This window comes from Panthera onca, chromosome C2 (assembly GCF_046562875.1).
Source record: "Panthera onca isolate mPanOnc1 chromosome C2, mPanOnc1 haplotype 2, whole genome shotgun sequence".
NCBI classification, from domain to species: domain Eukaryota; kingdom Metazoa; phylum Chordata; class Mammalia; order Carnivora; family Felidae; genus Panthera; species Panthera onca.
Genome location: NC_138347.1, coordinates 115,374,480 through 115,518,658, shown reverse-complemented (window position 1 = coordinate 115,518,658; position 144,179 = coordinate 115,374,480). Strand labels below are relative to the sequence as shown.

Here is a 144,179-nt window from a genome sequence, read left to right as displayed (position 1 = left end):
CAATGGAATATTATTCAGCCATAAAAGAATGAACCTTGCTATTTGCAACAACATGGATGAACCTTGAGGGTATTATGCGAAGAGAAATATGTCAGACAGAGAAAGACAAATACTATGTGATTTCACTTATATGTGGAATCTAAAAAATAACAAACAAAAAGGAAAAACAGACCCATAAATACAGAGAATAAACTGATGGCTGCCAGAGGGGAGGTAGGTAGGGGGATGGGCAAAATGGGTGAAGTGGAGTGGAAGATACAGGTTTCTAGTGATGGAATAAGTCAGAGGAATAAAAGGTACAGCATAGGGAATATAGTCAATGGTACTGTAATAATGTTGTATGGTAACAGATGGTAACTACACTTGTGGTGAGCACAGTATAACATATAGACTTACTGAATCACTATGTTGTACACTTGAAACTAACGTAACATTGTGTGTCAACTATACTTCAATTAACAAATAAATTTTAAAAATTAAAAAAATGCTTAATTAAAAACATGTATTTTTTTCTTTTTTGTAGCAGCCAGGACATCATTCATTTGCCATCCAGCAGGAATGATACCAGTCTAGGTCCCAAAATATATTCTTGGTCCTTAACTTAAAGGGTCATATAGGGCACCTAGGTGGCTCAGTTGGTTAAGCATCTGGTCTTGATTTCGGCTCAGGTCATGATCTCATAGTTTATGAGTTCAAGCTCCACGTGGGGCTCTGTGCTGACAGTGTGGGGTCTGCTTATGATTCCCTCTCTCTCTCTCTCTCTCTCTCTCTCTGCCCCTCCCCTGCTCTCTCCCCCTCTCTCAAAATAAACAGACTTTAAAAACATTTATAAACATTTATAAACTTTAAAAACATTTTAAAAAGTAAGGGGTCATATGGGCTTTCCCTCTTTCATAGGTCTCCTCATGACAGGGTGGGGACAGGACATCCAGCGTAGTGTGTATGTTAGAGGGAAAGAGGTGTGGTGATATAGAAGGATTTGCAGTTGGATGGAACTAAGGGTACTTATTGATAGTACTTACTATTATACATTATTGTAAATGGAGATCTCCCCCTGAGGCGGCACACTGATAAAACACTCTTGTGTTGCCAAAACAATTATATGATCTAGACCATGTGAAATGGTAAGTACAGAGAAGAAATGAGCACCCCATATCACCTGAGAGCTCAAATGACCTGCATGTTCTCTAAGTCTCATCGAACCTCTGAGTACCACTTCCTACCCTAAATCCAATGAATGGACAAGACCTTCGTTCAGTGAGTTGATCTAACTTACTTGAGAAATAAGGTAAATGAGGTCCAAAGGAATAAATTTTCACAATCAGAAAGAGCCAGAATTAGATTACTATCTTTTTTTCAAAAGACTGTAAGTTAGAAGAAGAGAATTCAGCTCTAATAGTGTTTAATTCTAAATCACTCATACACAACTAAGCTCTGCATAATAACCCTCTACGAGTTTAAATACCCTAAGTTTTGCCCTTCAAGCAGAATGATTGAAAAATACTTATCTATGTGCACAAGAGATGTAAATTTGATGAATGTTAATTTTGAAACTATTAAAAGCCAGTTTGCTACTATAATTATTTTGCTTCAAATATCAAAACGGTAAGGAGCCATATATGCCTCTGAGCCCATTTCTTCATTCTTTCGATGTCCTAGTAAGCTTCCTTTGAAAAACTGAACAAAATGACAAATAGTAATCCTAGCTGACCCTCCCAATGAGTTGGGATCTATCTCACAGAACCTCTATGCCTGACGAAGTTCTGCTGTACCATCCAGTATACACAGTTGCTAAATGATAATTTTTACAAAATAAGCTTCAATTCTACTAAATGGCAGATTGAAAGCATGCTGGGGTTCACCAACAGAAAGAAGCCCTCATAGAGTTCACCACAGAGAGGAGAACATCATATATGCAGACTCCTAGGCAGAGTTGCTATGAATCAGCCAGCACCGTATGATGGGAAAGACCACAGATCTGGATTCTCTTTGATCTGGCATTCTCCTGGCTGCTATTGTTATAGCCACATTTCTAAGGAGTATTGAATGGACACAAAGCAAAGTATATTAGCCAGAGGACATGTGAGCATTTCTTTAAAACTGCATCTCAATTTCAATCATTGAAGATATGCACCAACAAAGAAGAAGAGAGTCCCCAGATACATAATCTGATGCCCTTACAAATAAGTAACTGTGTTTTTCATTCATTCGTGTAGCAAGTGGATAGTAGAAAGAACAAGTGAAAGAAAGAAAGAAAGAAAGAAAGAAAGAAAGAAAGAAAGAAAGAAAGAAAGAAAGAAAAGGAAAGAGAAAAGAAAAGAAAAGAAAAGAAAAGAAAAGAAAAGAAAAAGAGAGGGAGGGAAAGAGAGAGGGAGGAAGGGAGGAAGGGAGGAAGGGAGGAAAGAAGGAAACTTTCCACTGATATCACTTTTATGGCTGTTCCTTGAGTCCCCCTATCTGTTCCACCTTCTTCCAGAAACAGCCCCCTATCTCCACTCAGTGTCCGCCCCTTCCCACAGTTAGTCCAGAGTATGGTTAGGGCTCTACTCCCATTGCCAGTATACCCAATGGGGAATGTGAGAAGGCCTAACCAAATCTGCCCATCATATTCCTCTGATTGCAATGGGATGGGCACATAACCTAAATAATCTCAATCAAGGTCAATTTCCTGATTTTCAAAGGAGCTATGACCCAAATGCCTGAGGAGTGGTTGTAACCATTTGATTATTCCAAAGGGAGAGGTGAGAATTTCTTGGCATTTTCACAGGAAGCCTAAGAACAAAGTCCATGTATGAAACCAACATATGAAAGTCTAGACCAAGAAATGGAGAGAAACCAAGTCCTGACAACATCATTTTAAAATTCGCTATCTGTTCCAGGAGATAGCATTACCCTACAGACTTCTCTTTTCTCTTAAACCAGCTGAGAATGGGATTGCTGTCACAATTATCCACCAAAATCCAATCTTCAGCAAAATCGAAATGACAGCCACCATTTATCAAATGCTTACATAGGACCGTCAGAGATCTCTGCTTATATGTATTATATTATTTAATCCTCACAACAACCAATCTTATCAGTTCTATCATTATCCAATGAGACAAAAAGAGGCTTAGAAATTTTGTATAATCAGTCAGTGCAAAATAACATGACTGTTAACTGCTAGAGTTGAAATTTTAAGACAGTCATTTTGACTTCACCATCTATGCTCATATTTACTAAACTATGTGGCATCCCTCCAAAAAAAAAGGGGGGGGGCATCATAAACACAAATCATATAGGTACCTTCCAAAATATTGCCCACATCTACTTATTCAAAATCAATGTAAGTAATATTTTACTTTGTCTTAAACCCATACTTACTGGGTTTCAGGCTAGAATTTCAATAGTCTTTGTCCTTGAAAGTTGGGCTCATTAATGGAAAGTACTAATTGACCTTATACAATATAACACTGGATTTTACATTTATTGTAATTTGATTTTGGATGAGCTTATCCTGGGTCTAGCAAATAAGCAGGCTATGACTGCTAACCGTCACAGTAATTAGTTCAGTGCTCTCTGGTCCTCTCTGTATCCAAGATTTTAGATAGCATTTCCTAAATGGGAGGGGTAAGGAAATTCCTAAAATAATTTTCATCACAAATTTCACCTTCTTACAACCTAATGGAATAATGTTTAAAAAAAAACATTATGGGGGTACCTGGGTGTCCCAGTCGCTGAAGTGCCCAATGCTTGATTTCAGCCCCAATCATGATCCCAGGGTCATGGGATTGGGCCCTGCATTGAGCTCCACATTGGGTGTGGAGCCTGCTTGGGATTCCCTCTCTCTCTTCTTCTGTCCCACCCCTATGTGCGCCTGCACACTCGCTCTCTCTCACTCCCTCTCAAAAAAAAAAAAAAAAGAAAGAAAAAGGATAAGGAAAAAGAAAAGAAAAAAAAAAGCATTGTGGAGAAACTATATTACATTCTGAGACAGATTTTCTTTTAAGGTATACAGTTAAGATTTGACGATAAATTTAGATGAAGAATACACCTGGATAAAAACAAAGTATGATTTATTTCAACTATGCCCAGAAAATGGGAGGATAAAGGTGATAAGATCACAGCCATGAGTCCTGAGGACAGTTCTAGGAGGATGACAGAAAATCGCCACAAAGTGGATAGTACTTAAAACTGAGAGATAAGAGAGTTGCAACTGTTAAGGCAAAACACGCTCACCACTCCACCTTTTGCTTCTAGCTGCAGGACAGACAGAAAGCAGTAGTTACATACGAAACATTAAAAAACAAGGCAATTCGGCCACAGGCTGAAAGAATGACCATGACATGATGAAAGTTCCAGCAGCCAAGATGAATCAGAAAGTAATAATGAAACCTATCATGATAGGAAAGGAGGGCATAGAGGTAGATCACTGATTCTCACCTGGGGATGATTTTGTGCTCCAGGGCATATTTGGCAATGTCTGGAAAAAATTTTGGTTATCACAACTCAAGTGAGGAAACTGCTACTGGCATCCAGTGGGGAGAGGCTACAGATGCTGCTACATAACACCCAGGACAGTCCCACAAAGAAAGAATTATCTACTCCAAAATGTCACTAGGGCCAAGGTTGAGAACCCCTGGGATCAAGAAGGAAGGGAAGAGCACCATTCAAGCAGTGTGTATTAGCAGCCATATATGGGGGTAAATAAGAAAGCATTTGGTCTCCCAGGTTTTATGACCCCCTCTCTTTTACATGCTTCTCCCCTCCTCTCCCCCGCCTTTTATGTGCTCCCACTCACCTTCTAAACTGCGCTGCACATGAACTTCATCCAAACAATCTATTTGGTGGAAAAACTGTAATAGAAAATGCAGCATCATTTCCGGGGCTAAGTAGGTAAATCTATTAGGCTTGTGCAAAATGTTTTATATTTTAAATTCATTCATGAATGTGGGGAACAAAGGCAGCTGGTAGCAAGATGTAAAGCCTGTGGTTGCACTTCCACTTCCATGGGAGACAAAATGAAGGTGTGGGTCCCACTGAGCAGCTAATCCTCAGAGAAGACACCAAGTGCAAAAATGAAAGACGTGGGCACGACAGGACAGCTGGTAGCTCTTCCAGGGCACTCTATAGGATTTCTAGCATTTGATGTGATTCTAATGAAAATTTTTATTGAACAAAATCAAAGGTGTATTTTATTTTTACTCTAAATATTTCCACGGAGGATTTGAGCAGCTTCCAATAAACAGCACAGTAAAACAGGGTGATATCATAGAAACCAGAAATAAGGGCCACAGAAGAGAAAAAGCAAAACCACTGACAATGCAGGCTAACAGAGTAGTTGTGACTGAAAAAGAAAACACTGGGTTCTGAACTTCTCACAGCTGGGATGAAAAGAAGAACATTACAACGCCTCCAGTTCTTGTTATTAACAGCAGACCAGGCTCCCAAATGGAGCGGAGTCTTCCTGACACTAGAATCCTTAAGGGAATCTCTCACAGAGGATTGTTGATGCAGATAAAAAGCCACATGATGGATCATTTTCAAGCAGCATCTTTCATTTAGCCCTGAGTTTTATGTGATTGGTCTTGTACCATTTCCATAAAGACCAAGAGCATGACACCAGCAATTCAAGGAAGGTGGTGACATGAGGGTATCCAGTACTGTGGTATAAGAGTCATCCAATGGTGTGCTTGTCAGGAGTAGTGATGGATTTGTGATGTCAATGGGGACCTCTGGGTCCATTAAAATGTTAGATAAGATTGACTCATTCCATGAGGAAGTTCAAGATCTCCAAAATTTTCTGCAGAAGTCTGTGAAGTTTACATTTCCATGGTCTCATTCTATCTACCTGCTTCCCCCAGTTCAGTTTAGACATCATCTCACTATTCCATACAGGCTGTAGGATGCCCCTGTTCCATGTGATACACATGTAAAACAACTCCAATTACACACACGCACCACATTCATAGGCATTAAAGGACACCTTTGATTCAAAGAGCCCTCCGTCCCTCTGGACGTTTCTCCCGAGACCCCATGTAGTCCGCAGCCTCATGCCATCTCACCCACAACCCTCTCTTTCTCGGCACTTTCCTCTATTATTACCACCTCCCTTGAGAAAGCAAACCCAGTTGCCCTTATTTTCTCACATAAAGCAGCCTAGCCATTCATCCCAACAGCTCCCCACTGCTGAATATCAACCAGACCTGAAGCAGAGAGTCGTCTTCTCCCCAAAGCGGATCGTCAGAATACTTCCTTAGAGAAATTCTAACACATACAACTAAAACAATTGTTCACCCATTACTGATAGTTTAATGATGCTCAATATCAGCACCAGTCTGAAATGGTGGAAAGCAGAAAAACTCCTCATGGAACAGAGGGTCTCATAATTTTATTTATTCAGGATTCATCCTCCACCAATCTTCATATTTTTCTGCCAGTCTGATATGTCACTTCTTGCTATTCCTACCTGCCAGGGACTATCTACTGTTTTGTATATGGAAGTGCCCTCACGATCTGTGTGGACATCCACTCATGAAGGTACACTCCTGGGGTTCATCCAGTGGATTTTTAAGTAGAACCAGCTTCTCAACCTTTTTCCCCTTATATCCATTTAACATATCTACTGGGCTTAGTTTCTAAGATCTCTCATATTCTACAGTTGCTTGAAAATTTTTAAATGACATCATCTTTATTTTAAAGTATAAATCATTATGTAGCTAATACCTAAATGTACACATTCTAAGTAAAATAGTCTCAATTTACCATATGTGAGCTTAAAAATTATCAGTGTTAATACAACCTCACGTTTTAAAAAATACTGGTGGCAGGTGATTAATTTTACTGAAGTTAAAGATTAATTTTTGTCCCCTTGAACTATATGTTCTTTTCATAACCTTCAGGGCTAATGTCTTACTTCCCAAATACCTTACACTCTTATAAATTTTCTTCCCCTGTCCATTATCGGTTTCACCATAAAGGATCTAATAAAGTTTCACACGTTATCAACTTTAGGAAAGGAAAGGTCATTGAACATAATCTTCTGCAACCCCTCATTACCTAAAAGGTAAACCTAGCCCTCTTGGAGGCTTTCTGCTTTAACACAGGACAACGCCTTACAAGAAATGGGATTTGAAAATGGGATTCCGACTCTTAAATATCAGACAGAAGGGAGAGAACTTTGGAGAAGATGTTTCTAGGACTCTTAAAATCACACCATAGGTCAACCCTGATAATAGGAAAAGGCAATTAGAGGAAATGACAAGTCACCCCCCAGGGAATCTGGGGAAGGGGGAAAAGGTAAGTTAGGTTTGCAGGTAATTAGGAAGGAGAAGCCTAGGTTCATGTGGAAGCTGCTCAAATAAGCCAAACCCAGCTCAGCAGCAGCTTGTCATTATTTCTTCATAGTGACAACTTCCACATGCCCCAGGGTCATGATTCTCAGCTCCTGAGACCCTGAACCTGCAAAGCAAAGGGACTGTGACAGGGAGGAATCCAACCTTACTTTAGAAGTGTTATCTTCTCAAACTGTAGGTGAAGATCCACCATGGGAGGTCAGAGTTCAGCCAGAGTTTGAGCTTAAATTTCCTATTTCCTAGGTCTTTAAGCCACATGCTGTCATCTAGGAAGCATTTCCTACATTGTGAGAGTGTACAAAAATGAACCTTGGGGAGCTTCTGCTTGAAACTGGACTTTTGTTACTTTTGACATAGTAACTATCTATCAAGTATCATTTAGGCTGTTTGGGAAATAAAATAGGAGAAACTCAAAACACTAAATGCATTCAAATCAGAAAACACTTCAAACCACAAACTAAGGTTACTATGGCTTCTCCCACACGGATTCTCCGGTTTCCCTAACCTTGTTCTGAGTCATCAAACATCTCTGAAGTGTCTATGACTCTGTCCTTGCCATTTAATTTGGTATTACTTCGAGGAACAAGTTGAGATTTCTTGCCTGTTAAGTGGCAATGCTTAGACTTCATGTAAATTATAAGACTCAGTCTGCACAGCAATGTCTCAAGCAGACTGTCTATTTAAAGATGGAGAGAAAGAGCCATTATATCTCTTTCAGGGTTTTATCTTCTCTCAAATGCATATGGATGCACAGCAAGCAAGCAGCAATACCACACTTCCCTGGTCATTGAATATCCTGCAGTGTACTTCTTAATTAAAACCAGCATCACAAATGTGATTGCTTAAGTGCCAAAAACCTGGCCGGCTTAATGGCCAATCCGAGAACTACATAATCATTAAATTCATTTGAACTACTATTTTTTTTTTTCCTGAGGTGACTACAGTTAAGCTCTAAATATTCTTATTGTTTCCCATCCAGTGTATTTTTTTAAAAAAAATACTGCTTCTTTTTCAGCATCATAACTTCCACTTCAATTCTGTCATCACATTTAACCCTATGTTACAATAGTTTATTATAGTTTTTTGTTTTTTTAGCTGGAGTTTGTAGCAATGCCGGGGATTAAGGAATAATTTGAGTCAACGATACATACAGTGTTGCCTAGTAACACAGGCTGATCTGTACAAAGCCATAAATTGCAAAATTTCATAGCAGCATAAAAACTTTTACTGGCACTTAAGCATATTTTTCCCTGATTGAAGCAGAATTCATGCAACAATTACAACCACATGACAAAAGCTGGTAATGATTAGCCTTCAAGAGCTGCTGTTTTTTCCTGACAGTTCCAAAGCTATTTTTGTTTGTTTCAGGAAAGAAAGCATCAAATTCTTTATGGACCAGCCTCACTGACAAGGCAGGATCGAGCCGGTTAATTAGGCAGTGCCAGCCTTTTAACTACAGCTCCCAATGAAGAATGGAAGTGTTATGTAATAATTTACAATTCTAATTAATTTGTGTCAACCAAAACCATCTCTGAGTATATCAATACACACTTTAGAGGGCAGCGCTCCTTACCATGGTGCAAACATGCCTGAGACTATCATTGAGAAAAGAGCTTCAAGAAGATGAAAACTGGGAGCCAGGAAGGTTATTTTCAATTATTGTAACAAATGTCTTATATCTTCAACATTTATAATTATTGAAGAAAAACTTGCAAACCGAAGTTGTTAGAGAGTTTGGGGAAAATTATTTTCACAATGAATTCAAAGCAACTTGTTGAGTAATATCCCCTTGCCAGCCCAAAGAAAACATAGGTTTGTGGAAATAATAATCTATCATACCCTGATACATACACACACACACACACACACACACACACCACTCAATGAGTGAGTATTTCACTGACCGGATACTGAGTGACTTCTTTTTCTCTGACAAACACATGTTTCTATGAATAGATTCACCAATGTCAAGGGATTCGTACTACAGCTCAAGGAAATTGAGGAATAAATGCTTTGATCCTTCCGTAAACTTCTCATTCTTCTAGTACTGGCTTGAACAACAACAACAACAACAACAAAACGCTTATAAAAGTTTAATAGGTAATGCAGGCACCAAAGAATGCATCATGTAACACATGGGAAGAGCTGTATGTTCAGGCTTAGTCTTTCCATCAGCTTTGCGACTGAGCTTCCTGATATACATCTCGATAAGTCTTAATTTACTTTCACTCAAGCCCCATAATGTCGGACTCTGGCATGATTTCTCAGAATCCCCAAGCCCAACACAGCAACAGTAAGATATTTGCAAAGATCCAGATACCACAAAAAGAGATGGAACAAGATGGCACTGAAAGCAGAGGTAGACAATGAAATAAAATAAATATACAATAAAATAAATAGTAAGATAAAACCAGATAAGGGAATCCATCTAATTCAGAGATTCGAGGCCTAAGAAAGCCCATCCACATACCACAGACTTGGAATGCATGGAAATGGTCCAGAAGTACAATAAGCCCACAACTTAGTGACTGTGGGATATTGAGAAAGTTGTTTAACCTCCCATGTTCCAGTTTCCTCCCCCATAAAATTAGGGGATTGAATTAGATGAGCTCCAAAGTCTCTAACAGCTCTAAGATCCCATAAGTAAATCTTGTTGCTGATGAATAAGAAAGTCTCCATGGCTTCCCACTCCGATTTTACTGCAAGCAAGGACAAACCAGTAGACAGAGCTGAGGAACTAAAATTGTGCACAATGGTCAAGGTGTGATTCACTTTCCAAACATACAATTGCACAAAAATGAGACCTGTGTAATTACTTAGCATGTTCAGTGCAGAGCGGACACTCAGCAAAATCACCCCCCACCATTGCCACTCCTATATACACATAAACCTCCAAGCAAGTTTTGCTGTTTGCCTTCCTTTATGGAGTGAGCGTCTGTAATTACGAGTGTCAATTATAAAGACTGAAAATAACAAATCTGAAAAACTTATTTAGCAAGTGGCAGTAAATTGTCTGGATTATGTATAGACTGACAATTTAGCCACTAATTTCTGATTAAATTTTAATGCCGATTCACTTGGATATTTTGCAAGTTGACATTCATCAAATAAATCCTAATGATAAGTGAAACATGTTTTCTACCCGGTGTTAGCAACAGAACACCAAATTCTTGAATGATCAGTAAATGAATTAAGTGAATATTTTATGTTTCACTGAAACTAATAACTCATTCTGAAAGGAGGCTATGAAACATGGATTCAATACTCTACTGAAGCTTAGAGAAGCATAATGAGACTAACAGAATCTCTGAGCATCTTTCTCCAATTAGCCCAAGAGAAAACAAATAGATTTGTCAAATTGCTACTCACTTAGTGCTGGTCAGAATAAAATAAAGCATACAGATTCCCTGAAATGTATTCTCTAAAATATATTACTTGAAATTTCCAAAGACTTCTTAAAGATGAATATTGTATAATTATCAATAACGAAAGTAAAAATTCTAAACTATATGGACTATCAGCGTCATGAGTAATTTTGCAGTTTACTAAATTAACCAGCATTACTGAAGTACTTTCGACACTGCATTACACAAATAGTATGCACTTTTATTTAAATTCTCTGGCCCAAACTGACAGGTAGAAATTTTGTGAAACTGCCAAAAAGACTTATGCTATTCCTTAACCTCATAACTTCAGAGTAAGGTCTATGTAACCAAAATTGGGGGAGTTTGGGTTCTTAGCCAACTAAAGGGAAAGTCCCAATTTAACTTTCTATCTTATCTACAATGCTATTTCATTTCCAAAGGAAAGCAGTAGTTACACTTTTTATTATGTTTGAAATAGTTTTAACTATATTTAGTGTTCTTTGGGGGTTCTTCCCATTTATGTAAATGATGGTGGACACATATTTCCTGATGTAAGAAATCTAAAGCTTTGGTGGGGAACAGGTTTCTCAAATGTATTCTTTAAATCAGAAAAGTGTTCAAATAATGTACTTCTCTCAGAGGAGCGCGTAAGGAGCGCTCTGCCTTTTAAATAAGGTGCGACAGATAATATCATTATCACCCTTTATTTTAGAATTTGTAACAGAAGCACCATTAAAATGTTCATGATGAAGAAGAGAGGATAAAGTTTGAGTTTTGTTTTCTTCTTTCCTCTTACTTAAAAAGAGTGGCTTCCTAAAATATCATGGAAGACTGAAAAGTAGTTTTCAACTTAGAAACACAGAAAGTAAAATAGGTCAAAGTCCACTGCCTCTATTTTCAATTATTGAGACATGCAGTCCTCAAACAGTCAGAGTCAGCCAGAATTGCCTGAGACCTAGAGATCACGATGAAAATATCTTATAGTAAAATGTATTCCCCATAGGTTTAAACGCAAAATGAGAACCCAACTTTTTATTACTCGTTAAATGAAATGTGCAGTCTTTTTCCCCTTTTAAGGTCAAGTATGCAGTATTTTGGAAAACGAACCATAAAAGCATGATTAGAGAGAACAGAGGAAGTCATTATTTTCTTCAGTCATAAAGAATGCAGCATCATTCTATCGATCTAATGTATCTTTGTAACGGCAGTGGCAGCATGTGGCAGTGCTTAAATTGCAAATACAGTATTTAAGAAAAAGCCTGAATTAAAAGAGTACCAAGATGAGCTGGAAAATACCCACATGGATTAGATGATTTTTACAAATTCCATTTCCTCCCCAAAAACCCACTTAACATTATGTATTGCCATATTCTCTACCTACACGGAAATAATGCATTCATCAGTGCAAAAATCATAAAGTAAATCCAAATGTACATAGTTAATGGCTAAGGGGGAGAGAGTCCAATTTGTGGTGTAGGGTATAGGAAACAAAAATACGTGTGAAATCAGCGTAGAAAATGTTGAATCTCAGTTGATAAATGTATATAACATCTTTGTTTACTTAGCTCTTTTGGAAAGATTTATAACAAAATCCGAAGAGGGCAGGATGCACATTCTCACTGTTACCATCAAGACAGACTTCATGCAAAAGCTTATCACAAAGACAAGTATTTCAGAGTGTGTGGCTTCTGCAAAAGCACAGCTTCACTGTCGAGCCCATTCCAATGCAGTGTCAGTTTTGCAACAACAGCTGCTAGCTATCTATCATATTTAGGGCAGTTATGCCTTTGAGATACTCTGCTAGAGGCAGCTGGACCAACTTGAAACCAATGTGAAAAACATGTTCAGGAAAGTAAAGGAAATGATCTGTAACTTTATAAACACACCGTATCGTACATGAGATTCTCACCAATCTAGCTTTATCAAGTCAGGTTATCTTGGAGGGAATGAATTGTTAAGCCACCATTCAGGCTCAGGATCTCATGTTTCAGGACTTAGTAATGGCTTCCATTTCCAATCTATCTTCTTTCAAATGATGTATAGCATTTTGTGCAGACCCTGGTTCTCAATAAAATAAAAAAACCTAAGAAGGTAAATCTTACCAACAGCTTCACCATCTACAATGCATAATGAGCAAAATCATTCTGACTGAGGGAGAGCATAAAACAACTTGGGAGATTCTGCAAAGTCCGTTGAGAAGACTTTTAGTTTTCTTGGTTGGGTGGGTGGGTGGTTGGAGCTTTTTCGTTTTGTTTTTTGTGTTTTTTTTTGTACAGAGTGGCGATGCTGCAATCTTGGTCTCATAAACTAACATGAATTAAGAAAGTCACCTCTGTCCAGGCCAGTTTGTTTCTTATCCCAATAGTTTGTTAATGTAATGAACAAGATAAATAGTCTGCCTGAGAAATAAAACTGACCTCATGAATAAGCTAAGGAAATGTCAGGCCCCACTTGTTACTGAAAACTCGGCAGAAACCTACACAGGCCCAGAATAACTGGAAGGAGGCCAAAGGTGCAGGCGCCAAATAAACTGAAGATTCTCCTTCAGGCTTGTTTATTTTTTCTACGCATCTTCAGAATAAGACCCAGGATTTGGCTAGTCATTGCTAAGTAAGACTGTTAAGCCCATAAAAAATACTGGCATAAAAAAAATCAAGATTTATTATTTTAAAAGCGATTTTTTTCCTTACACTCTTAAGCTAGATGTTCACCAGACTCAAAGTTGGTGGCCAAACTGAAAACTTGAACATGTATGTCTTCAGTTTTTTAAACAAAATGCTCCTTTTCATTTGGCATTTTAGCATTATTAATAGAAAGATTAATGGCACCTCAAAGCAAATTAAGAAGATAATAATTCCAACGTTTCCTCTGAGCCATTCTTGTTCCCCAGACCAGAAAATCATTTCTAAGAGGAGATGCAAAAGAGCAGATAGGACACCACCTACGGTGACGGGGTCCATAAAAATGCAGGTGTGTATGTACATGCTGAAAAGGACTCTACAAGCCCACCCACATCTCCAGCCATAGCTCAGCATCTGCACTTAGCAAAGTAATCACAAGCTGAAATATCCACATAGCTGAGTCAGTCTTGATCACAATACTACGCACCGTGTCAATCAATGCCTTTGTTTGTGTGAGACCACACTCCAACATACACAATCTTGATAGGTTCAGTAGACAATTAGTATGTTGTGCATTTTGTTGGCCTAAATATTGTTCTCACATGTTCCAAGTGGTGCTGAAATCTGATTCCTTGCAATAATTTGATATTGCACTTAAATGAAATGTACCTTTAGAAGCCTGGTTCAGCGTACTGGGCAACTGCTCTATGAAAGCAAAGCTGAAGGCTGACAAAAAGAAAAATCTGAGAGTGTCAACTCTTTCTCTCTGTCACTGTTAATGACAAAGTAGAGTTAAACTGCACAACCAGACATGAATTTAATATTCATTCAACAAATATTTTTGAGCACCTAGCACTCCTAAAATTGTTGGATATACAGAACTTAAGAAACATTAAAAAATAATAAACAACCTTTGTCATCATAGAAATTACATTTTAGAGGGGTGCCTAGGTGGCTCAGTCGGTTAAGCGTCCGACTTCAGCTCAGGTCACGATCTCACGGTCCGTGAGTTCGAGCCCCGCCTCGGGCTCTGGGCTGATGGCTCAGAGCCTGGAGCCTGCTTCCGATTCTGTGTCTCCCTCTCTCTCTGCCCCTCCCCTGTTCATGTTCTGTCTCTCTCTGTCTCAAAAATAAATAAAACGTTAAAAAAAATTTTTTTAAAAAAAAGAAATTACATTTTAGAAGTAAGAAGATAACTAATGGGATAGGTAAGTAAAATAAGTAGAATATAGGTAAATAGTAAAATACATAGAACATATAGGTGGTAAGTACTATGAGAAAAATAAAGGAGACAAAAAGATAGTGACTGCCAGGGTTAGAGGTAGGACAGGGATTCTGCTGCAAATAGGGTAGTATCAGGGAAGACCTCACTGTGGTGGTGACCTTGAACAAAGGTAATGAGAAGTCAGTCACAGTAATATCTGGGAGAGGAGCCTTCCAGGCAGAAAGAATGGCAAATCAAAGTGGGGAAGATGCGCAAAGTTTGCAATGGTTATGTAGGTTATTTAAGGGTTATATTCTTAGTGACATCAGAGTACAATCTTCCTGGACTCCTTCTGAAACAAGAAGAGATATACATCTACACAAATATGAAAAATCCTATATACATAAGTACATAAGTGTTCATGTCTGTTACCTTCACAGAATATTAAAGGATAGTGGGAAGTTTGGGATGGGTCACCAAACTCCCTGATTTTTAAGTCCGAGAAAGGAGCCCTAAAGGGATCAAATGCTTTCTCAAGGTCACACCCTTATCTGGGTGGCAGAGCCAAGGTCAGAACTCCAGGGGTCCTCACTGTGGAATTTTTCTCTTACTTGAATTAATCATAATAAACACTCTCAATTCATTCTGATTATGGTGGGAAATCATGAGCAGTTTAAGGAGAAGAATTCATGATCTGCTTTACTTTTGTAAAGGCTCACTCTGGCAACTATGTGGAGAATAAATGTTAGGGAGGGCACGGGTAGACACAGAGAGACCAGTTAGGAAGCTGCTGTGGTGGCCTCTATACCTAGAAAAATATCTGTCAAATCGATGAATGAACATAGATAAGTGCTTCACAAGAGATCAAATATTGTTTCTTAAAAATTATTTCCGGGGCGCCTGGGTGGCGCAGTCGGTTAAGCGTCCGACTTCAGCCAGGTCACGATCTCGCGGTCCGTGAGTTCGAGCCCCGCGTCGGGCTCTGGGCTGATGGCTCGGAGCCTGGAGCCTGTTTCCGATTCTGTGTCTCCCTCTCTCTCTCTGCCCCTCCCCCGTTCATGCTCTGTCTCTCTCTGTCCCAAAAATAAATAAAAAACGTTGAAAAAAAAAATTAAAAAAAAAAAAAAATTATTTCCTAAATATATTTTTTTTTCCTAAAAGTGTCTGGCACTCTATATATGCATTTGGAACAGTTGGAGATACCAAAGGAATAATAAAAATATAGCCCCAGAGGACATTCACTTCAGGGAAGATGGAATAGGGGTGCTTTTCCCTATTACTCCCACTAAGTGCAACTAAAACCATGGACATTATATATAAGATAAAAACAAGAAGACTGAAAGATGGAGAGAGGCAGCAGACTGCACAAGGACTTCAGGACCCTAGAAAGATAGGATGGTGAGTCCCTGGGTTCTCTTTCTGAAGTTGAATAATAGGACAACCCAGAAACATCCATGGACACAAACAAAATAAGCCCCAATGAAAGCTCGCTCTCCCTAATCAAAGGACTAGGAAAAGGGCAGCCTAGAAATAACACTTTTAGATAATAACTGCTCTACTCCAGATAAATACCACAGAAAAAACTATGACCTCACTCCCATACACACCAGGCAAAGGACAATACAGAGCACCAGACTTCCAGCTTCATAAGGCTGTAATGAGGTGCCCCAACAGCCCTGCCAGGGTGGAGTCAGTGAGAATCAAGTAGTGAGCTGGGACTTTCATCTCCTCTGGCCAGAAATAAGTTCCTCCCATAAGGTCAGTAAAGACCGCTGGAAGGCTTGGAATTCTACCTTCTTCCAATAGTAACAAGGCACCCCCTCACTTCCTCCCCAATGGGGTAGCATCAGAAGGCCTGGCAGAAAGTAAGGAATTTCACTATACCTACACTGTGGTCTCAGTAGAGACCACATGGTATGCCAGAACTCCCATCCCTCCCTGCAGTAAGGTTAGAACAACCCCTCCACTGAGGTGCCAGAAGAGGTTAAGTGGGAAACCTGAACTTCTAACTCCCTCTGGCAGCAATGAGGTAGCACTGTCCCCTCCCCTGACAGAGTAGTGTCAGAGAAAGCCAGGTAAATCAGAAGGCTTAAGTAAGATCCACAGTGTCACAATATAATGTTCAAAATGTCCAGGTTCCAATATAAAATCACTCATCACACCAAGAACCAGGAAATTTGAAATTGAATGAAAAAGAAATCACTGAGATGACAAAGATGTTAGAATTATCTGGCAATGATTTTAAAGCAGTTTGTATAGAAACGTTTCATTGAGTAATTATGAACACTCCTAAAACAAAACAAAACAAAAAAATTAGAAGCATCAGCAAAGGAACAAAGTCTCAGCAAATGAATAGAAGATATAAAGGAGAACCAAATGGAAATTTTAGAAGCAGAAAATAACCAAAATAAAAGTCTCAGCGAATAATCTCAACAACAAAATGAAGGGGGCATAAGAATGCATCAGAGAAATGAAAGAACAATAGCACTTACCCAATATGAAAAAGTGAGAAAACAGATGGTAACAAACAAACAAACAAACAAACAAACAAACAAACAAACCGAGCCTCAGGGGCCTGGGAGACTATTTAAAAAATTTCACATTCGTGTCACCAGAGCTCCAGAAAGAGAGAGGGCAGAGCTGAAAACGTACTCAAAGACAAAATGGCTTAACACTTTCCATATTTTGGCAAGAGTGATAAACTTACAGACACCAGCAAACCTATCCTAAAAGAATGGCTCCAGGAGGTTCTCTGAACAGAAAGGAAATGGTAAAAGGAACAAACTTGGAATCTCATAAAAGAAGAAAAAAACATAGTAAGAAAACACAGTAAGAAAAAAAAAAAGAAAAAAAAACAGTAAGTAAATACAATATAGTTTCTCCTTCTATTAAGGTTTCTGAATTATGTTTGACTGTTGAAGGAAAAAGTATAAAACTGTCTGATGTGGCCCTAAATGTATATAGAGGAAATATTAAGCCAATTATAAATGGAGGAAGGTAAAAGGACATTAGGGGTAGACTGTGAGCACTTATGTACATATAATATAGTACCTACAGCAACCATTAAAAAAAAACTAAACAATATGATACACTCAAAAACACTACACATAAATAAGATACAACTCTTAAAAACTGTGCAAATAGTCCACAGAAGTCAAGGAAAGCAGAAATAAAAAACATAGAACCAACAGAAGAAAAATAAATAAAACAAGCCCTCACCTGTCAATAATTATACTAAATGCTGTATTGGTTTTCTGCTGCTGCTGTAATAAATTACGATGAACTTGGTGCTCTAACCACACACATTTATTATGTTACAGCTCTGTAGGTCAGAAGTCTGACACAGGTCTCACTGGGCTAAAATTAAAATCTAGGAGTCAGCAAGTCTGCATTCTTCTATGTGAGCTGTGAAGGATCTGTTTCCTGGCCTTTTCCAGCTTCTAGAGGGTGTTTGCATTCCTTGGCTTGTAGCCCCCTCCTCTGTATTCAAAGCTAGCAGACAGGTGGAGTCTTTCTCACACTGCATCACTCTGACCTCTTCTGTCTTTCTCTTCCACTCTTCAGGGCCTATATGTTTACATGGTGCCCACCCAGATAATCCTGTATCTCCATGTCAGCATCAGCTTATAAACAACCTTAATTCTATCTGCTATCCTAAGTCCCCTGCTATGTAAGGTAATATATTTCTCATATAAGAATATAGGTTCTGGAAACTAGGATGTGGATCCAGGATTCAGGAATCCAGGACACCTAATTTTTGAAATTTAAAAATGCCAAACCAGCTTTTTGTTTGTGGTATATTTTAAAGCATTATATTTAGTAAATGAATCCTTATAAGAACAAGGAAATGCAGTAATTACATTATTCACAAAATAATGACATAAACTATGAACACATGAATTTAGAGTATACTTCAAGGAATCCAGTAATGGGACATAAGGTAAACCTGTATCATAAATGCATTCCTCATTATGCCTGTCTTAGTACACATGAATATACCTATAGTCTTATTAAGAAATAATATCACAGGGGCACCTGGGTGGCTCAGTCAGTTAAACATCTGACTCTTGGTTTCGGCTTAGGTCATGATCTTGCAGTTTGTGGGATTGAGCCCTGAGCCCCATGTTGGGCTCCATGCAGACAGCATGGAGCCTGCTTGGGATTCTCTCTCTCCCTTTCTCTTTCTCTGCCCCTTCCCCATTCTCATTCTCTCTCTCTCTTTCTCAAAATAAATAAAACTGTATTTAAAAAAAATAATATCACAAATATGCATTCAGCAATCTGTAGATCAGAAAACCTAAGATAAATCACCAATTATTCTACTCTAATATTTCTGTGGAAGATGTCTCAACCAATAATAAGTCATTGAAAGTCACACTTTTTCCTAAGTCACTATTTGCAAAACTCTGTGCATAGCCAAAAAGGTCTACCATTTGTGTTATTATCATAATCCCATATTATGAAATTGCATGAGTATTCTTGAGTATTACAGTCATGTCTATTACACATAAAAATGCCAGTATGCAAATTGAGCAGATAAAGAATCAGTTACCCAATACACATGCACAAAATGAAAGTTTTGCTTCAGAAAACAGTATCAACAGTATACTATGGTAAAACTTAACAGAATTATCCTAAAGGGAAGACATCTGACTGTATAAATCAAGAATTTGTAACCTCTGTTTCCACTATCTCATCAGCCATTGGTTTGGATACCACAGAGGCATGCAGCCCCCATGGAGATTACTCTTGCCATTAGTTCTATTCCAGAACCAGATGGGAACAGATTGAAATAGGTCAAGGTAAAAAATGTTACCAGATCAAGGGTCTGCCTCTGCAAACCTGCTGTCTAGATTCCAAGCTTAAAGGGCAATTTTGTGTACTTCAAGCTAGAGTGGATTGCAAGAGTTCCATTTTTCTATCTTGGCAGGCTCAACTGATGGACACAGTCTTCCCACAGGTACAGTGAGAGGTTCATGTTTGGTTCATAGGGAGGACTCTGGGTGCAGTGGAATGGGTCGTTTAAGTCTTTGTTCAATTGCCATGAGTCATGTACTCTTAAAGCAAGTCACTTCATCTCTCTGAGCCTCAATTTAATCATCTGTCAAACAGAAATACTGGCTCAACCTCAGAGTTATCGGAAAGGTAGAGCGAAGTAATGTGTAGCAAAGAACTTGGTAGGTATCAGGCCCTCAGTAAATGTTAGTAATATCAATGATAGCTGTCTGTTTCAAGCAAGAGTGCCAGAGGGGAGATTCAAAAGAGAGCATCTTCCTGGTTCCTCAACTTGAGAAAATGGAAGAATAAAATGTCCAGCCCTGGGTGGTCTTATGGAGCTTAAAGATCAATCCTGGGTTATAAACAGCCCCCGTCACCATGAGTTCCTAGTTGATTTACTATCCCCATTGCACTCTTCCAGTACCAGGAAAATGGAATTACCCCCTACTAAGTTTCTCGCCACTAATAATAAGAAGTCAAGAGGTTACTTAACCTTCACAACTGCCATAAGAGGTGAATAATAGTATTTACATTTAAAAGACTGAAACTCTGAAAGGTTGGAAAACAGTAAAAACTTGAACTGTACTGTGTCTCATGCCAAAGCTCATGCCCCCCTCCTCTAAACCATACTTCTTTGTGATTCATTTCAATATCAGCATTAATATTATTCTGAAAATGACCCAAATATCACTAATACCTAATATTCACTAAGTATTTATAATATGCCAGCTGTTTTCATACATTAAGTTATATATTTCCTACAACAATCTGTGGAATAGGTGCTACTGTCATCCTCATAACACAAATGTGAACACTGAGTGAGACCCAACAAGTTAACCAACAGTTTTGCCCAAGGTCAAATGACTGGTGAGCATTGAGGTTCAAATTCAAATCCAGACAGCCAAGCTTCAAGTTTCATCCAAGGTGTTCTTGACCATAACTAAAGATGGATGTACCAGACAGAGCCATGATTCTCAACATTCATCATACAACATTCTCCCCGGGAGATATGGCCAAGAATTATAAACTTCATTAGGGAAACAAAATGACTTGCCCAAGATCACATAGCACCAAGACCAGAACTTAAACCAGGGCTTTGTTGATTATTAATAATAACAGGTACTATTTACAGGGCGCCTACCAGATGCCAGGCACAGAAGTAGGTACTTGATGTCTCAGAACAACCCACCCAAGTGAGTATTATTTTCTTCTTTTCATAGATAAGAAAATCAGAGTCAATAGTTATGGAAATTACATGAAGCCAGGTAGCCAGTAAACTGGGAATTTGGGATTTGAACCCATATATTTCTATCTCCAAAGTCCATGTTCTTCCAAACACCTCAGATTATTCCCTGTGCCTCACTCAGTCTATTGTTCCCTCCACTATTTATAATTTATTGCTTTTATCCAAAAAGAAATAATTGATTTCCCAAGATCTTATTTCACAGCCAGGGTATGCACAGGTTTTTTTTAAGATGGAACAAAAACATTGCAAGGAACAAAGATCTTCTCTAAGACTTTTTTTTCCTTTACCAAATTGTATCTAGCATTATTTCTTAAAAATTACTATATTTTTCCTTCAGAAGAAAATGCGCCCACAGATCTTGGAATTTGTGAAATGCTCATTATATGCCAAAATCTTAAATTAGATGCTCTCTAGGTTGAAGTGAAATTATCTCACAGGAACAGAAATTTGGTAGGAATTTTGATTCAGATATAAGGAACTGGAGAAATCACCCTCAATTTGAAAGATGAAGAGGAGAATTTTGAATATCTGGTAACTTTTTTTACTCTCACTAAAAAGGAACAGAATACTCCTGGTCGAAAGGTACCTTCACAATCATCTACCCCAATCCTTATTTTATTGATACATGCTTGTTTATTCAGAAAAAGGATTTGAAAGAAAGAACATACAAAAAAGACAGATGAACTAGAACACTAAAGATAAAGAGATAAATAAGAACCACATAGAGGAAGGTAAGAGATCATCGGGAGACTAAAGAAAAGATCATAATTGTACTTGTTTATCGGCTCCATTTTGGCAGCAAAGGAAAATAGAAAGTGTTATTTGCATATAACAATATATCTTATATAATAATGTGAAGAGAAGAGCCTATATATAACATATATGGTTCAATATTATATATATGAAAGGCTAAGGTAGTGCCTAGCATAAAATGAGTTGTTTGGTAAACGTTTAACTTCTTCCTGCCTCCCCTTAAAAGAGTCTTTTTTCCTTATTTCACAACAATTCAAGATTAAAGAGTACTATCCCTTTTTCAAATAATATGGTTTTGAGACTATTTTCTCCAGGGAATTGTTCCTGAACACAGTTCTTTCCTTAAAATAAGTAAATTAACTCCTATATGTAAGACAAAATTCAAAAAATAAGGGATAAATTCCTAATAACCTTAAATTGCTCAAAGGACTAGATTTAAGAAAAGAAAGAGGATGGGGCACCTGGGTGGGTCAGTCGGTTAAGCATCTAACTTCAGCTCAGGTCATAATCTCTAGGTCAGTGAGTTCAAGCCCCACATTGGTCACTGTGCTAACAGCTCAGACCCTGGAACCTGCTTCCGATTCTGCGTCTCACTCTCTCTGCACTCCTCACCCCTCTAACTCATGCTGTCTCTCTTTGACTCTCAAAAATGAATACATGTTAAAAAAAATTTTTTTTAAATAAGAAGAGAAAGAGGAAAGGAAAAGGAGAGAAAGGAATGGAAGGAGAGGACAGTAGAATATAATTGTATAAAATCAGCACCTGTGTGCATATTTATAAAATTGTACATAAATTTCCTCAAGATCTCAAGATTCAGTTGACAATATTTCCCCCCTAACTACTCAAGACAATTCACCCACAAGCACCCAGAGATTCCAGAAAAGCCACACTTATTTGCTTATAAACATGGATGAGGACTAGTGACATGCAGGCTGGGACCATTCTTAAGAGCTATACGCATTTGAGGATTTCAGTACTTAATCAAATAATTTTATACATTTTAAGTGTTGGTTCACTCATTCAAAAGTTTTAATAAATGCGAAAAGGGCTGAAGTATATGAGAATTTCAGACCCTATAGATGAAATCCTAATGAAACAGAGACAAGATAGAATAATGCAAGGCTGCCCAATTGGCATGCCACTTCCAAGGGTACAGGTGTGCCAGCAGTGCACAGGTGATCTGAGATAGTGGCCTCTCAGCCTCAAGGCTACTGGACCAAGCAACCTTGCTGGTTTCCCCAATGTGTAAAAATTCTATAATTTTCTAGGAATGAGAAAGGATGGGAAAGCATCAAAACAACAACAGTGAAGACGGAAGAAACATTGATGAGAAGACTGATTTGAAATAGAAGGCAGAAAAAGTCATTGGAAAACCAGTTGCAAGTAATGATAGAGATGTAGCCAATTCAAAAGAACACAACGATTAGAAATATAACTTATAGTTGTGAGCATTTCCAGACAAAATAATGGGGTGAAGAGTTAAACAGGCATAAAAGTACATCAAATGGTCTAACGATGGTAAAGTGCCTGAAACAACAACTTTATTATAAAGTCTGCATCTGGGATACATGCCGATGCATATTTTGGTTTGGCTCAGTTTGGACCTTTTTCTTGCAACTACACAACTCAAAACTGCATATATTTCAATGTACCCTAAGATGAAACCACTAACCGGACACAGTTAACCAGCTTTTAATTATATACACAGCCAGATTTTAAAATGCATTATTTTTTTATTGGTAACTATAAAAATCTGCTTGAATACAAATATATATACTATTCTATGAACTGATAATTAGTAGTATTTATTATTTTAGTGAGTATAAAATTTAAATTTTAGTCCTTGGGGCACTAAGGAAAACAAAAGATTGGCTAAGTTACAGAATTTTATTTATGCTTAATTTAGATAATCATATGAAGGTTATTTCTTATTAATATTCAATTCTAATTCAAACAGCAAAATACCTTTGAGAATGTTTACAATGGTGGGAAATCAAAGTACTTTCCTCATTTTCAAAACTTTTTATTCAATCCCAGATGTATAGGGAAAATGATTCAATTAAGCCTCCTAAAAACTATTTTTACTTTTAAGGTATAGCCAGTCAAGACAGTCTTCACAGTCCTTGAATACTCTTTGCATTTCTTTATTTTTAAAGTAATATCAAAACTGAAAGAATAAAATCAGTTAGTTCCGAAATCACAATTTTAATTGCTTAGTTTTCCCTAGTCCTCAACATCAGAGTATTTTATTTTAACCAATATCCAGATAATTAGCTAATATTAGAGTCATAAAGTACCACCAGTATTGTTGTTGTCGTCGTTGTTGTTGTTGTTGTTATTATTATTATTATTATTAAGGAATTCTATGTAATTTTTAGGAATGTTTGTCAAAGTTACTTTTCTGTTATCTCTACATAAAATAAAGTTAATTCAATAAAAATCCCAAAAACCATACTAACATTCTAGTATGTTCTTATTGATATTTGTCTTACACATTTTTATTGTTTTACATAATTAACATCCTATAATTTTATATCATGCTTCCTAACCTAATATTATAAGCATTTCCTATCTACTTTATTGTATTTCAACTACATTATTTTTAATAGTTATGTATTAGTTCATCTTACAACTACATTATACTTTATTTCAGTAGTCCACTACTGTTAAACATTTTACAGCCATTTATAATATTTCATTACTGAAAACAATACAGACTTCCCTACTCAAAACATTAAAATGTGTACTAATACATAACAAAAAATCAAAATATAAAGCTATTTTAATACATAGTCAAGTATACAAGATAGGAAAATTCCTAGGTGCCAGAACCAAAGAGAAAACTAAAACTACTAAGGATAAAGAGGAGATGAAACCACTCACCAGGGGTATCAGAATCAGATATAGGCTATAGGGGCTGGAAGCTGGAATTTAACATGTTAGGAGATAGGAGAGGAGAAGTCAAACCCACAAGAGTCAGAACTAAGCTTTGCATAAAACCAGGAGCCATAAAAGGCTGTGCTTTCTTTCTTTTTTTTTTTTTTTTAGTGTTTATTTATTTATTTTGAGAGAGAGAGAGAGAATGATCAGGGGCGGGGGAGAGAGAGAGGGAGAGAGAGAATCTCAAGCTGGCTCCATGCTATCAGTGCAGAGCTCGATCTCACCAACCATGATGAGATCATGACCTGAGCTGAAATCAAGAGTAGGATGCTTAACCACCGAGCCACCCAGCCACCCCAGCTGTGCTTTCTATTCTACAAGTTCTGCCTGCCAGCCTCAGAGAGCTATAAGGAAGTTTGTCATGCATGTAGAATAAGGGTGAAAAGGAACCCCTGGCAGGAAAGCAGAACACCAAAGCTGTGTCACTCATGGGTATGAGGGTCATATTCTCTGGGTATGGAAATCCCAATATGAGAAATAACTAGAATACTTTGTCCCAACCTGTAAAACTCATAAATTCTTGGAAGAGACAAACAAAATCATTCCATAGGAATGACTCCACAGGAACAAGTCCACAACCCAGGACACTAGGACTTCTGTGTGAACAAAATGTATTAAAGAACTGCTGACAGTAAAAATGATAAGCCCTAAACAGACATGAGCTACGCTGAAGCAGAATGGGTAGATGCAACTAATGGGATAATCTGAACCCAAAGAACAGATGATAATAGTCCATAATAAACTTGCAAATCAATATGAAAGTAAGTTTCAAATGATCAAAGAAATAGAGAAAACAATAGAAACTGTCAAAAACAGATGATTCATTCTGATTGGCTTGCCCATTCTGCCTGTTGGTCTCCCCAGTGCCCCCACACCCATTCCTAAGAATCCCTTCTTTAAATAAACTAAATGCACACACACACAGATTTTTTAAGAGATTTTTTAAAAAGAGATTCTAGGAATAAAAATATATGATGAATGTAATTTTTTTTAAGTGCTAATGTTTCAGTTCAAAAGTCAGTGCAGCTGAGCAAATGGGTGTCTGTGAAAGGTCACTGAGTGGAGGGCACAGTTACAATGAGAAATGGGCTACATACAGGTAAGACTGGTGCAATAAATAAATATATTGAGGATAATGGGAGTCAGTTTCCTCACTGTTGGAGAATGTAGTGGCAAATGCAGAAAGAGAATAAAATAAAATGTATTGAAAATGAAGGTATCAGTGAAACTCTTTGGTGTCAATATAGACAATTTGGGAAGTAAATATAGAAGTATGTATACATATGTTGATTTATGTACATGGAAAGAGAGAACGAAGACAGAGAGACAGAGAGAGAGAATGTGATAGAACTTGGGAATAGTGGCAATGATTATACCTAACACTCAGATCTTAGTTTCTAAATAACCACTCTCCACTGAAAGGAGCCAGGTTCCTTGGAAAAATGGCTGCTTCAAGGACAATGGCAAAAAACAGTATAAGGTGAGTCTGGAACATCTTTAGGACAGAAAGTAAGAAAAGGCTCAAAGAATCATGGGGAAATAACAAAGACAGAGACATCAGTGTAAAGAAATTCCTAGCCAAATTTTGGACAATTTTGACATCAAAATAAAGAATTATTGCAGTGGATTATAATCCACAGAATAAAATAAGAATTCATGAGTCTATACTGCTATAAATAATTGAATATCTAAATGTGGAAAAAAATAAAGCTTTTCCTTACAGTAGACATCCAATGAATAAATGGAGATAGAATAAACAAATCAGCAAGCTACAATTTCATAACCATCAGAGTAATAATTAATTCAGCCAAGAAACATCAATGGCTAAAGCTACTGGGTGTAAGTTTAATGAAGAATGGGGTACGTATATAGTTTCAAAGTATTTCTCCACAAAATCCCTATTAATTACAAAGAGATAAACAGTACCTTAACAGTGGAAAATCCTGATAGATACCACCTTAATCATGATCATGATTCACTAATAACAGGACAAATCAAAACCACTTGCTACCCGATAAGATGCAATGAGAAGAATATGGTATTACTTCTGTGATACTCCTATCAAAATACATATAAGCCTGACCATGATGAAACATCATAGACACAAAACTGAAAGACATTACACAAAATAACTGGACTAGAAGCTTCAAAAGTTTCAACATGAAAGTCCAGCAAGACTGAGGAACTGTTCCACCTCAAGAAGGCTAAAGGGATCTGAAAACTGTACACAGTACATGACTGCACATTCAACCCTTTTACTATAAAGAGCAATTATCAGGGCACCTGGGTGGGTCAGTTGGTTGAGATCCTGACTCTTGATTTCAGCTCAGGTCATGATCTCACGGAGTGTGGGTTTGAGGCCCGCATCGGACTCTGTGCTGACAGCATGAAGCCTGCTTGGGATTCTCTGTCTCCTTCCCTCCTTGGCCCTCCCTGCTCGCATTTGCTCTCTCTCCCTCTCTCTCTCAAAAATAAATAAATAAACTTTTTTTTAGAAGGGCATTATTGAGACAACTGGCAAAACTGGAATGGAGTCTGATTAGATGGTAGTAATGCATCTATGTTAATTTCCTGATTTTGATGGTTGGGTTGCTTGTGATTATGGAGGAGAATTTTCTTGTCTATAAGAATTACACATTGAAATAATCATGTAATACGGTATCACTTACTCGTAAATGTGTCAGGAAAAAAAAGTTCCTTATCCTATTCTTAAAAGTTTTCCCTAGTTTTGAAGTTATTTTTTATTTAAAAAATTGAAATGTTGGAGTGCCTGGATGGCTTAGTTGGTTAAGCATCCAACTTTGGCTCAGGCCATGATCTCATGGTTCATGAGTTCAAGCCCTGCATCGGGTTCTGTGTTGACAGCTCACAGCATGGAACCTGCTTCAGATTCTGTGTCTCCCTCTCTCTCTCTTTGCCTCTCCCCGACTTCCACTCTGTCTCTCTCTCTCTCTCTCTCTCTCTCTCTCTCTCTCAAAAATAAATTAACATTCAAAAAAAGATTTTTTAAAAAGTTAAAAATTGAAATGTTATCAAAATGACACCAGCATTCTTTACAGAGCGAGAACAAACAATCCAGCGATTCATCCCTTATATAGAACACCCATTGCTCATCCCAACAAGTGTCCTCCTTAATGCTCTTTGCCCATTTAGCCCATCCCCTCATCCAAAACCCCTCCAACAACCCTCAATTTGTTCTCTGTATTTAAGAGTCTCTTGTGTTTTGTCCCCCTCCCTATTTTTATGTTATTTTTGCTTCCCTTCCCTTATGTTCATCTGTTTGTATCTTAAATTCCACATATGAGTGAAGTCATATGATATTTGTCTTTCTCTGACTGATGAATTTCACTTAGCATAATACATTCTAGTTCCATCCACATTGCTGCAAATGGCAAGATTTCATTTTTCATTGCCAAGTAATATTCCACTGTATATAAATATACCACATCTTCTTTACCCATTCATTAGTAGATGGGCATTTGGGCTCTTTCCATACTTTGGCTATTGTTGATACTGGTGCTATAAACATCAGGGTGCATGTGCCCCTTCGAAATAGCACACCAGTGCTAAAGGACCAGCCAGTATCCTTTAGATAAATACCTAGTAGTGCAATATCTGGGTCTATTTTTAATTTTTTGAGGAACCTCCATATTGTTTTCCGGAGTGGCTGCACCAGTTTGCATTCCCGCCAGCAGTGCAAAGGGGTTCTTCTTTCTCTGCATCCTCTCCAACATCTGTTGTTGCTTAAGTTGTTCATTTTAACCATTCTGACATATGTGTGGTAGTACCTCATTGTGGTTTTGATTTGTATTTCCCTGATGATGAGCAATGTTGAGCTTCTTTTCATGTGTCTGTTAGCCATCTGGATGTCTTCTTTAGAAAAGTCTCTATTCATGTCTTTTGTCCATTCCTTCACTGGATTATTTGTTTTTTGGGTGTTGAGTTTGTTAAGTTCTTTATAGATTTGGGATACTAACCCTTTATCTGATGTGTCATTTGCAAATATCTTCTCCCATTCCATCAATTGCCTTTTAGTGTTGCTGATTGTTTCCTTCGCTGTGCAGAAGCTTTTTATCTTGATGAGGTCCCAATAGTTCATTTTTGCTTTTGTTTCCCTTGTCTCTGGTAAGGCAGTTGCTGCTTCTGAGGTCAAAGAGGTTTTTGTCTGCACTCCCCTCTGGGATTTTGATGGCTTCCTGTCTTACGTTTAGGTCTTTCATCTATTTTGAGTTTATTTTTGTGTATAGTATAAGAAAGTGGTCCAGGTTCATTCTTCTGCATGTCGCTGTCCAGCTTTCCCAGCACCATTTACTTTATTCCATGGGATATTCCTTCCTGCTTTGTCAAAGATTAGCTGGCCATACGTTTGTGAGTCCCTTGGTTCTCTATTCTATTCCATTAATCTATGTGTCTGTTTTTGTGCTATACCAAATGTCTTGATGATTACAGCTTTGTAATACAGCTTGAAGTAAGGAATTGTGATACCTCAAGCTTTGGTTTCTTTTTCAGGATTGCTTTGGCTATTTGGGGTCTTTTCTGGTTCCATAAAAATTTTAGAATTGTTTGTTCTAGCTCTGTGAAGAATACTGGTGTTATTTTGATAGGGATTACATTGAATATATAGATTGCTTTGGGTAGTATCGACATTTTAATAATATTTGTTCTTCCAATCCATGAGCATGGAATGTTTTTCTCCTTATTCTGTGTGTCTTCTTCAATTTCTTTCATAAGCTTTCTATAGTTTTCAGTGTATAGATTTTTCACCTCCTTGGTTAGGTTTATTCCTAGGTATTTGACGGGTTTGGGTGCAATTGTAAATGGGATACATTCCTTAATTTCTCTTTCTGCTGCTTCATTATTGGTATATAGAAATGCAACCGATTTCGGTACATTGATTTTATATCCTGTGACTTTGCTGAATTCACAGATCTGTTCTAGAAGTTTTTTTGTGGAATCTTTTGGGTTTTCCACATAGAGTATCATGTCGTCTGTGAAGAGTGACAGTTTGACTTCCTCCTGGCCAATTTGGATGCCTTTTATTTCTTTGTGTTATCTGATTGAGGAGGCTAGGACTTCCAACACTATGTTGAATAACAGTGTTGAGAGTGGACATCCTTGTTGTGTTCCTGACCTTAGGGAAAAAGCTCTCAGTTTTTCCCCATTGAGGATGATATTAGGGGTGGGTCTTTCATATATGGCCTTTATGATCTTGAGGTATGATCCTTCTATCCCTACTTTCTTGAGGGTTTTTATCAACAAAGGATGCTGTATTTTGTCAAATGCTTTCTCAGCATCTATTGAGATGATCATGTGGTGTTTATTCTTTCTTTTATTAATATGATGTATCATATTGTTTGATTTGTGAATATTGAACCAGCCTGCATCCCAGGTATAAATCCCACTTGTTTGTGGTGAATAATTCTTTTAATGTATTGTTGGATCCAATTGGCTAGTATTTTGTTGAGAATTTTTGCATGCATGTTCATCAGGGAAATTGGTCTGTAGTTCCCCTTTTTAGTGGGGTCTCTGGTTTTAGAATCAAGGTAATGCTGGCCTTGTAGAATGAGATTAGAAGTTTTCCTTCCATTTCTGTTTTTTGGAGCAGATTCAAAAGAATAGGTGCTAATTCTTCTATAAAGTTTGGTAGAATTCCCCTGGGAAGCCATCCAGCCCTGGACTCATGTTTTTTGGGAGATTTTTTATTACTTATTTAATTTCTTCACTGGTTATGGGTCTGTTCAAATTTTTTATTTCTTCCTCTTTCAGTTTTGATAGTTTATATGTTTCTAAGAATCTGTCCATTTCTTCCAAATTGCCCAACTTATTGGCATATAATTGCTCATAATATTCTTTTATTATTGTTTATATTTCTGCAGTGTTGGTTGTTATCTCTCCTCTTTCATTATTTATCTTATTTATTTGGGTCCTTTCCTTTTATTTTTGATCAATCTGGCTAGGGGTTTATCAATTTTGTTAATTCTTTCAAAGAACCAGCTCTTGGTTTCATTGATCTGTTCTACTGTTTTTTGATTTCAATATCATTGATTTTTTATAGGTTATGTATCGGAGACCTTCTTCCTTCTTTAGGAAGGCCTGGATTGCTATATATTTCCCTCTTATGACAGCCTTTGCTGCATCCCAGAAGTTTGGGGCTGCTGTGTTTTCATTTTCATTGGCTTCCATGTACTTTTTCATTTCCTCTTTAATTTCTGGTTAACCCATTCATTCTTTAGTAGGATGTTCTTTAATCTCCAATTATTCATGGTCTTTCCAAATTTTTTCTTGTGGTTGATTTCAAGTTTCATAGCATTGTGGTCTGAAAATTGCATGGTATGATCTTGATGTTTTCATACTTGTTAAGGGCTAATTTGTGTCCCAGTATGTGATCTATTCTGGAGAATGCTCCATGTGCACTCTAGAAGAATATGTATTCTGCTGCTTTAGGATGAAATGTTCTGAATACATCTGTTAAGTCCATCTGGTCCAGTGTTTCGTTCAAAGCCATTGGTTCCTTGTTGGTTTTCTACTTAGATGATCTGTCCATTGTTGTAAGTGGAGTGTTGAAGTCCCCTACTATTATGGTATTATTATCAATGAGTTTATGTTTGTGATTGATTTATATATTTGGGTGTTCCACTTTGGGGGCATAAATGTCTATAACTGTTAGATCTTCATGGTGAATAGACCCCTTAATTATGATAAATGCCCTTCATCTCTTGTTACATCTTTATTTTAAAATCTACATTATCTGATGTAAATATGGCTACTCCTGCTTTCTTTTGGTGACCATTAGCATGATAGATGGTTCTCCATCCCCTTACTTTCAATCTGAAGGTGTCTTTAGGTCTAAAATGGGTCTCTTGTAAACAGCATATAGATGGATTTTGTTTCCTTATCCATTCTGATACCCTATGTCTTTTGATTGGAGTGTTTAGCCCATTGACATTTACAGTGATTACTGAAAGATATGAATTTAGTGCCATTGTGTTGCCTGTAGTGTTGGAGTTTCTCATGGTGTTCTTTGGTCCTTTCTAGTCTTTGTTGCTTTTGGCCTTCTTTTGTTTTGTTTCATCTTTTCTCCCCTCAGAGAGTCCCCCCTAAAATTTCTTGCAAGACTGGTTTAGTGGTCACAAACTCCTTTAGTTTTTGTTTGCCTGAGAAACTCTTTATCTCTCCTTCTATTTTGAATGACAGCCTTGCTGGATAAAGAATTCTTGGCTGCATATTTTTCTGATTCAGCATGTTGAATATATCCTGCGCCTCTCCTTTCTGGCCTGCCAAGTTTCTGTGGATAGATCTGCTGTGAACCTGATCTGCCGTCCCTTATAGGATAAGGACTTTTTTTCCCCTTGTTGCTTTCATAACTCTTTTCTTGTCTGTGTATTTTGTGAATTTGACCATGATGTGCCTTGTTGATGATCGGTGTTTGCTGAATCTACTGGGAGTTCTCTGTGATTCTTGGATTTTGATGTCTGTGTCTTTCCCCAGATTAGGAACGTTTTCCACTATAATTTGCTCTCATAAATTTTCTACCCCTTTTTCTCTCTCTTCATCTTCTGGGACTCTTATGATTCGGATGTTATTCCTTTTTAATAAGTCACTGAGTTTTCTAATTCTTGTATCATGCTCTTTTGCCTTAGTTTCCCTCTTTTTCCCTGCTTCATTATTCTCCATAATTTTGTCTTCCATATCGCTGATTCGCTATTCTCCTTTGTCCATTCTTGCCACCATGGCAGCCATTCGAGATTGCATCTTGACTATAGCATTTTTTATTTCATCTTGACTAGATTTCACTTCTTTTATCTCCACAGAAAGGGATTGTGTTTTTTTTAACCCCATCTAATTCTATTTCTAAAATTCTTAATGCTAAGAATTAAAAATTAAATCTTAATTCTAGTTCAGACATCTTGCTTATATCTGTGTTGATTAAGCCCCTGGCTGTCATTTCTTCCTGTTCTATCTTTTGGGGTGAATTCCTTGATTTTGTCATTTTAGAGGAAGAAAAGGAATTAATAAAATTAAAAATCAAAAACAACACAAAAATCAAATAAAGGAAGCTAGATTCTAGGTGTGTTTTCATCTGGTTGTTGAAAGAAGCTTGATAGAATAGAGAAAAAAGGGGGGGGGGGAGAAAGAAAAGAAAAGTAAGAGAAAGTTTAAAAAGTAAAAAAAGCATATATAATAAAACAGAATAAAATAAATGAAGAAAGTGAAAAAGAACAAAAAGATTTACAAAAAATAAAAAACATAGTAAAAAGAATTTTTAAAAAATTTTTAAAGAAAATAAAAACAAATTTTTCTCTTTCTGTATCCAAGAAAAAGGGGAAAACAACATTTAAACACAGAAGCAAAAACATGGGAAAAAAAACAAAAACAAATAGATGAACGAGCAAATAGAATGAAACCCAAATGAAGTTATATCCCATTTCCCCTAGAACCCAAACTATAAAGCACTCTACACTCCGTACACTAAGGAGGTGGAGTGACTTGTGCTGGTCTTCTAGGGAGATGTGCTTGGAGGTAACAGTTGGGCGGGGTTTGGTGTAATGGCTCCCTTCTCCACTAGGTGGCACTGCTTAGCTTACTGGAGTGGATCTCTGTGGCGTGCATGTACGTGTGCGGGAGTGGTGGAAATGCCTTCACTCAGCACCCTATTCCCTGGCACAGGAACTTTGCGTTCTCACTGACCTGCAATCAAGCACCCCAAGCACACCTTCTTTATCTCCATCCATTCCTCACTTCTATTCTATCTGTGTCCAAGCTGTCAGCCTGCCAGGTGAAACCTTCCTCCCGAATTCTATCTCAGATAGGGCTGTGCTTCCAAACCCCTCATCTCAGAGAACTTTGTGGCTTGGACCTGCTCCAACTCTCTGGGGAAGGGTCTCACTAAGCAATGGCCTGGTGCCAGCTTGCCCCAGAAAACGTTCATGAGATCTTGCAGCAGCATAGGTTCAGAGATTATGGTAAATCACAACACACGGCCAGCACCAGGTTTCACTGCACTCTGGTGCCTTCGTCCCAATACCAGCAAATGTGGCTGCTCTCTGGGGTCTGCTGGGACCTTTGCCTGTGGTGAGGCCGTATGGCCTCTACCAAATGCACTCCAAGCAGGGGAACATTTCTCCCTGTGTGGCCCACGGACCCTCAGACCTCACTGCCTGCTCCTGGGGATTTGCTCCTCAACAGTGCACCGTCAGGTATTGCGCTCTGAAATTTCTACTCTGTGCTCCACCATTTATAGAATCTTAGTGGTATTGAAACCCTCTCCTTTCTACCCATCAATGGTTTTCGGGAACAGACCTCTTGTTCAGTCCCTTGTGAGTGTTTCCACTCTTGCTCTTTCTCCCCAGTGTTTTTCCTGCATGAACCTGGTGTGCTGCACCCCCCCTTTCCCCTTTTTCTGTCCTCTCTCCAAAAATAGCTCCCTACCCTTCATGGCTTTTCTCCCCCAGTTCACCAATCCATACTGCATACCTGCCCAGTTCTGTGGCTCAAGTTATGCAGATTATTGTAGACACAATAACTTTTGATGCATGAATAAGTAAATTAAGTTTTTACTTTACAAACTATTTTTTTAAATTTTTAACTGTATACCTCTTAAACTCTACTCTGCCATGCCCCACCCTATGGATGATGCCCCAGCCACACTATTCGACTAGCTCCCAAAACATGTCAACCTCTCTCTTGTCTGAGGCCTTTGCATGTGCTGTTACCTCTGTAAACTGGTCTCTCACTGGTCTCCCAGTGGTCTCCCCACACCCTGTTATAAACACACTCCTTTTGGCCTTCCCACAATTGCCACTTCCAGAGAAGTTCTTTCTTAATTCCTCTCTAGGTAGCCTCTCGCAGAAGATCAACTCTCAGATGATAAGCTACACTCTGCAGAAAACTTTCTACAACTTTCTCTCCTAAAACAGAAGTGTAGTGTCACCTTCTTATGTTAATTTTTATAGCAAAGACTTTTTCTTTTGACACATTATATTCAATTTTTTTCTTTCATAAACCAAGCTGCTAAGTGCTACTAAAACATGTAATAAAAAAGGTAAATGGCCTCTGTATTAATCTTAAGTACTGCCGCCTGTAATATGATTTTTAAAACTATATTCTCAAATTATATAAACCCCGTGGGGCTGATTGTCAATGTCTTTCATACATAAGAAAGCCTCATTGTGGCTGTCATACGTCATATGCAAAATCTGTTTTCTTCTCTTAAAAAAAAAACACTTTGTTATAAAGAGACTTTTGTGAAATTAGTGCAAGTGAAAGAGCCACACTAACAGTGTTTGACCATAACCACAGAAGAAACACTTTCTTATAGCACTGATATGCCTCACATAAACTTCAGAATATCCACAATTTTCCTGTTAACAATCATCTAATACTGGTGAAAGTTTTTGTCATCCATTTTTTTGCCATTTCCAGTAGGCAGTGACCTGGACTTCCACAAAGCAACCTGCTATAATGGTCCGGTCATGGCTGCCAGGCATGAGCTGGTAAATTATTCACATTACCAGACGTGACTGTCGCACTTCAGTTTTGCAGAGTGTTTTACAATCCTTTTTCTTAGTCATAACTCATAGATTTGTGAAAGAGGCAGTTTCTGTCATTTTTGCTTTGCAACTTGGATGCTGATCCATGGAAAGGTTAAATAGCGTTTCCAAGGTCACCAAGAGTTTTCCTGACAGAGCCTACTTAAGCATTCATTGCCTCTGACACAGGGCTCTGGGGAGAAGGAAACAGACGAGGTGAGGAAAAGCCCTGGGCTACGATGAGAATCCAACATCAGAAGCATATCACTGGGGACAGGGCTTCTCATAAACTGCTAAAGACAACCATACTACAAATGCCCAATTATGTCCAAACCTTGCTAATTTTAAATAACATCCTCAAAATTCCTGAAGCACAGCAAAACTATAAATTGAAGTATCATGAGAAAATGTTTGAAAAAAAAGTAAACTGACTTTTTAAATATGTGCCAAGCAAGATACACTATTTATTTTCTATTTATACCATGTTGGTACTAACAGGTGTAATTTATATTTACAAACACTAATGCAGTCTTGTTATATGTGCTTGGAAGCTTTAGGCATTGTTTGCTTTTTCTAAGGGTCACAATAGGACCTTACTGTCAAAAGAAGCCTCTCATTTTTCAGAGCAGCGCACTGTGTTCAGAAAAGTTAAGTGCCTGTGTAACATCGCGAAGCTACCCACTGCATCCTGCCCTCAACTCAATGCTCTGTCCCCAAACCACACTATTTCCCTCTGGCCTTCCTCTGTTGGACATTACTGATGTCTTTATATATGTGGTAAACAAGATCCATGAGGACATTTCAATTTGGGGAACGGCATGAGTAGAGAGAATCAGCAACAAGAGCTACTAATTAACTACAGGGAATTTGGTGAAAATGCTGAAAATACCCTGAAATCACATGATCTGAAGACTTTTAAGGAGAGGAATTCATCCTTGCTCAGTAATCACCAATCCCTGTGTACCATATCCTAAGAACATGGACAAAGAGGAGGCTGATATCCCAGATTAGCTCTGGAGGCAGGCTATGACTCCAAGCCTAGGTTCTTAGTCCTCAATTATTTGTTTAATCAGTCTGCCTTTTGCACAGTGAAAGGTGCAATAGTGGCTATTTCTCACAGAAAACAGAGTAAAAGTATACAAATCAAATCTCTAGACTTTACTCTGTTTATCTCCGATAGTATTTCCAGTGCAATATGGTTCATGAATACATTTGATCATAAGAACTTGGCAGCTCTTGGGAGTTAATGTTGCTTAACCTGAAGTAGAATGGATGTCAAGGCAGGGCCTAGAACTACTCAGCAGACTTGGACCTTCAAGAAATTTCTTTCAGTCACACCAACCTCAAAGCAGTCTTAGCATGGCTAAGACTTTTTACTCCTGCCTTCAGCAGCAAGCCACAGACTTCTCACTGTGGGATGTGGGAATTTGGTTTGTTTTCCCTTAGCCCTGTGACTATGACTTTCCTAGTGAGTAAGTTCACTGCCTCTCTGCTAAGTTCCCCAATTGGTCTCCACAGAACAGATTTGGCACCCAAGGCAACACAGTTAGGCAGACCACAAAGTCTCCAGAATGAGGAAATGTTGGAAGCAGATAATATATTCAGCTGAGCATTCTTCCTGGCAGTGTGAGCAAGAGCCTGATTTGGATCTTAAAAGCTTGGTGGCAACAACAAATGAGCATTGGCCTGGAAAATCTGCTTCCTCTTAGGCAAGACAAGGTAGGTAATATGAAAATAAGTTTAACATATTTGCAGAATCCATCTGCATTTTAAGGGGGGGGGGGGGTGTGATACTACCATATAGGCTACTTTCATGGCATCATTCAGCTCTGCATCCCTTGTGTGTAATCCAAAGCTCTTTGCATCTCTGACTGTTTCCCAGTACCTGAGGGTCAAGCATCCCACTGACAGCTTATAAATAGAAGCCAAAAAGATTTGGAGCTGGTGTGGGTGACTGTCGAGCACAGATGGCCAGTTATCAATATAATCTGTGTATCTGGGAGGCAAGTGCTGTAAGGAGGCAGCTGCTAAACCAAATCAATCAAACCATAGTTCTTAAGAAGAGAGAGTATGTGTATTGGAAAAGGACAGAAGTTATGGATGCATGCAACTGTACAAGGCTATGATCTATGGTTAAAAATCAGGATTATATGCACTAATTAATTGAGGGTTTCCCAAAGGGCAACCCTATCTTATGGAGGGTCAGAGCAATAATCCATTTCCAGGGCAGAGGCTGGGGGAATGTTGTGGGGAGTCATTTTGCAAGTTTAGCTTCAACTGTCTCAATCCATCGTTTTCCTGGTATGCCAGGGTATGTTACATCACTATTGATGCTCTGTGCTTTGGGATAAGACAGCAGGTCCAGGTTTAAAAGAAGATATTGACCTGCCATTTTCCAAAGGAAGGTGAGCATGGAATGCTTTTACTCCATTTATTGATCACTTAGCTCTGTGGATTAATCTGTACAGCTGGATAAATTCTGAATTTTCAATCTATGGTGTAACCCATAATGTTAGTAGTGGAAAATGAGCCAACATTACTTTGTTCTGGCTATGTGAACAGCACTGAACTCTAATTGTGTTGCTCTATCTAAGCCCCAGAATGGAAACTGCCAAGATCAATTCATTTTGATAAATCAACTGTTTCTGATGGCCATCTACACTGAACTACAGCTGCTATGGGTTTTTTTTCCCCCTAACAAAATGATTATGAAGCAAGCATGTTCCAACTATTCCTCACATTGTTTTACTGAACTAATGAATTGCTCTGGGAAGCCTCTTATGAAGACTTTTGATCAATTATTGCATACAAACTGGTTAAAAGAAAATACATCATCATTAGGCTAACAAATCTGCTGTGATGCTGCCTCTCCTGATGAATGAAATCCTTGGAGATGGGGAAGGGGAGACACAGAGGGGCATTTGAAGTTTTCTATTTATTGATTTTCATACTTTATAATATGATGGATTAACCAACACTGGCTCACAACTGCTCTTTGTCCAGAGTTTAAATGAAGAAAAAAAAATACCTTTTGGTCCTTTAAAAAAAATCTTCTCCTAGACGTGTGAGAGGAATAAGCATATGGTCTCCAGCAATACTACTGAGAACATTCACGTAGATCAAAATGAGGAAATGCATTTCAGCTGTCACTACCGTGTCATTACAGCCCCTCTTCAACTGCATTTATGTTGCCAACAAGAATCCTCACCAGATCAAAATGATTGGAATCAGGCCCAAGACAGCTGTGGCCTAGATAAAGCAAACCAAATGATTTTCGGTCTCCTAGATACCAAGAAACAAGATATGTCATCGATGGCCAGTTAGTGATCTTGTTCTACACTTCAGTACTGCTCATCTGAGCATGACACTTTCGGTACAGTCCTTGGACTATCGTTGTTGGTTACGGTTTAAAGAGAAAAAAAATAATTCCATTTTATTTAAAGCCTTTCACTGGCAAAGTTGGGGACTCAGACACCAAGTGGCACAGAGAAAAATTCAGGAGCCCATAAAAGGACCCAACGATCTAATCAACTAGAATGTCCTTTTTTCTAATAATTTCATTGTTCAAAAATTGAGGAGACATTGGCCGCAAACATTTTCTAGACTAGAGACGACTAAGTGACATCTGGAGTGTGACTCTGGATTAAAATTCAACCTTACATATTACATAAAAAGGGGGGAGGGAACTACATGAAGAGAAAGTCACCAAACCTCTCACAAAAAGTTTTGTGCATTAATAAGAAATTACCCCTTTTGTAACTACCTATGTTTACAGAGACTGGTAGCATTACGCTCTATGAGATATACAGATTACATGGATAACTGGCCATCTGTCCTCAACAGTCACCCACACGAGCACCATGTCTGCTATAATTGAGTTGAGATGTCTTCAGACGACCAGAGTCTTAAAAGAGTGAAATCACTCTTTAGTAATTTAGATCAGTGTTCCCCAACCTTTCTTATGTCATAGTATACATAAAGTTAATGTTTGTACAGACAAGGCTGTTTGAGGACCTGCCACCCTGGAGACTGAGAGCATAAACATCCCAGGCACGCTATGAACTATTCACGTGTGAAGTTTTCCTGTACAGCAGAGATTTTTAACCTTTTTTGGGCCATAGACCCTTTTAGTATCCAGTGATGTCTATAGACTCAGAATAATATTTTTAAGTACATAAAATAAAATTGAAAATGATTGAAAAGGAAACTGATTATATTGAAATACAGTTATAAAATATTTAAAAACCTAATGTATGATATAGTATATGTGCTTTTTATTAAAGCATTAAAAAAAGAAGATCTAGGCAATTCTAGTAAATACTGTAATTTCAAAGTAGTTGAGAATGTAAGTAGTATTTCAAGATATCTATAATAATTCCATTGTGATATGAAAATATTTGTTATTTCTATTAAAGAAATAACATGTTGCTAACACTACAATGATTTCTGGCGTATAGTCACAGTTGAGGAAAATGCCAAATTTCAGTGGAAAGTGAGAGAAAACGAGGATGTAATTTTTTCAAATCCCAACTCATGAACCCCTTGAAATTTCTCCATGGTTCCGAGGTTGAGAATCCTCATTTAGAAGAAGAAAGGTACAAAAAAACGAATCTTCTCTGTTTCTTTCTATTCCTCCCTTTCTCCAGACTTATTCTGAATCTCTTAATCCCCTTCTCTGTCCCCTTTTCCTACAGTTTCTATTTTTTCTTAGCCTGTCTTTCCTTACTATCTCCTCCCATTCTCTTCCTGCACTTCACTTTCTTTTCTCACTTTCCATAATCCACTCTCGGTACACTCAGCATATGATCAGACTCCCCAGGAACAGGCTCTTGAATTGCTCTGCTCATAGCAAACAGTGGAAGTTTGGGCAAAGAGGGAAATGCACCATGACCTGCAGCCAAAGTAGGAGATGGATACAGCTTGCTCCAGGCCAGGCCTCCTCATCATAAGTGAAAGAAAGCAAGCAGCACACAGTTCAGAACAAAATCAGCAATTGTTTGCTCACTTTGGTCAGTATACAACCAGCAAAGTTATCCAATCTCCAAAGTAGACTATTTACAGGCATAAGTTTTATCACTTAAATATCAAGTTCTTCCTATGAAAACTGAGGTTGCATTAGTTAGTTAATCCCATGTCATTATAGAAAGTGGTATTAGCAAACCTAAAAACATTTCTGGACAGTCAAAAAGACTGTAAGGAAGCTCAAACACTTAAAACTATCACCCATATACCTCAAATACACAACTATACACTGGCACTCAAAAATGTAATCATATTTCACATACATACTTGCCACCCTCCTCCTCAAATAATAGTCTAGAAGCATCTTATATGGTTATTCTCTTAGAGGCCACTGAATTATCTGGTCGGTGTTCTGGACCACTGCTGAGTAATCTAGAAAACCATTAAGTCCTCCAATAAGTAGTTAAATTAAAATACTGAATAAACACAGAAATAGGAAAGCAAGAGACTCATAAATGAAATTTATTTTTAAATTGTACTGAATAGAGTTACCAATGAGGCAAGGGAATTCATTAAATGTTAAATATTTCACTTCAATAAAGCACGTGTAACATTTCCTATAATTTTGTATAAGACCATCTGAACTAATTTTGCAACAAAAAAATCAGCCACCTGGGTAGAAAACTGAAAAAATAACAATAATTTATAGGAATGCCAATTGGGAAAAAGCACTTAATACTATGCCGTCTAGCCAAAAAAAAAAAAAAAGAGAGAGAGAGAGAGAGATTGAGAGAGAAATATTCCAATTACTTCAGTGTTCTGACATGAAGCATTCTGCATTATCTTGTTCATAATTCCCCATGAAGAAGAGCCAATCAATCAGGAGGCAGGTAGAAAGAAGCATCTGTGTCAAAGTCACACCTAATTTTGCACACTTCTTTCTCATATGACTCATCCCTTCCCAGACAACACAAAGTCTTCCTGCTTGTTGTTTCAAGTTCAAATAAACATGATGTCTCTGATTCAAATCTTGGCTCTCCTGACCAATTGTGTGACCTTAAGCAGTTACTTTTCCTAAGCCCCAGTTTCTTCAAATATAGAGTAATTCAAAGAGCAATTATGAAAATCAATATAAGCAATCCACATTAATTTCTTCTATGCCAGGCTTAGAAGAAATTCTGGCATAGAAGAAATTCTCAATAAATAATATGATGAGAGTTTGTATCTGACCCACTCAACTGACAAGATCATATTTTCAAACTATGAAAAGGAAGCAGAGCTGAATTTGGTATAATATGGAATGCTGTTTACCTGTATCAAAATCTATTTTGTTCTCCTTATACTTAGTGAAATACATACCAATGGTGTGCCAATGCTGTGCTATTTTTCATACATCAAAGTTAGTAGAAGTATGATTTTAACTTCAAGTGTAAGCAGCTCTTATTGTGCCTAGGACTGTAGCATCTGCCTTGATACACAGAAAGAAAAATCACATCCACGTAGAGGGAAAACAGCTATAGCATTGTTTCTATTAGAGAATAAGTTAAATTTTGTAATTTCTGTAATTTGAAATCCTAAGCATATTGGCTTAGCTTGAGGATTTCCAAAACAATATTTTTTAAAGTAATAGTAATCTTTAAAACTGCAAAAATGTTTAAATTCCCATCTCCTTTATTTAGCCCATTCAAATATGATATCTATAAAAGCTTTGTGTTGTGGTAATAATCCCTTACTATTTCCTCTCTCTCCTTGGTCTTTTCATTTATTCATTTCCCATTAATCGTAACATTGAAATAAAAAGAGAATGAATTTTTTAAAGTCACTTTCCATTCTGGAGCTTTGTTAATTTCTTCTAAGTGCACTTTAGTGCTGTTTAATTTGTATCTAGGGGTAGCACACTATGACTGCACTATTTGCTTATTCCTCCAGACAGAAGCAATTAGTTGGGCTAGCCAAATCCTCCACCTGGCCACCATCAGCATATGCACAGCACCAGGAGAAAACAGGAGGCTGAGTGTTCCTTAGGGCCTGTTTCCTTTGGTATTCAAAACCCCCACTTTCTCCAATGGGCCTGTGGTTGTAGAGGCGTATTTATGGAACTCCGATCTCTCTGATCCTAATCCCAGAAGACGATGAACATAGCTGTATCTCTATTCTAATATTTCAGTACCAAATGCAATTTTTTTTCTATTTAAAAGCTATACTGACAAATAAGGAATCTTTAAAGCGCAATTACTAGTTTGGCACTGGTTGATATTTCTGATGTGTGTGTGTGTGTGTGTGTGTGTGTTGCTAATACCACCAAGCAATTTTCTGTGACACCAGCTGGGTGTCCTACAATTTAACTCAATTCTGACACTATCTACTTGGAGATAACATCAGATCCCACTGTGGTCCTAGGGGGCTAGAACCAAGGCTAGGTTAAGGGCTCAGCCCCACAAGATTGCCCCACACCAATTCTAAGTCCAGGCTCTCACCTGTGCTTCTGGCCAACTGGCTATAGATCACAGGTTCCTATGCCTTTCTCCTTGGGCTCAATTAATTTGCTAAAATGGCTCACAGGACTCAGAGAAACACTGTACATACTAGATTATTGGTTTGTTATAAAAGGATATAACTCATGAACAGCCAGATGGAAGACATACATAGGGCAAGGTACGTGGGAAAGGGATCAGAACGTCCAAGCTCTCTGGTCAGACCATTCTCCCTGAATCTCCACATGTGCTCCAAACCTCAACCCTTTGGGGTTTTATGAAGGTTTCATTATAAAGGCACAACTGATTAAATCTTTGTCCTTTGGAGACTGATTCAACCTCCAGCCTCTCTTGCCTCCAAAAAAGGTCAGGGAGATGGGACTGAAAGTTCCAACCCTCTAGTCAACCCCCTGGCAACCAGCCCCCATCCTTAGGTGCATTCCAAAAGCCACCTCATTAACTTAAATTCAGATTGAAAGGGGCTTGTTTTGAGTATCAAGACATATTTATCACCCTTATCTTAGGCAATTCCAACGGTTTAGGAGTTCTGTGCCAGGAACAGGGACAAAGACCAAATATATATTTCTTATTATAAATCACAGTATCACATTACTGGAACTTGATGTTTGTTAATGTTATATAAGAAAAATCTAGAAAGAAAAAGTAAGCTGCTAAATACCAATCACAGCTCAACCATGATTATGTATGTCAACACTTTGGAAAATACATATATTGTACTAAGGTAAGACTGTTTTTGCAAGGTCACTGGAAAACTCCATACCCCTTTGAATTAGAATTTGTAAGTCTGAAGTATAACTTGATAAATACCTATGTTGAAAATTGCTTTTCTCTTAGATGATAGGATCATTAGTTTCTAGACTTTCTTCTCAATACTTAAACTAGCATTTTCTCTAATTTATAAGAAATTTCATTCCATACTTGTCATGTGATTAGTGCTCATTGTGATTCAGGAAAGTCTGAATTTAAAAATTAAATCATGCCTCATCTGGGAATCTGGTACCCAAGCAAGTAGCCATTTTTAACTAAGTAATTATCATATCCCATTCAACTAAAGCAAACATTAAGCATCTTGTACTATATCAATAGTGTGAGAAAATGTGCAAGAATTTTAAATGTGTAGGACACAGCACATACTTTTTATTCCATATAAAGTGCTTATAATTAATCTAATATTTTTATTTTGAACAATATTTACACCTTTCTACTTGGGTTTTAACAAGAGACATAGTGTTCAAAAGAGCTCCTCTTGGAGGTCTTGGAACTCTCACCTTAGAGAATGATTCTTCTAGTTCTTGGTCATTTTTTTCCTAGTTTTAGAAGCTGCTAAATACCAAATGCACAGGTGATTCAGGAAAAATACCCACCAAGTTATTCCAACAAACAAGCAAAGGGAAGTCCCAAAGATCTTTAAATCAATTAACCAAAAGTTGCCATTTCTTCTCCTAAAGCAAATTAAGTTTTTTTTAATTAGTTGTGAAAATCATCTGCTAAATAGCTTCTTTCTTTACCATGTACAATATAAACCTGTTCACATTTGTCATCTAGGTGCCTAGCTCAGTGCCCAGAACATGGTAAATGCTACATAAATATCTTTGGAAATAAGAAAAGGCTAGTTTAGTGATGAATGAATGAATGAATGAATGAATGAATGAATGAATACCATATCCTAAATCTTAAATCGCTCACTACCTATTTAGTAGAAATGTCCTGAGAAGTATTGTTGTTCTTAATGTTATTTTAACATTTGTCATCCTAACATTTTCCCTATTCATACTGTCAAAAATGTGCAAATGTGGAATTATGCTCTACATTGCTCTGCAGTGTATGAAGGCAGGAAACAGAGCAAATCAAGATGAGGAAATTTTTCCAATCTCTTAACTTCTCTGGTAAATTAATAAACTACCCTGAATGTTGTTCTGAATTTAGAAAGGTTTTAAAACAAATTACTTTTTTCTTCTCGGCCCCTTTAAGAATCAACCTACATCCCAGTTTTCAAATGTGAAATGCCCTTCAACCATAAAAGGACAAAAAGAGAAGGGATGAAATGGTACACTCAAGGACACAGTTTTAAAGAATTAGATTGCTACATCACTTCACAGCAGACAGTCTGGAAATGACAATTGCTAGGCTTTTTGATGGTATTAGCAGAGTAGTAAATATAATGTATATGTCATTTTTATTCCAGACAGGAAGACTGGAGGTAGTTACCAGTGAATGACAGTAAATTGTACCAGATGCCAAGTAAATTTTAACAGCCTTTTAGCTGCACTTCTCATATTCACATACTCATTAGTATTTTAATTTTTAGGTATATAACTCAAGGTCTCAATACAACCCCATGTAAAAAGAAATTTTCAAAGATGTCTATAGAATAACATCCTGCTCTTGAGACAAAAATCCATAGTTTGATCAAGAAATTATTGTGTTGGTACCCAAGAGAAATGAAAGCACATATCCACATAAAGAATTAAATATGAATGTTCTTAGCAGCATTACTCATAATTACCAAAAAGTAGAAACAATCCAACTGCCCATTAACTAGTGAAGGTATAAACAACATGTGGCCCATCCAGACAATAAAATATTACTCAGGAATAAAAAGATATGAACTAGTCATAGATGATACATTATAGATGAACCTCAAAATCATTATGCTAAATGAAATAAGCCAGGTGCAAAAGACTCATATTCTATTATTCCACTTATTTGAAATATCTAGAGAATAAAAACCTAAGAGATAGAAAGCAGATCGGTGACTACCTGGAACTAGGGGTGGGAGCAGGGATTGCCTGCAAAGGAACCTAAGAGATCTATCTAGGGCAACAGAAAGGTTCTAAAATTGAATTCTGGTTACAGTTACAGAACTTTGTAAATTTACTTCCTCATCAATCCTTAGTTTACATGACCTCTCAGCAGTTTAGGTCTTAGGGTTGATGCTATAATGCATTGAGACTTGGGGAGTTATTGGAACGGGTGAATAGATTTTGCACCTTCACCTCTCCAAAGCCCCCATCAATTCCAACTGCCTACTGCACATTTCTACTGGGATAACACCTTGGCATTTACATTCATAATGTATTTCATCACATCTAAATCACCATCATTTATAAAATAAACCATTATTTTGTATACAAGAAAAAAGTCACCAATTTGATAACATTCTATTCACTGTAAGAACCCCAGTTAATTGAGACATATGAAAAGGGGGGGGGGGGGGCGAGGCGCTGGTTTGCAGGGAACACTGTGTCCTGGGTTCAATGAACTCTAGTAAGGAGGTAAAGGATTGTTTCAGCTGGAATTCAGAAAAGAAGATATTTCAAGCAGCTGGCAGAGCTTGAACAAAGGCACGGATGTTTGGACAACTATGGCATCTGGAATGACGAAAGACAACTTGAAACAGATCTATTATCAAAAAGATATGAACACTTAAGCAGGCTCCCAACAATTATCATAATCTCCTAACCCTTAAATGCACTTCAGCATCCACACTCAAACTCTCACCAAAGCACAGTCTTGTTCTAAATGAAAATGCACCATTCACTTCATTCCTGAAACTACCCTCTTTTAAAATCACCTGGTAAGGAGTTACACGTTTTAAGAATTCTATAACTCAGAAATTAGCAAATTACATTAGCTTTTTAAGATTGTTTCTACTTTTTTAAAAATCCTAAATAAAGAGGGGCACCTGGGTGGCTCAGTCAGTTAAGCATCCAACTCCTCATTTTGGCTCATGTCATGATCTCAGGGTTGGTGAATTCGAGCCCCACAATGGGCTCTCTGCTGACAGCACAGAGCCTGCTTGGGATTCTCTCTCTGTCTCTCTCTCTCTCTCTCTGTCCCTCCCCCACTTGTGCGCTTGTGCTCGCTCACTCTCTTTCTCTCTTTCTCTCTCTCTCTCAAAATGAATAAATATAAATTCTAAATAAAGAGTTTTCTTTTAAAAATATGTGTTAAGAATGAAAGAAAAAAAGCACATCAATAAGGAAGAATGTCTAGTACTTGCACAGGCAGGCCAAAGTCCAGAATGTACTACAGTCAATGGGAAAATGTCAAGGATAACAAAAATAATTTACCTGGATCATAAAGTGACAAGAATTAGCAAGAAATGAGTCCCTCTTCCTCACTTCACTTTTGGGAGATAGTATCATCACTAAATAACAAAAGAGAAAAAAAAGGAGACATAAACACACAGGCCCTAGTTCCTCCTGTTCTAGTTTGTCTTCACCTGGAAAGAATAGAGGGACTCGAGCTCAGGAACGATGAGGAACAATAAGAAGCATCCAGCCCATTTACTATGGTCACAGCCTCTATTCTCAGCTGGACTGTGCAGGGAATTCAGTTTCCCTAAGGGCCTGAAAGCCCTTGTATATGTTCACAAGGAACAAATGCATGGAACAGTAAAGAAATCAAATTACTTCTATTCAAGAAAAGCCCCTCCCCCCCCCCCCCCACTTCATAACTGCTGCCCTCTTTGTAGGCCACTTGTCACACCTCAGCTTCCACTCCTCAAGCCATGCTTAAAATTTCTTTTGTCCTGGGTAAAGTTGTTCCACTTCATCTCACAAAACTGCAGCTGCCTACGAAGCTGCCAACCTCTCTGTTCTGCACAGTTCCAAAGAATAATCTACTGGAGCAAGCATCGTTTTCATGCTAGCATCATGTAAGTACCTTATTGTCGCTGACACCATCTTGCTATTTAATGCTTTATTGGCTCTTACGTATGCGGACACAGACATCAAAAAGCCAAAACCAATGTCTAATCTAAACCTACTACACATACGCTTTTTTCCTGATTTGCCTCTCCATCTACAGCCTTACTAAAGTTCAAGTAAGCCATAGCTAGATTTGAAAGCAAGCTAATCCCATCAGTGGACCCAACAGGAGAAATTTAGCCCTGAGGCGACATCACCCAATGTCTGAAGACGTGTTTGGTTGTCAGAGGCAGTAAGGGAGATTACCACTGGCATCTAATCAGCACTGTCAGGGGAAAGTGCTAAACATCCTACAAGGCACAGGACAGGCTGCACAAGAGACAGTTATCCAGCCCAACATGTCAACAGTGGTAATATTGAGAAAACCTACAGTAGTCTACAAAATGTTACCAATTCCATGACTATAAAGCCATTTTTCATTTGACATGTATTCTTGGTATATAGAGTTACAGTATCTGCCTTCAAAGATTTAACAATGAATGAGCCAGAATGCCTGTTCTTCATACCTACCATGCATACATTTAACCACGTTCAGAGATCACCAGCCATCAGATAAAATAATGCATGTTAAAAACACACTGACTTTTTTTATTATTCCCAAAACACATGTAAGCTATTAATGTGAATAAATCATTAATAAGTCATTTAATAAATTCATGAAAAAGCAGTCACTAATGGTTCCTATGCATAATTTTCATTTATCTGCATTAAACATGATACCTGCATTAAACATGATATCCCCTCACCATAACCAGAAAGAATGTATGGAGTCTCTCTTTTACATCAGGAGATCTGAGCCACAGACCTGACTCTACATGGCTGGAGTATATATTCTGGATCTGCCTGATGCCCATTATGATGCTCCCACACCATGCTACTGGTTTATGTGAACATTTTGTTTGTTGGATAACATGCTAAGTAGAAACATGACCAAATGCATGGTTTCGAAAAGGAAAAAAAAAAAACTAGGAATAAAAAAGAGAGAGAAAGAGCTTTTTTTTTTTCTTTTTCCCCAATCATCACTGCTTATGCCAGAGATGTTGGGGATGATTATTTCAGCTGTGTCCTTCCTGTGCCTCTGAGGCCCTTCCATTGTCCACAATTTGTGACCTGATCCTATGTTTTTGATCAGCTTGTCTGTCAGTTAAAATTTGCCATCAAACAAAACTTTTACCAAATGCTACCCTTATGCCCATTGGACTTAAACCAGCTACTCTTCCCACATTTTATACTCTGAATTAAATTGTGTGTGAAAATTACCTTTTATTGACTTTAGTGAGAGCCTTATACAAACTGAGGGCAGATTTCAACTGCCCACTGCCAAAATAGCCCTCTGTCCCATCTGTTGGATGCACATATCATTAAGACTTTTATTAGCCTCAGAAATAGAGAACTCATTTTATGGTGTTAGCTAAAAATCTACGAAAGTCCTTGAAAAGCATTTCTTACTGGTCCTGGTAACCACTGAATTTCAGCTAATGCTGCTAGAGAGCCAGACTAGCCATAGACATCAAAAGTTTAAAATGCATGTAAATGATAATACCAAAAGGTAATTTCATTGGCTATAAATTCATACTTTACACTAAAGTGCTCAAAGAAAGTGGAGACTTTTCAAAATTTAATTTTTTAAGGAGTATTAAGAAAATTTCCTCAGAAACTCTGGAAAAAAACATAATGGCTTACAGAAAACACTGTGAAGTAAAGACATGGCATAAGAGTCACCATCAGAAGAAATCAAGAACTTTCTTGGAAATGAAAAAGTTGTAAAAGGCTTAACCATTAGGGGCCCAGGGAGAAGTAATGACCTTTTACCAGAAGAAGAGAATAAAATCATGGAAGCCTAATATGGCTTTTTACAGTTCTGCTTACAATTACGCATTAGACAATTTACCCCTTGTGGATGAGTTCCTAAAGCCTGCTGAGATGTTGCACTTGGAGAAACGAATACATGCTGTTTTTTCTTCTGTTGTGGTTCATTTTTATTAAAACAAGAAACCTACAACAACTAAAAGAATTTTTCACTTTTGCTGAATTTTACTCTTTCCAAGAAGACTGACAGCATGGATGAACATTTGTCCAATATTTGTAGTAAGTCCAACAATAAAAGACAATGGCTTATACATTCATGCCCAGTCAATGTCCTATGGGCTAGAATTCATAAAACAAAGGCAGCAGATGGCATACCTAAATTTAATTTGCTATTTGATTTATCCTTGCGTTACCATTCTGAAATGCAGACACTGAATGTTTTCTAACACCGTTAGAAAACACAAGATCATGCTTTGAGCAAGTTTATCATATAATCTGATACTGGACCATCAATCCTGAAAATGAAAACTGTAGCCCATCCACAGAGGCAGTCTTCTCAGATGAAGAGGGACCTGTCAACAGCCAATATTCCATGTATCGGGGATGGCATTTCATGCAGTGTGTAATCACCACTCATGGCAATAAAGCAATACCAGACACCATCAAAAGGAAGAATGTGCCTTTGATACTGCTGTTCGGATTTGAAATTAGGAAGGATATTTTCATGTGTTTTAGCCTTACCTCCCAATGTTTCCTGAGAAAACTGATGTTTTCTTGGGTTGATTAATGTGATTACCTTTCCTTGTGGCTTCTTCTCTTGAACACTTTGCTACCATCTTTGACTGCCCATTAGTATATATACAGATGAATATTCTGGGCTACCACATTCTAAAATGAAAACTTTTTGAGCCTTATGTTACTGCTTCTGGCAGCTGTCAAAATAATTCCTGCTGACATCATGTTTAACAGACTTGCCTCCAAGTCAGATCAATGTTGGGGAACAGCATGCAGTGCTGCAAAATTAGGTCATTAATTGTGAAGCAACTTCAACCCTCCTTGTGTTTGGAGACCAAAACTTCCAAGGTAAAAGGAAACTGAACAGTCAAAGATTCTGAATCTTGTTTTAAATCTCAATCAAGGTGTCAATTTAGCTATTTAATTCTCAAAAGTCTTTTGAAGGATCTTATTATTTTAAAGTGTGGTGATAAAATATCTAGTTCTTCAAAGGGACCGTAAAACATTCCAGCGTTAAAATATATCCCTCCCAAAGGGTGAACATCCAAGTGCTAACATCCATTGTACTCATCATCTTTTAAGCACTTAAATGTCAACTTTTTCAAATGACTCGAGGAGAATCTGTGGTCAACCTGTTACCTTCAACCATGTCAACCAGACTGGCCATCATAGGTTAGCCTATCAAATGACCTCATAGTAATATAATAAAAAGCACAAGAGTCTCAATGAGTCAGAATCTGAGGACAGAAAAAACAATCTGGTGGTTAGAAGTAAACTGCCAAATGACAGCATCAGCTGTATTATCTGTGCGCCTGGAGGTTGCCCTTCCAAGCTAATTTTAAGAATAAATTGAAATTGAACTGGAGCCATACAAAGTAGAACACAGACCTTTTTGAAGATTCATATCAGGTAAATATTAAACAGGTTGTCAGAAAATATCAGCATTTTGTTTTTTGGAATTGATTTTATGCTTTTATTTCTCTACCCATACAGAATTTTAATTAACATTTATTTATTAAAACCTGCCCTTTTCTCAAAAGGTTTTAAGCAATTTGATGTTTTGTTACGGCATGTTAAGAATAAAGATAATTCCCCACTACCTTACAAACTAGCAAAAAACAAACATTTCTCATATTTGAATTAAAGATATAAATGTACGTCTTCTTACAAGTTTGTTTCCAATAAAGTAAAGATATTAATATGGAAATATAACATTTAACTTATTCATTTAATAATTCAAAATACCTTGGATTTTTTTCCTAAAATCCATAATCTAACACACAAATCAAGTATCAAAATATTAAGATAGATGGCCTATAAGAATTAACAAAGATAAATGTAGGTACAAAAACAGGTTGATTTATTTGGCACCATTCCAATATACCTCCCTACTCTTCTGTCCTGATTAATTGCCCTCAGCAAGGAGCTGGAGCCTAGTTATGCTGTTTTCTTAATTCCGGTTGATGGAGTGTTGATACAAGGATAGAAGGAGAACCAACTGCCTTCAAACTAACCCATTCTTCAAGAGTTAATCAATCACAACTTGTCCATTTTAATTATCTCCCAAATTCCAAATAGAGATATGTTTGCAGTTTCCAAATATTTGCTTGATTAAAGATGTTTTCCTTGTTTCAACAAGGAACCTCAAATTGATGAGTCAGGTGGTAAGATTTATGGGGTGAAGTTGTCCTGTTTATCTTCCAGCTTTCAAAAATACTGGTCTACAATTCAGTAGTAAACAACATTCCCCCAGAGATATGCAGACCACATCCATTAATGATGATAATCATGTTTAAAAACATATGTATAAACATACATCAACATCAGTAAATGCCAGAGAGAAAAACCAGCCAAGAAAATGTTTACAAGCCTCCTTCTTCACATCCATAAAAAAAAAAAAAAAAAAACAGCTTATTTGCATATTAAATATAATTACACAAAGCTAACAGGCCATTGGTGCACCTGGATAACATTTTCTGGTTGTTTTTGCCCTCCTTGGAGCAATACCAACAGATTGGGTCATCAATCAGTTACACCCATCAAGTTATAGGGAAATTCTGGCTGCCTCACAAACAACTGGACAATTCAGTTAAGGTAAGGATTTGAGCAGAATTTTGACTGAACTAATCATTTCTTTTGCTAGATAGAAACAAAAAAAAAAGCTAACTTTTCAGAAATAATTCTCCATTTAGGAGCTTCACCTCTATCATCTGAAATCCTATTGTGTTTTTAATATCAGAATCAAAGCCCCAAAGTTCTCCTTTCATAGTAAATGGTCTAGCAATTGATGATAGAATATGATGATAATGATGATGATGATGATGATACAAGATTTACGAACAAATAATTTTTATATAAAATTCCTCTTGTTCTGGGGGCGCCTGGGTGGCTCAGTCAGTTGAGCGTCCGACTTCAGCTCAGGTCATGATCTCGCGGTCCATGAGTTCAAGCCCGCGTCGGGCTCTGTCCTGACAGCTCAGAGCCTGGAGCCTGTTTCAGATTCTGTGCTCCCTCTCTCTCTGACCCTCCCCCGTTCATGCTCTGTCTCTCTCTGTCTCTCTCTGTCTCAAAAATAAATAAATGTTCAAAAATTTTTTTAAATAAATAAAAAATAAAATAAAATAAAATAAAATAAAATAAAATAAAATAAAATAAAATAAAATAAAATAAAATAAAATTCCTCTTGTTCGATATCAACAGACACAAATACATGTACAAAATACTTGAACCCGTCCAAGTCATTAGAACTATTTTCTCTGATTAAACAGAAATTACACATTCCCTAATTTATCTCTCTTCCCTTATATCATTTTGTCCTTAACAGTGAAGAAGAGCCCTCACCCACTAGTTCTATGTAGCACACAAGTTGAGAGAACAGTTTACCCAGAATCATCCATTGACCCAATTGTTAAATCCACACTCTAAAACAAAGAAGGAAGATGTCAAGAAAACTACTCCTTTAATATTTGTGCCTAACCACTTGCATGTCTGGCACAACAAGGCTTGAAGAGCAGAAATTAAGTCCCTTTCATCTCTGAATGCTCCATAGCACTTAGCCTAGTGACCTTAATGCTGAAGTCACAATAAACTCTTTGTCCTTGAACAAAACAGACTAAGAATCCACGAAACCAAACTCTTTAGTTAATGTGATTCCATTTGTGATCTCAGTCTAAAGTTTCCCAAAATGTGTTCCCAAAATCACTGGTCCTAAGTGATGCTTTTGAAGAAAATGTACCACAACCAAACATACCAGAATGCAGCAAACGTCCTAAGTCTTCCAATTTCAACCAGACTTAACCAACCCAGTGCTCTACTGTGAGATACTTGGGGAAATGCTGTCAGAGCCCCCTTTTTGATGATTTACCATACACATTAAAGACTCTAAGAACCCTACACTAAAGGAGCTTGTTTCTTTTAGCGTAAAGCAAACACATCTGACCTCAGAACCCCTTCCTATTTAACACCATGGAATATGTTTGGAGAAACGCTTTTCCAGAAACTGAGACCTCATATAGAATGAATTATAACACCATGGGGCAGTTTACACACTCTCCCAAAATCTCACACCGTTACATGAAACACAGACACAAAGGTGCTTTGGGACTTATTAGTCACCAAGCTGTGAATAAAAAATAAGAATTTAAATGTATAAACATGAGATAGGAAGCAGAAATCTCAATATCTACGGACAAACTATTACAGCTAACAAAAAAAATTTTAATTACTAACTGGAAATCCTAATTGCCCTCTACTTGCATTCACAAAGCATCAACTGAAATAAATTCTCTAGTATGTTTAAAGTTCCAAGTACAACACCACAAGTCATCCACAAATGATTATGCCCTCCTTTAGTGTATATCTGTAATTCTTTTTAACTGTCCAGATCTGAACTGCTTCTCTAAGTTTGTAGAATACTCTAGCTAAAGAGCCATACAAGGCTCCCACTATGAAAGTTAAAATTGAGAATCCCACTTTCCCAGCCTCTCTTGAAACTGGGACACTGACCTAAGATCTTGACTTTGGCTTGGGAACTGGTGACAGATACAAGTGAGGACTGCTCAAGATTCATCCGGGGAAGGGTGGCAATGGCAGCAGTAATAGCTGTATTAGAAATTTTGCATGGGGTGTATGCCAAGATTCTAGGAGTGGTCAAATGACTTAGGCCTGGCCAATCAGCACATCCCATCATCCTGACCACAGAATTGCTTCAAATATAGGCAGATGCATGTGCCAAGTAAGTCCACTAAGATTCAATATGAAAATCTGGGTTAGATTTTTGAGAAGAAACTACCTTTCCAATAGAACTGCCAATTCAGTAGGATGTAAAACTGAACCTAACAGTGGCCTATTATCACATGGCAGAATTCACCAAAAAGAAAGACGTGTAAATCATCAACTGAACTTGTGAAGCCAGCACTACTGCTAAACACTTCACTTGCATGAATGAGTTTTCTCTTGCATTTAGCTAGTTTACTGTTTAGACCAGGGTTGTTATGCATGATAGAATTCCCATAAACTCCCTCCTTGCAGGCCATGATAGAGTTTGTTCAGTAGTTATCTGTTGTCACTGTATTATTGCCTCAGGTGAAGCGAAACAGTCAATACTGAAATTGAAGAAGAAAGCCACCTGGCTTTCTAAAGCAGACATTGATGGCTTATGGAATTTTTTCAGCTGGTTGGGTCTCATACCCTGGGGAGGAATGGCTGAGGTCAATGTTACAGATTGGTTTCATCATGCTGCTTAGAGTCCTGTGGATATTAACCTTAATTAAATGCCACATTAGATAAATTGAATGGATTTGGTCCTAGCCCCTGTCAGTCAGATTGATCAGAGTGACCAACAGAGTAGCATACTCATGAGGAAATTCACCAGAAATCAAGAGGGTATAGAAAAGGGTAGGTAATGAGAGACAATTCTCCATGGATCCCTCTGTTTCTATACATCCCAGGACAGCTCTTATTCTGGACTATCTTTTCAAAGATGTTTAAATAGCAAACAGCTTGGAAGACAGAAGTGACATCTCCCTTTGTGGCAAAGGAAAGTTCTGTTTGCCCTCCAGGATAATAAAGCAAACGTCAAAGGCAAAAGTTGAACAGATTTGCTAGCAGGCCCCTCATGAGGTTGAGAGTTTCCTAAACTCAATATTCCTCAACTGTGACACAAACCTCTGTACCCAGCATCCAACTGGGACACCTTCACATTTCCCTATGGGACTGGAAAATTAAAAGACCGATACAACCATAAAGTCTATGCCGTCTGCTATGTCATGCATAATAATGCCCTTTGATTCTGACCCAGGAATTTCATGTCTTCTGCCAGCCTCTATGAAACTGTGGAAGGACAGCTTATCATCTTATAAGTAGGATAAAATTTCAGACCCTTCCGTTTTTTGACAAAGACCCAGATTAATATACAGAGATAGCATGCGTATAAGTTCAAAGTCTAAATATTATATCAGTTCTCCCCAAATTGATCTATAGATTCAATGTAATCCCAATCAAAATCCCAGCAAGATTCTTCATAGAAATTGACAAGTTGGTACCAAAATATAAATGGAAATGTGAAGTATTTGGAATCAAACTTAGAAAAGAATAAAGTTGGAGGACTTATTTCATGTTAAGACTTACTATAAAGTATAATAATCAAGACATTGTAATAGTGGTATAAAACTAGACAAGATCAATGGAATATAACAGAAAGTCCAAAATTACACTCCACATATATGGTCAAATGCATTTTGACAGAGAAACCAAAGTAATTAAATGGGGAAAGAAGTCTTCTTAACATACAGTAATATACTGGAGATCCATATTTTAAGTTTGTTGATCCATACTTCACACCATAAAACCCAAATGACAAAGCTCTTTTAAGAAACATAGGCAAATATGTTTGAGACCTTGGGATAGGCAAAGATTTGTTGGAAAGAATGTAAAAGGCATGAACTTTAAAAGGAAAACGTATATAAACTGAAGCTTCATCAAAATTTAAAACTTCTGCTCATAAAAAGATAAAACTGAGAAAATGAAAATGAAAGCCACCTACTGAGAAGAAATACTTGTCATACATATTTCTAACAAAGGACTTCTATGCAGAATATATAAAGAACCGCTACAAAGCAATAATAAGCCAAATAACCAAATTTTTTCAAAAAGGCAACTGACCTCAATAGATGCTTGACAACAAAGAATTATAAATGGTCAATGCATATATGAAAAGATATACAACATCATAAGTTTCAGGGAAATAAATACAAATTAAAAGCACAATTAGATACCAGTGCACACTCACTCGAGCAACTGGATACTGGTACAAGCTTAAACTGGTACAACTACTATGGGAAAAAGTTTGGCAGAATCTTAGGTTAAACCTTCACCTACATTATTATTTAGCAATTCCACTCTTAGATATTTACCTCCCCCAAGGTGAAAACCTATGTCAACAAAAAGGTCTGTAAAAAAATTTTTACGACAGCTCTATTCATAATAACACAAAATTGGAAACAACACAAGTATCCATCAACAAGAAAATGAATAAACAAATTGTCGTATATTCACACAATGAAATATTACTTGGTATTAAAGAATAACAAGCTAATAATGCAAACAAAAATACTAATATATCTCAAAAACATTATCTTCAATGAAAGAAGCCAGACACAAAGGAATATTTATGGTATGATCTCATTTATATGAAGTTTTAGTACAGGCAAAGCTAATGTATGAAGCTAAAAATCCAAATAGTGGTTGCCTGAGGGGAATACAGAAATACTAGAAAGTTCTCAAAAGATCTTCTTAGTTATTTTGAGAGTTCTGATGAAAATGCTCTAAACTTTGATTGAGATGTTTGTTACATGAGTATATATACATTTGTCAAAACTCATCAAATGTTACACTTATATCTATATAATTTATTACATATAATTCTCAATTCAAAATGAAGAATATACTACAAAAAATTATAAAATATATTTTTTAATTTAAATTCAATTTAATTAACATACAGTGTAGCATTGGTTTCAGGAGTAGAACCCAATGATTCATCACTTACATAAAACACCGAGTGCTCAGCCCAAGTGCCCTCCTTAATGCCCATCACCCATTTAGCCCATTCCCCCCCACGCCATCCACTTTCCCTCCAGCAACCCTCCATTTGCTTTCTGTATTTAAGGGTCTCTTGGGGCACCTGAATGCCTCAGTCTGTTAAGTGTCTGACCTCAGTTCAGGTTATGATCTCACAATTCGTGTGTTTGAGCCACACATTGGGCTCTCTCTGCTCTCAGCATAGAGCCTGCTTCAGATCCTCTGTCCCCCTCTCTCTCTGCCCCTCCCCCACTTGGGCTCTCTCTCTGCCTCTCTCAAAATAAATAAATAAACTTTAAAAAAAATGAGCCTCTTATGGTTTGCCTTCCTTTCCATTTTTATCTTATTTTTCCTTCCCTTCCCTTATGTTTATCTACTGTGTTTCTTAAGTTCCACACAAGTGAAATCCTATGATATCTGTCTTTCTCTGACTTATTTCACTAAGCATAATACACTCCAGCTCCATCCACATTGTTGCAAATGGAAATATTTCATTCTTTTTGATCACTGAGTAATAGTCTGGTGTGTGTGTGTGTGTGTGTGTCTTTTTTATCCATTCATCAGTTGATGGACATATGGGCTCTTTCCGTAAGTTGGCTACTGTTGATAGCACTGCTATAAACATTAGGGTGCATGTTCCCCCCCTCCTTAAAATAAGCATTTTTTGTACCCTTTGGATAAATACCCACTAGTAGTACAACTGCTGAGTTATAGGGCAGTTCTATTTTTAATTTTTTGAGGAATCTCCATACTGTTTTCCAGAGTGGCTACACCAGTTTGCATTCCCACAAGCAGTGCAAAAGGATTCCCCTTTTTCCATATCCTCGCCAACATCTATTGTTTCCTGAGTTATTCATTTTAGCCATTCTGACAGGTGGCAGGTGGCACCTCATTGTAGTTTTGATTTGTATTTCTCTGATGATGGGTAATGTTGAGCATCTTTGCATGTGTCCATTAGCCATCTGGATGTCTTCTTTGGAAAAGTGTCTATTCATGTCTTCTGCCCACTTATTCATTGGGTTATTTATTTTTTGTTTGTTTGGTTTGTAAAGTTCTATATAGATTTTGGATACTAACCCTTTACCCAATATGTCATTTGCAAATATCTTCTCCCATTCCATCAGTTGTCCTTTAGTTTTGTTAATTGTTTCCTTTGCTGTGCAGACGCTTTTTATCTTGCTGAGGTCCCAATAGTTCATTTTTGTTTGTATTTCTCTTGCCTCCAGAGATGTTGAGTAAGAAGTTGCTGTGGCTGAGGGCAAAGTAGTTGCTGCCCGTTTCTCCTCTAAGATTTTGATGGCTTCCTGTCTCATATTCAGGTCTTTCATCCATTTTGAATTCATTTTTGTGTATGGTGTATGAAAGTGGTCCAGTTTCATTCTTCTGCATGTACCTGTCCAGTTTTCCCAACACCATTTGCTGAAGAGACTTTTTCCCATTGGATACTCTTTCCTACTTTGTCTAAGTTTAGTTGCACATACATCTTTGGGTCCATTTCTGGGTTCTTTACTCTGTTCCATTGATCCATGTGTCTGTTTTTGTGCCAGCACCTATGTCTTGTTATTACAGCTTTGTAATACAGCTTGAAGTACAGAATCGTGATACCTCCAGCTTTGGTTTCTTTTTCAGGATTGCTTTGGCTATTTGGGTTTTTTTTCTGGTTCCATACAAATTTTAGGATTGTTTGTTCTAGCTCTGTGAAGAATGTTTTTGTTATTCTGATAGGGATTGCACTGAATGTGTAGATTGCTTTGGGTGGTATCAACACATAAATAATATTTGTTCTTCCAATCCATGATCATGGCTGTTTCTCCATTTCTTTGTGTCTTATTCATTTTTTTTCATAAGCTTTCTATAGTTTTCAGTGTATTGATTTTTTACCTCTTTGGTTAGGTTTGTCCCTAGGTATCTTATAGGCTTTGCTGCAATTGTAAGTGGAATAAATTCCTTGATTTCTCTTTCTGCTGCTTCATTATTAGTGTATAGAAATGCAACTGATTTCTATACGTTGAATTGATATCCTGCAACTTTGCTGAATTCATGTATATCAGTTCTAACAGGTTTTTTGGTGGAGTTTTTTGGGTTTTCCACACATTCATGTCATCTGTGAAGAGTGAAAGTTTGACTTCTTACATGACAGGGATGTCCACTCTCACCACTGTCGTTCAACATAGTACTAGAAGTCCTAGCCTCAGCAATCAGACAACAAAAGAAATAAAAGGCATACAAATTGGCAATGAAGAATTTAAATTATAAAATAGATTTTATTTAAAACTCATTTACCTCCAAACTATTCAAGGCCTAACATCCAAATTAAATAGGTTGAACTTGAGATTATTTGCTCTGTATCCACAGGTGTTGAGAGAGATATCCTCTCAGACTTTACACACCTACCAAGGCAACAATGCCAGGAAAACCATTAATCAAGATTTGATAGTGCCTATCTGCAATCAGAAGAAGAAAACAAACACCACCTTGGATTATAAATGCAGGTGAAACACACCCAAAGGACCAAGTCAGTCACAATGTTGGCGCTCTTACTTCTTGTGACTGTGGCCCTAGCATCTGCTCACCATTCTGGTGAGCACTTTGAAGGGTAAGTAAGCAACTCCTTATATGAGCAAGTCCTCTTCCTTGCTATCCCCCAAATTTGAATGCATTACCAAATTTTACATTTTCTCTTCTTCTTCTGCTACCTCACCATTCAGTGAGAAGGTGTTCCGTGTCAATGTTGAAGATGAAAATCACATCAGCTTACTCCATGAGTTGGCCAGCACCACCCAGGTAAATAATGATCCAATACTATAGGTTTGCTTCACAATTACTTTAAAATCTTAGAGTGCACTGTGATTCCATCAAAGGAAGAATGACTGAAATATTAACTATAGCAAGAAATAAACTGAAAAACGTTTAATGCCACAATACCTTTTTTTTTCCCCTGCCTAAATTAGATTGCCATAGCCCTATAGTATTATAAATCCATGGTAACTTTTGAAGGAGTTGACAGGACATGACAACTGGATGAGTTGGAACAGTCGCAAAGGTCACAGAACATCTAATGTACAGTCACTTCCCTTCTAAGGCAAAAGTGAAAAATGATCAACTTGGATATTACTGAAAAACTGGGCTTCTGTCCAACTTGAAATTCATTTCCACATCCCATGTATCATCTGTTCCCTTTGATTTTCTTTCATTCCAAATCAAACAGCTTGAGTTTTCATGACCTTGCTTCAGGTCCTCTTAATGATATGACATGAAGGAGTTGGGGGCAAAGAAGGTAAAAAGCCATGAATGATTTCCATACTTTTCTTTTACTTTCAAGAAACCAAAATCTCTATACTACTTAAAGTAAATCCACTGAATATGGGATGAGAACTGATATTTTTAATTATATATGTAGTGTAGCAGGAAGCTATTGTTGACCACAAATAGCTCACTTGGGCCAAAGTTGTTTCTTCATGAAATATAAACCAAAATAATTTGCTAGACCCCTAAATACCTATCTATCTATCTATCTATCTTTTTATAGGGTTTTTTTTTTCTTTTGGCTTTTAAGTTATGGACCAAAAAAAAAAAAAAAAAAAAAAAGAAGAAGAAGAAGAAGAAGAAGGTACAGTGTCATAATCCGAAATAGATTCAAAGTTTAATATTGAAAGAAAATAAGTAGTCATGTATTCCGGCCTTCCACTCAATTTCCTCCATAGAAATACCATCTCTGATTGCTAGCCTTAATAAAAACTGTTTGAGAACTTTTAAGGATGGAAGGAATGCTGCTTTTCAGAGTAGCCCATTTGCCTCACAAGTCAACTGTTACATGAAGCTGAAAGCTAACTTCTCTAACTTTGGCCCATTGGACTTAGTTGAGCCAAATATTGTCTTACATCTAAGATTTACCTTTTCCAGGCCTTCTATCATTTCTCTTAGCACTCGTTTACACTGATCATTCCTGGTCACCTTTGGATATAGCTCAATCTGTCTGTATTTCTTTTTTAAAATGTAGCTTTCAGAATTGGCACTAGACTTCTAGGTATGCTCTGATTAATACAGTATTAGATACATTAGATTAATACAGTACTAGATAATAGGACAATTGCCTGTCTTCATCTGTAAAACAGACATTTGTTAATGGGGCCTGAGATTCTTTTAAACATCTTGAACAGTTAAAGAATACTCTTAGTTTATAATAAGCCTATGGCCAATAGAAACCAGTAGATTATTCTTTTTTCACATGAATCATTCTTAGACAAGGTATTATTTCTTCTTGCCTAATTTATTTTTTACCTAAATGCAGGATTTCAGATTTACTGTGTTAAAATTCATCTTTATAGTTTATTTTCAGCATGATGATATCATTTAAAAAACTAATTCAGTCATCCATGGAAATAATTCTTCCCCCTAGCTTTGCATCACCAGCAAGTTTGACAAGCACTCCTTCCCAACTTTTATCTTTGTCATTAATAAAGATAAATATTAAGTCAATCAGGGGTCAGCACAGAATTAGAGGCCTCCTTCATGGTTCATTCATTCAATACATATTTATCAAGAGCTTCCAATATGTTAAGTATTGAAAGTGATTCATTAACCAACTATCCTCAGATGTTTGCTCAATTACCCACATTACTGGGGTGTCAGCTCCAGCTAACACTGTGCTTTCCAGCTTGTAAAGAAGAATATAAATGCAGAGACTTTACAAATGCTTTGCTAAGATCTAGATTCAGCATTATATCAGGCTAGTGGTCTCTTTCAATAAGAAGATGAAGTTAATTAGGCCTGACTTACTCTTGCTTTAAACTATGCTGGCTCCCAGGGATCACAGCTTCCATTTCTGAGCATTCACAATCCATCTGCTTCCAGTTTACTCCACAGCTTTGCCAGAATCCATGCTAAACCCCACGAGCTCCTGCTTCTGGAATTCACCTGTTTTCCTCCTTATGAAATCCAAGATTTACCCCCTCCACTCCTCAGTGATTCCTTCAAGCTCTGATTCCTCCAAGATTGCTGAAGAAGTTCTGCAATCACATGTGCTTTATTATTTTAGTTACCTAAAATTCAGCATTTTACAATAGTCAAGAGCAGAGAATCTGGACTCAGACTCCTAGATTCAATTCCTGGTTCTACCACTTGCTAGCTGGACTTTAGACATCTCTCTGGATCTCAACTTTCTCATTTGCCAAATGAGATGAATAACAGTATTTACCTTATAGGATTGTTATGAGATTTAAAAGACTTGATATCAGTGAAGCACTTGGAACATAGTGATAACTATTTAAGAATTTGTTATTATTATCATCACTACAACTGGAATATAAATGCAATTTACATGGCCAGTATAATCCCCTGTCTCCTCATCTATCTTGGGCCTCTATGTTCTCTTTCCAAAGAAGGCATTTCTACTAAAAATTGTAACATGTGAAAAATTCTTTACTTATGGCAATTTCATCTCTCAGTGGAAGCAGAAGAAACAAGAAATGGTATACCCCCTCGGAAAAGTCAAAAGCCAAACAACAGTTAAACGAGAAAACTTTCTTTTCTTCCTGCTGCAAGCATCATGCTTTGTCTCTAAGCAATGGGACTGCACATTTCTTCTTTATTCATTTTGTTTCCCACATGAATGAAAAGGAGATATTTTTTTCTCCTTAGCAATCTGCAAGTGCAGCATATTCTGTACTATAGCCTTCCTGATAAGATCATTACAAGGGCATCTAGTCTTTGTATTCATCCTTGGCTATGTGTCCTTCCTCCCAGCTTTTAAACATATATTCTCACAAGTTGAATACACTAGAGAGATCTGTGATGACATAGGACTCTAGCAGCCTCCCCTTTTCATCTGTAATTATATACTAAGGGGTTTATTTTATCTCCTTGTAATCAGAATTGCACTTTTTCCTTTATTGCAGGCACTAACCATAAAACCTATCCTCTTTGCTCTGTGCTTTCTTGAACTCTGTTTCTCTATGATGAGGTCCATGTTCGTCTATATGCCCAGAGTAACATGGTTACAGTCTTCCAGTGTTCTCCTCACTCCCACTATACTACTAAGTTGCTCCCTACTGTCTAGAACTATGCCTGGATTAGAAGTCAACCCTCCAAACAGGAAAGGAAAATTCCATCAAGATAAAATAGTCTATCAGATGTTCAACTTATAGTCAAATGCAACGTGAAGAAACAAACTGTGTAAATTTGTAAAGAACCAAAGATCTCCAACACCACTATTTATTATTTTAAAAGCCTAAAAGGATTTACAGTGGACATACTTAATCTTGCTTTTGTGTTGGTTCTATAATATATTTTAAGAAAGACTCTTCAGTTATTAGCCAGCTGGCTGATTAAGTTAACATTCCCACTGTGCTATCATTTAAAGATATTCCTTTATCCTCCAACAAATGCTCTTTACAGTTTTTTTTAACTCAGCTTCCTGGATTTATAATTTTATAACCTCAGTTTTACAATTTCTTAACATATAATTCAATTCCCCATATCTCACATCATATATTTTACTCTATTTCCATATTTCAGACATAGATCTCACTCACATGGTCTTGGTGATTACTGAAATGTATATTTATCTCCTTGTGAGAATATTTTGAGTTTATTAATTTTATCCATACTTGATACATTGGTAAACATCTATGAGGCTATAGAGTTCTTCCTGATTTTTGGTTCCATTTCTCCTAAGAAGCACTAGCAACTAACTCCAGTATAGTAAGTCTGCATCACAGCTGAAGAACTTCATAGCGTTGGATGCTGGTATATTTGCTGACAAATTTTCCCCATGTCAGACTGAAATTTATAGTGCCTCAGGTTAGGTCTTCAAGTTTTCTGTAAAAACACATTCATGAGATTTCTCTACCCCCATTTTAAAGAATCTATCATTCTCACTGCAGAATCTTAAAAGTCTCTATCTCTCTCAGTCTCGATAGACAGACAGACAGATAGATATAGAGATATAAATACAGACATATAGATACAGATATGTGTGTAGATAGGCAGATAGAGAGAGATCTCCCAATATTTCGGAGAGCCAAGACCAATGAGTAAGAAGTAAGAGATTAGGAAAGGCAGCTTTCAACTTAATATCACAAAGAAAACCCACTCAGAAAGCAATTAGGCTATTCTGAATTGGCACTGAATGTATTGAAGATTGTATCAGAACCATCACCAAGATATCATACAGGTACATGCTGCTCTAAGTGAAAAGCTAGTGTCTTAATATAGGTTCCTCAAAGTAGAATCTTAGACAAAGATTTGGGGGCCAAGATTTTGTTTGGGAAGTACAAGGAACACTGGTAAAGAAGTGAGGAGTGATGCAGAGAATGGAAGGCAGACAACAAAGGGGATACTATTAAGACAACTACCATAGACGATGATTAGAGCTTACTCCTACAGAGAAACTCCAAGAAAGGGTAAAATCGCCCACCTCAGAATTATCCCACCTAAGAAATGAGAGAATTGGAATATTTACACATCCACTTCCCAGGCTCACTGGTTGAGTGCTTCTCTGTAAAGAGTTATTTCTTTGCCACCTCCTGGCTGCTGCAAGCTGTTAGCTTGGCTTTTTCCAGTTCCAGGGGAAAGAGCCTTCACAGAGATGAAGCTCGGGGACGTAAGGGGTCCCCTGAGTACACTAAAAGGTCCCAGCATTATGTGTGGGTGGGGCACTGTCAAGTTCCCTACTGATGTCTGGAAGACTTTGTGTGCTTTACCAATTCAAAACCTCTGTATCTATAATAAAGATACACATCCCTCTCCCATCCCACCTTGGAAGGACAAGCATTCTTAGGAACACAAATTCAGAGTTAACTTTTAAAAATATGCTTTCTCCTATAATGTGCTTGTCTTCATTGCCCTTCTCTTTACCATGTTGGCTAACTAGAATTCATCACCAGACCCTTGTTTTCTCTGTTATCATGGCATGCCTTTATACCTCCTCCCACTATCTTTTAACTTTCATCTTTATTTTCTCATCTATGACTCACTAGATCACATTCTGTAGCTAATCCTTATCAAATCATCAGTACTGTTTCCTTTCAACACCTTACTGACAATCACACTTTTCTTCTGGAATCCCTTCTGATATTGTCCTAACGTCTCTGCCTCCTACTGCCCTGACACTCCCTGTGGTCCTGACTCATGACTCAGCACCCACTAGATATCTACAATGATCTCAAGATTACCAGGACAGGATATAGGTTATTGGATTCTCCATAGGCAAGTGTACCTGAAACTGAGTCATGTTAATATCTTACCTAATTAGTTTCAATTGAACAACCTCTAAGTCTTGCCCAAACTCCCTTCTAAGTTTCCAAACAGTGATCCTAAATATCACCTGCCTCAGGCTGGAGACTAGCTTATAAACATATAAACAGGGACTGGGTGAGACGCAGGGGCAGAGAAAGACCCACTGTCAGGATCACCTCAAGCTTCAAGGTCTTTTCTCAACTCAAGAAAGAAACAGGAAAACAGACACCTGAGAGAGGCAACACATCCTTAGTTAATGTTTTTCCATGGGGGAAAAAAAAAGGAGATTTGAAACCATACATCCAAAAGAGAAAACATTAGAATTCTCAAATATGTCATCCTGTTATTTTTGTGCATAAATGTCTCTAAAACCTTCCCAGTAAAGACAGAAGCTATGTTTGATTCGCTCACTAATGTATTCCTAGTTTCAGGCACAGAGCCTAGCACAAAATAGGTCCCTAGTAACAGCAGATGAATAATTGAATGAATGAAAATGTCTGGATCTTTGAGAGCACTTTGTTTCTGGCCATGATGCCAAGATGACCACTGTGGAAAGAGGCATTTTTCCTCTCTGATATATCCTCCACAGGTCAGAGATGTAGATCTTGGTTCTACACATTACAGTGGCAAGAACAGTGCTGAGTTCCAAGTACAAATGAACAAAATACATCAATTCAAAAGTAAAAATGAAAGCTCAATCTCTTTCTATTAAATTTTGTGGTTCTAGTTAATTCATCATCATTCATTCCAGCACATTTACCCATTACCACAAACACCACTATCTCAATAAGAAACTGCTCCAGAAAATCAATAAATAGAAAAGAACCATTATAGAAAACATTGCAACTAACTAGCATTATGGGAAACAATTACATGTTCTTCATGTTTGATGATAATCAGTTAAGGCCATGTATGTATGTGTAAACATTGTTATTAACATCTAACTTTTGGTTCCAACTTGTTCACTCAAAGGAAATGTTTTTAAGAGATTTCATGGATGATTTGAATTTAAAAATAACTCAATGGAGTAGAGTACTAGCGTGATTGATGATAATTCACCCATTGAATTATAGGTGTCAAATACAATATATCTTACTCTTTATTCAGATTGACTTCTGGAAACCAGATTCTGTCACACAGATTAAACCTCACAGTACAGTTGACTTCCGTGTTAAAGCAGAAGATATTTTCACTGTGGAAGATTTTCTGAAGCAACATGAACTACAATATGAGTAAGTTTATGTTTTATAACTATTAAAATTCTCTCCCACGTATGTTCTCATCTTAGCCTCTGAATAACCCTGGGAAGGCAAAACTAAGACCAAGAACAGGCTTCCCTAGGGCTCCAAAAAATAGATCATGGCAAAACTGGCCCTACATTCCAAATCTTAAGACTTTAAGCCCAGTAGATTTTTTTTTAGTTACTGTTCTAATAAAAATGGCTTTCACTTTTGAACTCCAATTCAGCAAGATACCTGACCTGCTACTGGTTTACAAATGATACACAGACTACAGGTCAAATCATGAACACTCTATTATCAATCAGCTAGACAGTTTTAGACCTAAATTACATCAAGCCTTCTTTCCAAGTGAGAAGTCCTTATGAATTAGGACTCTCATGCTCCTGACTTCTTGTGTATGCACACTGGACTCAATAAATATTTATTTCAACTTAACCAATTATTCCTATTTTATTATCATTTTAAATTTCTTCACCATGAAAAGTGTACTTCTTAATCCCCATCCTCTTTCTTCCCCATTCCCCCACCCATATCCCCTCTGGTAACCATCGGTTTTTTTCTCTTTAAGAGTCTGTTTCTTGGGTCACCTGGGTGGCTCATTTGGATAAGCAACTGACTTCGGCTCAGGCCATGATCTCATGGTCCATGGGTTCAAGCCCCACATCAGGCTCTGCGCTGACAGCTCAGAGCCTGGAGCCTGCTTTGGGTTCTGTGTCTTCCTGTCTCTCTGCCCTTTCCTTGCTCGTGCTCTGTCTCTGTCTCTCAAAAACAAATAAACATTAAAAATTTTTTAAAAAAAGAATCTGTTTCTTGGTTTGTCTCTCTTTTCTTTGCTCATTTGTTTTGTTTCTTAAATTCCAGATATGAGTGAGATCATATAGTATTTGTCTTTTTCTGACTGACTTATTTCACTTAGCATTATACTCTCTAGCTCTGTCCATGTTGTTGCAAGTGGCAAGATTTCATTCTTTTTTATGACTGAACAATATTCCATTGTATACATACACCACACCTTCTTTATCCATTATATCGAAGTGTGTGGACACTTAGGCTGCTTCCATAATTTGGATATTGTAAATAATGCTGCAATTGAAAAAAAAAAAGAGGTGCATGTATCCATTTGAATTAGTGTTTTTGTGTTTGAAGGGTAAAGAGCCAGTAGTGTGATTCCTGGATCATAGGGTAGTTCTATTTTTAACTCTTTGAGAAAACTCTATACTGTTTTCCACAATGGCTGCACCAATTTGCATTCCCACCAACAATGCAAAGGGTTCCTTTTTCTCCACATACTCTGTGAGCACTTGCTTCTTGTGGTTTTTGTTTTTTTTTTTTTTTTTTATTTTAGCCATTCTGACAGGTGTGAGGTGATATCTCATTGTAGTTTTTTTTTATTTTTTTTTTTTTAATTTTTTTTTTTCAACGTTTTTTATTTATTTTTGGGACAGAGAGAGACAGAGCATGAACGGGGGAGGGTCAGAGAGAGAGGGAGACACAGAATCAGAAGCAGGCTCCAGGCTCTGAGCCATCAGCCCAGAGCCCGACACGGGGCTCGAACTCACGGACCGCGAGATCGCGACCTGGCTGAAGTCGGACGCTCAACCGACTGCGCCACCCAGGCGCCCCTCATTGTAGTTTTGATGTGCACTTCCCTGATATGGGTGCCTTTGAGCATCTTTTCATGTGTCTGTTGTCCATCTGGATGTCTTCTTTGGAGAACTGTCTCTTCATGTCTTCTGCCCATCTTTTAATTGCATTATTCATTTCAGGGTATTGATTTGTACCAGTCCTTTATATACTTTAGATAATAACCCTTTATCGAATATGTCATTTACAAGTATCTTCTCCCACTCCATATGTTGTATTTTACTTTTGTTGATTATTTCCCTCATTGTGCAGAAAGAATTTTGATATAGTCCCAATAGTTTATTTTTGCTTTTATCTCCCTTGCCTCAGGAGACATCTAGAAAAATGCTGCTATGGCCGGTATCAGAGAGATTACGGCCCATACTCACTTTAAGGATTTTTATGGATTCAGGTCTCACATTACATCTTTAATCCATTTTGAGTTCATTTTTGTGCATGGTGAAAGAAAGTGGTCCAGTTTCATTCTTTTGCATGCAGCTCGCCAGTTTCCCAAACATTATTTGTTGAAGACACTGTCTTTTTCCCATTGTGTATTCATTCCTCTTTTGTCAGAGATTAACTGGCCATGTAATTGTGGGTTTATTTCTAGGTTTTCTGTTCTAAACCATTAAGCTATGTGTCTATTTTTATGCCAGTGCCATACTGTTTTAATTACTACTGCTTTGTAATATATCTTAAAATCTGGAATTGTGATATCTCCAGTTTTTTTTTTTTTTTTTTCTTCCTCATGCTCCTTTAAGATTAAGGACCAGACTAGGGTCAGACTGATTGGTTCTTCTGTGCAACCTCAAGGCCCCACCACTATCTCTAATGGTAGAAGTCGTGAAGATAAGGACTAAAAGAAAGAAAAGTGATTCCTCAAAGGCCTAATACAGAGTTGGCTAAGCTGATGACCCTATCTCCTGTCTCCAAATACCACACTGGTCCATCTAAGCCTCTCCAGATGAGAATGTCTTCCTAAGTAGAAGCAGTTGTCCACTGTCGATACAACAAATAGATAGTAAATGCCTATATATACCAAGCCCAAAAAAGGACAGATATGGCCCTCCTCCCTTCAGAGGAAAACAGACTTTAAACAAAGAATTGCAAAATTGTGTAACAGCTGTCAAGAAGAGCAAAGAGCTGGATATATAGGGGGGAAATGACCAACTCTAGGGTCAGGGAAGGCCACTGGAGGAAATGAGGCTTCAGCTGAGAACTTAAAGATGAGCCAGCATTAGCCAAAGAAAAGAAAAAATCATACTCTAGGCAGAGAAAAGATTATATAACCTGTATGTAACCTTATAACTGGGAGAGACTATGCTGACCCGAAGGCATTTGCACTAGAGGGAAGAAAGAAATGAGGACTTTTATCCCAAACAGTTATTCCTCCAGGGAGTGGGTCAGTGAGAAGCAAACAGGCAGTTTGTCAAGCTCCAGTCCTGAACATTCAAATGTTTATCCAAGAGCAGCCTACCACAAGCTCAAGTCCTCATTATATTTTGGGTAAATATACCTTAAAGAATTTCATAAAAAATCTTCTCTTGTTTTGACATTTTAAAAATATAGAATAGTATTTATGCTAGTGAAGACGTAAGAATTGTTACCTATGAGGTCTGTACGTCGTCAGAAGTGGTGCAGCCTAACACAACAAGTAAGTGTTCCATAAAACACAGACCAGATCCAAATCCTGGGTCTGAACCTTCCTGGTTGTGACCTTAGATAATGTGCTTCATGTTTGTGAATTTCAGTTTCCTAATCCATAATGTGAAGATACTATGCCTCTCTCAAAAATCTGTGAAGATGAACAAAACAATACACAAATAAGTTGCAACTGATACTACTATTGCTGTGACCGCTGCTATGGTTTACTATTGTACAAAGAGGGAGATGATACATTGTTTAAAGGTCAACAGAAACTGTTTTGCTTAACCCCATTATCATGGCTCATATAGCTTAGCTATCTGCTTCTGCCTGAGGAAAGTGTCAAAATGTGACCTTAAGAATTGACTCTTCAAAAAAAAAAAAAACATATAACACAGTTAAGTTTCAAAATTTGATTAAGATTCATGTCTGTGACTTTTTGCTCTTCTTATTACACTAGGAAGAACGTCAAAAATCCTAACCTTTAGTAGTCCTCAGTAATATTTTTTAAGTGACAGATTCTTTATAATTCCTTAAGAAAAACAAAGGAATATCAGAGACCATAAGCTAACCCTAGCTACCTGAATCATGTCCTAATTCTACCTATATCCCAAAGCAGTAAAATGGCTTCTAATCGCATTCCTTTTATCAGATAGAAAGTTCAATCCTTTTTTAGTGGGTAAACTTTTTGGGAACTGGATGTAAATGTTGTCTCATCTAGAACATAGGATATTCCCAAGAGCTAAGCTCTTGTTAATTTTTGTTTCTGTTTGCTGCTTAGCACATTTGTAGCATATAATTGTCTAAATATTAAATAATAATAAGTCCCTAGAAATCCTGGAGAAGCACACCAGCAATATCCTTGCTGGGGCTGCAAGCAGTCCCTGTGCATCCCATTATTACCTCATATGGTAACTAATTTGTGTTTAGACAGTTTCCTGTCGGCAAGAATTTGTAGCTGTGTTTACATGCGACAGGAACCGGCTACTGCACAACTTCCAATAAAAAGCTTTGCAGATTTTTCTCATGGTTCCAAACCTTCTTCACCAAGACTTGTATCACTTTGGCAGCTTTAATCAGTTTCTGAGTTGCCATGGGAAAAAATTCACAATGTGTACACCAAGAAAAATCACTATTTTTATGCCTATGCTGTACACTTAGGTACAGAAAAACCAGGAATTAGATGGTGCAAATCTCCAACTTTTCGTCCTGAAGCCAGCCTGACAGACCTTTTGGTGGGCAGCCCTTCACAGAATACCTTCCTACAAACTGCAGGATGGTTGTCTTTCCCCTATCCAACCTAGGAAGAAACTGATTGTTACTAACTACCTATACTGCTTTTTTTCTGCGTATTTCAGATTAAGACAGGAACGTCCTTGGACAGCAATGGGTACTTAACAGTGTTCTTCAAGAGCAATGGGCATGTAGTATGGGAACTAACCAAATACTCCTTTTTCAAGAATCTATAAGGGGAAAAAAGTTAGTCGTGTCTCTCCTTCTCAGACATTCCATTCCTTGTTTTGTTGGGAGTCCCTGTAATCTAATTTGCTTGCATGTTAGTATAGAAGTTGGGTGGCACTATAAAAGGAACATAGAAAAGTATAAAATAGTGTACATGCCCCTGTATTTTGGAGCTGTAATGTAGTCCCTATTACATTAAGAGGCATTATTTTAATCTCCTAGAATAGAAGCTCATTATTTGGTAATAATATTTGTAATACAGCTAAAGTAGTGCTTTGTCCTAAATCTAATAAAATCAAATAATCACAAGGCTGGATAGGATCATTTCAGGTCAATCCCTTGCCTTCAGGCAAAAGTCAGCACCACATTAACCTCATTCTGATGCTCTTTTGCAACTTACTAGAGGGCACTTTTCCTCTTGGGTGTCATCTTAAATTTAACAGTTTTTTAATGCTCCTTTGTCCTTAATATTGATGAAAACGTTTAACAGTTAACATAGTAATAACTCTACCAGGATGTCTCATCTAACTACCAAACAAAACACTAATCCATACATAGTCACTAAGTCTTCTAAATAATGTGAATTTTTGGATTAGGTACAGAGAAAGGATAGCCATAGCAGGGGAAGGTCTCTTGTCCCTCTATTCAGAGCTAGTTGCTGACAGACCAGAGCTGGCCACAGTTAAGGTCTTAGACACAATTGTCTATTGAAGGTCTTGAGGCTGTGGAATGCCTGGGAGCATTTCAGTGATGATTTCTTTTCTCTGGGCACCCACTAACAAGCCATGTGACCTAGATGATATTGTACTCGCTCACTGACGATGAAAAATCTTGTTACAGTGAAAGTAGATGCCATTTACTGTTTCCTCGTGGAGTTTTAGCTTTGCCATTCAGTCAGAGAAGTTCATCTTTGTTACACAGGATGTGTTCCTTTAAATGGATGATCTTAGAATGGAATATAGATGTTTTCTTAAAGATTTTGGCCAATTTTATTTTTTGTTTTCAAGTTTTTGTTTTGCTTGCTTTGCTCTGGTTTTGTTTTTGGTTTTTATAAATATTATATTTGAAAATCACTTTCCTAAACTATCTATTTTAAGTGTTTTCCTGGAGTTATGAAGGTGGTAACTGGCACTTTTAGCTTAATTTTTTTTTTTTCATAAACCTTGAAAGACATCTATGACCAAGGCCTATGAGTCCAGTCACTGCATTTTACAACTGAAAAGGACATTAATACCGGCTAATCAAATGCCCCCTTCTCAAAATTATGAAATTAAGGCCCAGATATTAAATAATTTTTCTGAAGTCAACTTACAAGTTAGTCAAAACTATGACCCCTGACCTTCTGATTCCTAATTCTGGATTCTTGCTACTTCTGCCCTATCCCTTAACAATCCAATTTGGGTGTTGAATATAATTATAGAACATACTATAAACATTATTAACTGTAGCAGGCAGAATGATGGCCCCCCCACCCCAAAAATGTCTACATCTTAATCCCCAGAAGACCTGAATATGTCACATTACATGGCAAAGAGGAGTTAGAGTTGTAGATGGCGTTAAAGTTGCTAAACAGCTAAACTTAAAATAGGTAGATTATCCTAGATTGTCCAGATAGGCCCAACATGATCACAAGGTCCTTACAAGCGTTAAAGGGAGGCAGAAGAGGAGGTCAGAGTGATGTTACATGTAGAGGACTTGAGCTGCTGTTGCTGGCTTCAAAGTTCAAAGACAAGGGCAAACAGCCAAGGAATGTGGGCAGCCTCTAGGAGCTGGAAGGGGCAAGGAATCAGATTCTCCCATACAACTTCTAGAAAGAAGCACCTTGATTTGTTGACACCTTGATTTTAGCCCATTGAGACCGGTGTTGGACTTCTAACTTACAGCACTATAAAATAATAAATTCATGTTGTTTTATACCATACTACATTTGTGGTAATTTACAGCAGCCGTAAAAATGAGTATACTAACAAAGTACTGAGGGCTGCTCAAAGAGAAACTTTCTTTCTGCAAGCTAAATTTTTAAGTCTGCTCCTTTTCCCTTTTCTTTTCAATACCACCTTAAGACAGTTAAGACCTTAAGATAGTATTTGCCTGGGGGCACCTGGGTGGCTCAGTCCTTAAGCATCTGACTTTGGTTCAGGTTTGTGAGTTTGAGCCTGGCTTGGGCTCTATGCTGACAGCTCAGAGCCTGGAGCCTTCTTAGGATTCTGTGTCTCTCTCTCTGCCCCTCCCCCATTCTCTCTCTCTCTCTCTCTCTCTCTCTCTCTCTCTCTCTCAAAAATAAATATACAAATAAACATTTAAAAACATTTTAAATGACAGTATTTGCCTCTTGCTAGGGAGCAAATATTATTTAGTATTAATTTATTGCATTTTCCATAAACAGACACAAGTTCGTTCCCAAGTTAACCAAACGAAGAAGAGACTAAGAGGGAGGTTCAGAGGATGTCCCTGACACACTTCATCAGAAAGCCCTTGGAGCAGCCACAGGAGAAGTAGACTTTTTGATATGTGGCTGCAATTCTCTGTATGTCAGATAAAAACATTTCAAGGCTTCACTGTGGATAATACAAGTTTCTGCAAACTAGCTTCTGTACATAATATTCACAGTGCTGTGATCAGGACATTAATGCTCATAAAATTTTGTCCTTTCAGAACATACTTTTTACATTCAACAGTAAGTAGCAAAGACAAATGAAGTCACACATAATCCACACCTTCCAGCCTGCCTTTTATAATAGGAACTTTCACCTGAACAATCATTTACGGAAATAAGCAGGCCTCAAAGGTCTGTCACCAATTTTCATAATACTTTGCTACAGAGCCATTCTTTGATTACTTTAAACCAACCAAAAATAGGCAAGCAGAAACTAGTTCTTCAACCCCAGAATTTTTTGCCTAATAATAAATTTTTAGTTTATTAATATTTCTGAATTTCCACCCATCAAGACATTTTTCTCAAAACCTAGAGAAAGGCCCTCAAGTGACCAACTGTCTCAGTTTACCTGGGACTGACTGGTTCCTGGGACATGTGACTTTTAGTGCTAAAACCAGGGAAGTCCTGGGGAAGAAAGACCATAGATAGGGCTCAAGTGCATACTTTTGTGTGGCTGCCCAAGGCCCTGATCCAGAATGCCCCAGGTGCCAGGGGAAACCATTTTCTGAATTTAGAGTCCAAGGAAATGTAAATATCTCAAGTTTGGCCTGAGAAAAGAGCCTGCCTTACCTGCACTCTCCAACGATATGTTCACTCTTTGTGATGAGCAGCTCTGTTGAAGGGCATCAGGAATGATCAGAGGACACATGCGACTCCGTGGAGAATGTACTGCACCATTTACTAACACAGTGACTCTAAGTTTTTGCACATGTTCAATGGGAAATACTCGTATGTTCACAGGAGCCTCCCCTTTGGTTTATTGCAGGGTATTGATAAGCAACCTGAGATCTGTGTTAGAAGGCCAGTTTGACAGCCAGGTCCGTGCCACTGGACACAGTTATGAGAAGTACAACAAATGGGAAACGGTATGATGTGCACATGATTTAGACAGACATTGTTTTGGGAACTGAACTAAGAATGGCACATTAATCCACAAATGGTTGCATTGGTAGATAGAGGCTTGGACTCAACAAGTTGCCACTGAGAATCCAGGCCTCATCTCTCGCAGAGCCATCGGAACCACATTTGAAGGACGCACTATGTATCTCCTCAAGGTAATCATTTTTAACCATGACCTTGCCATGTCTGAGGGCTTTAAATCAACGAGTTCTAACACATTAACATCTGTTACACAGACATGCTCATCCCAGCATTGTTATAACTCTTTCCCTGTCTATATGCCCCAGGGAATCAAACAGATTCCCTAGCTTCTTTTATCATATGTGGATTTTTAATCATTATTTTGATTTATTCGAAAGGAAAATGCAATAAAATAAGAGAAGTCCTATAAATTTAACCACATTCCTGTAAGCAATGTAAATGATCACCTACCTTGATGAAATTCTTCTCTCCCAGATGTTGTTTGCAAATCCATTTGCTAAAGAGGTTCATAAACTTCACGTCTATCAGGCAACATTACAAAGTGTAGCAACAATTTGTTTCTGTCGTCCTCTAATGCCATTTTTGTCATGTAATTCTAATGAAGAAAATAAAAAGACAAGGAGTAAGTGGGAGAGAAAGAAAATTCTTACAAGATTAGCAACAATCATGATTACTTCTAATTACTCATCCAGTTGTCTTGGTCATGTCACCTAATAATAGCAGCTGAAAATAACCCCCACGTGAGTACAATTAAGCAGTGTAATCAGCATCTTCTGAAAAATATGAGCTTGTCAAGCTTAATAAAAATAATAAACAGCCATGTAAGCCTTCAGTTCAAACACTGTGAGTGTCTAGAGGCAAGAACATACTGTGCTAGTATTGTGTTTTAATTTAATCACAGGATATATCTCTTGCTGCTGTCAAGTTTCACCTGTTGAATCCAAAGCCCAGACGGGTAGTGAATGTTAACCCCTGAATGTGATGAATCACCGTTTCCCTTTTTCTTTGCTTGCAATAGGTTGGCAAAGCTAGACCACATAAGCCTGCCATTTTCATGGACTGTGGTTTCCATGCCAGAGAGTGGATTTCCCCTGCATTTTGCCAATGGTTTGTGAGAGAGGTCAGTATATAGAATGATTTTGGGCGGAGGGAAGTAGAAAGTGTTTTTTTATTTAACAAAAAACTTCAATTTCTTATAACCAGGCTATAATAAGAGTAGTAACACAGAAAAAAAAAATCCTAATTACAAGTTCCCAATTTTAGGGAACATTTATAAGGTAAAATTTTAAGTTTTTGTAAACTTTTTTAACTTTATTTATTTTGAGAGAGAGCACACAGAGGAAGGGCAGAGAGAAGAGAGGGAGAGAGAAAGAATCCCAAGCAGGCTCTGTACTGTCAGCACAGAGCCCAATGCGGGGCTCCAACTCACGAACGAACCGTGAGATCATGACCTAAGCCAAAGTCGGACATTTAATTGACTCAGCCACCCAGGAACCCCTGTAAGATTTTAAAACAGTTATCAAATTTGATTTATTTAAATTGGACTCATCAGAACTTTCTCACCCACCTTTGGTGGAGAGACTAACCGGTAGTATAATGGAGAGGTCATTTAAAAGTAAATGTGGATAAACCACTAGCTTCGTCATTATCTTTTGGACAATAACTGTCGTATACTTCACAAAACAACAACAACAACAACAATGAATAGTGGTCCCTACTCTAAATGATACCGTTTTTCACTCCTTGTAATTGTAATAAGATATATGTGAAATCCCTTTAACTGAAATTTTTTAAATATCCATGAGTCCATATTGATATAAACAAATTATTCAATAAATATATAAAAGGGAAAGAAGGAACAATCTTTCTTAAAGAAGAATTATAACTAATGGATATACAAAGGATGGACAAAAGAGAAAATTACCATTAGAACACCACAGTAATAATCATTTCATGAAAATCTACGTATGGATGCAAAAATTAGTGAGTAAACGTTTAAAGACAAATAGGACATTTGCAGTTTCAAAGTATCTCCCCAAAAATATGTATTAAATTACAAAGACAAAGTTTACAGTAGAGAAACAGCAGAAACTATTTAACCAAATAGTGATCAAGGTTACCATCACTGGTAACATCATCAGCATAAGACAAAATCAATATCATGTACCACCGGGTATTATGTACGGAAAAGACACAATGTCTTTATGGTATTCTTCCTAAAAATGCATAACCTTCCTCTAATCATAAAGAAAAATTGAGACAAATCCAAATTGAGGGGGCTTCTGCAAAGTAACCAGACTAGTACTCTTCAACAGTGTCAAAGTCATAAAAAACAAAGACTGAGGAACTCTCACAGAGAAGAGGAGACAAAGGAAACATGACAACCAGCATAGTGTGGGATTGTATATTGGATCCTAGAGCAGAAAATAATAGTGGAAAAACTGGCGAACTCTAAATAAAACCTATGGTTTAACTTATATTACTGTGTCAATGTTAATTCCTTCACTTTGATCGCTGTACCATGATTGAGTTAGATGATAACATTAGGAGAAGCTGAGTAAAGGGCATACGGGAACCCTTTGCATTAGCAACTCTTCTCTAAGTCTGAAATTATTTCAGAATTAAAAGTTTAAAATATTGAAGTACTTTTAAAATTAAGAATATAATTATATACAATATACGGTCTTTTGTGTAAAACACTTGTGTATATATTTGTCATGGTCTTGGTTTCTAGACATGTTATGTATCCAGTTGTCACCATTTAACTTCAATGGGTATCTTGCCATCTGCCCTCTGGAAGGGAAAAACTTTTATTATTACTTTGGTTATCTCTAAGATTAGACCACTAAAAAGAACACGGTTCTGTAGCTCCTCCAAACTAAACATCACATATTTTATCATGTGTTTTTATAATGAATATACATGTGTAGAGTCACAAAAAGTATATTAAAACTATTAATACATAGAAGCCTTAACTATTTTAAAGTCTACTCAAAAATGCCTAGGGAAGAGTTGAATTGAAGTTTAACATGACACTGTGGCTGAGGAACTATGACTAAAAGAACATAATTAATGAGTATGAGGTCCTTCATTCATAGAGGAATGTCCACATTACTTAGCAGGGGTAGCTAGTCCCTTAACAGGGTTCCCTTCTCAATACAGAGGAGTAAGAAGGAGACTTTCATCTTTATGCAGGCTTTTGTGAGAGCCACCCAAAATCTACCAGTGTGAGCTCACTTCATAAAGGGGGGCTTCTTCATTCCTCTTCCTTATTGGACATTCTCTCCAGTGAGACTATCTACAGGAGGTTTCACAAAACTTAAATAAATTTCTAGATGATAGTAGAAACACCCATAGCCACCCATAGACATTCCTTACTTACTAAAAACAGGTCTTACCTTCATATCCTACTCACTTTGAAAAAAATTTACTGCAGTTACTATTAGAAAATGAATATGTTTTTTAATAGTCTAGTTTTATTAAATCTTTGCTCATCTTTAAAGTGAAAAGTTAAATAAATAATTATTCGAGTTATATATGGATGTAACAGAATGTCCTGGAAACAGAGAAGAATTAAAAACTATTTTAATCAAAACTATGGGTAAAATTTTGCTAACTGCCTTTTAAATATTAAATAGCTACCTCAATAGGTAGATATTATTACCAAAGTCAATATTCATACAGTCTATGTAAATTTCACACATTCCATTTTTCCATGAAATTCTCTTCCTAATTCATACACAGGCTATTCGCACCTATGGACAAGAGAGCCACATGACAGAACTTCTCAACATGTTAGACTTTTATGTCTTGCCTGTGGTCAATATTGACGGCTATATCTACACCTGGACCAAGGTATATGAACCAATACTGAGAGGGGCTGATGAAATTAAAACCAACCCACTTCCTATTATACTTGACCTAACCACACAATCCACTTTCAGAACCGAATGTGGAGAAAGACTCGCTCCACCCAGATTGGAACCACCTGCATTGGCACAGACCCCAACAGAAATTTTGATGCTGGTTGGTGCAGTAAGTATCTAGCTGACCATTTTGCCATGCATCTGTTGAAAAGCCTGGGAGGACAAACAACATAGGAAAACAAAACAGTGTCTAAAATAAGAAAAAATGTCAAGGTTTACATTTTAGAATTCTAGCTTTCTGAAAGCACAGTTTATCTATTCACTCAAAAAAATATATTGTGTGCTGTATAGTGTTCCCAGCTGTGCTAGATGCTGGAAACACAAGGCTGAGCAATCCAGACAGAATTCTACTACTTTGAAATGTATCATCTAGAGGAGACAGTCATTAAATAATTATTAAAATTAAAATGTGATATAATTACAATTTTGTGATTCAACTCTCAGAAAATGATTACAAGTAATAAGAAAATTTCTCATGTATGTTAGTTTCTCCCTTATTAATTTTCTTGCACTATATTGAGATTTCATTGTATAATACTACACAAAGACACACTGATAATTTCACATGCAACTTTTTACCCCATTAGCTTAAAAACATAAGACCCTAATCTCATGACTAAATGTATGTGCATGCCTTATATACCTACATGATCACGAGGGTGCCTATAAAAACAGCTTTTCTTTTTCAGTTTATTTATTTATTTTGAGAAAGAGCATGAGCAGGGGGAGGGACAGAGAGAGAGAGGAGAGAGAATCCCAAGCAGGCTTCACACTGTCAGCGCTGAGCCCAACGTGGGGCTTGATCTCACAAACCGAAACAACGAGATCATGACCTGGGCCAAAATCGAGAGTCAGGCACTCAACCAACTGAGCCACCCAGGAGCCCCAAAAACAGCTTATTTTTAACTCTCTAATTTGGAAGTTTGAAACATGCTTTGTAAGAACTTTAGTAGGTGACCATTCCATTAATGACATATGTTTTTGTAGAAGTCGGAGCCTCTCGAAAGCCCTGTGATGACACTTACTGTGGACCTGCTGCAGAGTCCGAAAGAGAGACCAAGGCCCTGGCTAATTTCATCCGCAGCAACCTCTCTTCCATCAAAGCATATGTGACAATCCACTCATACTCCCAAATGATGCTCTATCCTTACTCCTATGATTATAAACTCACAGAGAACAATGCTGAGCTGGTAAGTAGTTGTGGTAGTAAATATGGTATTTCACTGTTGAAAATTTTTAAATCCTATTCCTGAGAAAAAAAATATATAAAAACAATTTCTAAAAGTTCCATTAATTTTTGGCAGTAGAAGCAAAGAAAAAACTTAGTACAGATTTATAAGGAATCTGGAATTGGCTGATAAATTGGCTAAAAGAGATATGATTTTAATGGGGGGAAACAGTTCCCAACATTTAAACCAGTTTAGTCACTAATTGTCAAAATGACAATAGCTACACTTACTCCTGCTTCACCACAATACTAACTGCATGATGATTTCAGATGCATCTGGGATAATCAACAAGGTTGCTTCATCTCACACACAAACAGAAAGTCAATTCTGTCAAGTTGCCTTGAGCTGGATCTGACATAGGCAGAGCATGGCAGATGTCATTAGGAATTTGGCATATTTGGTTGATACTGGGTTAAGTGATAAGATCTTAAAATTGCTTATTCCACTGTTTGATTATATGAGACACAGTAGTAAAGCAATCAATGAATGAATAGTATGAATGGGTACTTCCTAGATATAGGAAATAATGCAAAAAAAATTTAAGTGTCTATGACACAAAAAAACGCAATCTTGTTAGAAAATCATGATATAACCACATGAAACGTCAAATAATATAAGAATTTTATAACATTCACATTAACAAATATCACATATCAATGCATAATTTTTTAAAATCAGCAGGTTTGAATCCTTCAAACAATATTTTCTAGTTTATGAAACATCTGGCTGCCATAAGTTGGGACCAATGACCTTAAGAACAAGTGTAAGATTTAAAGCATTTGAGTTATGCCAAAAAATAAAGGGGAGGGGGGGGGGCTCCCACTTAGACAATGACATAGATATTTGGCTTACCTAAATGCATAAATTTGAAGAGCCAGTGACTTTAACAACTGGAAACTGTTGTTTTGTACTTTCAGTCTTTCAGAGACCAAATAAAATATGTAATACTATAAATATTTTGTGAAGAGCAAAACGGGAAAATAACTCAGCCTCTTAGAAAACTAGGTCCTTTTCATCAAAAAAAAAAAAATCTATTTTTCAAAAAGCTTCCCATTTTCCCTGTCCACAGCCAAAAAAACAAAGGAAAACATCATTAGCTGGAACCATTAACTATTTCAATTTTCCAATTATGCTCCATCTGTTAAGTGTTCCCAGTGGGTGCTCACAGTCCTGCTATCCCAGAGATGGGTGTGGTCAGATCCTCATTTCAATCCCAGATTTCAGTCCCTGAGGAAAGAAGGTGGGGCTATGTTGTTTGCTTTATTCATGTGAATATGTTTAAACTGTGCCACATCAGAAAAGAAAAAGACAAAGCCATATTAAGTGTAACAATAATCAATATATCCAGTTTGCTTAATATATCCAGTTTTAAACCCAAATTCTAAAAGACTAATGCTAACAGAAAAATTTTAAAGTGTTCTTTGGAAATGAGCTGCTTCACAAATCATCAATACTTTTTCTTATTGGGGAATAAGTTAATTCTAATTAACAAAGAATTGGAATAAACAGAATTATATCCAGTAAAATATTCATAATCTGGATACAAAAATACAAACCATAATACAAAAAATACAAACCATAAAATAATCTTATGTTGGATGTTTACTTTTATATTCACGAAACCAATAAATTCAAGAAAAAATATATGCTACTTCTTACCCTTTCTGAGCATGACAAGATAGGTGGCTGACCTGCAAATTTAATTGTACTTATATCACAGTAATTGATTTAAAAGTTACTTTAATTTCCAATCATTTTTTTCTATGATTAAGCTTTTGCCTAGCGTCTTAAAAGAAATACTTAAGCGTCACTAGTAAAATCTAAAGTGAATGTTAATTTGATTATTTGATTCACTGGGAATCTGAATTTAATCCAGCACCCCAAAATAACTTAAATTTTTTGAATAACTAGAGATCCTTTCCATCGTTTTCTTATTTTGCATAATTCCAATTCACTAACTTCTTAAGTACATTCTGCTAGAGCAACTCACAACTGTAGTGTTAATGAGTAAATACACATAGCCAAAAAAGAATCTGAGTTTCTCATAAAGAAAAATGTTGGCTTTTTCACAGTTTTTATTTGTAATGAGGATATTAAGAACAAAAAGTAGAAGTCTTGATCTGGGTACAGTAAATGTTCCATCCAAATCTAGTGCTTTTAAATTAATTCTCAGCTAGAAAAAAATGTGATCCCGCTGTAGAAAACTAAAGGTAGGGAAAGATTAACAAGATGAATTCTTGGCATACCACATTATAAATAACTTAGAATTTCTTAAAGTGGACTTTGTCTTACACAGAATTGAGTGCATAGATATGGATATGATTCTTATTTATCTTTACATTTATAAAACCTACAAGATTATATTTGTAGCAAAAAAAAAAAAAAATGCTTCAAGGAGAATAAGACTGTAAACTGAAGGAAATTATCCTGCACCTATATTAGAATTCTCAGCGCAAATTTAGGACACACGGCAATCTTTGATATCTGAGTCATGATAAAAATGTGGCTTCATTTCTGAAAGATGTTACATGTGATTGCCTGACAATTATTCATATCATGAGACAACCTTCAGAGAATGCACAAGACCAATGAAGTAAAAGAACAAGAGAAGTAATAGCATGAATTACAAAGAAAGCTACCAAAAAATATGTCTACAGATCAGTGAAAAATATGAAGAATCATAAAAATATCTTACATGTATAATGCTTTCCACTTTGCTAACTGCTTTTACACATACTACATTATTTAAAGAAAGAATACAAAGTGCACTGTGAGTTTCCAATGGCTTCATACACTATCCAGTTCCTCGGTGTTGACTTATTCAATATGAAACTATCACTATCATCAGAAGAAGTTTTAAGGCCCACAAAAAGAATATAATTACATTTCCAAAATTCTAAAAGATAATGAAATGCTGGATCGTATGACCTCTTTATTGTCAGAGTAAATAAAAACTAGGAGAATTAATTGAAAAGGTTTTCAAAACTATCTATATCTTTGCATTTACTGAGCAGGGAAGAAACTCCAAATCTTTGGTCCATCTTCCCCGCCAAAAGGGCCTATGTGGCACTATTAATAATAATTATTATTATCATAATACCATTTCTAAGTCCAAAAGCAGGAACCCAGAATAATAACTGGTCAACTAAGTATCTTGACCCGTTCCCCAGACTGACCAAACTGGAAACTGATATGCACCACACAAAGGTGCCAGGACATACCTCTCACACCACGTTTCTACATTAGAAGCATGGAACTTTACAGCTGGAAATCTTGAAATTTCTCTGGTTCTGCTTTCTCATTTACCAGCTGCAATAATGAAGGTTTTGCTGAGCCAACACCAGTAGTAGAGACAGCCTTGGGCCTAGAGCTATTGGATCCTGAAGGACTTCCTAGACTGCCCCAATTTCCAGAGACACCCACACATTGGGTAGCCCATGTAGCCATTTTGCAGAACATTCATCAAATTGCCTTTCTTCCCACAAACACATTATTACCTCTGTGCCTGGATACTGCTAAGGATTTACACTGGTCAGCTGAGATGCCTAACTTCTCAGGGCCCAGTCTTTATGACTCTAGCCCATACTTTCATGGGCATATACTCTCTAACCAGGAGAAAGATGACGGTCTTTCTGAAAAATTATTAAACTTGACCGAAAGAGAAGAATCCATTCCTAAAGCCTAACACCTTCTAGTCCAATGGCACTTCACTACCTCTTAATTAAAGTTTTAGCTAATGAGCTACCAAGATAGAAATCCAATGCTCCACCCAAGCATGTGAGCACAAAGCAAGACCATGATTAGAGATAAACATAAAAATCAGAGGGAAGAAACGCTGTGATTAGAAGGTGGATAATTGCAGACCCATGTGCATACCCAATCACAGCTGTCCCCACGTCCCTGCCTAATAACAAAAATGACAAGGATATAGTCCCACTGTCAGGCAGGCCACCAGCAGCTAAGGCAGACCAGGACCTGAGACACAAAATATTCACTTCAGGTATTTTCTCAGAACTTTTAAATTTCACTTATAATACAAAAAAAAAAAAAAAATTTAGATGACAACCGCAGAATTTATTTAATTAGAGAAACTGGTTGTTGTTTTATCACTATACACTTTAAGTGACTTCTTGGCCTATTAAAGTTCTCCTACAGAGGCCTGGTCAGTACATGGCTCATCAGGTAATTACCAAAAATTTCACTGAGTACCTATCAAGTGCTCAGCGTAAACCATGGTTTTTGCTATTAGAAACGTCAGATCTTATTGAAATGTTAAGACTCAGATATCAGAAACCGTACAAGAGAAGTACAGAATGTGGAGTTTCAAACTAAGCACAGTAGTAGGAATGCAGGGCAGGAAAATGGTAACATGTGATAAAGCTATTCAATGAAAGTTATAGAAAGGAGAAACAATTTATTCTGGGCCTTGAAGGATGGGCAGGGTTTGGGTGACAGAGGGCTGAAGAGAGCATTTTAGGCAGACAGAAGAGCCAACAAATGTGCAAGAAGGACACTGAAAAATGGAGAGGGATGAGAAGGATCAGCCTGTTTCAAGTGTTCTTGTGGAGGAAAAGCGGGAGTGAGGTAAGGAGATTTTGGAGGGACTTAAACGTCACAATGAGTCCCGTGTCATAGCAGGCCCTAGAGCCTGTAACCTGGTAAATATGATTGCCAGCTGAAATACAGGACTCCCAGTTAGATTTGAATTTCAGAGAAATAACAATTTTTAGTGTACATATCTTCCAAATATTGCAGACTTATATTGAAGAAGTATTCGCTCTTTATCTGAAATTTAAATTTAATGAGGCATTCTGTATTTTTTGCTAAATCTGGCAACCTGGCTAGTAAAGTGATATTTTAGCAGCATTGACCTAGCAGCAGTGTTTAAGAGACACTTATACCATCATCAGCAAAGAAGATAGGCATTCAGAGAACCTTCAAAATGGTTGTCCTCCTTTTCAATTTTGTCTCTAAAATACACTCATGTTTACCATAATTATGTCTTTTATCTGACTTTCCTGTAAACTAGTTTTGCGCCCCCCCCCCCCCACCACGGCCGACCCCCTAGGAGACATTTGGCAATGTCAGAGAGGCACTTTTGGTTGTCATAACTGTAGGAGTGCTATAGGCATCTCGTGGGTAGAGGCCAGAGGATGCAGATAAACATTCTACAATGCACAGGACAGCCCCCACAACAAAGAATTATCCAGCCGACATGTCAAGAGTGCTGAGGTTGAGAAACCCTGCTTTAAAACTAAGATAAGAACAAAGTCACATTCCTGGCTCAAGGCCCCTGGCTTTCACCCTCCTCACAAACAGTTTATAGTGTTCTGCAAATCTGAAGTGCAAAAGATACAGTACGTTCTCATTATACAGCATTTATTTTTTAATATTTATTTGGAAGAAGTACCACCTACACACACACACACACACACACACAAATACTCTAGACTTTGCAACTTCAGCTGACTCACCCTTCACATTTTCCTTGATTTTAAAGAGCTGAAAAGTATGTATGTAGATCAGCCAAAGAAAAAACTGCTTTACATCAGTGCAAGCATTCCCACTCTCCCCATGAGCTCTGCCAAGATGGGCAGGCCCAGCTCTCCCAAGCCAAGCCTTTCCCCTAACTCCTTGCCTTTCTCTAATCTCGGGCTTCGCAACCAGAGCCTGCACTTGTTTACCCTCCTGTTTTTCCCAGAAACATGTTTGTCTTTTCAAGTCCCAAAGGCCTTCTCCTCAGTGCCTGCCTGTGGGCCTTGCAGGCTTCTCCTCTTGCATCAAAATTATAAAAGTTAAATTCCTCATTGGTCCCTTGGTGTAAGTTACCCATTATCACAGAACAGAAGGAAGGAAACGGCAGTTAAAGATCATTTTGATGCTTCCATTATCACATGTATTCACCCGGAGGAATAGTTAAACTCAGAACTTCCAGTTAGAAACAAAGTTCTGGAGAAAATTTCCTTCGAATTGGCTTATACCCCATAGTCAGTTTGGAACTTTTGTTTCCTTGTACTGGAATAATGGACCAGCGGAAGACCCGAAGAGGCAGCCCCCCGCCTCCCATGACTCTGGCTTGCAGTGAAGACCATGGGCACAGCCATGAGACAGGGGCTTCCTGATCACATGTTATCTGGGAACGCAGGTCAGTGGAAAAGAACACCCTCGCCTTATTCATCTTACCAGCCCCCTGGAGCTCAGAGCCTGAGAAACATTACACTAGTTGGTCTTTTGTCTCTTGGGCTTTGAGTTAGATGTGACACTTTAGACTCTCTCTGTCTTTTGCTCTATGACCAAGGCCTCTTTTTAAGAAAACAGGTGACAAAAGAGAACATGCATAAGACATGGTAGGAAACTCATATCTAAGGATTAATAAAGGCTGGCCATGTTTGGCCTTGACTGAAAGCAAAGTTTTCTCTGAGGCTGATTTATATTTAGCTTCCTTCTGTTCTTTACAATTGGTAAAACCAGCTCCAGCAACACTTCTTTTGAAGTATTCGAAGGCCACAAGGAGAAGTGAAAAAGAGCACAGGATTTAAAGCAAGAAGAACCTAGCTCAAGTCAGCCACTTATGGGGCTGCATGCCCTTGGGAAAGTTCTTTTATCCTCTCTGAGTTTCAGTTCTTTTATCTGTAAAATGGGGATAAAAATATCTAGCTCTTATCAAGAGCTCTTTGTAAAGTCTAAGGTTTTATGTAAATGTTAGTTCTTATTTTGAACCCATTGAGCAAGGATGTAAGATGTCCCTCAAATAACAGGTTGTATAGAAAGAGTCTTTAATTGGAGTTTCAAGATGTGGATCATGCTTTCTGATGTGCCATTGCTTCTGCGGGTGTTTCGTCAGCTGTCTTAGTCCCTTTTTACAGAAATGTACAAGGGAAAGGAGTTACCACTCTAACATTTTAGCGAATGCAGGAATTATCTCTCTTTTACCATTCCTGGCTGGGGTCAGTCACCCAGCTTGGTTGGAACATTCCCACTGAGCGTGCTGCCCCACGTGGCATTCCATTTTGCTAGAAAATTCTATGCTGATGAAATGTGGACAGATAGTGTTGGAAAGATAAATGAGTAACATTTGTGAAAGTATTTGAACTCTTCAAAAGAAAAGACCCACAGTGATTCCAGGGATTTTTGTTAAGATCACTGGAATTTAAAATATGATATTTTGGTCAATTAATGTCTGTTCTGGGTTTTTGGTTTTTTTTTTTGTCTCTTAGCTTTGGAGAAGCTGAGAGAAAGGGTCCACACACTTCATTTTTTTTTAATTACTGGAAATAAGTAAAATGCACAGCAGACGTATCGTGTAATTGTGGCAACCCATCAACTATCACTACATGGTACCACCACACTCCCCACAAACATCCCCAATCTCTACTCACACATGTCCCAGCCTTTACAGAGCTCAGCATCCTGCACACCCACCCAAATCAGGCCCATCTGTAACGCCCCAAAGTCCTAGGATAAGACTCAATCAACCAACCATGTGCTAGATGCTATACAATCTGCTGCAGATACAAAGTAAATAGCCAAGAATCCCTTTCCACAGGGGGGCTTGCCTGAGGGGTGGGGCAAATAGATGCAAAAAAACAATTCATTATAGAATAGAGTGACAGGAACTCTGATAGTGGTATGAGCTTTCACAAAAGAGGGGTGAATCAATGCTCTCTAAGAGAGTCAGGGGCAACTTCACAGAGAAGGTGACACTAAAACTGAATCTGGAAGGACAACAGTAATTCTCCAAATCAACAAAGATGAGAAGAGAACCTCAACAAAGGGAGAAGGATACCCAATGTGATGGGGGTAAGAAGAGGCAGGCATGGGTAAGAAGTAGCTCAAGGTAACCTAGCTCGGAAGGAAGAGGAATGCACAGCAAGGGGTGCAGACTGGGAGAAGAGGGAGGGCCTAGCCCGCACTCTATGCCCAAAAGGAGGCCGGACTTCAACAGAAGGTGAGAAAGCCACTGAGAGATGTGGTGATGAGGTGACACTCAGAAGATGAGTGATGAGTAGGTATCAAGAGGTTAGAGCAACTGAGGACAAGAAGAGCAAAGGCTGACACAAACTAAAGGTTCCTGCAATGTGCACCAGTGGCAGGAACAAATTAACATCCTTTTTAAACTAACATCAATCTGAGATATTGGGGTCTGCAACAAAGGCAGAACAACCACTTCCAGAAGATGCTTACGAAGTCTTAGAAAGCACTTGGTTATTATCACTTTGAGGAAAGGCAAACTGCACGGTTTTGTGTGGCCCTAATGGTAGTTATGACTACAATGGTAAGTTGATAAGTCAAAAGAGAGAACAGATCACAAGTAGGCCCCTTCGGTTTTGTCAGATAACTCAAATATTATGTCATACCAATAACCTTATTAAGAGACTTGAAGGTCAACAGGCACTCAGGAGTTTAATAGATAATGACAGTGACCTTCTTGTCTTAAATCTCCTCTAGTCTTCATAACTGTTCATGTTTGGAACTAATCCTGAAGAATCACACTTCTTTATTTCTCCAGCTTTATTGAAATATAATTGACATATAACATTGTATCGGTTTAAGGGGTACAGTGTGTTGATTTGGTACACATATACATTGGGAAATGGACACCACATTAGCTAATACATCCTTTACTTCACATAATTATCATTTTGTTGCTGTTGCTATTTTGTTGCTTTGTCGTTATGGTGAGAACATTAAAGCTCTATTCTCATAGCAACCTTCAAGTACAATACGGTACTGTTAATCATAGTCATAATGCTGAAACTGAGACCCTCAGAACTTCTTAGAATTGTATCTCTAGCTAAAAGTAATAATTCAAGGCTTAAAGACAGGGGAAAAAAAACCCAGAACAGATGAAAAGCCTAAGAAAGGTAAGTAGGGAAGGAATAAGAGTGCTTTAGGATCCGAGGTTCTGCATTACAGAAAAATAACTACAGATATCCTCAGATGAATGCAAGTTAATGAAATTACAGAAGAGGAGAAAATATACAATTTACTTACTAAAAATAATTAGTACCTCACCATGTTTCACATCTGTAAAAGATGGTTTCAAATCTATTCTGAGCATTATGCAATTGTGAATAGATTATTCTCATTTCAGTCTGCAGCAGGCCCTGTACTAGAGGGTAGAGACGAGACCTGGCTCTAGTATGTTGGTCAGAATAAGATTCAAACAACAGGGCTACACATTTAGACAACAGTGAAAGATTCCATGCAGTAAGAGAAAGCATATATTCGTTTACCAGGTGGGGAAAAAAAAGGGAAGTAAAACCCTACAAGTTTCAAGTCACTGTCCCCAAACTCTGAGAACAATAAATTAGTTCCAAGAAACTGATTACCCCATTTCAGTGGACCAAACCAGAAAATCTAAAAAAATAGAATTATTCTATTTTATAATTCTTTTTAAATTTTCCAATTTACCACTTGGTTGATAAAGCATTAGCAATTTAGGAGCTGGAACCTTGAAGTTTTATAGCCATGCCCTGGTCAATTTGACATAAGATACCACTAAACTGGTTTTGGTATTAGAACAAGGACTAAGGGAAGTTCCTACTTTGCAATACCCGGAGTATTTTGATTTCATCACCAACCTCACAGCTTTCCAAGCATATGTACGAGACATAATCATGATGCCAAAGTATGAAATATGGCTAGTTTCACAACCAGAATGAATTATGGCTAATTCTGTAGTAAACAATCAGATTCTCAAATCTATTCCCAAGACAGCCAAGTCAGGCCTTCCTTTTCAAGTGATTCATTTAAATATGCAGTATGTCAGTGGATGTTAGGGAGTTAGGGAGGATTGGGGGTATAGAGCCCTTGCCCTTGAGTAGTTGGGTGCAGGGGAACAGAAAAGCAGTGGATCCTTGAAGAGAACGATGCTGCTTCTAAAACACACACACACACACACACACACACACACACACACACACACACACACGTTAATACTTGCCACTTTTTTAAATTCTGGAATTCGAATGTTCTTCATTTTGAAATAGATGTTGTCTAATTCTTCAGTCTAAAAATCTTCAAAGCCAGAACCACCCTCATCCCTGGAACTGCCAATTCCTAAGAATCTCTATGATGGCAGCAAACACTATATTGAATATCCAATCGTTCATATGTGTAGTTTTTAATACTCTTACCCCAGCTCATATAATACTATTTCATCTTGACTTTATAACCTACCACATTTCCAGGTAGTTTTTGTTTTGTTTTCTTTTGTTTGGGGTTACTTTGTACGTATTTGATTTGTTTGTTTGCCTGCATTAGGTAGACAACCTCTTTGCACAACCACAAAGACCCCCTTGTCTCCAGCTTTTCTCTTTGTACAAGCACCAGAGACAATACAGATTTGCCACACTAATCCTCAGACATAGCCTAATTCTTAATATACAGTGACATTTTACTGTATCAATGAATGTGATATCTGGGACAGTTACAGATTACTGTAGCTTCATTTCTCTAGCCTGAACTAAGGTTTAAAAAAAAAAAAGTTTAACAAGTCTAAATAAGAATACCTGGGGGAAAAGACACACTAAGTTCTATGTAAATGAAAAAGAAAAGAAAGTAAAAGATTGTCCTCCGACTAAAATAGAACTTATTGCCAGTTACTGCAACAATGATTTGAAATAAATGTAAGGACCTAATTCTTAAATAAGAGGGCAAGAGTGCTAATTGTCCTCAGAGTTCCAACAATTAGTTCCTGGACAACCACTAAGTGGTAAGCCTTGGCCTGGACCCTGCAGACATGGAGATAAAAGACAGAAAAAGATCACTGAGAACTCAGAGGCCAGCAAATGGTATTGCCACAACACAACACGTTCTGTGTGGAACAGAGGGAAGCTCGGAGTGAGTGCCTGGAGAGGGCATGAGGTAAGACATCCTCACCCAAGAATGACTTGGATCACGTGACTAGGTCAGCTAAAAACTCAGAATGGGCCCTGAGTAAGTAGAAAACTAACCCAAACTGTGTCTTGTGTCTCTTCAATGTCTTAAAAATAATGTACAGATACTTGTTTGTTTGTCAGTGTGTGCTTTCACTTATTTACTGACTAACTGCTGGTTCTTTTGCAGAATGCCCTGGCTAAAGCTACCGTAAAAGAACTTGCCACACTGCATGGCACCAAGTACACATATGGCCCAGGAGCTACAACAATCTGTGAGTCTTGGCTTCAGAACTGTGCAAAGAGACTGCATGCCTAAAAAGACGACAAATGGTTCCCAGAGACTTTCCTTAGATCATCTGAAGCATGTGGCTTTTGCCTGACAGTGAATTTTTTATACAACATGTCGTCAGTTTTCTGTTCGGAAAAAATATCCCTTTCAACCCATAAAAACATTTGCTCTCTATAAACATCCATTGAGCTCCCACTACTATGTGCCAGGCCCATACTAGGTGCTAGAGAAGAAAGGAAGGATGGAGAGAAGGCAAGAGAGAAGGAGAAAGGGAAAGGGGGAGGGGGGGAGACCAGCACAGTCTTCTAAGAACCCACAGTAGGGAAGCAGGAAAACTAAACATAGGGATGCTAAGTGCTAGGACAGAGGATGAGCAAAGAAGGAGCACCACCTAGGACCAAATAGCCCATCCCATGGTATCAGGGATGACTGCCCAGGAGAATGACTCAGAAGCTTTACCTGGAAGGACAACTGCTGGAGACAAGCATTAAGAAGGAGTGTTTCCCTGACTAAACAGACTGCAGGTGTGAGGGCTAATTCGGGCTCAAGCCACTTTCCAGGGATAGATGTGAGCCCCTCTGACCAGTCACTCAGTGTGTTAGAGCAAATGTCAAGAGACACACAGCAAGAGGGTTCGGTAGGGGCTGGACCCCAGAGTTCAGATTTCACTTAGATGCTACAGAGTTTGAGTGTCACTGGGAAGGCACATCCTGCAGGCCCCACTTTCCACTTCTACTTCTATTTTCCTTTGCCTGTGCATGATTTCTTTTTGCCCCAGATCTGAAAGGACTAAAAATACAAGGGAAAAGGGCCAGTCCTGTCATCACAGGGCCTCCTGTGCAGCTGGAGAGGCTCCAATCCTGGGTTGTTGTTTTCTTTTAGGTTTTATGTTGAATACAGTTCTCTGTACTCTTGGACTTTTTTCAACTGCTCTGAATCATATGGGGCATACTGTTTTCTTACAGGGTTCCAACAGAAATAGCCCACTTAGTCATATATTGTGAATTTCTTGCATATTTTATTCAGACTAGTTCAATGAAGGTTCTTTTTCCATTATACCATAAACCTCGGAGGGCAGAAGTCACATCTTGCCTCTATCCTGGCACCTCCAGAGTACAGCCCGTGGCCTGCTGCCCAGTGACGGCTGTACAACTGTTGACGGAATAAACAGATCAAAGAATGAATTAATGAATTAATCAATGAATGAATGAACAAATGAGCTAATGACTGAATAAATATAAAATCCACGTGGCAGTAACATCATAACTGTTATTGAATGAATAGCTGAATAAATGCCCAATCTATGCCAGACCAGATGCCAGGCCCTGAGGAAACCAATATAAAGGCAAAGCACTGCCCTCAAGATGCTCCAATTTCATCATTCAGCCCTGTTTCCTCGGGATTTGGAGTTCTCGCCTATCACCAGTCATCACGAAGCTTACCTTATTTTCCCAGGACACAAATACTCTTTTTCCAGAAACTATATATATTTTGTCAACAAATTACATATGTTATAGTCTACTATAGCATACAAGCACAGTGGGAAGTTTATATTATATTATAAATTACATACTTCCTGGAGTATGAAACATGTCATTCCCACTATAATTAAGCTTAAAGGTAAGATTGTTCTGAGTTTTTAAAACACCCCCATAGCCTTTATAATCCAGTTTTCTAGAATATTTTTCCCTGTAAAACAGTTGTAATTACAAATTACCATCTTTCATTTGTGTGTTTTTTTGTTTTTTTAATTTTCTTCCTGGATTTTAAGTTTTTTGGTTTTTTGTTTTTCTGTTTTTCTGCTGTTTGCACATTGCAGATCCTGCTGCTGGGGGCTCTGATGACTGGGCTTATGACCAAGGAATCAAATATTCTTTTACCTTCGAACTCCGGGATAAAGGCAGATATGGCTTTGTCCTCCCTGAATCCCAGATTCGGCCAACCTGTGAAGAAACGATGCTAGCCATCAAGTACCTTGCCAGATACGTCATGGAACATCCATACTAGTAGAAAGTGCTGACAGCCTTATTTCCAAGTGCTCACTCTTCATTTATTTCCAATCCTGAGCTCTTATTTTTGTTTCCCTGTAAATTTTCCAGATCCTAATCTTTCTTTTACGCTATCGGTCTATTAAACTACTTGGATCTTTTAATACTTGTAATAATAAAAGTGAATCTATTGTAATTATAAAACCTGTCAAATTGCCTACTTCTTTAGAAAAAAGAAATGATGTGAACAAATGACTAAGCAAGCCACACAGGGTGTTGATGAGGATCAGCCATATAGGAGTTAAAAGTCCTCAGGGTATTTGCCAACTCTGGAAGACTGCAGACATGCACAGGTTATAATGAGGGCATATAAGGAAGGAGAAATATAAGGGGAAATTTAAGAAAACTCAGTTTGGTGAAAGACCCCATCTTCGTTTAGATTTCATCTCAGTTCATTTATTTTTTTCTAAGTTTATTTATTTTGAGAAAGAGAGGGAGGGAGGGAGAGAGGGAGAGAGAGAGAGAGAGAGAGAGAGAGAGAGGAATCCCAAGCAGGTTCCACACTGCCAGCACGGAGTCCAACATGGGGCTCAATCTCACGAACCGTGAGATCATGACCGGAGTCAAAACCAAGAGTCAGACGCTTAACCAACTGAGCCACCCAGGTGTCCCTCAGCTCATTTATTTTATGAACTGTCTACTACATGCCAAACACTTTGATAAGCAATCAGGGGCAGCGCAATGAAAAAGGAAGACATTTCTGCCTTCAATGGACATTTGGAAAGACAGACATGAAATAATTACCTATTAAACTAATTATTTAATAGTTCATGATTTAATTTACACTAAGCAAGTAAGTGCTAGACAAATTACATTAAAAGACCATTTAAAAGATCTACCTCCCGGATGGGGGGCAGGGGGAAGGCTCTCTCAAGGAGTGCTGGAACTTGAAAAATAAGTCACAAGTAGCTGGAGGAAGGGAGTGCCTCTTCCAAACTCTGTGACTATTCAGAACCTGTAAGAAGAAAGTCAGGGAGGGAGGAACCTAGAGAGTTGAGCGAAGAAGGGCTTGTTCAGGGGCTGAGGAGGGAAGTAAAGGCCATAAGGCACAGCAAAGAGGTTAAGGATTTAGAAAAATCAGTATATGAACAATGGGAAGCCATTGAAAACATTAGATTGCAAATGACACAACCAGAGTTTTTAAAACACCAGCCAGCTAAGGTGTGGAAAGCAGGTTGGAAATAAAACAAGAGGGTGTCAGGAACCCTGGGTGCACCTGTTAGGCCTGAAACAAAAGAGGCAAAAATTATTCCATGATTTGAAGTTTCCCAGAAATAGAACTGAACATGGTAATGTTAGAGAGTATTATGCGAAGTTCAAATTTTAAAATATAATAATAGGTATCTAGTTACAATTTGCAGGCATCTCTTAATTTATAATCTACTTTAGTACTCTAAAATATGAGCTAATTGCTTTCTGTGTGGATTCAAGTAAAATAGGATTCCATATCTGGCAAAATATATTAAAATATTTTTGATACTGTTCTATTCAAAACCAGAACCCTTTGAAGTCACCGAGGTGTGTTTCGAAGTTGTCAAGCCAAAGAATGATTAATTGCATTAATTGTCCACTAGGTGGTAGCAGTGCTGCTGCTACAATTCATCCAGCAATCCTCGGCAAAATAATTTAGTAATACATCATTTAAAGAAGCAGAGAAACAGACACGTAAGTGCAAAAAAAGAAAATCCCATGAATTCTCAAGCACTACTGGCAGTAATAAAAACATAGATGTAATTTAGCTAAATTATCTTTCCCCCATGTTGTTTAAATTATAAACAAATTATAAAGCTAACTCAGCCAGAGTTACCTAAGTGAAGTTACACTGCTGAAGGTATACCATTCAATCCACAGGTAGTTCCACAAAACACTCCCATAATCCACCTCTAGCAAGTAACACTGACCTCAAACTAAGGGATGCCGTGACCCAAAGTTCAGAAGTCATGTGTGTAAACCATAAAGAGCCCTCCAAGGTCTCTAAATTAAGTGCTTTAAATTAGAAATTGTCAAAAATTCCAAGGAATTTTTAAGACAAATAAGGACTAGGAAAGTAAATACACAAATAAGATCTCATTTAAATTCACATGTATCCAAGATTTCTCATACCAGAAACATTTTTGCTATACCTCTGGCTGACTGAAAGTCAACAGCTCTCTGGCTAGGGGTGCCACTTGCTTGAGCTAAACTGAGAAAAAAAACAGAAAGAGATTTCTGCTTTAGACCTTTCCAGTGCAATACCATATGACCTCCTGCCAGGTGGACCAGAAACTGTCCAGGGTTCCTGCCTAACTGGCCTACCAGAAGCCTCTGGCTGTAAGGGCATCTCTGCTCCTCCCTCCTTTAAATTTCTCCCACACTGAGATCCCAGGACAGGCTCTGAGTCCTTCCTCAGTCCCAAGCTCTCACCCTGCCAAAGCAGCAAGTCTGGAATATGGGAATTCTACGTATCTAGAATAACATCCCATGTAGTCACCGGTTTTTGCCACATAACCTATATGAGTTGATCAAAAGAAAATTTCAGGCACAGAAGAAAAACAGAAGGAATCATGACAGTCAATGAGGTTATTTGGAGGCCAAATGGGGTCTTGATGAGCCTCTTAGGTCACCTCATTTGAGCAGGTGGTCACTCCCCCTCTAGCCAGCTCTCACACTGCCTGAATCACACACCCACATCTTTGTCCAGAAATGTCACCTTCCCTTCAACGAATGAAGACAAGTATTTCTGCGGCATTTTGCAGGGAAGCTGCAATATTCAATATCCACAATGAAAGGCAACACATTTTTCTTTCAACACATCCTTTATGATATATCTAAAGGTAATCCAGAAGCTTCTTGGATTTGATTTGGAGAATCATTTGAAAGACTCTAGTAAAATCACAAGAGAATCTTCACTTTCATTTTCTAAGATACATCTTTTATAGTGATAATGTTTAAATATATGCACAAAATACATAGTTTAAAAAATAAAGCAAGATTTTAAACTGCAGCTAGGCATATACTACTGCAAAACTCCACGGAGTTCAAAGATCCAGAAGGGTGGAAAATTTTTGTTGTGTGAGGCAGTCAACGTTAAATCTTTCGAAAGAGATTAATTTGATCTATGAAATATCACACCACCTTACACAGTCAATCCTAAAATGATGACACGCTGTCCAATAGCTATTCATCCTATACCATGCATGTGCCAAGATCTTCCGTAAATTTTGAGGCGATAATACAAGATTATACAGAATTATGCCTGCCAAGAAATCACACCAGTTCTGAGAAACAGCTCCAGAATATTCTTGAAATCCATCTATTGTATCTGTTCTTTAGAAGCTAACTAAATCAGGGAGGATTTGGAAGTCTTAAAAAAAAAAAAAGCATCACATGTCAATGTCCTATTCTAGAAACAGGGAACAGAAATACGTAACAGATATTAAGAAGTCCAAGATTATTTATAATTAGAGTCTTAGCCTGAGAGATGGCAGGATCCTTTCTTCCAAATAAAATACAAGCATCCTTCCTACTTAACCTGAAAAACAGACACACAAGCCTTCTCTACAGTTTTAAAACTAGTCACACACACACAAAAAAATGGCTTTAAGAAAATATATAAGAATGCTAGGATTAAGGGTGATTTCTACCTTCCTTCAAATTTTCTGTATTTTGGTCAATTATTTTCAGTAGGAATTTATTACTTGAAGAGTCAGAAAATAAAACTCCAAAAAGAAAAGCTGTAACATAAAAAAACTTTCCTGAAGTAGCCCCCAGTAAAACAAAAACAGAAAGATATTTCACCTCTAAAAAACACAGCCATCACTTTCACCCAGCACATGATATTTACTGATACTCCAGTTGATAGTGGCCAACTGTAAGTCTTTTTACCAAGTGCTTAGAAGGCACGGGCATATTTTTTTGCACCTACCATCCACCAAGTCCTTCACAGATGCTATCGCATTTAGCCTTCACAGCCTCCTGCCAGAATCCAGTTTGCATCTCCATTTCACAGATGACGAAACATCAATGTTTTTGAGGTTATAGTATTTTTAGTACATTCAAAATATTCTGTGTTTTGATAAGTTACAATGTAGCTTCAAAAACATATTTTATGTTATTAAGGACCACCCGCCAAGGTTCCGTAGCCAGATCCCCAATTCACCTCAGGTTCCAAGTGCAAATTTAAACGGATTTCTTCCATCATTCAATTCAAACATATGGAAAAGCAGTATTTGAGAACAAAGAACTGGGTTCAAATCTCAACTCTGTGAACATACTAGCTCTGCTACATTGGGCAAGTTATTTCCTAAAAAATTACTTTGCTTGCCATCTGTAAAATGGGTATTCCCAATTGTAAAAGGTAGGTAAGGAGCATAACATTGCATCTGCCACAAAATGGGCGTTTAGTGTTAGTGCTTTTCCCACCCCTCCCTCCCCAACTAGCAAACGCAGGGGGAGGGACGTTTCATCCACCAGAGAACCCTCACAGGAAATCAGCTGCTCATCCAGATAAGAGCTGAGGCATAAAGCTGGCAGAGGGTCTTGGGGCAGGCACAGAAGAACCATGCGGTTCATCCTGCCTGTGGGTCTGATTGCTACCACCCTTGCAATTGCTCCTGTCCGCTTCGACGGGTAAATCTCCCCACCCTGTGTTCCAGGCTCTGTATAGGATGAGGGTGAAGGAATGCTGCTTTACAGTTCACGTGTTTCATCTTCTTGCATTCTCAAAGGGAGAAAGTGCTCCGCGTGAAGCTCCAGGATGAAAAACAAGCAAACATCATAAAGGACTTGGCCCAAACCAACCAGGTAAAGCATCTAGAGGGTTATTTTATCTTTTCTTTCTGTTCTCTAAAAGCTGCCTCTTTTGTATTTTATTTTTAATGCACACGGAGCTTCCCGAAACAAAGATGGAAGAAGTGGCAGGAGCTACTTGGGTAATTCAGCCAATTGCCGCTACTTCCCTTGTTTTTGCTTATTTTTTTCCCAAATTACCAGTCCTGTTTTCCCTCCCCAAAGCTTTGCAAACAACAGCTTTTTCTAGGTAAAATTGTGAAATAAGGAGTCAGGCACTTGTGATACCTTTATGGGGGGCTCTTTCCCCTCCCTCCTCTTTGCCACCCTGATCTCCACCAGTGGCATAGTTTCTCTTAAAATTATGATACCATCAAGGTACTGGTTAACTGATAACATCAAAGTAATGGTTGATAATACCAAGATGTGACCCTTCCCAAGAGTAGGTCCACTTTGAAAGGAAAGTTTTAAAGTTCAATCCTATTTAATATTCAATCTAAAGTTCAAGTCCTAAAGTTCAATCACTATTTTAAAATCCAAAAAGCTAGGAGCACCTGGGAGGCTCAGTCGGTTAAGCATCCAACTCTTGATTTCGGCTCAGGTCATGGTCTCACAGTTGTGGGATCGAGCAGCACACTGGGGTCTGCACTGGGCATGGAGCCTGCTTAGGATTCTCTCTCTGCCCCTTCCCAGCTCATTCTCTCTCTCTCTCTCAGAACAAATAAATAAGCATTTAGAATAAAATAAAATCCAATGAGCTAACACAGTCACTTTATCATTTACTCAGCTGCTCCCATACACTGTGCCAGCCACCCGATACATGTCACTTCAAATTCTCCACCAGATTTTCAGTGTCAGTGGCATAAACCCACTTAAAACAAAAGGACTGAAGTTCAAAGACAGTTACTTAAATGACCTAAACGACACAGCAGACTTAAACCCAGAACTGAATCTGGGATTTATTCCAGTCACACACACCCTCACCACCACATCAAACCAGTCAAAAGTTCTGCTCTTCTAATTCCCAAATGTGTTTCAAATCCACACTTTTCATTCCCTTGCCACTGCCAAATTCATGTCTGCCCTACATTTTACCAGGACACTTTCAATAGCCTCTTATCCTTCAATAGCCTCTAGCCCTGCCTCCCACAAACCAAATCTGCACTGCAACCTGATTGCTCTAAAACTTGATTATTCTATTCCTGCACCTGAAGCTTTTTAGTGAGATGTCGCCTAGTGTGGAAAGAGCATGGCCTTCAGAGTTTCAAATACGCTAGCTCTGTGGCCTTAGGCAAGTTACTTAACCTCTCTGGATCTCAGTCTCCTCCTCGGTAATTTGAGGATAATAATCTTACCTACTTCCTAAGGTTGTTATAAAGGCTAAGTAAGCTAAGAGTTAATGTTCAGAAGGGCTCCTGGCCATAATAAGCATGGTTAAAGAAGTTTCTGTTGGTATTGGTGTGGCATTTGAAGTCCTTCATAACCTGCCAAACTGCTAGGCTCTACGGTCTCCTGCTCCACCACCCTTTTTCTCACTCTTCAAGCTCCATGAACACCAAAAATGACTTTAAATCATACTGCATCCCTCATATGTCCAATTTATGCTGTAGGAATCCGATAAAAATAAACCAATAAATATTGGTTGGTTCATAGCAGCCTCATATCAGCACATAACTGGCTGGCCTAGAGGTAGAATGCGAATCAACTACAAAATAGCCAGGTGGACTTAGACATGTCTACAAGCTTGGAATGGTGGGTGGAAAATGCACCTTTCCTTCACATTTCCCAAGTTGGGGAATTGTATTTCATTTGTTTTCACAATTATGGTTTTTTTTTTTTAGTTTATTTATTTATTGTGGAGAGAGAGCATGCCAGTGTGTGGGGGAGGGGCAGAGAGTGTGGGAGAGAGAGAGAATCCCAAGCAGGCTCCATGCCATCAACGCAGAGACCAACGTGGGGCTCAAACCCACTAACTGTGAGATCCTGAACTGAGCCAAAATCAAGAGCCTGATGCTTAACTAACTAAGCCACCCAGGCACTCCTTGAGCATGGTTTTGAAGAACAACAAGAACTGAAATCTTCTCTTATTTATTTTAATCCAAATGTCATCCTTTTGGGTCCATTCACCGAATTTCTGAAATTCTCAGCTAAAGGAAGAAAAAGAGAAGGGAATCAACAGTTGTTAAATTCCTGCATGTCCCAGACCTCATATGCATTTCACAATCTTTACAACACTCCCGATGGAGTCCTCTTAACCCTATTTTTGGGGAAGAGACTTAAAACCCAAGGAGGTTTGTTTTTTTTTTAAGTGTTATTTATTTATTTTGATAGAGCATGAACAGGGAGGGGCAGAAAGAGGAAGAGAGTGAATCCCAAGCAGGCTCCATGCTATCAGCACAGAGCTTGATGCAGGGCTGGAACTCACCAACTGTGAGATCATGACCTGAGCTAAAATCAAGAGTCAGATGCTTAACCCAATGGGCCACCCAGGCGCCTGTGAAACCCAAGGAGTCTTAGTATTGCCCAAGAACATATTGCTAGAAAAATGACAGGGCTGGCGATTATGCCTTCTGTTGGACACAAACCTTCTAGGAATTTCAAAGTTTACAGAGGCAACTGGTTTTGAGGCCTGACTCAGGGGCAGGGTGGGAGAGCCATTTTTTAATCTATATTCCCAATTAGAGTCAGATTCTATGGCTAAATCAATTGTGAAACAACTCCAATCAACTCCAAGATGGTAGAATCAAACAGATAAACCAAAAGCTACTCTTTTTTTTTTGTTGCATTTATACATACTATCTATGTCCTGACAAAGTGATCAGTACAAATGGTTTCTTTCTCACTCCCTAATATTCAACAGTATATTTGCAAACTCTCACAAGCTTATTAAGAGAAGAGTCAATACCTTAGCCACATTGAACCCCAAATTCTTTTTGTAGTATATGATACATAATTATTTCTTAAGAAATACGTGTTGAGTGAACAAGGAACTGTGACTAACATTGAACTCATCTCCACAGCTTGACTTCTGGTATCCAGATGCCGCTCACCACGTAGCTGCTAATATGACAATAGATTTCCGAGTTAGTGAAAAGGAATCCCAGTCCATCCAGTCTTCTTTGGATCAAAATAAAATGCACTATGAGTAAGTCCTATGAAATATTCCAATGTGTTAGATGTTCAAAGTTTGAGGAATCTTGAAATTGAGAGGGAAGTATTATTTTTTAATTGGGCCAAGAAAATCAAAGCTCTATGAGATAAAACTTATAGTTACTTCCAGACTATTGAGGCCTAATTATAGAGGGGATAAAATCAAACTTGGCCAATCAACTCCCATCTTTTTTGTTCTGATCTGCAAGAAGGGCAATTACCTATATCTGCCATCTCCAAAACCCATCCCCTAGTAAGGATATCATGCACTGCTGCAGGCATAGATGGTTTAACCACACTCATCACCTCTGACAGGTAATCAACACAGAGCTCAGGCACTATGGTGAGCACCTCATTCTTGAGAATTTGAATTCGCCTGCTAAATAAAAGGAGACCCAAATAACTGTGCTCATCTTTAAGTCAGAGATGTGGGAATATAAGATATATAATAAATAATTCTTTGTGAAATAAATTCTTCCTCAGAGAAAGCAAAGCAATGCAATTAAGACTTAAATTCAACAGGAGAGAATTCTCAAATGGCCAAAGAGACAGAAATGAGTCATTATGGTCCCACAGAGAAATAAGGGAAACTTAAAACTCACTGAGCACCAACCATGGGCCACGCACAGTCTAGGCCCTGGGGCAGTGAACAAGGGAGCTCAGACATGAATATCACAGACCCAGACATAACATAAAAAACAAAATGTGTTTGATGGGCATTGAGGGGGGCACCTGTTGGGATGAGCACTGGGTGTTGTATGGAAACCAATTTGACAATAAATTTCATATTTAAAAAAAAGAAAAAAAGATTCACAGGGAACATAAAAAAAATGTGTTTGATGTAGTGAGGGGTCCTGTTTTCACTCCACCAGCTCCTGTCATCTCAGCAATTCCTTTTAAAATATATATTTTTTTTATTTATTTTGAGAGAGATAGAGGCAGAGGGCAAGTGGGGAAGGGGCAGAGAGAGAATCCCAAGAATCCCAGAGAATCCCAGAGAATCCCAAGCAGGTTCCATGCTGTCAGCACAGGACCCAACATGGGGCTCAATCTCAAGAAAAGTGAGATCGTGACCCCAGCTGAAATTAAGAGTTGGACACTTAAACAACTGAGCCACCCAGGCACCCACCAGCAATTCCCTTTACTGAGACCTTCACCACTCAAAACAGTGCTAAACACTAGCTCTTTCTTTTTGAATTGCTGTTTCATGCCTCTGCTACCCAACATCGAGCAATAACTAAAAAAGCCTTCTTCTTCTGGCTGAGACATTGCAGAGCAGGATTTACTGCTGCTTATCATGACTTGATTGTGTTTATATTGCTACAGTATCCTCAATAAATATAAACTCAATTAAAATTAAGGAAAGACAAATATAAGACAAGTAAGCAAAATTCTTTTTCATAGCTTAATGGATTAAAAAGTTAGCAGGCCATTATCTGTGATTGTTGTTGATCATTGTCTTTGTTTTTGCTGTTGTTTAAAGAGATTGTGAAACAAATGTAGAAGTTAATAATTGAGGAGCACATATTCAAAATTAATTTATATAAGCATTTAACCCTTTGTAATGTATCAATACATACTTTTCTATTCACCATTAAAATTAGAAATAGACACTTTTAAATGTACCTCGAAGATCTCAGAAACTGGTAGTGTATTATAGACTCTGCTTATGCTAAGGTTCAGATGGTCTTCATTCTTGCATCTAAAAGAAATCACCCCTCCACCCTGGATACCCCATGGTGACCATGTCTCTTGATTCACTTCACAGCCAGTCTTCTTAAATGTGTGCCTCAATTACTATATTCATTTTACTTCATTACTATAGACCTGCCACAAATTCCTGTGATCAACTAATTCTTACTAAGTATCCATCCTGAGCTAAAATAAATTTTAGTTTGTCAATTTTGTTTAATATGATTTGAATAGCAGCAGAAAAATGAAGTATTATGTCTTCCTTAATATTCTGGTAATGTAGACAAAAAGCTAGTTGCCTGACATGAGTATGGACAGTGGAATAAATCACTGTGACAGAAGATAACTATGCAGGTGGCACCTCTCTCTCTCTTCTTTGGACTTCCAGGTCTCTCCTAGCCTGAAACAATTCTGACTCAAACAGAGGTCTAAATCCAGATCCGCACAAATATAGTGTGCTTTTCACTTTGTCTTATGCCAAAATACTTCTTTGCTATCTACTTCAAGACCCAAAGTGTTAAACTACCAATAAAAATTAGTTTTATCTAATTAGGACATGATTTCTAGAAATTGGTCCAAATTAGCCACAGTTGTGGGAAAGCCACATAATTAGATAGTTACCTTCCTCAGAAATATAAATATGTAAAGTGATCTGTGCAGACAAGGACTACTTAAATCTTGTCTCCAAGTACTAATTATATAGATAATTTTATTTGCATATTAATTATATGTGTTACTTGGTGCCAGTCAGTAACAGAAGAGTGTTCTAAGAACAGAAACATCTGGTGGACCCAGGCAGCAGTCTGAATAAAACCACATTAAGAGGCTGGTTTGACACAATGATTTACTTAGACACCCTTCATTAGACAGTGCATATAAACCACTCTTTAGTTTAAAGTATCTGTGTAATTTTTTTTAGAAAATTAAATTACTAAGACAGATTTGATTTGAAAGTAGCATGTTTGCTCCATTTTTGTTTATACTTTCACAAAATCATAAAAGACCAAGTCCAAAAAACAAACAACATATACATACCAACAAATCTGAATAGACTGGTGAAAAAAATGTCTAAAGAAAAGCACACCTATTGGACGGAGTCTAAAGGAGCAGACACCATATTTATTAGAGTCAGCAGTTAAAAACCCTAGTGTTTTTACTAATTGCTTTACCTTTTAGATATTTGTATTTCAGATACATTTTAGATTATCTGTTCTTTGATCAAAAGTTAAAATTAGAAAATAAAGAATTGTTAATGAAAGGTAATTCAGAAAACTATCAATATATATGATGTAACACAAACACAATAAAACTCAAATTATACAATTAAGTGAAATCATATTAAAATACACCTAGGATTATATATGCAAAAGATATATCTTTTCTTTGATCAAGAGTTAAAATCAGAAAATAAAGAACTGGTAATGAAAGGTAATTCAGAAAACAACTATCAATATATATGATGTAACACAAATATAGTAAAACTCAAATTATATAATTAAGTGAAATCTTATTAAGATGCACATAAGATTATATGGGAAATGCAAAAGAAATCCACATTGAACTGACTATTCTATACCAAACTTACTCATCAACACTTCAGATTAATGCCCAATTACCTAATAAAGCTTAGACACAAATTCATATTCCAAGTATATACACAGTCCTATCAAATAAGTATTTCAGTCAAATAAACCATTCTAATGTCTTGTCCCATTCATTCTTCCTTCTTCTCTACATTTTTATATATTACTTGCCCAGAGTAAAGCAGGTATAGTTATACCTGATACAAATGGCAAAGAGATGTTGGTCATGGTGGAAAGCAGAAGAGTGTGGTAAATAAGAATTTGGATTCTCCATGAGGCTGTCCAAGTCAAGTACCATTTAAACCACACATTAGCTACTTAAACATTGATGATTTATTTAACTTCTCTTAACCTCATTTTCTTCATCTTTATAATGGTATTTCATAGAGGTTTTCCAAGAGTGACTGGGACCATAAAATTGCCATTTGCCTGGTTCCTTTACTTCTACTTATGCAAGTGAGGGAAAGACCACTTATACATGTGTTTAAATGAGTGCACACACACACACATGCACACATACACACTGTATAATAAGGAATAACTAAAGGCTATCACCACATGCTCCCCTTCCCTCCTAGTGAATATATTAGTGCCTTAAAGTTTATATCCAACACAGAGGTATGCCTCAAATGTTGAGAAATCCATGTCAGTAAATGCAAAGTTGGATACATGGTAACTCAGGGGGCTACTAGGGACAAATGGGATCTTGTGGAAACATGAAATCATGCTATTTGAATAGCCCCTATACTGATGGAACATTGGCATGGAGGAGTAGAGGCAATCCAGACCAGTTTATAAGGCACAAAACAATGACTGCCTCCCTGGAACACGCTTCCCCACTGCATGTACACACACACACACACACACACACACACACACACACACACACACACACACACCAGAGCCTATGGCAGTCACATACATTGACCTACCATTCTCCATTTCTCTGTTACTCTTTAAAACTAACAGATGGAGGGAGTATTGAAATTGTCAAAATAGGGGCGCCTGGGTGGCGCAGTCGGTTAAGCGTCCGACTTCAGCCAGGTCACGATCTCGCGGTCCGTGAGTTCGAGCCCCGCGTCAGGCTCTGGGCTGATGGCTCGGAGCCTGGAGCCTGTTTCCGATTCTGTGTCTCCCTCTCTCTCTGCCCCTCCCCCGTTCATGCTCTGTCTCTCTCTGTCCCAAAAATAAAATAAAAAACGTTGAAAAAAAGAAAAAAAAATTGAAAAAAAGAAAAAAAAATTTAAAAAAAAGAAATTGTCAAAATAGGATTCATCCTGCCTCTTCTCTGAACTTCTTATCTATTTCCTGACCTTGGGGCACAGCCTTCCAGGAGAGTTGATCAGCTGGGCGAATGCTGCATAGTACTCAGCAGACTAAGACTACAGATTCGAGGGCGATACCCAGGGAATTTCACTCCTTGTGCCTGGAGGCACCGTTGTATAATGGCTCGAGAACACTGAGGTCAGACACCTCTAGGTTAAAATCCCAAATTCTGCATTTTAACAGTTATGTCAGCTTTGGAAACCTCTATCTAACTTTTGGGAGTGAAAATGGTACCAAATTAATAGTGATGATTTGAAAATTAAATGACAGAATGTAAATACCGTGCTGAGCTGAATGTCTGGCACATAATACAGGTTCAATAAACATTAGCCATTTCCATCATTAAATCCTCAGTGATAATTATTTATCCTTTCATCTACATTTAGGAATTTCTTTAACAAATTAAGCAAATCTTGGAACACTAAAATAATATTTGGGAGAAAGTAATTTGGTTTCATCTGCTTAAGCCTGGCTGCTGGTTAGTGGAAGGGCTCATGAAAATAACATCTGGCCCTGGCTCTTAATTTCCAGCCTTAGGCTTAATTTCTAGTCCCTATCAGCAACAATCTGGCACCATTCTCATGTCCTCATGCAGCTGCTTTGTGGAAAGGTCGTATTTTAGCTCACACGATTTTCTTTTGCTGTTGTTATCACAGAGGCTAAATTGATACGTGTAAGTCTAAAAATATTCTTAGATACGAGCTCCCTGTGACTAATTAATACTGCCTTATGTTACGAATCAACCTCTGGGACCATAAAATTTCTCTTTTGCCTGGTTCTTCTACTTCCATAAATGCAGGTAGAGCAAAAGCCTCACACCCTCTTTAGAACTTAAAACAATTAATTAAAGGAATTCATTGTCTATAGTGACCACCCATAATGTAATTTCCAATGGTTCTCTCAGGCTTCGTGAGCTTTAGTGCAACGTGACTCCAAATCTGTTGTCACAATTTTTCTTCTGAGAAATCCCAGATTCATCATAAGTCAAAAAGCCAAGCATACAGTGAATTAGATATAATGTGCATAATAATGTGTTTGTCAGTAATGTTAATGGGAATCAATATTCATGAGTAGTACTTGGTGTCATGTGCTAAATAAACTCTAATTAGAAGTATACCTCATTTATCTTCTGTCTCCAAACTCAGATCAGCCAGTCAATCAGCAAGAAGAAACCGACAAGTAGGGTTGGTGCTACAGTGTCACAGTTCATTATCGTAAGAAATTGAAGTATCAGAGTCAAACAACCACATACCGCCAAAGCCTTGTTTAAAGACACGTTAAGTCTGTGAATTGGTTGTCAATTTTCTGACCCAACTTCCCTGGGAACCTATGGCTTGCCAATCGCTTCCCACAGTTCAATTCATTTCATCCTCACCACAATCCTGGCTGATGTTTGGTTCCATTGTAAAAGTGAGTAAACGGAGGTTCAGAGAGATAGTTAACCTCCCTCCCCCAATATCACATAAAGTATAAGCCACAATGGGGTTGGAACCCAGAAATGACCATAGCGCCTCTTCCCACCAGGTCACCACTTCCTTACATGATAGGATTTATGGAGGTAAGAGTGCATGATACTGTCCTAAATGACTTGAATGAATGTTAAAAAATAGACAGTATCTTCCTATATAGGACTTACTGCTAACAGAGGGAAAATACACATGCATTTCATCCACAGCAGTAATGCTTTTATAAGAAGTCAATGGCAAATATGATAATCCAAATAAGGAAACTGCTCAAGTACAAATTCAAAACATCCCTGATTTTAAATATTTCACTGAAGTATTTCTATTATAAGCCATTGATCTCCGTCTGCCCTGTAAAATACAGTGAATACTATAGTTTAATATAGTTGAGGGATTACTATTACCAACCTAAATTTTCACACTGTGCTATAAAAGGATGATAACCAGAAGGGCTATTTACATTATTAAAATATATTGGGTCTTTGGATTTGCACCAAAGGACCACTGACCTATGTTTGCTAAATCCTTCTATTTATTAGTTTATTTTCCTTAAGCTAACACTGACTGATAGTATGCTTCCCACAAGCCATTTTACCTATGTCCAATGTATTCCTTCTAGATTAAACAAGCTTTTTAATAATTATATCTAAAATACTATGGGGACACCTGGGTGGCTCAGTCAGTTGAACATCTGACTCTTGATTTCAGCTCAGGTTATGATCTCACGGTTTCTGAGATCGAGCCCCACATCAGGCTCTGTGCTGACAGAGCAGAGCCTGCTTGGGATTTTCTCTCTCTCATCTCTCTGCTTCTCTCTCTCTTTCTCTCTCTCTCCCAAAATAAATAAAAAAATTTTAAATAAGAAGAATGAAGCTTTATGTGAGGGTGTTTGTTAATCTCTTATGGCTGTAATATATTTAACATTAAGGAATCTAATATAAAATTCAATGCAACTGTACATCAATGGATAACAATTTGATCGTATCAATAGACATTGCCATATTAATCTCAAATGGCAATCAACATTATATACTGTGGTGAAAGACAGATTTTCTTGTTGAAACCAGGAAAAAAAATAGAATGCCCTCTTTCACCACTATTATTTTCCATTGTTCAGAGTTCAGCCAATGCAATAAAGCAAGGGGAAAAAATAGTTATTGGAAAAAAGTACAAAGCATAATTTTTTGCAGAAGAAATAACTACCCTAAAACCCTTATAAAACCCATAAAGACATTGCTAAAAAATCCTTAGAAGTAAAAACATAGTTTTTTAACTAATAAGATAGCTAATATATAAGTATAACCAAAGCAATAAGTTTTTTAATATATGAATAATAACCAGTTCAAATGTTTAGTGAGAAAAAAAGCCACTCACAAGGCTAATAAAAATATATAAATACACAAAATATACAAAATTTTACTGAAAAATCAGACAGCTATGTTATCGTCCATTATTAATAAGATTCTTCTCAAATGTATTCTTAATTTAATATAATTCTAATGAAGAGCCTATATTTTTCTAATAATTCTATTAATTTCTAAAATGATCCTGAAAAAAATTTATTAATAACAGGTAAAATTACTCAAAAATTTGGAAACAAGAATAAGGAGACACTACATTAAATATTAAAATTCAATATTAAAACTATAATTTAATATGGTTTGGTTCTTACACAAGAGCAGGAAAACAGATCAGTGGAGCACAAGAGAAAATCCCAAAACAGACAAAGTATACAAAAATATTTGTGTATATATGAGATGACAATGGCATTTTTAAAATATAAATCTTAAAGTCAGACAAGGTTGCATTCAAATTCCCAACCCCAACATACACAAATTATGGGTATTTAAGCTTTATGAGCAACAATGACCCCATCTGTAAAAGGGTAATAATATTAGCAAGATAAAAATAATGTATGTAATGTATGTAAAATAATGTATGTAATAATATTAGCAAGATAAAAATAAAATAATGTACGTAAAATAAAGTATGGAACACATGAAACAAATGGATAATCAAGTGGAAATGTCATGTAGGCAATTGGACGCATAAGCCCCGGGAGAGGCAGGGGAAGAGCTAGGGCAGTGGTAGTTTCAGGGGAGAGTCCAGAACTGGAAATACAAATGTGGGAAACCATTAGGTCACCATTAGAGCCACGGAACTGAATGAGGTGATGAGATGAAATAACTCAGGAATAAGATGAAAATAGAGAAGAGGGTAAAGGTATAAGACTTTTGGATCCCCAATATTAGCCTCCTAAGAATTCTTCCTGCATCTTATTTCACCCCCTCCATATCAGCCTAACCATTTTCCAGCTCTACAGCTATGGACAAGTTATTTAAACACTTTGTACCTTGGTTTTCTCATCTGTAAAATGGGGGTAATAATTTCATGTGACAATTAAATGAGTTAATGTATATAAGGTGGTTAGAGCAATGACTAGCACATGGTAAGCGCTAAATACTATTAGCGCTAAATACTATTATTGTTATTCAAGTTTCTCCCAGCTCTGGAAGTGTGAAGTGATAAGGGATGGTCAGCAAATTTGTACATAAGAATATCCACTATTGCCTGTATTGTGTGTATGTGTGCATTTGAAGAAAGTTAGAGAGTGATTACAAATCAAGGCTGACCAACAGCAATATAATGCATGCCACATGTCCAATTTTAAAGATTCTAGTAGCCACATTAAAAAAGTTAAAAAGCAACAGGCAAAATTTATTCAGCAATATATTTTATTTAATCTAATATTAAATCTAATCTAATACTGAAAAATATTATTTTTCAACATGTAATGAATATAAAACTCATTAGTGAGGTATTTTACATAATTTTTATACAAAGTCTTCATAATCTAGTGCATATTTTACATATCAGCAACCTCTTTTTTGGACAAGCCCCATTTTTAAGTGCTCTAAAGCCATATGTGCCCAGACCACCACCTTGAACAGCACAGCTCCAGATAAATGGGAATATATGAAGCCAAACATACAACATTTATAAAAGAGATGGTTAGAGAATAATGAAGAAACAGGACAACCCTGATCAAAGATAGAGCAGAAGGAAGAGAAAATTTCTGTAAATGAAAGATAACTGTGGGTTTTTTTCCTCCAGTAAATGTGTATTTTATCATTCCCCTGTCACACAGAATCTTGATCCATGATCTACAAGAAGAGATTGAAAAACAGTTTGATGTTAAAGAAGATATCCCAGGCAGGCACAGCTATGCAAAATACAATAACTGGGACAAGGTATAGTATAAAATGCCTGTAAAAAAACTGTAACCCTTATTATTTGTTCTCATTTATTTTTTTTTTATTCTAATTCCTCAAAATTGGTTTTGCTCTTAAGATTGTTGCTTGGACTGAAAAAATGGTGCATAAGCATCCTGAAATGGTCTCTCGTATTAAAATTGGAACCACCGTTGAAGATAATCCACTATATGTTCTCAAGGTAAAAATAATTCAAGAACTACTGATTCTTATAATTGTTGAAAAAACACTAATTTAAAAGTTACTTTGAGGGGCGCCTGGGTGGCTCAGTCGGTTAAGCGGCCGACTTCAGCTCAGGTCATGATCTCACGGTCCGTGAGTTCAAGCCTCGCGTCGGGCTCTGTACTGACAGCTCAGAGCCTGGAGCCTGTTTCAGATTCTGTGTCTCCTTCTCTCTGACCCTCCCCCGTTCATGCTCTGTCTCTCTCTGTCTCAAAAATAAATAAACGTTAAAAAAGAAAATTTTAAAGTTACTTTGACACAGCTAGTGAATTTTGAGACAATAAAGTCTTATCTTTTTGAAGAACATATAAGCTCTAAATGTCCATTCAAAAATAGAAGTGATAGGTGGTTTTAGGTGAAACCAAGAAAGTCCTTGAATAAACCATTTGTGAGACACAACGGACAAACTCAGACAAATACCTTGTCCCATACCTTTATTATAAGAGTTTATGATGTGCCTGGTGTATAAAATAGTGTTCCATCCATTAAAATTCAGTGTAACTGATGACTAAGTGTTTAAGTCAGAGTGTGTTTAAGTGTTTAAGTTAAGAGAAGTTTAAATATCACAGAATCATAGGGTCCCAGAACAGTAAGTGAGGTATTTCAATCCTATGTTAATAGAGAATTCCCTTCTATGATGGAGCTGACAATTGCCATTCAGCTGCTGCTGGATGCTTGCACATCCAGAGACACTGCTCCCTGAAGCATCCCCTTAATAAATGAGAAGCCCTTCCTTACCCTGAATTCCCATCCATTCATTCTCTCCAACTAGCCAAAACAAATCTAAATTCCCTTCAAAATGACAGCCCTTCAAATATCCAGCCACCATTCCTCTTCCCCACTGCAAACACAACTACAAAATCTTTTCCACCCCAGGCTAAACATCCCATTTATGAAGCCAGAAAAACAAAAGGAAATGGCCAAAACAAAATAACCTATCATCTATTTCTCAAACCAAAGGATATTAACAATAAAATAAGAAAAACAATATATTGTGATTGTTTTAAAAACCATAAAAGCAACTCTAACACTAGGAAAAATTTTTTTAAAAGATATACTATATAATCGATTATGAATTATGTATAGACACTTCAGGATATAGAGTGAAGTGATCCTCCCTGAAAACAATATGTGCATAAACAGTTATTCAACAGAAGGCAGGGGAAAGAATTGCTTTGAGCACAGGAATGAGTTATTGGACAACAAGGGATCAATGTGTGAGTTCATGCAAAATAATATCTCAAGTTTAATTTTAAATAGATTGGGAAAAGGGATGAAAGGAGAAAGGCTATTTTTATGGATTGTGGCATTCATGCACGAGAATGGATCTCCCCAGCATTCTGCCAGTGGTTTGTCTATCAGGTAAGTGAATCGGAACGCTCATACAATTCTCCTTTGATTGTCAAATCTCCAGCACTTCACGGAGTGGCAACACCCCTTTCCAAATGAATGCAGTTCCACTTAACTAGAAGGGCCCACATTTGGTGCTGTCAGGAAATAAATGCTCTGGATTTTACTCATCGTTGGGGTTTTTATAAAATTGACACCTTCCTTCAAAATTCTTGACTTCCAGCTGACAGTTTATAAAAGTAAAAGAATTTTTTTTGGGGGGGGGGGGCATGATACGGTTTCTCCTATAGTGAAGTATGGATGATCTGAAACTATCTTCATATTACAAGCTACAATCTTTGCCTTTCTTCAATGAGCTCAAAGCATATAGATCTCTAGCTCCTGTTTAGATAATTAATTGGCCAATCAATTGGCACTTGGAATTTGCATAGTTAATTTCCTTTCCAAGTGAAAAATAACTTACTTTTTTTAAAGGCAAATTCAGTTTATAAGTTGTTGTTCCTCTCATTCTAGTCTATTCTGACTCCCACCATCTAATAACTTTCTCTTTTCTGCCAGCTTTTGCATACAACATGCTGATGTAATATGAATGACAATGGCTTTCTGGGCATAGATACTTTCACTAGGAACGATTCTGCCAGGAGAACTGATTTATCTCTACACTTGTTTTAGCTCTTCCAGCTGAGGGCCAAGAGCTACAAAGGAATACATGTGATAGGGCTGCAAAAAATCTCTTGGCTCTGGAACAGATGTACCTGGAAGAGATTTTCCAAGAATGAGAGAGATTTTAGGTAGCCATAGAAAGTACAGATAATTAGATAAATTTCAATCTGATAAGAGAAAAGGAGTTGATTGGCCAATCTAAATGCTTGAGCCTTTTATTAATGGAACATTTTTATTTAATCCTGTTTATAATTAATTTATGAATTTTCTCCAATAGTTACAGATTCCTATGTTTATAAACTCAATCTGTATTTACCTAGAGGATGTGAGGGAAAGAATCCATTTAGAACAGTATGTACTGCTAATTTTTCACTTGGCCTCCATTCTTCCTATAAAACATCTTGCATGCTGTATGTGGAATGCTACTGTCTTGACAAAATGATCCTTTAAAGAATGTTCAGTTCAATTAATTTCACCAGTCTGAATAAGTGACTTTTATATGGGTCACTTATTTTTATGCTATTTAGGGGAAATATGTTTGAAATCATGTGAACTTGAGTAAATGACTTAAGGAGTGATAGTTATTACTATTATAACCACAGCTTTCCACATGGTGTTAAACTTTACACCAATAGTTTAATTTTTTCCTACTCCTACAGGCAGCCAAAACTTATGGTAAAAACAAAATTATGACCAAACTCCTGGACCGAATGAATTTCTATGTTCTTCCTGTATTCAATGTTGATGGATATATTTGGTCATGGACACAGGTAACGCTCTATGGTCTCTTGTTCACATTTGGACAACATAGTATTTACCAACTTGAATGCACAGTGATTGCTATGTATTAAGTTGGATAGCCAGTTAATTCTGATTCAGAAAAATATATTTTTAAGAATTTCAATTTCAGACTAAGGCAAGCATGATTTGCTGGTTGCAGTAGGTGTCCTTGAAATAATAAGAAATTTTTGCCGCTGAAGCTGGTGAGGAAAATGAAATTAAGCAATAATTATAAAGGAAATGTATGTTATAGGATATGGCAAAAGCACATTCCACCTAAAAATAAAAGTCATTTAAAGACATTATGAACACACTGGAGCACGTGGGTGGCTCAGTCACTTAAGCATCTAACTCTTGATTTCTGCTCAGGTCAGGATCTCGTGGTTCGTGAGATCGAGACCCACATGGAGCTCTGTGCTCACAGCACAGAGCCTGCTTGGGCTACTCTCTTTCCCTTTTTCCCTGCCCCTCCCCCACTCCCTCTCACATGCTCTGTCTCTTTCTCTCTCTCTCCCAAAATAAACAAATAAAACTTAAAAAAAAAAAAGATATTAAGAACACTGACCTCAAAGCAAAAGGCACTGTATTCCAATCTATCTGTAACAAAATTTGATGTGGAATAACTATATCAAAAAATAAAGACTGACACAAATAATCTGTCCTTTAACGGAATCCTGTATTGACTCACTGCTGTTAAAAAAGATTCATACTCGGGGCGCCTGGGTGGCTCAGTCGGTTGAGCGTCTGACTTCAGGTCACGATCTCACGGTCCGTGAGTTCGAGCCCCGCGTCGGGCTCTGGGCTGATGGCTCAGAGCCTGGAGCCTGCTTCTGATTCTGTGTCTCCCTCTCTCTCTGCCCCTCCCCCGTTCATGCTCTGTCTCTCTCTGTCTCAAAAATAAATAAATGTTAAAAAAAAAAATTTTTTTTTAAAAAGATTCATACTGAACTTTCAGACAGATACTATCACATCCACTTATTTTCTGGAAATTATGCTCTAACAGTCACAATTTGACCTGTATTATACCTGAAATCTATAAATGCTGAAGAATTTAATGAAGTTATAATTTAAATCATAGGTAATTTCAGAACATTGTTGATAATTTTCTAGTACCGAGAACTAATCAACAGTTTTTAAAGCTAACTAAATTATCCTATCAAGGTCTTAGAATATTAATATAAAAAACAATGTTGCTGAAAATGTTACAAATTATAAGAAAACAATATATTTTTCTTCATAATAAAGAGCCTCAAGTTAACTAGGTATGTTTCAAATAAAACTGTAGACACCTGCAGAGAGGATCTGAAATGATCGAACTGAAAAATGCAAATTGATCTGATGTAAACACTTCCATCATTCAATCCTGCAGAATCGCATGTGGAGAAAAAATCGTTCCAAGAACCAAAACTCCAACTGCATCGGCACTGACCTCAACAGGAACTTTAATGCCTCATGGAACTGTGAGTAGTAGACCTGATCTCAAGAAAAAGAGCTATAAAGACTGTTCAGACACCAAACTCAGTTAAACCACTTATTTATCTCAGCAAATATTATGTATTCCCTGAGTGTTAATTTTCTAATCTAAAAAATAAAGATAATCATCCCTACCTTAGAAACATTATGAATGTTTTGTTATATGGGAGGAAGTAGGGATGGGGTTGTTTATCAAACCATCTCTTTCTTAATATATCTAGCTTACTAAAAATCAGACACATCCAGATGCATAAAAATTCAGATAATCTGAAGAGAGGTCTCGGGTCCCTCCTCTTCCTGGTCTGATAAAAGCCAAGAAATACCAGTGGTTAAAACCAACACAGAGATAGCTCTTCAGATGTTTGTGAAAAGAAACAGCTGGGGGCAAAGAAAGTGAAAAGGCTTAACAGAAATGCAATGATAAGCAGAAGTCTGCTACATCAGATGACAGTTGCTAGACAAATATGACTTCATCATTACAGTCAAGGAAAAATTACCACTACCCCAATTCATAAATTTTTTCTGTAACTAATTTTGTTGAAAATACCACCTCAGCTCTTAATTCTATTCTACCATAAAAATTATGAGAATAGCAGCAATCCCTAAGTGAGAGCTGCCTGCTGAACCAGGATGAAGAAACTCAGGCTCAAAAAATGAAATTCACACCAGTCCCCAACAAATTGTGGAGTAGGGTTGAACTGGAACTGGGGTCTATCTGGCTCCAGGCCCTGGGCTGCTTCTGATGTATTATTCCTGTGACCCTGGGAAACAGAAGCAAAATAAACAAGGCTAAGAATATTCCATTGGGCTGGGTCTGTCACCCTATGAGTTTTATGTACAAAGTTGGTCTGCAATGACTATGACACCAGAGAGATTGAGGCAGCCCTGTAAACCTGGGAAATGAAAATGTTTAAAACATTTTGCAAGTCCACATCAGAAGAGACAGAATCTTTACTGATGGGGAGCAAACTGCGATCTCATCCTCCACATCCACTGCAGCTTTTCTGAACACCAAGGACCCATGTGCAGAAACTTATCGGGGCCCAGAACCAGAGTCCGAGAAAGAGACCAAAGCTGTCACTGACTTCATTCGAAGCCACCTGAAATCAATCAAGGCCTATATCACCTTCCATTCCTACTCCCAGATGCTATTGTTTCCCTATGGATATACATCAAAACTGCCACCTAACTACAAGGACCTGGTATGTAGAAAAAAAACCTACGGTTTATGCACTGACACACACCACCACTGACTTTCACGAACAACTGTTCTTTATGAACAACTGCATTATGGTGAAAGAACTTCACACTTTCATACCAAAGAAAAGAACTAATAAAGTTTACCTTAGAGTTAAAATCATAATTCCTAAATTAATTCATGTGATAAAAGGATATAAAATCTTTCAATGTGATTCTAAGATAAAGCCAGTAGGAAAAAATGTGTGGGCCATCCAGAGGAGAATTCCATGAATGCATAAACTGTTATCCAAACATTCACCATGGGTCATACTATAAAACCACACACAGCAAAAGTCTAACAGAACAGCAAAGATATCTGCTATTCCTGTCCCTAAGATGCCATATTTAAGAAGATCCATTGTATTTTTATCCTCCGGATCAACTTGGAAACAATATTAATTATTTTACTATCCAAAGAAAGAACATTATAAGTGTTTGTAAAGCCTCCTCACTGAGAATGCACTGTCTTTCAAGAACAAAAATCTACTATGTATCTTTTTCCTTTGCATAAAAACTGATTTGATCATGTTAGCTTAAAACAAACGAAAACTCTGCATATGGGTTCCAATGTATCACAAGAACTGGAAGTATGAATAGACAAAAATCCATAAAAAGGGATATTGTTAATTGCTGTAAAAGAAAGGAAATAAAGTAGATAAAGTTCAGTGTCCCAGATCCCATGGGGGCTGATAAATATAACACATTTGGTAAAAGCTATGGATGGTTCCAATATTGCCTCATATTTTTAAAAGTATATTTTTTTAAAAGAAGTCACAATTGTCATTTTGACTTCAGCCAATTGTATTCAGCACAACAGCATTTAATTTCAGTTGAAGCAGAGATTTAAACTAGTCATTAAAACCATCTGTATATATACAACAAAGAAAATATGCAAGCAATATGTGGCCAATAGTCATTTATTTAACCAAAATAGCTGAGAATCTGAACTCCATGAGTTTGATTAGTTCACAAAAATATACGGCAATGCAATTTCAATCTGCCCTTAAAAAATGGTATTATGAATTAAAAATATAAATACACATAACAAACCACTTTGAGTAAAGAGTTCCTACACAGCAACTAAACTGATTAAGAAAAAAAAAATTATCTTTTGGTTATATACATTACAGACTAAAAGTAAATCTTCATTTAGGGTACAAATACGTTAGTGACTATATTCCATTAAAATTCATTCCAATAATCATTCTCATAGCACAAAACACTAATGTGTATTAAAGGTCATGAAATGCATTAACTCTGGAAAAGAAACTCTAATTTAACGACTATTTTAAAGAGGAGTCAACCATCTTTCTCTTCCCTTGGCATGCTAAAATCCAATGTGGAAAAAGTCCTATGACAATATAATGCCCATAAAAACAAAGGAAACAGGACCATGGGAGAAACTGACTTTGGAAAAGACAAATATCTGAAGCCAAAAAATATCTGAGAGGAAGTAGAAAGAATATTATTTTTAGAAGAAAGGACAAAAACAAGAAAGCGGGGGGAGGGGGGAGAAGGGAGGAAACAAGGGAGAGAGGAAGAAGACAGAGAAAAGAAAGGGTAGAAATACAAAATGAGACATGACTGTTTATAACTTATTTCACATTTGTCTTCACATTGTCTTTACAATGACAATATATCTTCCCAAAAATAAATTTCTCACTTAACCATTGATTTTATTTTCATCTTCAATTGCCAAAAAACCAGTAAAATTTATTTTTAATCCCCAATAAATTAACAGCATTTACATAGTTTCCTATTATTCCAACACTAACTTCCCTTTTTCTCCAGGCCAAAGTTGCAAAGATCGGCACTGATGTTCTATCAACTCGGTATGAAACCCGCTACATCTATGGCCCAATAGCATCAACTATCTGTAAGTCTTTCTTATTGTTTACTGTGCCATTTTCCCTAATTCTTTTTTATAGATATTAAAGAAAATTTTAGAACTTGTAAATTAGAACATTTAGAACTGATAATTTAAACCTCAGTTTTAACAGGTGATTCTGAATTTTATGTGAGTCTAGGGAACACATTTTTCCCTTTTGTGGGGATAAGATTTTTCTAGAAACAAATTACACTGAACTTTTACAAGGATACAAGGTCAATGGAAGTTGTTTTATCAAGATAAATTTGCGATTTAATTCATCCACCTTCCTGTTCCCAACCAACATGTATCCTCACTGGAACTCATGAGAATTAGTTGGGGCAAACTCAACAGTTTACTGTGGTTGTTTTGTTTTGTTTTGTTTTGTTTTTAATTGGACTCTCTTTTTTTGGCCTTGTCCCTATGCAAACACAGTCTTCCTCCCTAGCTCCTGGTGGGAAAATGGGCTGGCCAAAAGTTTCAGCCACTTTGATCACGTAAAATCAGTTTAATGTCTCTTTCACTAGTCCCTTCCTATTGTGTTAAATTGAAATCTATATGGTGGATTAAGAAATAGGATGTAAAGGTTCTAGTTCTGTTGCTTTTGTTTTAGTGTCTAAGTACCACATCTTCAATTTCAACTTATGCCCACATATCCCTAGCTTAGCTCTTGCTTCAAATAGAACTTAGTATTGACATAAAAGTACAGGTCATTATGTTTATGCATGTCAATAATACTTTTTTTCAAAAGACACATGTTAAGCCACAAGCATTATGTTATGTAGACTCCTGTGGACTAAAACCAGATTCCTAATTTGGTTCAGTTTTATTTTGACTTGTTTTGACTGTATTGCAGTAAGTTCCTTGAACCTAATGTGCCTTGAAAGGAGTAGACTTTTTTTAATATCAATATATTAATAAAATGTCATCAACAACAAAAAATTATCTTGCACAAGTCCAAGAAGACTTCCAATTGGGAGAACTATAGATTGACATACAGTAGGTGGTATAGTACAATGGTTAATAGCACAAACTGAAGATATGCAGCTTGGGTTTGATTCCTTACTCAACTATGTACTAGATAGTGCCTTTGAGCAAATTGTTAATCTCTCCTTGCCTAAGTCTCCTCTTCTATAAAAGAGCAAATGGTACTTAAATCCTAAGGTTGTGATAGGAATTTATGAAATGAGTTAACATACATAAAGCACTTAATAGGGTGCCTGGTATTTAGCAAGTGGTTTTTATAAATATATATACGTATTTTAGTAGGTACAGATGTACACAAATAAAAAGCTAAGTAACACAGTCAATAGATTAAGTTCTAGAAGAATTTATTCTTAAAGTGAGAAGCTTTCGGTGTTGCATTTATTTCATGCCTTATATAGTTTTTGCTTGAAATTTAAGGTTTTAAAGATACGAAAAGTGGTATCATAAAAGAAAATTTATTAAACTTAGTAACATCACATAATTATGAAAAATCACAAATTCTATTCATTCTCAATAACCACTATTAATCTTAATGAGAAATGTCACATAAATTTGCCAAAACAGAATAGCCATACTCTTTAACGTCACAACAGTTTACTTAACTGCAAATGGAGAACTAGTACATCTAGAAATTGACCAAGTTTATTAAAACATCTAGCATACTCTAAACCACCATACAAGACACAATTCCAACTTACCCTAACTCCATTGTTACCAAACTCTTATTTTTATATGCCTTTTTCTAATGAACTTAAACCCAACTCTAGCTAAAAATGGCAGCCTTCTTAATCACTAAAGCCACTACAGTTATCTCAGCTCACACACTCCACAAACTGCCTACAATGCTGGACCCTGTTGATATCCCTTCTTCTTGCCATCCCTTGGCCTTCCTTACCAATGAACTCTCCTGGTTTGCCTCCCCCTCCTCCTTTTCTACTTGGTCTCTGCCGACTGCCTCTAAAAGTTGACATTTTCAAAAAAACAGGTATACTTCACACATACATCAGAAGATTCTCTCTTCAGGCCCCTCCTCCTCCTTCTGCTTCTTTCCCATCAGGGAAGTGCTCTCTTTCCTTAAAGGCTTGAGACTGCACTTGTCACCTGGAAGGCACCAGTGGCCAAGCTAGGGGGATCACTTTTCACTCAGGTAGTAGTTACCTGCAGCAATCAATGGGAGACCAGCAGCACTAGGGGAATCAACCAGACCAAATTAGCAATGCAAAGATTCTGAAAACCATATTGTCATCGGAACCACAAGTCACAGAAGAAGACCAGAGCCTAAATGCTAATCCTAAACACAGTGACTGACTGCTAAAATAGGTATCAGTTAATATTTAAGATTTAACATAATAGCTAAAATGTCCAAATACAATCAAAAATCACTATCACACCAATAATGAGGAAAATAACAGCATGAAAGAGAAAAGACAATCAACAGATGCCAAAACTGAGATGATTTATACGTTAGAATTATCTGACAAGAATTTCAAAGTCACCATCATTAAAATACTTCAACAAGTAATTAGATAGCCTTGAAACAAATGAAAATACAGAAAATCTCACTGAAAGAAAGAAAGAGAAAGAAAGAAAGAAAAAAGAAAGAAAGACATAAAAAGGAACCAAATGGAAATCACAGAACTGGAAAATACAATAAAATATTTAAAAATTCACTGGAAAGGCTCAATAGCAGAATGAATATGATGGAGGGAAGAATCAGTGAACTTAAAGAAAGAATAAGCCAATCTGAAGAGAGAAAACAAATTGAAAAAAGATGAGCAAAGCTTCAGGGACCTGAGGTGCGATAACAAAAGATCCAACATTCAAAACATCAAAATCTCAGAAGAGAAGAAGAGTGAGAATGGAAAAAAAATATGGAAAAATAAAGACTGAAATTTATAAAAGTTCCTAAAAACATAAACCAATATATCAAAAAGCTGAGTGAATGTCAAACAGGATAAACTCAAAAAACTCACATTGAGTGCATCATAATTAAAATTCTGAAAACCAGAGGCACCTGGGTGGCTCAGTCAGTTGAGCGTCAGACGGGCTCAAGTCATGATCTCACAGTTTGTGGGTTTAAGTCCTGCATCGAGCTCTGTGCTGACAGCTCAGAGCCTGGAACCTGCTTCAGATTCTATGTCTCCCTCTTTCTCTGCCCCTCCCGACTCGCATTCTCCCCCCCCCTTTCAAAAATAAACATTAAAAAAAATGTTTAAAATTCTGAAAACTAAAGACAAAGAAAAAACTTTTGAAAGCAACCAGAAACAATCCAGAGGGGGGGAAAAAAAACAATTCAAATGATAGATTTGTTGAAACCATGGAAAGCCAAAAGGAAATGATGATATTTTTCTAGTACTACAAGACAAGAACTATCTACCTTAAACTCTATATTCAGCAAAAATATCCTTCAGAAATGAAGAGGAAATAGGGGCACCTGGGTGACTGATCTGGTAAAGTGTCTAACTTTTGATTTCAGCTCAGGTCATGATCTCAAGATTCATGGGGATCAAGCCCTGGGTTGGGCTCTGTGCTGACAGCACAAGCCTGCTTGGGAATCTCTCTCTCTCTCTCTCTCTCTCTCTCTCTCTCTCTCTCTCTCTCTCTCTCTGTCCCTCTCCCACTTGTGCTCCCTCTCTGTCTCTAAAAATAAATAAATAAACTTAAAAAAAGGAAAGAAAAGTAAAGAAGAGGAAATAAAGACATTCTCAGACAAATTTCATCACCCAAACACCTACCCTTTAAATATGGCTAAAGGAGGGGTGCCTCAGTGGCTCACTCAGTTAAGCATCTGACCCTTGATTTCAGCTTAGGTCATGATCCCAGAGTTGTCGGATCGAGCCCTGGTTAAGTGTACGACTGTTGATTTTGACTCAGGTCATGATCTTGTGATCATGAGATTGAGTCCCATGTTAGGGTCAGCACTGAACAAGGAGCCTGCTCAGGATTCTCTCTCTCCCTCTCTTTCTGCCCTCTTTCTGTCCCTCCCCCACTCATACAAATTCTCTCTCTCTCTCTCTCTCTCAAGTAAATAAACATTTAAAAAAAATAAAAATGGCTAAAGGAGGTTCTCCAAATAAGAAATAAATGGTAATAGGAGAATGTTTGAAACTGTAGAAAGAAAACAAGAACAATGGATTATGTAATGAAAGAATGAATGAACAAATGAATGACTATCTTCTCTTCATCGTGGCGGAATGAAAAATTATAACACCATTTGATGTGATGCTCCATGCATATTCAGAAGTACTCAAGACAGCTATATTTAAAAAGTAGGAAGATAAAGAGAAACTAAGTGCAAGATTTCTATATGTCACTTGACATGGTAAAACACTGATATCAGCAGATTGTGATAAATTATGTATGTATATTGTAATACTTGGAGCAACCACTAAAAACTTTACAACGTAATATACTCAAAAATGTTATTATAAATCAATCAAAATGGAATCCTTAAAATGTTCATTTAACCAGAAACATAAAAGAGAGGAATGAAAAACAGAGAGTCAAATATCAGACAATAAATATCAAACAGTATCAAAATAAATATCAAAAAAATAAGATGGTAGATTTAAGTCATATCAAAACTTAACCAAAGATATTAAATAGAGACAGATTGGCAGAGTGGATTTAAAAAAAATGATTCAGTAATACACTGCCTACAATAAACTCACTTCAAATATGACACAGATGGGTTGAAAGGCTAGAAAGAGATATACTATACAAACATTAATCAAAGAGAAGTAGCCATATTAAATATCATATAAAGTAAATTTCAAACCAAAAAACTTTGCTAGAAACAAAGAGGGACATTAATAAAGATAAAAGGATCAATTCACCAAGAAAAGATAGTGGATCAATTCACCAAGAAAAGATAATGATCCTGAATGTGTGGGAGCTGCTTTCTAAACAACATTTATGATGTTTCTCCCAATAACTTCAAAATTCATTTTCTCAAGCTCCGTCTTAAATGCGCTAAACATCCTTTTGTCTCCCCTCCTTTATCCTTTCTTTTCCTCATCACTATCCTCTCTGAGTTCCTGTTTCTATTAATAATATGTGGATTGTCTTCAGCCACCCAGACTGAAATCTCCATCATTTTGATCAGATTTTGTGACTCTTCCATTCCAGTATTTGTGACATGGACCACTCAATGCTATGCCCAGTGTGATGACTCTACACAAGTTCAGGCTTTCATTTCACAATACCTCCTAACCAGTTTCTACTTTTTCCAGTCCTAAGTATGGAACTAAAATAACTATTATCGCCTCCCAAACAAAACACCTTGTCCTGATTTATCAGGTTTTCTGAGCTTTGCCCACAAACTCTCACTTCTCCATTTGTTCCAGTCCAGCTGAACCTCTCTCGTCATAAAAAGGCCTCCATGCTTTTCCATCTTCGTAGCTCACTGGCCAGAATGCCTTTCTTCCATTTCCATCTGGAAAAACACTAGCTTTTCTTCAAGGCTCTCCATCATAAAGGCGGTATTTAGTAGAAATTGAGCATAAAATGTCAACCTCCTCACCAGACATACATAATTTTTTTTTAATCTACGTAAGAGTCAACATAAAGATTATACTGTTACCTTTCTTATGGTACTTACATATTCTTCCCTGTCTCTATTGATTTGCATCTTTGACTTCTCTCCCCTAAACTGTAAGTTCCCAAAGACATCAATATCATCTTTATCTTTGTAACCTGAACACACCCACCCTCCACAGTACCAAGTATAGTACACCATGCATATTAAAGGTTTAATAATATTTGTTGAATCGGGGCGCCTGGGTGGCTCAGGTAATTAAGCGTCCAACTTCAACTCAGGTCATGATCTCGTGGCTTGGGGGTTCAAGCCCCGCGTCAGGCTCTGTGCTGACAGCTCAGAGCCTGGAGCCTGCTTCGTATTCTGTGTCTCCTCCTCCCTCTGCCCCTCCCACGCTCATGCTCTGTCTCTCTCTGTCTCTCAATAATAAATAAATGTTAAAAAAAATTGTTTAATAAATAAATAATATTTGTTGAATAATTTAAGAGCCAACCCTGTCTATTTCTACCAAAATATTTCTTCTTTCTTCATCACAACTTTTGAGTTTTCATCCTTCAAACCTAAAATATTAATATCAGTTAAACTCATCACTTGTCCTGGAACATAAATTATTTTATATACAAAAAAGTAGTTTTTCTATTATGCAAATGAAAATATACATAAATGCATTTATAGTATACACAAGCACTTGTATAAACCTTATATGTATATAACTTCTAGATGTCTGTTTAGATTTTCAAATAATAACATTCTTAGTAAATCTCATAAAAATTAACATTGAAAAGTTGGATTAGGGGATTAAATACATCCTTAAAATAATTGATTTAAGCTTTCTTGGTCTTTTAACTAGAAAATAGTTCACCCAAGCAACATGAATAGAAAGGGACCTGAACTATTAGGAAGAACATAATTTTGCCTAGCTTGTATGCATGATTTTTTTTTGGTTGAGTTTTCAGTGACCAGTGACCCCCTCCTTAGTTGGTTTACACAGCTGCTTGCACTTGCCCAGACCACCTCGATCTGCAACACTGTGTGCCCAGTAAACAAACTCAATTTATTTAGAGTACTGGCCCAAACAAAATGTAATTTTGAAAATGCAGCACATATTTAAAATGGGTGGTGGATCCCAAAACCATGATTATGTTTTATTCTACACTCTATACTATATAGACCACTACTCCCATTCCTTACTGCAATTAACTGTACACATAATTATTTTTTATTGCTAATTTTACACCAGTGAATTTCCATTTCAAGAAAAACATTAGCATTTGTTTCTAATTAAATATTTATTGCTTATGTTTTACAGACCCGACATCAGGTTCTTCTTTAGACTGGGCTTACAACCTGGGCATCAAACACACATTTGCCTTTGAGCTCCGAGATAAAGGCAAATTTTGTTTTCTCCTTCCAGAATCTCAGATAAAGCCGACCTGTAAAGAGACCTTGCTAGCTGTTAAATTCATTGCCAAGTATATCCTCAAGCATACTTCCTAAAGAATTGGCCTCAGTTTGGAATAAGCCAAATAATGTTTCTTTATGCCTTCTGCCAGAAAGTCAATCTTCAATTACACCTAGATATAGCCTCCACATTACCTGAATAGGTCCCTCTCTTGCTCACTTAAGTTCTATGTTACTTCTTTTTGTTTTTATTTACTCTCAATAGCACCTTAACAAACAGCTTTAAGTGAAAGCTTTCAACAACCTTTCTTTGATCCAAATAAAGTTTGAAACCATCAAAAAGTATTATTTTGAGTATTTTGAAACATGATATACAGCGGGATATATGTACATCTGCGAAACATGATACACAGAAATGAGAACCTTCAGTTTCTCCAGAATCAGACTTTCCATATGGCTTCATCATTTCATGTATTAATATAATTAAATTAAATTATATTCCAAAATGCATCTTGTCTTTTGATAAACTATACTCTCTGTATTTCTCTATTAGCACTAATAATCAAGCATTAATGTGTCTCATGCAGTCTGTTAATAAGAAATAATATCTTCAATTCAAAAACATATTTTGCCTGCACATATATTTCTTTTTAATAGAAGTAGACATTGTTTATATCTTCACAATAGCAAAAGGATATCCTAGTAGGAAATAAAGTGGTTCATACTGAGATGAATCTCAGAGCTTCAAACAAACAATCCAGTTCTCATCAACATAATGTACATTAAATTCAAAATAGTTTAGGGGCACCTGGGTGGCACAGTCAGTTAAGCGTCCAGCTCTTGATCTCTGCTCAGGTCATGATCTCACGGTTGAGTTTGCGCCCCGCATTGAGGTCTGCGTTGATGGTGCAGAGCCTGCTTGGGATTCTGTCTTACCTTCTCTCTGCCCCTCCCCCCAACTGTGCTCTCTCTCCCTCAAAATAAATAAATAAACACCTAAAAATTTTTTTTTAATTTCAAAATGGTTTAATTTAACCTGTCACAATCTGAGGAAACTACCTGCCAAAACATCTCTTGGTAGTAATAGACACAGCCAAGACAGTCCGGTCAGCTGTGAGCCCTGCCCCTTATAATGGATGGGGGAAAAGCCTGGAAATGTAGTACAAGTGTAAGTGAGAAAGTCTTGTTGACCAAGGACAATGAGAGTAACTTATTACTTTTATACTGTCTATAGTTCCTATTGTTTAAGATAAGAATTACAAATATCTTTTCTCCAACCACGATTTTTCAATGCCTCATCATGTGACAACAGTAGTATCTACTTTCTAGAAATCCAGAACACAGATGCCTGACCAGAATCTGAAAGACAAGTAGAGTTGCTTGACTTCCTATGAACTGCCTTCTCATAACACTCTCAAAGTTTTTTGAAGATCCTCAAAGATCTTGAGAAACCAGATAAATAATCTGGGACATCCTCATTAATTCTTTATGGGTCCATAAAAGAAATAATGCCATCAAATCTATAAGGTGATGGTATTTCTGACAGTTGTGAAATAGGTAAAAGTTTCCCATGCAAAACTGTCCAAAGGAAACCAATATATACTAACAAAGTTGTTTTACAGGCAGAGGGGGAAAAGCTGACAGAGTCAAGAAAGTAAAAGGCAAAACTGTGATTATGAGATTACATTGCCTCTTATAAAAAAAAATATAATATCTATACCTAAATATTTAGCAAACTGGCTCAGAAAATGGTGTCTGAGTGGCTCATTTTGTTGAGCTTCCGACTCTTGATTTTGGATCAGGTCACGATCCCAGGGTTGTGGGATTGAGCCCCATTGTTGGGCTCCGTGCTGAGTGTGAACCCTGCTTAAGATTTTCTCTCTCTGTCCCTCTCCCCCACTGACATGATCACTCTCTCTCTCAAAAAAAAAAAAAAAAAAGAATTAGAAGAAGAAAAAATGTGAAGTAAATCTGTTCTATCAAACATACCATATGGAAATTATTCACTCATTCACACTCATTTACTCATCTGAAAAAAGACTAAGAGAAATTCTAACCTTAAAATTCACATAAATATTTCTAATTCCATTAGGTCTTTAGGTGGAGGAGGTAAGAAAGATAATCCCAATTATTGAATATCTTCTGTGCCCATCCACTATTCAGATTATAAAAGATACAAGTTTTATATACCATTCTATTTGAGCTATTATGTAGTTTAATATTTCTTTTCTCAATCAGATAAAAATCATTTGAGTAGCTAAAAACCAAAAAAACCTAACGAGACTATTCTTCACCATAATTGAACAGCTTTGGCATAGTGTCACGTGGGGAATAAGCTTAGGAATTCCTTGAGCTTGCACCCATGGGTCAACAAGGCATATAGGAAGCCTCAGAATGAAAGCATCCAAGATTAGGTAAACAAGATTGGATATTCAGCGTGGAAATGCCCCCCAATTTAGTACAATAGCATAAAGCTGCTTTCACAGGAAGGAAGGACCAAAATAGGTAAACAGGTAAACAGAGCTATAGACCACAGCAGGTCTGAGCAGAGCTTATTAGCAACAGAAACGTGCCTTGTTGACTGTAAGGTACCATGCTCTGTCTTATCCCCTAGGCTAGCTAAGATAAAAAGACATGGTGCCTCATGCTAGCCATCCAGGTGCCAGGATTTTGTTTTGTATTGACCCAAACCCCTAAAACCTCTTCAAAACTCCCCTTCCCTCATGCCCACGAGTTAATGTTCAGTTTCACTGTCTCTGTGCACGTCCATCAAGCTTGTAAGACTTCCGATCCTAATAAAAATGGAGCAAGGACCCTTACTCAGGACTCTTGTCTCCTCCCAGGCATTAGCCTATCTAGCATTTTAATCCTGTATCCGCTCTCTTGCTGGACAAGAGAGAACTCCTGACCCAGAGTCCATGACAGTGTCACAGAGTATTTGCTTCTTTGACTTCATATGAATTATAAAAATAAATGTGAAGAAACATACGTTAAAATTTTAAAACTGAAATGTCATTTATGGGAAAGTTTGAGTAATCAATGCTGTGATTCTTCTCTTGTCATTTTTCATTTATTAGTAAAAGGACTTGGTACCCAAGTTATAAACTGTGCTACCTCCTATTCTTAACAATATGTCTCACAAAACACACACACACACACACACACACACACACACACACACACACACTCTTACTACTAAACCCTCACTCATTTTCTAGTTTTAACTCAAGAGACATTGTTCAGTATTGAACATTTATTATTTTATGGCATTGGTTTAGTGGCTAAGACATACATTGCCATTATATGAGAAAATGAAATATCTTACCATTTTCACTAATTCAAATAAATGAGATTCCAGTGGGCATGCAACTTCAAACTGATTTTAAAATGTCATATCAGAGGTTCCCACCCCATATCCTACACAATGTATATCTTCTATAACTATGTAAGTGCTCATTGGCTAAGTAAACATTAGGTTTATTGACAAGAGTTTCTGTTTCTCATTTAAGGCAAACATCTATGCCTGATTTTCTTTAGATAAAAAATAAATAATTCCCAGAGAAACTTGCAACAGATCACTGAAAATATACAAGTTCTCTCTGTCTCTCCCTCTCCACTAGCAACTTGTTCTCATAAAGAATTTAAATGATTTTGGTAATTCCAAATGGATGGATGTTGGGCTTTTCTGGACATGGGAAAAGATCACAGAGAACTCTTCTTATTCCACCACGTGGTTCTCTCAGTACTATACACTAATCTTTAACCTTTAATATAAAAAAGACAAATTGGAGTTTTTCTAAAAAAGAATATGCATTGGTTCCAAATTTCCAAGGATACATATAATACAAAGTAGCAGTAGTAAGCAATCTTAGTTGAACACTCATTTATTTGAGCATCTACGAGAAACAATGGAGTCCAGAAACTGTGATTGACTTTAAGAACTTCTAGTTGTCCCCTAAAAATCTATTCTTCCTTCTTCCTAGTAGTAGGTCTCCCAATTCTGAACTGGGCACATGGCCACTCAAAGTCTCAAATTCAAAACTTCCCTTTCAAAAGAGATGGCTCTTCAACTGATCTGGCCAGTAAGTTGTAAGAGTAAACAGCATGTGGCAAAGTCTAAGTAGCTAACTTTAAAGACCTCTGGCATATACATTTTGGTCCGTCTCCATCCTTTCTTTCTTTGGAACTGAAATACAATTGTGATGACTGATTCCAAGCAATCATTTTGAACCATAAAATGCTCTCAAGAATCGAAGCAAAAAATAGGATAGTAGAAGCCTATGCTCATGACAATTAGCAGAACAGTTCCAGATGTGTCCTGGGTAGAAATCCTTGGAAAGTGATGTTGTGTTGCACAACATCATAGGACTAGAAATCAGGTTTGGGTTAGAAAACTGAATCTACCTCCAAATGACACCCAGTAAGATACAATCACCCTTTCCCATCCGGCCTATCTTCTAGATTTTTTGTGAATATTTGAAATAATAAATGCTTACCAAGGTAAACCACTAATTTCCATTTTGTTTGTATTTGGGACAAAGCACACTTACCTTAGAGGTTGGCTCAGGTGGTTCCTAACTGAGGTAGGTGTTGGTTGGCACAGAAACAATGGCACCACTGCTACACCCGAGGGTGGTTCTTCCCCAAAGCTCTGCTATGGTGGATACAAAGTGACATGTGCATGTGCATATGTACATTTTCTCCCATGCAAAGCTCTCAACAAATTATTACAGTCAAAGGATTACTGATCCTCAAAAGTTTAAGCATAATAGGAAACAAAATTCAACATAATATTGAAAAATATTTGCATACATCAAAGTAACTATTAACTCTAATTCAGGGATCTCAGAATTTGTGTAGCAATTTGCTTCTTTTTTGTTGTTACTACTATTAATTTTTTTTTGTTTGCTTAGCAATATTCAGAAAACATATATAAAATATCTATTACATTTCCAATTACCAAAACCAAGAAAATTAAATACCCTAAAATTTAACAAAATGATTAAAGCCTGCCAATTTATTTGTTATAGAAGTCCAGGAGTCTAGTGGAGAAGCTCCAGCACACCACTGGAGCAAAAATGTCTGCATTTGGACACATCAGAGAGGGTAAGAGGAACAGTTTTACTCTACCCACATCACCTCTCCTGTAAGGTGGCACAGCTCGGCCCAAGAGGGCCCTCTTGGCCTGCAATTTTCCCCACAGAGGAAAGAGAGGGTGTGTGTGTGAGCCCCTGGCCTCCACAGGTGTGTGGGATGCTCCCAAAGAGACCCATTTCTCTCTCTCCTCCAGAGCAGTGAGTCATGAGCTGCATGACTAGGGAGCAAAGAGCAGTTGGGAGGATAGCGGCCAGGGCTTGGAATATATCTAAGGAACACAGATGCTAACCTTATCAGGAACTCCATCATAAGGCCCACCCACGCGTCACGGAGACAGACACGCGACCTGCAAATCCCCCATCTAGCCCACAAGCGCCACAGTGCCACATGCTCATCACATACACACACCCACACCCCATGGCAGGCTCCCTGTGTGTGCTACCAAACACAGTGAGAACAAGCTTGGCAGACAGGTAGCGAACCTGCCAAAAGCTGGGCTGAATCTTCATGCCAAGGAGAAACCACAAACTTGAACATTTAGCTCTGTAAGAGGGAGGCTGTCAGTACACCAAACACCAAGCACCAAGCCTGGTGCGCTGCAAGATCAAGACAAGGCATACAAGCTTAAGAATTCTGCCATGAGAGGGAGCAAGATGTGTGGAACAGACATATCCACAGAAAGTCTGAAAAAAGCCTCGGAATCTCTAGCAGGACTGACAGAAGGTATTTCTTCCCCAAGGTCAGTCAATAAAGACTGGATAAAGTGATTGCTACTTCACATGTGAAGACAGCAACATAAGATTTCAAGAAACATGAAAAATCAAACAAACATGGCACTATCAAAGGGTAACAATAATTTTCCAGTAACTGACCCCAAAGACATGGAGACCTGCAACTTACCAGCTAATTCAAAATAGCTATTTTAAGGAAGCTCAATGAGCTATAAGAAAATGCACAAAGAACATTCCTGCCCGCCCCACCCCTGCCAGAAAAAAAAAAAAAAAACACAGGAAAACACTACATGAACAAAATGAGAAGTTTAACAGGGACAGAAATTATAAAACAGAACCTAACAGAAATTCTGGAGCTAATGTAAACAATGAATGAAATGAAAAATGCAACAGCATCAATAGAATGACTCAACCAGAAGAAAGAATCCATGAAATAGAAGACAGGAACTTTGAAATTATCCATCCTGAGGATTAAAATATTTTAATGAATGAAAAGAGTAAAGAGGGACTCATGGGTGGCTCAATGACTTAAGCATCTAACTTCGGCTGAGGTCATGATCTCACGGTTTATGGGTTTGAGCCCCACATCAGGCTCTGCACTGACAGCTCAGAGCCTGGAGCCTGCCTGAGATTCTGTGCCTCCCTCTCCTTCTCTCTCTCTCTCTCTGCCCCTCCCCAACTTGTGCACACACACGCTCTCTCTCTCTCTCTCTCTCAAAACTTAGAATTCTTTAAAAAAAGAGTGACGAAAGTCTATACGGACTATGGCATACCATCAAGAGAAACAAATGCACATTACTGGAGTCACAGAAAAGGAGAGGGAGAAAGAGCCAAAAAGCTTATTTAAAGAAAAAATAGCTGAGAACATCTCAAATCTGGTGAGAGATTTGCCCACCCAAGTTCATGAAGCTCGTAAGTCCCCAAACAAATATAACTCAAAAGATCTTATCCAAGGCACGTTATAATAAAACTGGCAAATATCAAAGACAAATATAGAATCTAAAAAGTAGATTCTACAATAGAATCTAAAAAGTAAAAAGAAGTTTATCATTTACAAAGGAATCCCCATAAGTCAATCAGATTTATACACAGAAAACTTACAGGCCAGGAGAGAATAGGATGACATATGACAAATACTGAAAGAAAAAAAAAATGCCAACCAACTTTATCTAACAAAGTTTTCCTTCGGAAATGAAGAAGAGAAAAAATTTTCTCAAACAAAAGCTGAGAGAGTTCATCATCACTAGATCTGCCTTATAAGAAATACATAGGGAAGTCTGGGGGACTCCACTGGTTAAGCGTGGCTCAGGTCATGATCTCACAGTTCATGAGTTCAAGACCCATATCAGGCTCTGCACTGACAGCTCAGAGCCTAGACCCTGCTTCAGATTCTGTGTCTCCCTCTCTCCGCCCCTCTCTCCCTTCCCCTCCTTCCCTCCCTCCCTCTCTCTCTCTCTTTCTCTCTCTCTCTCAAAAATAAATAAACTGGTTTTTTTTTTTTTTAATTTTAAAAAGGGACATCTGGGTGGCTGAGTTACGCGGCTGACTTTGGTTCAGGTCATGATCTCATGGTTCGTGAGTTTCGGCCCTGTACTGACAGCTCGGAGCCTGGAGCCTGCTTTGGATTCTGTCTCCCTCTCTCTCTGCCCCTCCCCAGCTTGCACTCTGTCTCTCTCTCTCAAAAAGAAAAAATAAATAAAAACCTTTTTTTATTTTTTAAATTAAAAAAAAAGAAATACTGAAAAGTTCTTCAAGTTGAAATGAAAGGGCTCTTTCATATTAGTAACATGGAAATATATAAAAATATGCAACAAACTGGTAAAAGTAAGTATGTAATCAAATTCATAATACCCTAATATGGTGTTATATTAACCACTTAACTATAGTTTCAAAAACAGTTAAAGGGAGACTGGAGGAAGATGGCAGGGTAGGAGGACACTGGGCTCACCACGTCCTGCTGATCACTTAGATTCCACTCCAAGCTGCCTAAATAATCCAGAAAACCACCAGAAGTCTAGCAGAGCGGACTCTCCAGAGCCAAGTAGATGAGAGGCCCACAGAAGAGGGTAAGAAGGGTGGAGAGGCGGTGCGCACTACACGGACTGGCGGGAGGGAGCCGGGGCGGTGGAGGGGCAGCCCGCCCAGCAACACAGAGCCCCCAAGTCTGACTTGCAAAAGCGGAGGGGCTGGACAGAGTGAGTTCTGATAGCCAGCGGGACTTAACATCTGGAATGTTATAAGTCAACAGCTCTGCTTGGAGAGCGGGAGGGCGAGAGGACAACGGGAGGGAGAGTTGTTGAGCCCCAGAGGACAGAGCTCAGCTCAGCGGGAAACAAAGGTGTTGGGAAGTGCCATCTCCCTTGCCCATCCCCCAGCCAAAATCCCAAAGGGAACCAGTTCCCATCACCGAACTTGCTTGCACAGCGCAAACACCCAACGCTGTGCTTCTGTGGATCCATCCCTCTGACAGGTCTGCCTCCCTCCCAGTGCCGCAGGGCCCCTCCCGCAGTGGACCACAGAAGGCAAAGCAAGCTGAGCCTGCCCCTCCCGCCCCTGTGCACCTTGCAGATCCACCCCAGCTAATACACCAGATCCCATAGAAGCAGCACCACAAGCCTGGCAGTGTGCAAGTAGCCCAGACAGGGGCCACGCCACTCCATAGTGAGTCCTGCCCCTGGGAGAGGGGAAGATAGGGTACACGTCACTCTGACTGCGGCCCCAGCGGTGGGCTGGGGGCAGACATCGGGTCTGACTGCGGCCCCACCCACCAACACAAGTTACTCCAGACAGCACAGGAGAAGTGCCCTGCAGTTTGGAGCCACCACAGGGACACCAAAATGACGAAATGGAAGAACTCTCCTCAAAAGAAACTCCAGGAAGTAGTGACAGCTAATGAACTGATCAAAAACAATTTAAGCAATATAGCAGAGAATGAATTTAAAATAATAGTCATAAAATTAATGCTGGGCTTGAAAAAAGTATAGAGGACAGAAGAGAGTCTATTGCTACAGAGATCAAGGGAGTAAGAAACAGTCAGGAGGAGCTAAAAAATGCTATAAATGAGGTGTTAAATAAAATGGAGGCAACCACAGCTCGGGTTGAAGAGGCAGAGGAGAGAATAGGTGAATTAGAAGATAAAATTATGGAAAAAGAGGAAGCTGAGAAAAAGAGAGATAAAAAAAAAAAAAGCCAGGAGTATGAATGGAGAATTAGAACTAAGTGATGCGATGAAACGCAATATCCGTATAATAGGGATTCCAGAGGATGAAGAGACAGAGAAAGGGGCTGAAGGTGTACTTGAACAAATCATAGCTGAGAACTTCCCTGATCTGCAGAAGGAAAAAGAGAAATCCAAGAGGCGCAGAGAACTCCCTTCAGACATAACTTGAATTGATTTTCTGCACGACATATCATAGTGAAACTGGCAAAATACAATGATAAAGAGAAAATTCTGAAAGCAGCTAGGGATAAACATGCTCTAACATATAAAGGGAGACTGATAAGACTAGTGACAGATCTATCTACTGAAACTTGGCAGGCCAGGAAGGAATGGCAGGAAATCGTCAATGTGATGAACAGAAAAAATATGCAGCCGAGAATCCTTTATCCAGCAGGTCTGTCATTTAGAACAGAAGGAGAGATAAAGGTCTTCCCAAACAAAAACTGAAGGAATTCATCAGCACTAAACCATCCCTACAAGAGATCCTAAGGGGAATCCTGTGAGACAAAGTGCCAGAGACATCACTACAAGCATGAAACCTACAGACATCACAATGACTCTAAACCCATATCTTTCAATAATAACACTGAATGTAAATGGACTAAATGTGCCAACCAAAAGACATAGGGTATCAGAATGAATAAAAAAATAAGACCCACCTATTTTCTGTCTACAAGAGACTCATTTTAGACCTGAGGACACCTTCAGATTGAAAGTGAGAGGATGGAGAACTATCTATCATGCTACTGGAACTCAAAAGAAAGCTGGAGTAGCCATACTTCTATCAGACAAACTAGACTTTAAATTAAAGGCTGTAACAAGAGATGAAGAAGGGCATTATATAATCATTACAGGGTCTATCCATCAGGAAGACCTAACAATTATAAATGTCTATGCGCCAAATACAGTAGCCCCCAAATATATAAAACAATCACAAACATAAGCAACCTTATTGATAAGAATGTGATAATTGTAGAGGACATTAATACTCCACTTACAACAATGGATAAATAAAGGATCACACACAGGATCAATAAAGAAACAAGAGCCCTGAATGATTATTGGATCAGATGGACTTGACAGATATATTTAGAACTCTGCATCCCAAAGCAACAGAATATACTTTCTTCTCGAGTGCGCATGGAACATTCTCCAAGATAGATCACATACTGGGTCACAAAACAGCCCTTCATAAGTATACAAGAATTGAGATCATACCATGCATACTTTCAGACCACAATGCTATGAAACTTGAAATCAACCACAGGAAAAAGTCTGGAAAACCTCCAAAAGCGTGGAGGTTAAAAAACACCCTACTAAAGAATGAATGGGTCAGCCAGGCAATTAGAGAAGAAATTTAAAAATACATGGAAACAAATGAAAATGAAAATACAACAATCCAAACACTTTGGGATGCAGCCAAAGCAGTCCTGAGAGGAAAATACATTGCAATCCAGGCCTATCTCAAGAAACAAGAAAAATCCGAAACACAAAATCTAACAGCACACCTAAAGGAAACAGAAGCAGAACACCAAAGACACCCCAAGCCCAGCAGAAGAAGAGAAATAATAAAGATCAGAGCAGAACCAAAAATATAGAATCTAAAAAAACTGTAGAGCAGATCAATGAAACCAAGAGCTGGTTTTTTGAAAAAATAAACAAAACTGATAAACCTCTAGCCAGGCTTCTCAAAAAGAAAAGGGAGATGACCCAAACAGATAAAATCATGAATGGAAATGGAATTATTACAACCAATCCCTCAGAAATACAAGCAATTATCAGGGAATACTATGAAAAATTATATGCCAACAAACTGGACAACCTGGAAGAAATGGACAAATTCCTAAACAACCACATGCTTCCAAAACTCAATCAGGAGGTAATAGAAAGCTTGAACAGACCCATAACCAGCAAAGAAATTGAATCAGTCATCAAAAATCTCCCAACAAATAAGAGTCCAGGACCACATGGCTTCCCAGGGGAATTCTACCAGACATTTAAAGCTGAAATAATACATATCCTTCTCAAGCTATTCCAAAAAAATAGAAAGGGAAGGAAAACTTCCAGACTCATTCTATGAAGCCAGCATTACTTTGACTCCTAAACCAGACAGAGACCCAGTAAAAAAAGAGAACTACAGGCCAATATCCCTGATGAATATGGATACAAAAATTCTCAATAAGATACTAGCAAATCAAATTCAACAGCATATAAAAAGAATTATACACCATGATCGAGTGGGATTCATTCCTGGGCTGCAGGGCTGGTTCAACATTCACAAATCAATCAACGTGATACATCACATTAATAAAAGAAAAGATAAGAACCATATGACCCTGTCAATCGATGCAGAAAAAGCATTTGACAAAATTCAGCATCTTTTCTTAATAAAAACCCTCGAGAAAGTCAGGATAGAAGGAACATACTTAAACATCATAAAAGCCATTTATGAAAAGCCCACAGCTAATATCATCCTCAATGGGAAAAAACTGAGAGCTTTCTCCCTGAGATCAGGAACACGACAGGGATATCCACTCTCACCACTGTTGTTTAACATAGTGTTGGAAGTTCTAGCATCAGCAGACAATAAAAGGAAATCAAAGGCATAAAAATTGACAAAGATGAAGTTAAGCTTTCACTTTTTGCAGATGACATGATATTATACATGGAAAATCTGACAGATTCCACCAAAAGTCTGCTAGAACTGATACATGAATTCAGCAAAGTCTCAGGATACAAAATCAATGTACAGAAATCGGTTGCATTCTTATACACTAATAATGAAGCAACAGAAAGACAAAGAAACTGATCCCATTCACAATTGCACCAAGAATCATAAAATACCTAGGAATAAACCTAACCAAAGATGTCAAAGATCTGTATGCTGAAAACTATAGAAAGCTTATGAAGGAAATTGAAGAAGATATAAAGAAATGGTAAAACATTCCATGCTCATGGATTAGAATAAATATTGTTAAAATGTCAATATTACCCAAAGCTATCTACACATTCAATGCAATCCCAATCAAAATCGCACCAGCATTCTTCTCGAAGCTAGAACAAGCAATCCTGGAATTTGAATGGAACCACAAAAGGCCCCGAATAGCCAAAGTAATTTTGAAGAAGACCAAGGCAGGAGGCATCACAATCCCAGACTTTAGCCTCTACTACAAAGCTGTCATCATCAAGACAGCATGGTATTGGCACAACAACAGACACATAGACCAATGGAATAGAATAGAAACCCCAGAACTAGACCCACAAAAGTATGGCCAACTCATCTTTGACAAAGCAGGAAAGAACATCCAATGGAAAAAAGACAGTCTCTTTAACAAATGGTGCTGGGAGAACTGGACAGCAACATGCAGAAGGATGAAATGAGACCACTTTCTTACACCATTCACAAAAACAAACTCAAAATGGATAAAGGACCTGAATGTGAGACAGGAAACCATCAAAACCCTAGAGGAGAAAGCAGGAAAAAAAACCTCTCTGACCTCAGCCGCAGCAATTTCTTACTTGACACATCCCCAAAGGGAATTAAAAGCAAAAATGAACTATTGGGACCTCATGAAGATAAAAAGCTTCTGCACAGCAAAGGAAACAGTCAACAAAACTAAAAGGCAACCAATGGAATGGGAAAAGATATTTGCAAATGACATATCAGACAAAGGGCTAGTATCCAAAATCTATAAAGAGCTCACCAAACTCCACACCCGAAAAACAAATAATCCAGTGAAGAAATGGGCAGAACACATGAATAGACACTTCTCCAAAGAAGACATCTAGATGGCCAACAGGCACACGAAAAGATGCTCAATGTCGCTCCTCATCAGGGAAATACAAATCAAAACCACACTCAGATATCACCTCACGCCAGTCAGAGTGGCCAAAATGAACAAATCAGGAGACTATAGATGCTGGCGAGGATGTGGAGAAACGGGAACCCTCTTGCACTGTTGGTGGGAATGCAAACTGGTGCAGCCGCTCTGGAAAACAGTGTGGAGGTTCCTCAAAAAATTAAAAATAGATCTACCCTATGACCCAGCAATAATAGCACTGCTAGGACTTGACCCAAGGGATACAGGAGTGCTGATGCATAGGGGCACTTGTACCCCAATGTTTATAGCAGCACTTTCAACAATAGCCAAAGTATGGAAAGAGCCTAAATGTCCATCAACTGGTGAATGGATAAAGAAATTGTGGTTTGTATATACAATGGAATACTACATGGCAATAAGAAAGAATGAAATATGGCCTTTTGTAGCAACATGGATGGAACTGGAGAGTGTTATGCTAAGTGAAATAAGTCATACAGAGAAAGACAGATACCATATGTTTTCACTCTTATGTGGATCCTGAGAAACTTAACAGAAGTCTATGGGGGGAGGGGAAGAAAAAAAAAGAGGTTAGAGAGGGAGGGAGTCAAAGCATAAGAGACTCTTAAAAACTGAGAACTGAGGGTTGGTGGAGGGTGGGAGGGCGGGGAGGGTGGTGATGGGTATTGAGGAGGGCGCCTGTTGGGATAAGCACTGGGTGTTCTATGGAAACCAATTTGACAATAAATTTCATATTTAAAAAAACATTTAAAGGACAAAAGTATTAAAAATAACTACAGCTTCAGGATGCCTGGGTGGCTCAGTCAGTTAAGTGTCCGACTTCAGCTCAGGTCATGATCTAATGGTTCGTGGGTTTGAGCCCTGCATCGGGCTCTGTGCTGACAGCTCAGAGCCTGGAGCCTGTTTCAGATTCTATGTCTCCCTCTCTCTCTGCCCCTCCCCCCTCGTGCTCTGTCTCCCTGTCTCAAAAATAAACATTAAAAAAATTAAAAATAACTACAGCTACAATAATTTGGTAATGAATACACACTATAAAAAGAGGTAAATTGTGGCATCAAAAACATATAAGGTGGGGAGTAAGAGAGAAGAGTTTTTGTATGCTATTGAATTTACATTCTTGTCACTGTAAAATACCCTGTTATATCATCTAGAAGACATCTTATGTAAGCTTCTGGTAACCACAAAGTAAAATTCTTTAGTATAGATGAAAGATAAAGAGAAAGAACCAAAGCACACCACTTGAGAAGTCAGGAACTTGCAGAGGAAAACAGCAAGAGAGGAAGAAAGGAGCAAGAGAACTATAATACAGCAGGAAAATATAAGATGGCATCAGTAAGTACTTACCTATCAATAATTACTCTAAATGTAAATGGAATAAATAAGACATAAAATGGATAAAAGAACAAAACTAACCATATGCTGCCTATAAGAGGCTCACTTCAACTTTTAAGGACACACACAAGTTCAAAGTGAAGGAATGGAAAAAGATATTCTATGCAAATGGAAACCATTTAACCCAAAATGGATTACAGATTTAAATGTAAGACCTGAAACCATAAAATTCCTGGAAGAAAACATAGGGTAAACCCTCCTTGACATTGGTCTTGGCAATGATTTTTTGGATATGACACAGCCACAAAAGCAAAATAAATAAGTGGGACTACATCAAGCTAAAAAACTTGTGTAGAGCAAAAGGAATAACCAACAAAATGAAAAGGCAACCTACGGAATGGGGGAAAATATTTGCAAACCATCTACCCGATAAGGGGTTAATATATACAAGGAACTCATACAACTTAATATCAAAAAAAAAAAAAAAAAAAGGCAATCCAATTAGGCTGAGAACCTGAATAGACATTTTCCAAAGACATACAAAAAGCTAACTGGTACATGAAAAGATATTCAGTATCACCAATCATCAGGGAAATGCAAATTGAAACCACATGACGTATTACCTCATACCTGTTACAATGTCTATTACCAAAAAGACAAGAGATAACAAGGGTTGATGAGGATATGGAAAAAAAGGGAATGCTTGGGCACTACTTGCGGGAATGGAAATTTGGTGCAGCCACTATAGAAAATAGAATGGAGTCCTCAAAAAATCTAAAAAAGAACTACCAGAACTACCATATGATCCACTAATCCCACTTCACGGTATATGTCCAAAGAAAATGAAATCAAGATCTCAAAGAAATATCTGCACTCCCATGCTTACCGCAGCATTATTCACAATTGCTGAGACATGGAAACAACTTAGGTGTCCATCTATACGTGAACAGGTAAAGAAGATGTGAGATACATATAGGGTGTGTGTGTATAATATACATATATGTGTGTAACATATGTATATACGTGTGTATATATGTACATACACGTACATACATATACACCGGAATATCATTCAGCCTTGAGAAAGAAGGCAATCCTGCCATCTGTGACAACATAGATAATCCTTGAGGGCATTATACTAAGTGAAATAAGTCAGACAGAAAAAGACAAATACTGTACGATATCACTTCACATGCAGAATCCAAAAAAGCCAAACTCCTAAAAACAGCAGAATAATGGTTGCCAGGTGCTGGGGTGGGAGAAATGGGGAGATGTTAGTCAAAAGGTACAAACTTCCAGCTTTAAGATGAATTAGTTCTGGGTATCTAATATAGATCATGGTGACCATAGTTAACAACACTGTACCATATACTTGAAAGCTGTTAAGAGAGTAAGCCTTAAATGATCTCAGCACAAAAAAAAAAAAAAAAAAAAAAAAAAAAAGGTAATTACGTAAGGTAATGGAGGTGTTAACTAATTCTATTGAGGTAATCATTTCACAATACATATATGTATCAAATCAGCAGGTTGTACACCTTAAACTTACACAATGTTTATGTTATTACATCTCAATAAAACGGAGAGGGAAAAAACAAAAAATATGTGGCCTTTATAGATGCTGTGATATTTTTAACTGCATGTGTCACAATACTTTGAGGCAATATATACTTTCCCTCAAAAAACTGAAGCCACTGAAATGGGACCATAAGCAGTATTCTACCACTTAGGAAAGAAAGAATTTGCAGGAAACGATATGAAGTTCAGACTACCTCTAATTACAGAGGACATCTCCTTTCATTCAACTAGTGACATGCAGAAAATTATGATTGGAAGTCACATTAGGAATAGCAAATATATGCAACCTTCCAAATTAAAAACCATCTTAAAAGCAACATTTACTAAATAGTGCAGCTAATATAAATACATGACAATATTTTAAAGATCATGCACTTACACTTTACACTTCTTTCCCCTTTTCTTCACAACTGTATTTCGTGATTAAAATACCAAGCCATTTTTCCGTAATGAGTAGAAATGAGTCATAATAGCATCTTGAAAATTTTGGCAGCATATAGGCTACTGTCAGAAATTCCTTAGGCAAAGCTTTTGGGAGACTCTCTTGCATTTCATTGTCACAAAATCCATTATATCAGGACAGATCTCAGCCTGCCTGAGTAACAGCGATCTGAGGGTTATAATTTTGTCATAAAAATTTATTCTCACGTGAACTTAGCATAAAAGGTCTCCGTCCAGAAAACAGGAATTGAAATAGATATATTATCACTTGAACTGCTTTTTTGCTCACTTATCCTTCAATTACAAGCCTTAAGTTCACTGATGTCAAGAGAGGTTAAACCAGAAAAAAAATGTAAAACAATTTTTGAAATATGTGAGGGAAATTTGACACTTAACGTTCCAAATGCATTATCATTGCCATGGTATCACTGACGTGTGCTATTGATTCATTTTACATTGTGGATTAAAGGCTTAAAAGACTATTCATGAAACAAAGAAAAAAGCCACATGTATCATTTCATATATAAAAGAAATTGCAAGAACTCTGGTTTTTTTCATTTAAAAAGTCTCCAATTTCTTCTTTTTAAACATCTGCTTTGTAAAATGTAAATTTTAAGAGGTAATTAAATTTTATGAGGCCGGGACAGGGGAAGTGAGAAGGGTAAGTTTTGAGAATTGCAATCACACTGGCAGCAATGTTGTATGAAAACTAACACTTGCACAGCACTGGATAATTTACAAATTGTCCTCACATGCATGTCTTCATGCGATCACAGCAACTCTAAGAGACTGGGTTGTGGGGAGGCTATCATTATCCCCATTCAATAGATTAGAAACCATGGTTCAAAGTACTTAAGTGACTTGCATACATAAAGGTGCAAATTGAAACCAGATCTTCACACTTCAAAATTCAAATTCTTTAAATTATACCATCATGCCCAATGGTCATACTTCTCTCAAGACAAAGAGAAAAAGAGGTTATCTAATTTGTGAGTCATCAATTTAGGTTCCAATTCTTGAACCTTGCTATGAAGTTATATCATCCTAATGACCCACCGGACACTCTATTGGATGGTCTAGACCAGAGATTCTCACACTTGAACATGCACAGGAATCACCTGGGAAGATTAAGCCTGCTGGACCTCTCCACCAGAGTTTCTGAAACAATAGGTCTGGGGTGGAGCACAAGAATTTTCGTTTTTAACAAGTTCTCAAGTAATGCTGATGTTGCTGGTCCAGAAGCCACACTTTGAGAACCACTGACAGAGAATAATTCTAAATTTCCTTCTATTTTTCAATGGTTGGGGTTTTTTTTCTAAGAATTTTAGTGACCTTTATTGAACTGTGCACTTTATTTGCAAAAGTAATTTGCTCATAGGTTTTATCTTCAATTAAAATTGTAGGCAAAACAAATAGACGACACAGGGATAATAGTTCCATTTCAATTCCTATCTTTTATAAAAATATTTGTAAATAATAAAACCAAGCATTTAAACACAGTTACTTATTTCAAATACCTAACACATTAAAACAGTTTAAAAATATACATAAATAAGTATACCAAAGGGTCCCTACTTTGAAATTTTGTTGATTCTACAGATTTTAAGATAACTGGCATTAATTTATTTTTTATTATTTATATTTATATTTTATATCAGTTTATTGACTTTTTAAATGTCTTCAGTTTTTATGTTAAATGTCATATTCAAATCCATTTTTAGAACATAAAAAAATGTGACTTCCAGGGTGCCTGGGTAGCTCAGTAGGTTAAGCGGCTGACTATGGCTCAGGTCATGATCTCAAAGTTCATGAGTTACAACCCAGCATTGGGCTCTGCGTGCTGTAAGGGGAGATTCTCTCTCTCTATCTCTCTCTCTCTCTCTCCGCTTGGGATTCTCTTTCTCCCAATCTTTCTGCCTCTCCCCCACTTGCGTGTGCGCACTCTCTCTCTCCTAAAATAAATAAACTTAAAAACTGTGACTTCCCCTGAGGCCCAAGGAAACTGGCTTGGAAACCACTGGAAGAATTCCTTTGGCAATAAGCAGTAGCTTTCTTAATAGTAAAACTGAGCAAATTCTGAGAAGTATCTGCAGAAGTATTTTTGGAGTTTGGAGCATTTGTTCAATGAAGACTAAGGGAAGGATTCCAGCTGATATGATTCTCTGGCTGTCACACAAAAAGTTTAGGCAGGGTAATGGGATAATCTGAGGACTTTCTATGTTCAGGAATCCCTTATGTTGCCACTTGACAAAGCTCACTTACATCTACTCCAATTAAATTTTTACAAAAGCAGAGAATTGAAGAAAGGTAAAGAACATGTGTCTGCTCATTTTGGTAGAAGACTACAAAGAAAAGTGTCAAGAAGAAAAAAGTAATAAAATCAGATTTTCCCTAGCTTCTTCCACAAACTCCCATCCTCTCCCAGGATTATGTAAATATTCTGTCTCTAAGCCTCATCTTAATCCAACTGTCCATTGTATTCTGTCTACAAAAAGTAGATTTTTGTCGTAGAAAGCAAGTCTTCGAGATGAGTCACCTTTGCTCAGACTTTAGTCCATGATTCTTGCATGTCCAGTATATTCTTATTCACCTATTTTTTATGAACTTTATGGAAGTTAAATATCTATTATTCCTTTACCTTACTCGAAAACAAATATGCTTCTGATATACATTTTGAAAGACTACATAAGAATACAGCAGCAACACTTAATTGTACAACGGATGTAATGGAACATTCACGGACTATGATGAAGTCATTCATTGGCAGGTTTGAACAGAGGCTTCACCACTTACTAGCCATGGCCTATCTGGGAAATTCGGTTAATGATACCTGTGTCACAAGACTATTGTGAAGAGTAAAAAAGAACTGTATAAAGCATAAGAGTGACCAACTGTTCTGGTTGGCTCAGAAATGAGGGGTTTCCCAGGACAAGACACTTTCAGTGCTGAAACCAAGACAGTCCTGGGAAAACTGGGACTAGTGGTCACTGAGTTGCCATGAAATATTTCTCAAGCAAAAATAAATAAATATTAGGACTCCTCCTCTCTCCTTCTAATTTTCTAAAAATTATTTTCACCAGATGAAATATAAATTAATATTTACTACTAGTTATCACTTTGCTATTAGGTGTTAAATACTTTATGTGGGTTGTATCAGTTATTCTTTAAATGAACTCTTGGAGCTAAATGCCATTTTAATCGCTTCCATCTTGACAGATGCCAAAATGGAGGCACAGAGTAGCTAAACGTCCTACTCAAGGTCATAGAGC

The 144,179-nt window shown here is 37.6% G+C and overlaps 2 protein-coding genes across 2 annotated transcripts; both read left to right on the top strand.

Moving 5' to 3' along the window:
• The first annotated feature begins 36,549 nt into the window (after positions 1-36,549).
• On the top strand, positions 36,550-93,023 carry CPB1 (carboxypeptidase B1). Its single transcript, XM_060638904.3, has 12 exons — positions 36,550-36,709; positions 59,139-59,379; positions 59,492-59,567; positions 66,129-66,253; positions 74,413-74,512; positions 74,600-74,701; positions 75,547-75,648; positions 78,273-78,383; positions 78,473-78,563; positions 79,442-79,644; positions 90,754-90,838; positions 92,675-93,023. The coding sequence occupies exons 2-12, from the start codon at positions 59,270-59,272 to the stop codon at positions 92,860-92,862; spliced, it is 1,293 nt and encodes a 430-aa protein (XP_060494887.3). The 5' UTR covers positions 36,550-36,709; positions 59,139-59,269; the 3' UTR covers positions 92,863-93,023.
• A 4,391-nt stretch (positions 93,024-97,414) lies between these two features.
• On the top strand, positions 97,415-125,021 carry CPA3 (carboxypeptidase A3). The gene is made up of 11 exons (XM_060638905.3): positions 97,415-97,511; positions 97,610-97,685; positions 100,691-100,815; positions 110,033-110,135; positions 110,236-110,337; positions 111,639-111,740; positions 113,051-113,161; positions 114,541-114,631; positions 115,644-115,846; positions 117,675-117,759; positions 124,584-125,021. Exons 1-11 carry the CDS (start codon positions 97,444-97,446, stop codon positions 124,769-124,771), a joined length of 1,254 nt encoding a protein of 417 aa, XP_060494888.2. The 5' UTR covers positions 97,415-97,443; the 3' UTR covers positions 124,772-125,021.
• Positions 125,022-144,179: the final 19,158 nt, after the last annotated feature.

Excerpts from the sequence above, each read along its gene's own strand:
- CPB1 (XM_060638904.3), top strand. The coding sequence starts at position 59,270 with ATGCAGGTGAAACACACCCAAAGGACCAAGTCAGTCACAATGTTGGCG. Across the intron at positions 78,384-78,472 it reads ATATCTACACCTGGACCAAG|AACCGAATGTGGAGAAAGAC; the intron begins GTATATGAACCA and ends ATCCACTTTCAG. Across the intron at positions 78,564-79,441 it reads TTTTGATGCTGGTTGGTGCA|AAGTCGGAGCCTCTCGAAAG; the intron begins GTAAGTATCTAG and ends ATGTTTTTGTAG.
- CPA3 (XM_060638905.3), top strand. The coding sequence starts at position 97,444 with ATGCGGTTCATCCTGCCTGTGGGTCTGATTGCTACCACCCTTGCAATT. Across the intron at positions 110,338-111,638 it reads ATCCACTATATGTTCTCAAG|ATTGGGAAAAGGGATGAAAG; the intron begins GTAAAAATAATT and ends AATTTTAAATAG. Across the intron at positions 114,632-115,643 it reads CTTTAATGCCTCATGGAACT|CTTTTCTGAACACCAAGGAC; the intron begins GTGAGTAGTAGA and ends CATCCACTGCAG.